A 121,896-nucleotide genomic window follows, 5' to 3' on the forward strand; every position below is an offset into this window, starting at 1 on the left:
TCACCTTTAATTGCAGCTCCCGCCGATCCCAAAAAAGCACATAGGCTGACTCACACGGGCAGTTGGCCTCTCCATCTACGATCTTTTCCTTCCTCCCGCAATGATCACCACCACTACCACCCTCACAACAACCACAACCTCGAGTCGCATCCATCTTTCTGCTCCTCTCACCACGACTACGTCTTCTCATCCGTCTCCTATCATGTCCTCCTTTCTACTTCTGTCTCCAGACCGCCCCCTCATCTGCCACGTCAGCCACTTCAAGACGCACCAGCCACACCACCAGTTCAGATCGCCGACGCACGATTACCATCGCCACCAGCGCCACCTCAGTCTTCTCCAGAAATGTATAGCTGCTTCATCCGAGGTGTCGACCCTTCCATCTCTGTCTCAACCATACTACGAGAACTTCACACTGCACGCATTCCGGCACACAGAGCTTTTCGAATCAGGAATCCCACTGGCCCTACATTCTGGTCCGGCTACAACTACCTGCGGAAGCAGACGTCCGCCATCTTCTTCTCAACGGAGTCTGCATCTTCAGCCATCGCCATAAAGTTGAAACTTACCACTCCCCTCCTAGACCCACACAACGTCGCACCCGGCCAGCCCCTTCTCCACAATCTGGATATTCTGTTCGCCCACCTCCTCTCTTCATTTGTTCCTTCATCCCACTGCAATTGCAAGCTGTCCTTCTCAGACTTTTCACCACTTCGCTAAACCAGATCGCCGCCACACTCCTCTCCAGTCAACTACATCCTGGCACTCATGTATAACCCCACTCATTTTCTACGCATCCTGTCTCACAACTCCCCTATTCCTCACATCGTAGCTCCATTACCCTTCTTACTCATCTACCAAACCGCCTATTCTCTTCACTTCTCCCGGCCCGATAGAGAGCGTAACCCTCTAGGGGGCCCGGCCAGCCCTTCGGGCGGGAATGAAAACTTCTCAAGAAGAAGAAGAAGAAGAAGAAGAAGAAGAAGAAGAAGAAGAAGAAGAAGAAGAAGAAGAAGAAGAAGACACGCCTCAGTTTACATTACGCTGAGGCTGAACTATCTCACGCAATCAAACCGAATAGTTTAATTGGTGTAATGCGTCCTCGATCAAAGGTGTGGAATCTATTCAATTTAAGGTAAGTTGATGGTAAGACAGAGGCAACATGTCAATATTGTAAAACTAAATATCATAACGCCTTGGCGTCACGATTAAAAGATCACCTAATAAGATGTGATATTTGCCATCGGTCTCTTAAACGGGTAGCTTCGGATGATGCATCGCAAGTAAAAAGGAAAAAAATGAAATATGCCAGACAATAATGGGCTTCAGAATATTGAAGTATCAAGGACAGCGTCTTCATCTACACTATCATCCATGCCTTCTGTTTCTTCTCTCAGTGAAAAACTTACGACAAATTCACCACAACCCTCTTCATCCGGGCATAAGTATACCCATCAAGCAACTGATAGTGAGATTGACGAAGCTGCTGCTAGGGCTTTATATCCTTCAGCTGCTCCTCTATCTATGCTCAATTCGAAATATTGGTGGAACACATTTCAGAAAATACGGCCTGGCTATGAGCCTCCTAGTCGCCACCTGCTTAGCACATCTTTGCTGTCTGCCGAATATTATCATTTGAAGACATTTGTCACAAATTGGATTGTTCAAGTGCTCTTGCATTGATTTCTACTAGTACTAAACGTTTTCATTCCTCCCCTGAAGGGGGAGGCGGGTCTCTTAGACGGTTACGCCGTCCCTCAGGCCGGGAGATTTGTTACGGTGAAGGAGATGTGCGGAGAAGGTGGGGGTAGGGTGGGCGGCCGTGGCCTACACTACGAACTGTCCCGGCATTCGCCTTAGTGCAGGAGAATGGAAAACCACGGAAAACCATTCTCAGGACAGCCGACGGGTGGGGCCAGGCGAAAAGTCCAGCACTGTGCGCCAGGCCCGTCTCCCGAATGCAGAGGTGTAGAGCCACGGTATAGCCGTGGCCAACTTTCCTCTGCTCGGTTGGCCGGTCAGAGTACAGAGCTGTTGGACCACGGACAAGCCGTGGTCTCTTAAGGGACGAAACCCAAGGGCCGAAACCCACTCTGCATCCACCGACCCATTGATTTACTTACTTACTCTAATGTTTTCATTCCCCTCCCTGAAGAGGAGGGGCGCGCCACCCTGAAGGTAACGCCTTCACTCTGGCCAGGAGTCTCGGCAGGTTGGAGGAGGAGTATGGGGAGGAGTGTAATTTGATGTATGGAATTAGGAGTTGTTTGCGGATAGTATTGAATTATCGGGGATGTGTGCAAGGATTAAATATTCAGAGGAGAGTGCAAGGGTGGACGGGGAAAATGTGAAGTGCAAAAATGGGAAAGATGACAGTTAGAAGAGAGGTCTTGGGTGGAGATGCAAGGTGAGGAGATGGAGGGTGGCTGTGATATTTGAAAGGGAAGTGATAAGAAAACGCAGAAGGTCGAATATCGGAAGGGGTGGGGGAATGAAACGAGGTTGAGGAGGGGGTTAACAAACTTGGGGAAAAGGTGGAACAGGAGGAGTGGCTGGCCGGCGGCGACGATGTGAAGTAGCTGAAGGGAAGCGAACAGGTTGGGGTGGAGAACGGGAGGGCTCCACTTTGTAGCGGTGGCCGTTGATGCGAGCGCCGGTACGGATGAGATGTTGAACGTCTTCGACACTGGGAAGCTGGAGCCGCACCATATAAGTAGGGCCGTTGGTGTTGTGGATGCGGATCGCGCGTCGGGCGGGAACGCCGTCCACGTGGAGTTGCTGGAGGACCGCCCGTTCGGATATGTCAGGTGGAATCCCGCGTAGGACACAACTAAACGTGGCGTGGAAGGATGGCGGTTGCTGCTGTGGCGATGGTGGTGGGGCTTCGGCTGCTGCGGAGGTGTCTTGTAGAGGCGACGATAACGGAGCTGCGGTGGTCGAAGTCAACGGGGTGGAAGAGTGTGGCGGGGTTGTGGTAGTCGTGAGTAGTGGGAGGGATGAGGACATTACTGGTGAAGGGTGACAAGTTGTGACAATGGTAATGGGAAGTTGAGAACTGGTATATGCGGTCGTCATAGAGGTCATGGGAGTAGGGGTTGTTGAGAAGAAGGATGATGGTTGCTGAGGCAATGTCCGGGGTAGAGACGCGTTGAAGACTGGAACAATAGATGGATCAGCAGAGAGGTGGTCTTGGATGGACCACGGAGTTGGCACCACTGCGTAGGTCTTATGGCGAATGGTCGCTCCGGAGGCGAAGAGGCGTTGCAGGGCGTCCTCTCCCGGGAGATGTACCAATTCCCGCGATGTTGGAGTGGAAGTTAGGTCATCCATCAATCGGTGGGCATTATATGCTGGGACACCGGCTGTACGAAGATCATGGTATATGGCATCTTCAGAGATGGTTGGATCTACTCCGGGGATTAGGCAGTAAGACATGGTGGGTGAGGAAGGCCGACTGCCAACGAGGCGTCAGCCTACAGTACAGTATATGCTATTTGAGGTCGGCTGGGTAGCAATTAAAGTTGAGGGCCACCCGGCCGAGCAAAATTCTTGGAGGTGCTGTGGCGAAGCTAAGAAATATGTGTTAGCGAAGTTCCCCTTGCACCAGGCGAGAAGCGTTGTGATGCCATTGGTTTCAGATGGATGGACTGATGTATCAGTGAATGATGTCGTGAACTTTATGGTGATAACACCTCAGCCAATATTCTATAAAAGTATGAGACCTGATGAGGAAGGGGAAACTGAACAGTAGGCTATATTGCTTCTAAATTAATTGAAGTTATTAGCGAAGTAGGTGCGGAGAGGTTCGTAGAGTAGCACGATGTGCGAAATATGCGTGCTGCGTGGAGACTAGTAGACGAGTAATATACAGATATAATCTGCATAGGTTGTGCAGCACATATACAACGTAAAATGGCATAATGTCACTGAAAATGCTGCGAAAGTGCTTCCATCTAGCGAAGAAAATAGTAAAATTCTTTAAGGATCGCCATGCCCCCATGCTTGGATAACCAAGAGGAAAGAGGAAATACTAAAGCTTCCATCGCTAATCCATTGGGCAGGTACTGTGATTTGTTTGGACAGTTTTCTTAAGAATAAAGAGGCTATGTTAGAAACTACTGTATGGCCAACTGTGCAGCGCGATAGAACACTGGCTTCTGTATTAGCAGATGAAACATGGCAGCAATGTAATGAGGCATGGCGTCACTTGCGACCAATGTCAGAAGCCTTACGCAATTACAGTAGAGATAATACGCGACACTGAGCGAGATATCGAGGGACAGCTACTGGAGCTCACTCTAGCGGATAGACCTGAACAGTACTGATTCTCTCATAAGAGCACGTGTATTTTTGTGTGAAGTTTTTGGTGTTATTTATGCGTTTTCAGTGAGTTGACATAAATAAATAGTAGCGTGTGTCATTCCTTGATATCTCCTCTCAACATGAGGGGAAAGGTATGTGCTGTGTTTGGCTGCAGCAATTACGAAGTAGAGAAAAACGCGCGGTCGTTCTTCAGGTTCCCTCGTGACAAGAACATGTAAGTAATATTGTGTTTGCATATATATTCTTCCAGTGACAGAGATTTTTATAGTACTTCATAATCTTCTGACCTGCTCGATCCATATTTTAACTGGCATAAAATGTAAGACGCATATTTTATTCTATAGTGCAGCAGTTAACCATCAATACCGAGGTGTTGGTGTAGGTGTGATCTGTGGGTTTTGAAATGTCACAGAAGCGATTTGGATAAGGTGTACATGAAAGAAGGGACGTTACGCTTATATAAGAATTATAAGATCTGTTCAGATCATTTCCAGACCAGCGACTTTAGAAATCCTCGAGAATACAGCCAAGGGTATGTTACATTTTTGCTCTAATTGTACGTAAATATTCCTTAAAGCATCACTATCGACAACATTTTCATACTTTTCTTTCTTTATCCCTCTTCTCAGATTAAAGCCGGGATTTTATAGATTATCTTTCTGTTAGTAGGCTTCATGTTAGGAGGAAAATTGTCCAGCTATTAAATGTTAATTCGCCGGGCTGAGTGGCTCAGACGGTTAAGGCGCTGGCCTTCTGACCCCAACTTGGCAGGTTCGATCCTGGCTCAGTCCGGTGGTATTTGAAGGTGCTCAAATACGTCAGCCTCGTGTCGGTAGATTTATTGGCACGGGAAAGAACTCCTGCGGGACTAAATTCCGGCACGTCGGCGTCTCCGAAAACCGTAAAAGAGTAGTTAGTGGGACGTAAAACAGAAAACATTATTATTATGATGATTATTATTATTATTAATATTATTAAATGTTAATTCATTGCATCATATGTGTAAGGAATATCTTTCTGTTAGTAGGCTTCATGTTAAGAGGAAAATTGTCCAGCTATTAAATGTTAATTCATTGCACCATATGTGTAAGGAAATTGCCGATATTTTTATTGACAAGTGTCTTGATGTGATGATACAATGTTTCTAAATGAGAAAAAAGACAAATCCAACCGTAAGAGTTCAGGCAGGAATGCTAAAGCTAAATAAGTAATGCATAAATGAAAGATCAAGCCATTTCACACCAGTCCATTTCACTTCTTGTTTATGTGTCTAATTTCAGTCTTTGAATAATAACCTTTTAAATACTTCTTCATTCATTTTTCCAGAATTGCTTTAGCAACTTCGAAGTTAATATCTCAATAACACTTTCTTTCTAGACGTAATTTATTTATCAATTTCCGTATATACATTTCCATTGATATTTGAATTTAGCGCGATTTGTTCAGGTCAAGTCACTAGGAGCGCCACCGTCGAATTGTCTCCCATTTTAGCAAGGCGAAATCCGTAAGTGTCGCGTATTATCTTTACTGTATTTGCCTTACGCAAGGTTGAAGCCGATAATGCTGTACTTTCGGATGTTCATGAATGTTTTGTGACAGTATTTCTAGGGATGTAGACGCTGTAATATACTTTCTCCAGTAGACATATCTTCCATTACACATGCTATGAACCTGAGGCACAAGTTTGCAGCGTCAAATATGTTGGATCCTCGTTTTAAGAGGGGAACTTTCAGCCAGGCGATGGAAACACAGGCTCTAGACTTCATGGCAACAATGAATAAAGTTTTGGGATATGAGAGTTGCGTTATTGTAGGAAATTTGGCCTCATATCGGGCCGCCGAAGGCTTTCTCCAATAGAATGCTTTATGGACTGCAGCAAAACATGTATCTCCTTCTGTATGGTGGAAAGGCTGATGTACTAAACCAACCCTATGTTCACTTGCTTCTAGAATTTTGAATGAACCATCATCCTCAGCAGCAATTGAGCGTAATTGGTCAGCTCACGGACGAAATCACACTCCACTACGAAACAGACTGTCTCCTGGTACAACTGAACAACTGGTTTATATACAGTGGAACCTCAGGTACATGGGTGGGACACAGGTCATCGAAACATTCCAGTCATCGTGTGAAGGCGAATGTGACTAATGTTATGATTAGAGACTACCAGACATTATTTTTGGTTGTTCCGGATTTTCATTGGTAATTTCTTTGTTTTTGTGCTTTTACAATAAAAATTACTTCTTTATAATTTGCTATCATGTACAGCGGCCTATATGAGGTAAACGTTTGACAATGTTGTTTTATAATGATATTTCTGTTCCTAATATTTTATGTACCGGGCGAGTTGGCCGTGCGCGTAGAGGCGCGCGGCTGTGAGCTTGCATCCAGGAGATAGTAGGTTCGAATCCCACTATCGGCAGCCCTGAAAATGGTTTTCCGTGGTTTTCCATTTTCACACCAGGAAAATGCTGGGGCTGTACCTTAATTAAGGCCACAGCCGCTTCCTTCCAACTCTTAGGCCTTTCCTATCCCATCGTCGCCATAAGACCTATCTGTGTCGGTGCGACGTAAAGCCCCTAGCAAAAAAAATATTATGTATGGTTTACACACAAGTCGCCTATGCTGTGCTGAACGGGTGCCTTGCGGAGGGAAGGGAAGAATGGAAGGAATAGACAAGGAAGACGGAAGGAAGTGGCCGTGACCTTCAGTTGCCTGGAGTAGAAATGAGGAAACCACGGAAAACCACTTCGAGGATGGCTGAGGTGGGAATCAAGCCCCTCTACACTATTGACCTCCCGAGGCTGAGTGAACCCCGTTTCAGCCCTCGTACCACGTTTCAAATTTCGTGGCAGAGCCCGGAATCGAACCCGGGCCTCCGGGGGTGGCAGCTAATCGCACTAACCAGTACACCACAATACGATGGCTTGAACCGCGTCCACTCAGCCTGGGGAAGTCAACTGAGTAGAGGTGGGTTCGATTCCCTGTTCAGCATAGCAGGAGAGGCCGCCGCCTGGGCGAGGTACTGGTCATCCTTCCCAGTTGTATCCCCCAACCCAGAGTCTGAAGCTCCAGGACACTGCCCTTGAGGCGGTAGAGGTGGGATCCCTCGCTGAGTCCGAGGGAAAAACCAACCCTGGAGGGTAAACAGATAAATAATAATAATAAGAAATTAAACGAAAGACTAGAAAAAAGTTCTAAAGTTCGAGAGAATAGCAATATTGCTTGAAAAACATCTCCTATATATAAAAACCTGAATGATTAAAAGAAATATAAACGGAATTTAAAATATAAATGTAAATAATGTTTCAATAATGTAAATACCGAGCTCGATAGCTGCAGTCGCTTAAGTGCGGCCAGTATCCAGTAATCGGGAGATAGTGGGTTCGAACCCCACTGTCGGCAACCCTGAAGATGGTTTTCCATGTTTTCCCATTTTCACACCAGGCAAATGCTGGGGCTATACCTAAATTAAGGCCACGGCCGATTCCTTCCCACGCCTAGCCCTTTCCTGTCCCATCGTAGCCGTAAGACCTATCTGTGTCGGTGCGACGTAAAGCAAATAGGGAAAAAAGTAAATAAAAGTACAGTATTGGTATATAATGTAAATAATAGCTTTTAAGAATGACAGAGCTAATTCTAGTCTCGAAAATTATTTTAGAGCCCGGATGTTTAGGTCGTAAGGGTACGACCACACTGTACGAAATAAACAACCTGAAACTGCCTCAGGCAAAATGTTTCGGCTGTTTCAAACAACTCTGAGCACACACTGCAGCAATCTCAGGCAGTCGTCGAGATATCGTCTGGAGAATAGGATGGAGATGAAAGCATACCAGTGATGTGGCAGTAGTTGCTTTTAAATTAAAAACCACCACGAAAATTCATCCTTTAATAATTAAAAGAACTAAAAGTAATAGGCTAGTGTCCTTGATAAATGAACTATGAAGATAATTTCTTAATTACACGAGATAACCCCTGCAACTTTCGACCTTTTCTTAAGTTTGATTGGGAACGAGATTACAAAACATGACACAGTTTTTCGGGAAAGCTTAGCCCCAGAGGAAAAAACTACTTGTGACACTGAGGTGAGCGAATCCAAATAATAGAGCATGTAGTGGGGTAAGTACGTTTGGTTTATTACTTTTAATATGGGTACGTCATGTTAGGCAAGAGCAGTGTCATTTGACAAATTTCGGAAGGGTGTATCAGAAGCAGGAGTGACGGGATGAGAAGGGGAAGGGTCTGATAGTGGTAGATTCGATGATAGCTCATGCTCCTCCAGATAGCGGTTCAGAAGTGTCATCACATCTATTTTAAATCACGACTTTCTTCCATCAGATAATTTATCTACATCCTTTTTTTAAAACAAGAGTTGGATTTTCTGTTGTCCCGATGATGCCAGCTTTTTGTTGTTTTGTGGCTTTACGTCGCACCGACACAGATAGGTCTTGTGGTGACGAAGGGATAGGAAAGGCCTAGTAGTGGGAAGGAATCGGCCGTGGTCTTAATTGAGGTATAGCCGCAGCATTTGCCTGGTGTGAAAATGGGAAACCACAGTGGGGTTCGAACCCACTATCTCCCGGATGCAAGCTCACAGCTGCGCGCTCCTAACCGCACGGCCAATCGCGCGGTAAGTTCTAAATCACCGAGTGACATAGTCAGTGTCAACAGCAATGATAAGATACTGTAGTGCTAATGGGCAATTTCAACGCAAGAGTTGGTCGTAAAAGTGAAGGATATCAGAACGTGATAGATAAATGAGAGGAAGATATGGAAGCCAATACGAATGGGAAACGTTAACTGGACTTCTGTGCTAGTATGGGATTAGCAATTACAGTTAGGAATACATTCTTCAGGCATAAGGGTATTAACCGCTACACATGGGAGGGTATTCCGGGGATTTCTCGATGATACAGACCACTATCTATTCTGTAGTGAGCTAAGTATCTCTAGGCCTAGAATAGAAAAAATGAAATATGTCTGCGTCCGCCTCGGTGTAGTGGTTAGCGTGATTAGTTAACACCCCCGGAGGACCGGGTTCGATTCCCGGCTCTGCCCCGAAGTTTGAAAAGTATTACGAGGGCTGAAACGGGGTCCACTCAGCCTCGGGACGTCAAGTGAGTAGAGGGGTGTTCGATTATCACCTCAGCCATCCTCGACGTGGTTTTCCGTGGTGTCCCACTTCGCCTCCAGGCAAATGCCGGGATGGTACCCAACTTAAGGCCTCGTCCGCTTCATTCCCTCTTCCTTGTCTATCCGCTCCGATCGTGCCATCCCCCCACACACGCGGCCCCTGTTCAGCATGGCAGATGAGGCCACCTTGTTGAGGTACAGACCCTCCTCCCCAGTTGTATCCCCGACGCAAAGTCTCAACGCTCGAAGACACTGCTCTTGAGGCGGTAGAGATGGGATCCCTCGCTGAGTCCGAGGGAAAAGCCAAACCTGGAGGCTTGTAGGCCTACATCGCAACGATACAGACAAGTCTTATGGCGACGATGGGATAGGAAAGGCCTAGGAGAGGGAGGGTAGCGGCCGTGGCCTTAGTTAAGATACAGCCCTAGCATTTACCTGATGTGAAAATGGGAAACCACGGAAAACCATCTTCAGGGTTCCCGACAGTTGGGTTCGAACCCACTATCTCCCGGATGCAAGCTCACAGTTGCGCGTCCCTAACCGCAAGCAGTTTAATTTAGAGGTTCCGGAACTATGTCTTTGTTAGCTTTACAAGGTTTCATTCCATTACTGAAGAATCATTGCTACGTGTTTATAACTCTTAAGTTATAGTTTAAAGACATTATGAGAATAATGTAATCAACAAAATTATTGTAAACCAAAATTATAATTTCATTAGTTTCGTTATGCTTTCTTCACTGTGACAACATTCAAATGAGGGAAGTTTTGTAAATACAAAAATAAAAATAGTTAAAATGTGTCCGCCTCCGTAGCGTAATGGTTAGTGTTATAAGTTGCCGTCCTCGGGGTCCCGGGTGCGATTCCAGGTACTGCCGGAAATTTAAGAGTGGCAGGAGGACTGGTACGTGTTTGGTATGCTACATGCAGCTCACCCCCAATGGGGGTGTACCTGAAAAGAGCTGCACCACCTCGGGATGAGGACACAGTTTACATTTAAAAATAAATCCAATTATTGTACTTACATTATCAGCAGCGTAGAGATTTCAAGACAGTATGTGGAATGTTCATCTCTTCCATTTACATACCGCCTGAGGAATCTTCGTCTGAAGAGTCATCGAGGTGGACGATAATGGGTTCGATGCCGTCCTGGATATTATCAATCTTCCACATATCTTCAATTTTCTTAACGTGATTCACAGAATTCCTCCAGTTATCAGGTGTGACACACGCTAAACCTTCACCAATTAACCTTTGCATTTCTTTCACTTTGACGTCAGTATTATGTACGCTCATATAATGTTTCGCCTGAGTCCACACGAGTTCAAAGGGATTCATTCTCACTAAAAAATAAAAGAAATAGCGTATGGCTTTTAGTGCCGGGAGTGTCCGAAGACAAGTTCGGCTCGCCAGATGCAGGTATTTTGATTTGACGCTCATAGGCGACCTGTGCGTCGTGATGAGGATAAATGATGATGAAGACATCACATACACCCAGCCCCCGTGCCAACGAAATTAACACGAGAATCGAACACGGGACCCCTGTGACCAATGGCCAGCATGGTAACTATTTAACCATGGAGCCGGAAAATTCTCAGTGGTAGGGGTCCGTCGAAATACTGTATCCTCTTTCTAAAGCAAAGTCATCTATCTTGTACGTATCGTATATTCCCTTTTCCAAATCAATAATGACCATTCTTGTTTCTGTTGCTGCTTCATGGTACGGACTTGAGACATCGTGGCAAAGAGTTCCATGTACCTAATGTAATTATGAAGCATGTCTGATAAACTCATGTTATTGTGACGTTTGTACTGGCGTTCTCTTATTTATTTATTTATTTATTTATTTATTTATTTATTTATTTATTTATTTATTTATTTATTTATTTATTTATTTTCATTGGTTTTACGTCGCAGCGACTGAGCGAGATCTTATGGCGACGATGGAACAGGACAGGCCGAGAGTTGGGAAGGAAACGACCGTGGTTTAAATTAAGGGACAGCCTGGTTGAAAAGTGGGAAACCACGGAAAACCATTTCAGGGCTGCTGACAGTGGGGTTCGAACTAGGGTTGCCAGGTGTCCTGTATTATACGGGATTTCCCGTATTTTGAATGTGTGATAGTACATATATCACACCCCCGAATTATATGTAGAAGGTAGAGATATTATTGTCGGTATTCGATTTATTATTATTATTATTATTATCGGTATTTCATTTGTATGTTTTGTCATTTATATTTATTAGCTGGAAGATATCCACATATGTAGGTATGAGTAATTTGTTTTGCATGAGTGGGAAAACATTGCTGTAATAACTCTGGTAATTTGAATGAGTCATATGGCTACCCCAGTGTCTGTTGTGATGTACTTGTGTCAGGAAATTCCATTACTCATGTATATATCCCAGCCTGATGAGATAAGCTTGTTGTTGTACCAGGGAAGTTTGGTGATTCATGTAAAACTCCCGAGAGTTTGTTATTGTCTTGGGAGGAAGAAGTAGTTCAGGGCTTGGTCTTGACTAGAGATCACTCATGATTGGCGGGCAAGCACCAATCCAGACGTATCATCTGACAGGAGGGGGATGTTGATGTCTATAAAGGTTGATGATACGGCGGCAACCAGGACATTAGAAGAGATTGTAAGGAACAGTGTAAGGGTGATTGTAGAGGTGATGGTAAAGGAACGAGAAGGAAGATAACTACAACTACAACTACAACTGACGCACTGTACGGGAAGGAAGTGGTGCTGATACACGGTACTGGAGTGACACGGCTGCAATGGACTGGACTTCAAACGTTCGTGGAGCGTAGTCTTGTTATGTTTGTGGAAAGTGGCTGATTGTGGAGAGTGCTTGCGCATTAAGTATTGTAGCACTTGTGGCGGCCTAGCATGATATGTTGGTGAAAGCTATCTCAGACTTTCCATAAATTTATATGTTGAGGATCAACAGACGTATGTATATATCTTTACAACAAGTGTTAAAATATGTGAACACAGTAGTACAAGGTACAGTATCTGTGTGATGTGATAACTGCCGATTATGAGAATCGGTAAGTCGAATTGATATAGAGACAGTGAAGGGTATTTATCTTCATACATGTACATTGTTCATCGGACTATTTACAAATGGTAACTTAGTTCTCGCTTTCGTTTTCCCACTGTTTTCATTATTATTATTGTTGTTGTTGTAAATATGGAGTCTTCCAGCAATATTTAATGTGTGTATTATATTTATAATGTTGTATGTTGATGAGGTGCTCATGCACGGAATTTGTTAAGAATATAGGTAGCTATTTTAGAATCAGTGTTATTGATGAACCTAGGTGCAGTTCCTACCTAATTAGTCGTTTTCAGGAGGTTAGGTAAGGCCTGCAGCAGATATACCAGTACGCAGCATTATGTACACGCCCTGGGATATACAGTTTATCATGCTCTTATCTAAATTCGAGGGATCCATTCTGGTGAACTCTGGCGCCCATACTACGGACATTTCGGATAATTATGCTTATTAATTTTATTAAGTTTTTGAGTAATTTTATTTATATATATTTATTTATTATTATTATCATCAAAAAGTTACAAATGACTGAAGTACTGTCCCGTTTTAACAGCATACGGGACGCCATTTTTTCCCCATATTTAAACCTTTCACTTCTGCCATGGTTAAAATTATCTATTTACAGTAGCACTTGCCGATCCTCCATTTCAGTACATTATTCTTCATCTAGCGATTTTGCACTGTAATCGAAACATGTAGTTGGCGAGCGAACCATTGCGTCGGCGCCGAACCCAAGCGTGGGACTCGCGTGAGCACGACACAGAGACGTCTGGTTTAGGTCAACGCAACAATTAACGAAACCCTGTATTCTTTCATTTTCAAATTCTTTTATCAGAAATGGTTAAAGCTGACAGCTTGTGTTGTGCTGTGGTGGGGTGAGAGTAAGAGATTTCATACTAGTGTTGTCATAACGTGCGACTGGGTCGTAACTTTTGCGCCTCCAGGGCCCGCAATGCAGGTGGGCCTGGGCCTTCAAAGGGCCCCGCAGACTCCCCGCAAGAACATCAAAATAATAAATATATCTAGCCTAATGTTATTCTGCGCGGAAATGGACAGAAGACCAGATCACGACGAAATAGTTTGTTTTTACAATTTCTACGAAGAGGAATTGCTATTCGGTTGTATCTAGCAGTAGTTATCGCAACTGTGTTGAATGTAACACAGCACAGCTGTAAACAACGCTTGCCCTTGTCGTCTCGCAATATTGGGACAAAAGACCTGCACCAAATTATTAAAAAATAATTACAGCAATGAAAATTGATACCTAAATATCATATTTTAATTACAAAATAATACTTTCATGATGTGTAGTGTACCTCAGGTCGTATTATGCACAAAATGTGCTTATCATTTAACGTTTTTTACACGTTTATTCGACAACAATGTATGGCCGACTCATTGGCTGAATGGTCAGCGTTGAGGCCTTCGGTTCAGAGGGTGCCGGGTTCGATTCTCGGTCGGGTCGGGGATTTTAATCGCGTGTGCTTAATTCTTCTGGCCCGGGGACTGGGTGTTTGTGTTTGTCCCAACACTTTCCTATTCATATTCAGACAACACAGTACACTACCAACCACCACAAAAACACGAAATAGTAATTACATCCCTCCATATAGGGTTGGCGTCCGGAAGGGCACCCTGCCGTAAAACAGAGCCAAATCCACATGCGTGACACAGTTCGCACCCGCGACCCCACAGATATGGGAAAAGCGGCGGAAGAAGAAGATTCCTAGTTCAGGAAATTCTTTCATAAACCTAGACCCAAATTCATTCCAATTGCATATATTTATGCAGACAGTAAAACATGTTAATTTGACCCCACAGACTATAATTCAAAGTCTGGAAGCGATATATCCCGTTTCTAACTCTGGAGCACTGCCTCTCTGTATTGTGACTTGAGTGCTGGCACCTAGTCTCAACAGATCCATGTATATTTTATACGCTTGCTTTCTCATTCACTGGCCGTAGTTCACTAAATAAAATTCCATTAATATAAATGTTAACACTAAACCCACCAAGAAGTAATCAACATTTGAAACATTTTTTTAATACCCTAATGCACGTAGACGTAATTTTATAGGAATGTGTGTGCACGTAGTTGTGTAACACGAACACTGGCGCCAAGTCTGACAAACCCAAACAGCTATTATTTCCGATTCCGTAACTGATCACGCAACCCGAGAGTGCGAAGTGTAACTACATAAGGGGAGAGGAAGGTACGCAGAGAAACATGTTTGCAACCCCCATCATTCGCCCACCAAGTATACAAACATGTGGCATGGGTCTGAGAGACTAAGCGCAATGCTGCAGGGCTAAGAACTGTTATAAATTTGTTATCTGCAGAATAAGCAATACTTCAGAAAATTCGGTAGACTACAGGGACTGCCGAAATCATTGCTCGAAAGGAACGGCACAGAACAAACAAACAATGCTGAGGGAGGTCCCAAGGAGCTAGTGATGGTATATTCAATTCATTTTACTGAACCAGTTCATTTCCTTACGTTCACGTTACTGAATTGATACAGTAATCCGATACACGGCACATTGATATGTATACAGTGTTTAAATTTAACTGTGCATTAAAGAAATTATCAAAGTGTGGAAGTGAGTAAACGTAATTGAATTACCTGTAACGATTTCATTTTCAGTCATTTTTACACGTAATCGTTACTTTTCACAAAATGTAATTTTTACGCGTAATTGTTATTTTCACAACATGTAATTTTTATACGTAATCGTTACTTTTCACAAAATGTAATTTTTACTCGTAATTGTTATTTTCACAAAATGTAATTTTTACACGTAATCGTTACTTTCCACAAAGTGTAATTTTTACTAGTAATCGTTACTTTTCACAAAATGTAATTTTTACTCGTAATCGTTACTTTCCACAAAATGTAATTTTTACACGTAATCGTTACTTTTCACAAAATGTAATTTTTACTAGTAATTGTTATTTTCACAGAATGTAATTTTTACACGTAATCGTTACTTTCCACAAAATGTAATTTTTACTCGTAATTGTTATTTTCACAAAATGTAATTTTTACACGTAATCGTTATCTTTTACAAAATGTAATTTTGACACGTAATCGTTGTACAAAATGCAATTTTTACTCGTAATCGTTACTTTTCACAAAATGTAATTTTTACACGTAATCGTTACTTTCCACAAAATGTAATTTTTACTCGTAATTGTTATTTTCACAAAATGTAATTTCACACGTAATCGTTACTTTCCACAATACGTAATTTTTACACGTAATCGTTACTTTTCACAAAATGTAATTTTTACTCTAATCGTTACTTTCCACAAAATGTGATTTTTACTCGTAATCGTTACTTTCCACAAAATGTAATTTTTACTCGTAATCGTTACTTTCCACAAAATGTAATTTTTACACGTAATCGTTACTTTCCACAAAATGTAATTTTTACTCGTAATCGTTACTTTTTACAAAATGTAATTTTTACTCGTAATCGTTACTTTCCACAAAATGTAATTTTTACTCGTAATCGTTACTTTTTACAAAATGTAATTTTTACTAGTAATCGTTACTTTTCACAAAATGTAATTTTTACTCGTAATTGTTATTTTCACAAAATGTAATTTTTACACGTAATAGTTGCTTTTCACAAAATGTAATTTTTACTCGTAATTGTTATTTTCACAAAATGTAATTTTTACACGTAATCGTTACCTTTTACAAAATGTAATTTTGACACGTAATCGTTACTTTTTACAAAATGTAATTTTTACTAGTAATCGTTACTTTCCACAAAATGTAATTTTTACACGTAATCGTTACTTTCCACAAAATGTAATTTTTACTCGTAATTGTTATTTTCACAAAATGTAATTTTACACGTAATCGTTACTTTCCACAAAATGTAATTTTTACACGTAATCGTTACTTTCCACAAAATGTAATTTTTACTCGTAATCGTTACTTTTTACAAAATGTAATTTTTACTAGTAATCGTTACTTTTCACAAAATGTAATTTTTACTCGTAATTGTTATTTTCACAAAATGTAATTTTTACACGTAATAGTTGGTTTTCACAAAATGTAATTTTTACTCGTAATTGTTATTTTCACAAAATGTAATTTTTACACGTAATCGTTACCTTTTACAAAATGCAATTTTTACTCGTAATCGTTACTTTTCACAAAATGTAATTTTTACACGTAATCGTTACTTTCCACAAAATGTAATTTTTACTCGTAATTGTTATTTTCACAAAATGTAATTTCACACGTAATCGTTACTTTCCACAATACGTAATTTTTACACGTAATCGTTACTTTTCACAAAATGTAATTTTTACTCTAATCGTTACTTTCCACAAAATGTGATTTTTACTCGTAATCGTTACTTTCCACAAAATGTAATTTTTACTCGTAATCGTTACTTTCCACAAAATGTAATTTTTACACGTAATCGTTACTTTCCACAAAATGTAATTTTTACTCGTAATCGTTACTTTTTACAAAATGTAATTTTTACTCGTAATCGTTACTTTCCACAAAATGTAATTTTTACTCGTAATCGTTACTTTTTACAAAATGTAATTTTTACTAGTAATCGTTACTTTTCACAAAATGTAATTTTTACTCGTAATTGTTATTTTCACAAAATGTAATTTTTACACGTAATAGTTGCTTTTCACAAAATGTAATTTTTACTCGTAATTGTTATTTTCACAAAATGTAATTTTGACACGTAATCGTTACTTTTTACAAAATGTAATTTTTACTAGTAATCGTTACTTTCCACAAAATGTAATTTTTACACGTAATCGTTACTTTCCACAAAATGTAATTTTTACTCGTAATTGTTATTTTCACAAAATGTAATTTTACACGTAATCGTTACTTTCCACAAAATGTAATTTTTACACGTAATCGTTACTTTCCACAAAATGTAATTTTTACTCGTAATCGTTACTTTTTACAAAATGTAATTTTTACTAGTAATCGTTACTTTTCACAAAATGTAATTTTTACTCGTAATTGTTATTTTCACAAAATGTAATTTTTACACGTAATAGTTGGTTTTCACAAAATGTAATTTTTACTCGTAATTGTTATTTTCACAAAATGTAATTTTTACACGTAATCGTTACCTTTTACAAAATGTAATTTTTACTCGTAATCGTTACTTTTCACAAAATGTAATTTTTACACGTAACCGTTACTCTTCACAAAATGTAATTTTTTTCTCGTAATTTATTTCTGAGTCCGCCTCAGTGTTGTAGTGGTTAGTGTGATTAGCTGCCACCCCCGGAGGCCCGGGTTCGATTCCCGACTCTGCACGAAATTTGAAAAGTGGTACGAGGGCTGGAACGGGGTCCTCTCAGCCTCGATAGGTCAACTGAGCAGAGGGAGGAGGCGGGTTCGATTCCAGCCTCAGCCATCCTCGAAATGCTTTCCCGTGGTTTCGGTTTCCCACTTCTCCAGGCAAATGCCGGGATTGTACCTAACTCAAGGCCACGGCTGATCCTTCCCTCTTCCTTGTCTATCCCTTCCAATCTTCCCATCCCCACCAAAAGGCCCTTGTTCAGCATAGCAGGTGAGGCCTCCTGGGCGAGGTATTAGTCCTCCCAGTGCTTTTTTTCTAAATAATTTTTAAGGGGCACTCTCAGTTGTGCTAAACCAAACATTTCGATCTTACAATTTTTGGCAATTATTCTCAGTCCGGTTATTACTTTATGGGCTGACATATTTGTAGAATCATTGATTACACTATTTTATTTTGTGGTCAGCATGTCAAAGTGGTAACTGCACTCAGTATTTCCAAGCATTTTACTTATTTGCTTAATTACACATTTTGCTTAATGCCGAGTTGCCAACCAAGAGTTCTAATTCGATAGGTCGATTTAAATCGAAGATTACTCGAAATCCTCACCAGTTGTTGTGAACAGCGCGTTGGCACAAGCTGACGGATGAACTTTCAAGTCGGAAGTTATATTGGCCGGAGTAGATAGAAATTTACCAACATTTGTTCTTAAACAGTCTTCAAATGTTTAAGGCAGGCCCTCACAGGGTGCATGCACTGTGCACGGTGCAAAAGACGACTTCGCTTGGTTGACCAGAGTACAGACCCCCACTCCTCGATTTGGAGCAATAGCGCTGTCTCACTCTTTCTCCACGCCTGTCTCGCTCGCTCCACCTGTCTCCCTCTTCCTCACTTGCTCCGTAGCGCTCCAAATCCGAGCCGAGTTGAGCCGAGCGTATCCGAGTAGACCAGAGACGAAGCGTTAGTCCGAGCCGAGCCGAGTTTGACCGATGCACTGTGCACAGGAACTCTGCGTCTCAGTTTGCACGCGTGAGATGTTGGACGTTTGACAGGCCCTGGTTTAAGGGGTACGCGTATTCCCGCGTTCCTCCTGAAAACTCGTGGGTCCTCCTTCCCAGTTGTATCCCCCGATCCAAAGTCTCACGCTCCAGAACATTGCTCTTGAGGTGGTAGAGGTGGATTTCCTCGCTGTGTCTGAGGGGAAAAACCAACCCTGGAAGGTAAACATTAAGAAAGAAAGAAAGAAAGAAAGAAAAATTTTACTTCCGAAAACAACATTTTAATCGTTACATTTTAGAATTCGTTACGTTCTAGTAATCGATATATATCGCATCCAGAGCTTGGCAACTTTGCAAGGCGTCGCATCAAGGGTATATTCCATGATACAACGCGCACTCACAAGTTGTCGTGGTTACTGTTTGAAATTTAGATAATCGTGTACTAGCCTACGTGGTCGAGATGGTGGTGGTGTTTATTATTATTTTAAGAGGAAGTACAATTGGGCAACCATCCTCTATTAACACTAATCAGAAGTTCTGACACATCGAAAAGAGAAGGTATCGGCACAGTATCGACTCCAAAATCGACCGTTGTGGGGGGGGGGGGAATTTCAGAACAATATGTTCAAGTTCAACAGTTTTACAGCGAATGGTACGTTCAGATTACAATCAAAAATCCAACATTTGAGGCTTCTTAGAAAGTAGATTCAAGGGATATGTTGGCTTTACGATAATGTCTCTGTGAATGTTCAAAAGAGCCGACACAATGAGTCGATTTTCACTTGTTTATTGTCAATTTATATATTTTTTTAAGTTCCATGGCGGGGGGGTGGTTCTAACCCTCAGTACCCCCGGCTACGCCCCTGTAATGGCAAGAGAAAGCGAAGGGCCGGGAAGGGCAGGACAATTAAAGACTCCCTAGGCCTCGAAAACCTCATCCCGTGGAGGTTAGGAAAGACCAAGGAAGGTCAGATAGGAAACATGAAACCGAGGATACTGACACAGCAGGGGCGTAACTTTAGGGCCTGCAATGCAGGTGGGCCCGGGCCTTTAAGAACCCCTGTAGTCTTCTCGCGAAAAACAATATAACTTATATCTATCTAATGTCGCTCTGCAAGGAAATAAGGGCAATTTTGTAGAATTACTCGAAATAGCTCGTTCTTGTTTACAATTATCACTTGACTGCATTGTGTATTGTATTGTGCTAAGTGTAAGACAGCACAGCTATAAACAAATGCTTGCTCTTGCCGTCTTTCGCAACACCGCACCAATTTATTTTAAAATAATTACAGCAATGAAAATTGATACCAAAGTAACATATTTTAATTACAAAATGATACGAACTGGCTGTGTAGTGCACCTGAGGCCGTATTATGCACAAACTGTGCAAAATATTTTTAACGGTTTACACACATTTTTTTATTTGCTAGTTGCTTTACGGCGCACCGACACAGATATGGCGACGATGGGACAGGGAAGTGCTAGGGGTGGGAAGGAAGCGGTCGTGGCCTTAATTAAGGTACAGCCCCAGCATTTGCCTGGTGTGAAAATGGGGAAACCACGGAAAACCATTTTCAGGGCTGCCGTCAGTGGGGTTCGAACCTACTATCTCCCGAATATTGGATACTGGCCGCACATAAGCGACTGCAGCTATCGAGCTCGGTCACATTTATTCAACAGATCGACAACCAATCAGAAGTTGCTGTAGTAACAATCAGTCGACTCAGTTTCAAACGAGCTCTCTTTGTGCGAAGTTAATAATAGGCTTAACATTTGTGCGGTCTGATATTTTTCAAACTTTATTTCAACTGTTTTTTATTTAATTTTGTTCATAAGTTGTATTTTTCTGTGTTTTAATCGAATAAATGAGTATAAATGAGTCTTCGGTAAAGGTTACAGAGTATAGTTCTGTAGTTACTGAGATATGAAACCAATTAAACTTAACTACGAACAACTAAGTGGTTCACTGGTGGTAGTTCGGCAGCTTAGCCGTTGAACCACGGAGGTAGTCGATTGAAACCTATTAAACATTATTTAATCAAAATCTTACAATAAAGAATAATAGGTATGTTCATATAACTTACCAGCTGGCCTACATTGCATTATTTCTACCAGCTGTAATTAAATTTAGATTAAGTTAATCATAGGTTATATATTTCATTTGAGGGGGCCCGAATTTTTATTTTGCCAGGCAGTCCCGAATTACATTCGTTACGCCCCTGTGATACAGGTAAGTGGAAGGCATGCCAAACTCTAGGAACCGTGGTCGCCAACCCACGCTCTCAAGGTGAGAGTACTTAGTCTCCCTGTTTTTTTTTTGCTAGTTGTTTTACGTCGCACCGACACAGATAGGTCTTACGGCGACGATGGGACAGGAAAGGGCTAAGAGTGGGAAGGAAGCGGCCGTGGCCTTAATTAAGGTACAGCCCCAGCATTTGCCTGGTGTGAAAATGGGAAACCACGGAAAACCATTTTCAGGGCTGCCAACAGTGGGGTTCGAACCTACTCTCTCCCGAATACTGGATACTGGCTGCACTTAAGCGACTGCAGCTATCGAGCTCGGTCGTCTCCCTTTTAATCGCCTCTTACGACAGGAGGGGGATACCGTAGAAGATATTGTACCGACTCCACCCAAAGAATAAACATGTGACTGTGAAGCTGTTAAGGCTTTTCCGTTCCCCTATTTTGAATAAATATTTTGAGTTAGTTATCCCTAAAATAATGAAAACATAAAAGTGACATGCAAATTCTTGAAAGTCTGACTAGTCTCACCTCATGATGCTAACAGGGGCGTAAACAATGCAGGCGGGCCCGGGCCTATAAAAGGCCCCGTGAGCTCCTCGCAAAAATGAAAAAAGGAAAACCTAGCCTGATGTCACTCTGCACGGATATTGTCTGATTTTGTAAAATCAGTCGAAATAGTTTGTTGTTGTTTTTTTTTTTACAATTTTTACGTTGAGGAATTGCAACTTGGTTGCATCTAGCAGCAGGCCATTGTGTTGAGTGTAACACATCACAGCTGTAAAATAGACTTGCCCATGGCGTCTCTCCTAACACCGCGACAAGTTCCTCAGAAAAGACCTGCACCAAATTATTTAAAAGTAATAATAATTCACGCCAAAACATGATATATTAGTTAGGAAATGATACCTTCTTGATGTGTTGCGCACCAGAGATCGTGTTATGCACGAAGTTTGCAAAACATTTAACGTTTGTCACACATGTATTGGACAACAGTGTATACTGCCTATAAGCAGTAGGTGTAGTAACATCCAGTCAACTCAGTTTCGAACGAGCTCTCCATGCGCTAAATTAAAATAGGCTTAGCAGCTTTACGGTTTGATATTCTTGAAACCTTATTTGAACACTTTTTGATTTAATTTTGTTCATTTATTTTTCTGTGTTTTAATCAAAGAAATGATTATAAACGAGACTTCGGTTTCGGTTACAGAGTACGCTTCTGTAGTTACTGAAAAAAAAACCAATAAAAGTTACGTACGAACATCGTGGTTCATGGTTGGAAGTTAAACCACGGAGGAGGCAAATAAAACCTATTATACATTATCTATACTATTATATAAAGTGGTAAAGTTTGTTTGTGTGTAATGGCTAATCTCAGGAACTACTGGACCGATTCTAAAAAATATTTCACTGATAGAAAGATACGTTATCCCTGACTGCTATAGGCTATATTTTATTTTCAAAACAATTCCAGGGAGGGGGGCGACGTGGGGAGATATAAAATTACTAGGCTAACATAGGCGAAATATCGAATTTTTCGTACAAGGACGAGACAAAGCTCAATTTAAGTCCCTTGACGCGAAGAACAAAACTCAGTAAGCCCTACGGGCCCGAAAACTATGTTTTAAGGCCCTAAAACCAACCGTTATAGAGACATTGGCACCACACTACCACTGCTCTAGAATCGGATAAAGAAATGAACTGCCGTAACCACGGCAAAGTCAGCTCCAGTATTCTTACAGCAGCGAGATTATCTATATATATATAAAGTAGCTTGTCCTGACTGACTGACTGATTCATCATCGCCGAGCCAAAACTACTGGACATAAAGAAATGAAATTTTGGGGATATATTCATACTAAGATGTAGGTGCTCGCTAAGAGAGGGTTTTTGGATATTCCGTCGCTAAGGGGGTGAAAAAGGGGGGTGAAATTTTAAAATGAGTGTGTCTATATCTCCAAACTTTAAAAGTTTACAGATGTGAAAATTGGTATTTAGAATCTTCTTTAAAAATAAGGAAACACGTATTTTTTTGTTTTCAGAAAATCCCAATAGGAGGGGAGAAAAAGGGTGAAAAAGGGGTTGAATGCCTTTAATCAGGATACCGGTACCTATATCTCAGAAACTGAAGATATTACAGACCTCAAAATTGGTACTTTTGATCTCTTTCAAAAATAAAGAAACACATATTTTTTTGTTTTTGGGAAATCCAATCAATGCGAGGGTGAAAAGGGGGGTGAATTTTTAAAATGAGTGCATCTATATCTCAAAAGTTTTAAAGTTTAGAGATGTAAAAATTGGTATTTAGAATCTTCATTAATAATAAAGGAACACTTATTTTTTTGTTTTCGGAAAATCCCAATAAGAGGGGAGAAAAGGGGTGAAAAAGGGGTAGAATGCATTTAAAGAGAATACTTATATCTTAGAAACTGAAGATATTACAGACCTGAAAATTGGTATTTGGGATCTCCTTTAAAAATAAAGAAACGCGTATTTTTTTGTTTTTAGAAAATCCAATTAATGGTGGGGGGTAAAAGGGGGATGATTTTTAATATGAGTGTATCTATACCTCAAAACTTTTAAAGTTTATAGATGTAAACATTGGTATTTAGAATGTCCTTTAAAAATAAAGAAACACGTATTTTTTGTTTTTGGAAAATCGAATTAATCGGAGGGTGAAAAGGGGGTGAATTTTTAAAATGAGTGAATTTATATCTCCAAACTTTTAAAGTTTGCAGATGTAGAAATTGGTATTTAGAATCTTCATTAAAAATAAAGAAACACGTATTTTTTGTTTTCGGAAAATCGCAATAGGAGGAGTGAAAAAGGGTGAAAAAGCGGTTGAATCCTTTAATGAGGCTACTTATATCTCAGAAACTGAAGATATTACAGATCTGAAAATTGGTGTTTGGGATCTCTTTTAAAAATAAAGAAACACGTATTTTTTGTTTTTGGAAAATCCTATTAATGGGGGGGTGAAAAGGGGGTGATTTTTTAAAATGAGTGTATCTATATCTCAAAACTTTATAGTTTATAGACGTAAAAATTGGTATTTAGAATCTCCTTTAAAAATAAAGAAACACGTATTCTTTTGTTTTCGGAAAATCCCAATAGGAAGGGTGTAAAAGGGTGAATAATGGGTTGAATGCCTTTAATGAGGCTACTTATATTTCAGAACCTGAAGATATTACAGACCTGAAAATTTGTATTTGGGATCTACTTTAAAAGTAAAGAAACACGTATTTTTTCGATTTTGGAAAATCCAAATATTGGGGAGTGAAAAGGGGGGGGGTGAATTTTTAAAATAAGTGTGTCTACATCTAAAAACTTTAAAATTTACAGATGTAAAATTGGTACTTAGATTCTCCTCTAAAAATAAAGGAACACGTCTTTGTTTGTTTCCTTAAATCCCAATAGGAGGGGTTTAAAAGGGTGAAAAATGGGTTGAATGCCTTTAATAAGGATACATATATCTCAGAAACGAAAGATATTACAGAACTGAAAATTTGTATATGGGATCTCCTTTAAAAATAAAGAAACACGTATTTTTTAGATTTGGAAAATCCAATTAATGGCGGTTAAACAGGAGTGACAAAATGGGGTGAATTTTTTGAAAGACTATATCTACAGAATATCTTGGAAACGTAAAATGTTACAGACGTAAAAAGTGGGTGTTTGGAATCTCCTGTAAATGTAAAGAAACATAGGTGATTTGTTTTGGGAAACTCCACTTAAGGGGAACTCAAAAGGGGTGAAATTTTAAAATGAGAATTTTTACAGCATCTCTCAAAAAACTTAACATGTTACAGAAGTGAGAAATAGTATTTTTATCTCTATTAAACATAAAGAAACGTGTATTTTTAGTTTTCGGAAATACCACTTGGGTGGAGCGGGTGGGGGTGGGGGTAAATGTGACTGAAAATGGTGTTGAATTCTTTTAATTAGGCTACTGATATCTCAAATATGAAGATGTTACAGACGTGAAATTTGATATTTGGAATCTGCTTTAAAAGTAAAAAACACGTATTGTCGGAAAATCCAATGAAGGAGGGGGGGGGGTGAAAGAATTGAAAAATTAATTGACTTAATTGTATGAGAATACATACATCTAATAAAAACTAAAATTGTTACAGACGTGATAATTCGTATTTGGATCTCCTTTAAAAACAAAGAAAAACGCGTTTTTGGGAGGAAACCATCTTGGAGGGCGGGAGTGTAAAGGAGTTGAATTCCTGTAATGAGGACACATAAATCAAAAACTGAAGAATTTTGAGTCGTGATAATTGGTATTTAGAAGATCCTTTACTATTAAAGAAACAAGTATTTTTAGCGGGAAAATTCACTTGGGGAGGGGGGGAGTAGTGTGAAATGAAGTGCAAAAAGTAAATTATTTTTATGGGGATACTTATATCTCAAAGCTGAAGGTAATAGGCGTGAACGTTGGTGTTTGGAATCTCCCTTAAACATAAAGAAACAAGCCTTCTTTTAATTTTTCGTGGGGGGGGGGGAGGTGGCGGTAAATAAACTTAACGGCGGTGGGGTGTAGAAGGAGGTGAGACCAATTGATTTAACTGTTATTAATGTACTTATAAGGATCCTCCGTTGCTCAGACGCAAGCGTGCCGGCCTCTCACAGCTGGGTTCCGTGGTTCAAATCCCGTTCGCTCCATGTGTCATTCGTGCTGGACAAAACGGAGGCGGGACAGGTTTTTCTCCGGATACTCCGGTTTTCCCTGTCATCAGCCAATCCAGCAACACATAATAATAATAATAATAATAATAATAATAATAATAATAATAATAATAATAATAATAATAATAATAATAATAATGTTCCGGACCGTCGTCAAATGTGCGGACCGCGCTGGAAACGGCTCCTGGACGGGTAATGACTAAGAATGCAGCCTAGCCGCGGGTTCAGTGCCGCCAAGGTACCCAATATGACACCACGCTGGATCTCCTGAAGGATTTTATCCATATTAAAAACGATTATAGGAAAAGATGGCACAGATTTACGGACCCAACTGACCGGGAGGAATACCTGAGCCTAACCCGGGAAGTACGGAATCGATTGCTGAAAAGGAAGATTGAAAAATGGGAGGAAACGTGCCGTAAAATAATAGAAAACGAATCAGATCGGGAATTTTGGTGGATTCTCGCAGAAAACGAGTTAGATCACGAATTTCGGAGGATTATATATCTAAAACAATAAGCATTCAATTATAAATTTCAGTATAATACCGTAGCGAAGCACGGGTATCTTGCTAGTCTACAATATATCACAAAAACCTAACATGTTACAGACATGAAAATTTGTATTTGGAATCTCATTTCAAAATAAAAGAATATACACTTTTGTTTTCAGAAAATCCACTTAAGGGCTGAGGGGGTGTGGGGGTGGGGGCAGTAGTGGAAAGGAGTGAGGAAGGAGTTGAATTCTTTGTATGAGAATACATATATCTCAGAAACTGAAGATATCACAGACGTTAAAACTCGTACTTGGAATCACTTTTAAAAATAAATGAACACACTATTTTTTTGGAAAATCCACTTAAGGGGGTTAAATAATAAAAAGCGGGTAAATTTTCAAAGTGAGTATCGTCTTCTACCGGTTTTCTCACACCTGTGGGGTTGTGGGTGCGAACTGCGTTACACATGTGGATTTGACGCTGTTTTACGGCTGAATGCCCTTCCAAACGCCAACCCTATGTGTAGGGATGTAATTAATATTGCGTATTCCTGTTGTGGTTGGTAATGTGGTGTGTTGAGTGAATAGAAGAGGAGAGTGTTGGGACAAACGTAAACAACCTGTCCTCGAGCCAGAAAAATTAATCACACGCGATTAAAATCCCCGACCCATCTTGGAATCGAAACCGGTGTGATAGTACATATATCACACCCCAGAATTAAATGTAGAAGTTAGAGATATTATTGTCAGTATTCTATTATTATTATTATTATTACTATTATTATTATTTCATTTGTATACTTTGCCATTTATATTGGTAAGCTGGAAGATATCCACATATGTAGGTATGAGTAATTTGTTTTGCACGAGTGGGAAAACATTGCTGTAATAACTCTGGTAATTTGAATGAGTCATATGGCTACCCCAGTGTCTGTTGTGATGTACTTGTGTCAGGAAATTCCATTAGTCATGTATATATCCCAGCCTGATGAGATGAGCTTGTTGTTGTACCAGGGAAATTTGATGATTCATGTAAAACTCCCGAGTGTTTGTTTATAACTTGGGAGAAAGAAGAGGTTCACTCATGATTGGCTGGCAAACACCAATCCAGACGTATCATCTGAGAGGAGGGGGATGTTGAGGTCTATAAAGGTTGATGATACGGTGGCAACCGGGACATTATGAGAAACATTGTATGGGAGATTGTAAGGGACATTGTAAGGGTGATTGTAGAGGTGATTGTAAAGGAACGAGAAGGAAGATAACTACAACTACAACTACAACTGAGGCACTGTACGGGAAAGAAGTGGTGCTGATACACGGTACTGGAGTGACACGGCAGCAATGGACTGGACTTCAAACGTTCGTGGAGCGTAGTCTAGTTATGTTCGTGGAAAGTGGCTGATTGTGGAGAGTGCTTGCGCATTAAGTATTGTAGCACTTGTGGCGGCCTAGCATTATATGTTGGTGAAAGCTATCTCAGACTTTCCATAAATTTATGTTGAGGATCGACAGACGTGTGTATATATCTTTACAACAAGTGTTAAAATATGTGAACACAGTAGTACAAGGTACAGTATCTGTGTGATGTGATAACTGCCGATTATGAGAATCGGTAAGTCGAATTGATATAGAGACAGTGAAGGGTATTTATCTTCATACATGTACATTGTTCATCGGACTATCTACAAATGGTAGCTTAGTTCTCGCTTTCGTTTTCCCACGATTTTCATTATTGTTGTTGTAAATACGGAGTCTTCCAGCAATATTTTATGTGTGTATTATATGTATAATGTTGTATGTTGATGAGGTGCTCATGCACGGAATTTGTTCAGAATATAGTTAGCTATTTTAGAATCAGTGTTATTGATGAACCTAGGTGCAGTTCCTACCTAATTAGTCGTTTTCAGGAGGTTAGGTAAGGCCTGCAGCAGATGTACCAGTACGCAGCATTATGTACACGCCCTGGGATATAAAGTTTATCATGCTCTTATCTAAATTCGAGGGATCCATTCTGGTGAACTCTGGCGCCCATACTACGGACATTTCGGTTAATTATGCTTATTAATTTTATTAAGTTTTTGAGTAATTTTATTTATATATTTATATTTTTATTCATGATTTTATTTATTATTCTCATCAAAAAAAGGTTACACCGGAACCCTGTAAACCGAAGGCCTCAACGCTGAACACTCAGCCAAGGAGTGGGGCAGTTTTTAAAAAGAGTATATCTACAGTATATCTCATACTCTTAACATGTTACAGGCGTCAAAATGGGTATTTGTAATCTCCATTAAAAATAAAGAAACACATACTTTTTGTTTTCGGAAAATCAACTTAGGCTGGACATCGAAATTAAATTAAGAAGGAGTTGAATTCTCTTTATGAGGATACTTATATTTCAAAAACAAAAATGTTACAGACGCAAAAATTGGTATTTGGAATCTCCTTTAGAAATAAAGAAATCCTTTTTTTTTTTTTTTACGTAAAAGAGGACTGTTTCTCACATGCAGAGTTCCATGTCGCATGTTCCAGATTTAGCTCTGCCAGTAGCCTGGTCATCTTAGCCGCAAAAGGCAACGCCACAAACGTGGTTTAGAAAGAGGTCCTGGGGTAAATTTAATGCAATTTTTCGGTGAGTTTTTATACTTGAGGGATTTTCAGTTAATGTCTTTGTGCAGTACCGAGGAACAATTAATGTTTATTAAATTACGAAATCTTCGCTAGCGAAGGCGTGGGTAACAACTACTTTTTAATAATCACAGAATAATCCCTTAGTTCAGATAACTTCTACCTGCTGAAATTAAATTTATATTAAGTTATTCATTGTATTTGAGGGGGCCCGTAGCACATTCGTTACGCCCCTGGACGGTAGCCACTTAATACATCTGTGCTAATGAACACAAAATGGAGTGATGCATTTTTCCTTGCAAACTTCGGTACCATTCCATCCGCATGTGAAAAAATATTAGTGATACCCTGAAGACTCATGTTCTGTGAAGTAATTGTAATTATAGGCAGGTGATGTAGGAAATATTAGATTAGGAAATGAAGTCTTAAAGGAAGTAGATTAATATTGTTACTTGGGTAGTAAAATAACTAACAATGGCAGAAGTAAGGAGGACATAAAATGTAGATTAGCACAAGCAAGGAAGAGCTTTCTTAAGAAAACAAATTTGCTCACTTCAAACATTGATATCGGAATTAGAAAGATGTTTTTTGAAGAATTTCGTGTGGAGCGTGGCATTGTATGGAAGTGAAACATGGACGACAACTAGCTCAGAAAGAAAGAGAATAGAAGCTTTTGAATGTGGTGTTACAGAAGAATGCTGAAGGTGAGATGGATGATCGAATCACGAATGAAGAGATACTGAATCGAATTGGTGAGAGGAGATCGATTTGGCTAAATTTGACGAGAAGAAGAGATAGAACGATAGGACACATCTTAAGACACCCAGGACTTGTTCAGTTTGTTTTTGAAGGAAGTGTAGGTGGTAAGAACGGTAGGGGTAGACCAAGGTATGAATATGACAAGCAGATTAGAGCAGATGTAGGATGCAGTAGTTACGTAGAAATAAAAAGGTTAGCACAGGATAGGGTGGCATGGAGAGCTGCATCAAACCAGTCTATGGACTGATGACTCAAACAAAAACAACTTGTATTTTTACTTATTACTTTTTGAAAAAATAATTAGTAATTGTAATTTAGTATTTTTTCTCGTGCGATTAGGAGCGCGCAGATGTGAGCTTGCATCCGGGAGATAGTGGGTTCGAACAGCACTGTCGGCAGCCCGGAAGATGATTTTCCGTGGTTTCCCATTTTCACACAAGACAATGCTGTAGTTGTACTTTAATTAAGGCCATGGCCGCTTTCTTCCCACTCCTAAGCCCTTCCTATCCCATCATCGCCATAAGACCAAAAAGCAAGATGTAAAAAAAAAAAATCTCTGGTAACTGTAACTGAGCCCAAATACTTTTATTTTGTACGTTTCCTATCACTGGAAATTATGCACTCAGGGAGTTCCGGAATGTTGGAGACTAGCCTGTTAGCCTGGCTTCCCTGAAGAGACGTGTTTGCGCTCACAGGTCGCGACGGGGCGAGTAGCGCAGACATAGGACGCGACATTGACAACATAGCGCTGTCTAAAGCTACATGAACTAATTTAATGTGTGAAAATATTTTAAATTTTTTTAGTTCAACATGGATCCCCCATACACATGCAGATCTCTGTGAGACATGGCTGCCCACACTCGCTCAGATTTAATGATTTGCCAAGAAACTGTTAAAACTGGATAACAACATACACACTCGTTTTTTTATATTTATGATTACTAGAGCTCGGGCGTTTAGATATTAATAGGTTAGAATGCAAACATACTCATGAGAGTAACAGGTATGTTCTAATCCGGTTAACAACCATGTTATGAGGTTTGCATAATCATTAGGGGCTCGGCCTCATAGAACCCCCCTGAAAGTTATGTTGGTCTTGCTACATTACAGAAGAATGGGCTAGCAGACATCATTCTGCTACTCGACAAATTACAGTAGCTTGCATTCTAACCTATTACCGCCTAAACGTCCGGCTCCATGGCTAAATGGTTAGCGTGCTTGCCTTTGGTCACAGGGGTCCCGGGTTCGATTCCCGGCAGGGTAGGGAATTTTAACCATAATGGTTAATTTCGCAGGCACGGGGATTGGGTGTATGTGTCCTCTTCATCATCATTTCATCCTCATCACGACGCCCAGGTCGCCTCCGGTAGTCAAATCAAAAGACCTGCATATGGCAAGCCGAACTTGTTCTCGGAGACTCCCGGCACTAAAAGCCATACGCCATTTAATTACAGCCTAAATATTCGGACTATAATGATTACAAACTTCGTATATTTGATATACTTTAATTTTAAGCATGGATGAGGAAACATAGAACCAAGATCTTAAGAGGGTAAAACCAAATGTCGCGAAGGAAATCAGTAATTACAAACCCTTTGATCAACTTTCTACTACATTTAAGATTTCTCGCTACAGGCCGAAATTACGTGGATTTGAAATTCTCCGTCACCACACAAGCAGTCTTTACTTTAATTATTTCCCGAAGATAAAAGGACGATATGAACCGCGCAATGAACAGAGGAATTCCTGAGAATAATTCCTCAAACCGGTAGAGCAAGTCGCCTCTGCCATTGCAATTTGGTCCGAATAGGTGAAAATAAGCAAATCTTCTTCTTGTTCTTTTTCTGCTTCTTCTTATACCTCTCGGTTAGTTTTCGGACTTCGCCGTAAACCGCTACTTCCAGTCACTGGTTTGCGGGTTAGTTACTATGTTACTGTACTAGCTATTATCCGCAGCTTCGCTCGCGTGGATTTCGTAATTTGATATAAGTAATCGTTCCTCGGTACTGCACGAAGACATTATCTGAAAATCCCCAAAGTATAAAAACTCGGCGAAAAACTGAGTTTCATTCACCCCAGAAGTACTTTGTAAACGACGTTTGCGGTATTGCCTTTTGAGGCTAAGATGATGACCATGCTACGGACAGAGCTAACTCTGGAACATGCGACATAGAACTGTACATGTGAGAAACAGTCCTCTCTCAAGCCGTAAACAAAAATACGTGTTTCTGTATTTTTAAAGGAGATTCCAAATACCCATTTCCACATTTTTACACCTTCTATTTCTGAGATGTAAGTATCCCCATAAAAATAATTCATTCCCTATATCAGTTGCCCCCCCCCCAGCCTAAGTGGATTGTCCGAAAACAAAAATATAAATGTATAAGTATCCTCATAAACAGAATTCAACTCTTTCATTCGTTTCCCCCTCCCCCTTAAGTGGGTTTTCCAAAAACAAAAAAATACGTGTTTCTTAATTTTTTTATTTTTGAAGGATATTCCAAACACCTATTTTTACATTTGTAACATGTTAAGTTTTTCAGATAAACTCATTTTAAAAATTCACCCGCTTTGTCAATACTTGTCACCCCTTAAGTGTATTTTCCGAAAACAAGAAAATACATGTTTCTTTATTTTTAAAGGATATTCCACGGCAATCCTCATAAAAAGGATTCAACCCCTTCTTCACTTATTTTTACCCCCCTAACGTGGATTTTCTGAAAACAAAAAATATCTGTTTCTTTATTTTTAAGAGGTTCCAAATACCAATTTTAACATTTTCAAACTGTTAAGGTTTCAGATATATTCATTTACTCATATACTCATTTTAAAACTTCACCCCCTTTTTCACCCCTTTAGCGACGGAATGTCCAAAAATCCTTCCTTAGTGAGCACCTACACTGTAATATAAATGTATCCCCAAAATTTCTGTAGTAATTTTCTAAATGAAAACTACTGTTTATTTAGTATTTTGTTCAAAATGTAATAAGCAAATGAATTGCAATGCTAGACCAGTGACAGGGTGTGTAATTGCTGCCTGAAGGGGAACTGCCTGCAGTATCACATTCATCGGTTACGTTTTCATTTTCAGAGAAAGCTTTCGTCGCAAACAAAAGGAGTGTCAGAATGTTCGAGACTAGCCTACTGACGCTGCTGAGTGAGCGTCTAGATAAATAATGGCTTCTCTGAAAAGACGTGTTTGCGTGAACAGTGTAAGGGCACACAGGAAGTGGCGGGACGGGTACTGCAGACATGGGACGCGACATTGACTACATAGCGCGTGCGTATAAGCTTACTCTGCGAAATTTTTCTTTAAATTTTCACCGTCTTTTAAAATTCCTTTCTGTAATTATCTCTCCGTTCTTCCATTTAAATCGAGTTTCATTCTTTGAAAAAGTAAAAAATAAAAATTTTATTCTGTAACAAACAAACTTGTTTTCTGAGTTAATGGAGTGGTTGGGTGTGGGTGTAGATGTCGTTTGGGATGGGGACTGTAATACGGGAAGAGATACAAAATAACCGGCCATGCATTTTTGAGTAGAAAATTAAATGAAATGGCGCATGGCTTTTAGTGCCGGGAGTGTCCGAGTACACTACCTCATTTTATACTAGTGTACATGTATAATTCCTCTCTGTTAGAATTGGTAACTTTGGTGGCACTTATCACTTACAGTGTTTAATCTAATAATTTTACTTATTTTTTATTAAAGCGAAACAAACCTGTTGCCTCCTTGTTACTGTAAAATCTACCATGCAGTTTTAAATACATTTTGATAAAAAATTACAGCTATTGCTGTTAATATATTAATTTGTTTTTTTTATTAGGTATTTAGCCACCGGCACTTCATTTAAAATGCTGGCGTATTCTTTCTGAATGGGATATTCAACCGTACTTATTAAACGTCCGCCTCTTTGGTGTAGTGGTTAGCTGCACCCCCAGAAGTCCGGTTTCGATTCCCGGTTCTGTCACGAAATTTGAAAAGTGGTACGAGGACTGAAACAGGGTCCGCTCAGCCTCGGAAGGTCAACTGGGCAGATGGGGGTTCGATTCCCACCTCAGCCATCCTCGAAGTGGTCTTCCCTAGATTCCCACTTCTCCTCCAGGCAAATGCTGGGATGCTACCTAACTTAAGGCCACGGCCGCTTCCTTCCCTCTTCCTTGTCTCTCCCTTCCAATCTTCCCATCCCCCCACAAGGCCCCTATTGAGCATAGCAGGTGAAGCCGCCTGGGCGAGGTACTGGTCCACCACCCCAGTTGTATACTCCGACCCAATGTCTCGTGCTACAGGACACTGCCCTTAAGGCCTTAATTAAGGTACAGCCCCAGCATTTGCCTGGTGTGAAAATGGGAAACCACGGGAAGCCATCTTCAGGGCTGCCGACAGTGGGATTCGAACCCACTATCTCCCGGATGCAAGCGCATAGCCGCGCGCCGCTACCCTCACGGCCAACTCCCCCGGTAGTCAAACACTAAATGACTTTCAAATTGTGTACTCACATCATACTTCCATTTTATTGTAATGCATGCATAATTACTGTTCCTTTGGTGAAGGTTTTATCGTATAGTACGATTATTACCGCACATAAGTTGGTAGATTGACAACCTTTATATATCTATCGAAATTCGCTCAGAGAGCATTAAAAATCTTACCATTTTATGGCTATTTGTTTCAATTTTGATGCCCCCCCCCCCGCCCTATATCCTACAGGCCCGAGTTCTTTTGTTGTCTGTACATCTTTATTGCCCCCCACCCGAACTTCTTATTCCCAATCGACGCTACCAATAGCTAAGTATAAATCTTCAAACAAAGGTTGGTAGATGCAGAGTGGGTCTCGGCCCATAAGTGGAAACGGCTGGTACATTTGTCCAACAGCTCTGCACTCTGACCGGCCAACCGAGCAGAGCAGGGGTGGCCACGCCTCTGCATTCGGCAGACGGGACCGCGTTGGACCTCACAGCTGGCCCCAACCGTCGACTGTCCTGAGGATGGTTTTCCGTGGTTTTCCATTCTTCTGCACAAAGGCAAATGCCGGGACAGTTTTCCTCACCTACGAACATCTCCTTCACCGAACATATCTCCCGGCCTGAGATACGGCGTCACCGTCTACGAGGCCCGCCTCCCCCTTCAGGGGAGGAATGAAAACATTTTTTGTAGTAGTAGTTCAAACGAATACAGGTTTTTAACATCTACAACAATCAAAGCGAATCATCCGAGAATGGTCAAAACATCAAATGAAACTCGAATTATGTCCGCAAAAGCAAAGGCACACTAGTGCAGGACAAGCCGTGGAGATGGCGAACGTGTAGCGCTTTTAATTTATAGAATTATAGTGGGTTATTTTCCTTGAAGGTGTCTAAATTCGTGGACAGAGGTGTTAAATGAATTGCAATTATTGGTAATATGCTTTTAAAAAGCAACATTTGAATTAGTAGCCATGACACGTAATTAGAGTTCAATGTTGTTTACAATACTCGGTGAAACGACAACTGAGGTTAGACATATCTGGGTTGCATTTCTGGCTTACGTAAATGCACGGAAATGATAAAAGTACGATAACTAGGCAAGACATTTGTAATTCTATAAACGATTCTTGATATTGTAATGAAAGTTGGTAAACGTCTAGTTTAACGTGGAACACGAACAGAAAAAATCCTCAATCAATGACGGTGACCGCCAGTAATTATGTCACTATTATGAGATACCTATCCCTTGTTGACAGGTTAGTTTTGTATATATGCTACAGCAATGTCATGTAAGGAAGATGAGATCCAGCAGTTTTAGGACTTAGGTCTTTGAAGGCCATCACATTTTAATTTCTTCCAGCTCGGTGACATTTTAGCATTCGAGGTACAGGTTTCCCACTCCCTCCTTCATGATTACCTACATCTTTCCTCATTCAGCAAGCGACCCGGACTGAGTGGCTCAGACGGTTGAGGCGCTGGCCTTTTGATCCCAACTTGGCAGATTCGATTCTGGCTCACTCCGGTGGTATTTGAAGGTGCTTAAATACGTCAGCCTCGCGTCGGTAGATTTACTGGCATGTAAAGGATCTCCTGCGGCTCTAAATTCCGGTAACTTGGCGTCTCCGAAAACGGTAAAAGTAGTTAGTGGGACGTAAATCAAATAACATTATTATTATTATTATTATTATTATTATTATTATTATTATTATTATTATTATTATTCACCGAGTGACAATTCCTTCATGTTCCTCGTCTTATCTGGATTGCCATCTTTATCATCTTCCTAATGACTACGCGGCTTTGCATCTTATTAAACATAATCACAGTCAACTAGTTCGTTAATGTCCGACTCGTTGGCTGAATGGTCAGCGTACTGGCCTTCGGTTCAGAGAGTCCCGGGTTCGATTCCCGGCCGGGTTGGGGATTTTAACCTTAATTGGTTAATTCCAATGGCCCGGGGGCTGGGTGTTTGAACTGTCCCCAACATCCCTGCAACTCACACATCACACATAACACTATCCTCCACCACAATAACACGCAGTTACCTACACATGGCAGATGCCGCCCACCCTCATTGGAGGGTCTGCCTTACAAGGGCTGCACTTGGCTAGAAATAGCCACACGAAATTATTATTATTATTATTAGTTCGTTAATATGACGACTGAACAACATTTGCACGTCACTGATTCTCCCGCTGAAGGGCTTCGCAGTGAGATGAGAACTGAAATTCGTGAACACCTCCTCCTATTATTATTATTAGGGCTTGGTTTTTTTGAAAATGCATATGCAAATGCGCATTTTGTGTGTTAATTGGATTTATTGCATATTCTAAACATAACAGCATATTTCAGTATATTCGTTTGAAATTAAATATAATTTTAAACATCTCGAACAAAATTGGTTTCGCCTGCGTGTTGGACATAAATAATTGTAAGCTACTTTCTGTCTAAACGGATAACGAGATAACAGTGTTTTACGCAGGCACGCTGTCTGGGTATTTCAAGAAAGGGATTGAGTGGGACATTTCTTTCACGATCTGGGCAACCAGTAGCCCGGGGTTAGTTTTGTGAGGAGTTTCTTCAGTTAATGTGTTACTTCATTCTTAGTCTGCATATCATTTACTCTAAATGCCCTAAGAGAAGAACAGCAGAAAGTAATTATTAAATCCGTAGGTGTCAGGTAATAGTGATTATTCAATCAATCAATCAATCAATCAATGATCTGCATTTAGGGCGGTCGCCCAGGTGGCAGATTCCGTATCAAATATTTATCTCATATTTACATTTATTTATAATTGTTTACGTAGCTTTCTCTTAAATATTTTCAAAGAACTTGGAAATTTATCGAACATTTTCCTAGATAATTTATTCCAATCCTTACTCCTCTTCCTTTTGAATTCCATCCTTATCTTCATATTAGACCTTTCCTACTTTTAAAAGCTCCACTCAAGCGTATTCTTCTACTTAGGTCATTCCACGCCAACTCATCACTGACAGCTCGAAACATACCACAAAGCCAAACATCTCGTCTCCTTACTCCCAAGTCTTCCCAGCCCAAAGTTCGCAACATTTTAGTAACACTACTTCTTTGTCGGAAATCACCCGAAACAAATCGTGCTGTTTTCCTTTGAATTTTTTCCAGTTTTCGTATCAAGTTGTCCTGGTGAGGGTCCCATACACTGGAGCCATTCTCTAACTGCGGTCTTACCAGAGATTTATATGCCCTCTCCTTTACATCCTTACTACAATTTAACTGATTGCGTTGGCGTGTCTTGTCAAGGATGCCCGAAGGAAGTGAAATGTGAAAAGAAATCTCGACTTGAGCAACATGCAAAAATGACTGCACATATTACGGCAAAGGAGGGAAAGAAGAACAACACACTACAACAACTTCTTACGTATGTAAAACCGAAGCCTCCACTTAATGCATTTTCAGCCGATCTTTGTAAGGCTTTAGTATGTAGCAATATTCCCTGAAATAAATTAAACGATCCAGTTCTACAATAATCCCTGAAGAAATAATGTGTAAACCAAAATATTTCAGGGCTGAAGAAGATTTAAACTTTAGTACCTGAGTGGAATCAGGGTGTCTTTGTCAGATGAATGTTCGGAACCTCCGATGCCAGTATATAAATTTTGTCCCATCGCTTCAGCTGATGTAGAAAGGTCATTCGTGGCCTATAAAGATATTTTGACAGCCAATAGACGTAATTTGTCTCCAGAAAATATTGACAAACTTGCAATTATGTATTGTGATGCTTCTTTTTGCAGTGAATGATACGTGTATAAAGTGAGTGAATAAAATTGGCTTATTCTTGGATGCATATTTTTCAATTTTAATGCATATTTTCTAAATTTTTAGTGCATAATTTCGTGCATATTTTCTTAGTGCATAAAGATCCAGTCCTTAGTTGCTATACAGTAAGTAGCTCGTGCGGCAAAAGTATATCAGACGTAGAAGATTGAAAAGTATATTCTTTATAATTGATGTTACCTACATTTTTGAGACAGAACAAATATTTTCGAATTTATTAGAAAGACCATAAAAAACTCAGTAATCGATAATATTTTCATTATTATTCCTCGTTCGGTAAAAAGTCACGAAACGTGAAATATTGCAAGTTATATTTTGCACGACGATTATTAAGCAGAGAGAAATTTTAACGGAGAAATTTGGCATTTGCTATTTGATCCTCTTAATATTTCAACGTCACTCTATACTAATCAGATTTATGTAATTAGCGTGTGGCTTTTAGTGCCGAGAGTGATCGAGGACATGTACGGTTCGCCTCGTGCAGGTCTTCGTATTTGACGCCAAATCGGTGACCTGCGCATTTCGGTATGAAATGATGGTGATGATGATAGTGATGAGGTAGGGAGAGGGTGAAACCAAATGTCGGCACATAGCATTCGTCTGGCGAATAACACTAAGGAGCCTGTTCTAAGCTTAACGTCTCCATCCCGCTGGCATTAGGTAATACATATCAATCGTAATCGGGAGATCGTGGGTTTGAGCCCCACTGTCGGCAGCCTTGAATATGGTTTTCTGTGGTTTCCCATTTTCACACCAGGCACATGCCAGGGCTGTACCTTAATTAAGGCCACGGCCGCTTCCTTCCAATTCCTAGGCCTTCCCTATCCCATCGTCGCCATAAGACATATCTGTGTCGGTGCGACGTAAAGCAAATAGCAAAAAAAATACATATCAATCCCTAAATTCCACTCAGCAATATCCCCGTAATGTCGACAGAAACAAACAAACAAACAAACAAACAAACAAAACAGACAAACTGTCGAACAATAATTACCCACGTTTTTGCATCTCATCCGAGAAAAGAACGAAGTAGCCTATGAGACAACTATGAGGTTAACTGAGTAGAGAGTGGTTCGATTCCCACCTCAGCCCGCGCCCTATGTCTGAAGACATGTTCCTCCAAAGTTCAACTTGTGAGGACAGTTATGTAATGTTAAAGTTTCTGCTGAGGATAGAACGTAGTCTACTTGACCGCAAAAAGAATGATAATGATACTCCGCGGCCAGTGATGTTGCTTCTCCTAACGCTAGATTTTCAGATTCAACTCCCGGGGTCTCTTCCAAGCATATTTCAATCCTTCTTCCCACGCTATTTCTCATTGGTCCTAGCTTCCCTTTTGTGTCTGGTGGCTTGGTAACCAAGTTCGACCCCCCCCCCCCTCCTCCCACCCCCTAGCATCAGTTGATCGGGGTTTGGCATCAATCTGCCCTTTTGTTCTCGTTGTCACTCCCTTCGACCAGTAGCGTAGCGAGAATCGGATGATGGGGGGGGGGTGTTATAGTTACAAAATGATGATAGAACTAGATAGGGTGAAAGCAATTGTTCTTATGACAGCGCTATGTGTATCTAAACACACACTCTCAAGACTTGTATATGAACTGACTCGAGAACTTTCCTTCATTGAGGATCTACGACGTATTATGACTCTACAATCTACAAAAAGAATATCAAGAGCTGTTACATGAATTAAAATTGAAGAAGACAGCAATTTGGAGTGACTTTTATATAACGTACGCAATGACAACAGAGAATTGGTGCCAAAGCATTTCGATCTCAGACACAATGACTCGTGCAGCGGTCCATGGTTTCCATCATAAGGCATGTGTTGTACCTAATAGTTTTCACGAACCAAACCATGATTGTGTATGCCTATGGTGTGAAAAAGTTTGTGGTTGTTACCACGCCCTGGAGTGCCTGAAGAGGCCTTGTTCTCTTACAAAGCTCTGTAGCAAGTAAGTTTGTATTCTTACACACTGTGTAGGCTACTTCTCCATTTAATACGATGATAGAACACAATGAAGGTGCGCTTGCGGTGCGCGCATGCAAGACTTGTCATTATAAGGACACTGATACAAATGAATTTTTTTGCTAGTTGCTTTACTTCGCACCGACACAGATAGGTCTTATGGCGACGATGGGACAGGAAAGGGCTAGGAGTGGGAAGGAAGCGCCGTGGCCTTAATTAAGGTACAGCCCCAGCATCTGCCTGGTGTGAAGATGGGAAACCACGGAAAACCATTTTCAGGGCTGCCGACAGTGGGGTTCGAACCTACTATCACCCGAATACTGGATACTGGCCGCACTTAAGCGACTGCAGCTATCGAGCTTGGTTACAAATGAATTATGTTGATATTCAGATTGCAGAGCAGCATCCGTGGCCCAGGCGGCAGCGCGCCGGCCTCTCACCGCTGGGTTCCGTGGTTCAAATCCCGGTCACTCCATGTGAGATTTGTGCTGGACAAAGCAGTCATTAATCATTGCCCCAGTGGAGTGCGACAGGCTTTGGCAGCCGGCACAATGGTGGCGTGCCAGATGCGACCGTGCCACATGCGACCCGTGCCACTAGCGACCGCATTATCTCTAACCGTGCCGGATGCGACCGGCGTTGACAAGCAAATTGTCATTTGATAAGCTTTGTCATCACCCAAGATAATAATAATAATAATAATTTCGTGTGGCTATTTTTAGGCGAGTGCAGCCCTTGTAAGGCAGACCCTCCGATGAAGGTGGGCGGCATCTGCCATGTGTAGGTAACTGCGTGTTATTGTGGTGGAGGATAGTGTTATGTGTGGTGTGTGAGTTGCAGGGATGTTGGGGACAGCACAAACACCCAGCCCCCGAGCCACTGGAATTAACCAATGAAGGTTAAATTCCCCGACCCGGCCGGGAATCGAACCCGGGACCCTCTGAACCGAAGGCCAGTACGCTGACCATTCAGCCAACCAGTCGGACATCACCCAAGATAAGGTAAGCTAAATCAGAACCTGAAAAAGTTAGAAAAATGGCCAAGAATTGAGAACACAGCTTACGGGGTAGGGAATGAAATTGTCTTTGTTCTTGTTACGGAGTTATCCGTGGAATGCAGAGGTGAAGGAAGGTGCGGGCTGGAATGGGTCTAACTACAAGTCCGAAAGATGAATTAAAATTTCAATAAAGGTTATATTTTCAATAGACAACAAGATTTAACAAATTTTCACTAGGTGAAATAACTATAAAAAACACGGGTACAAAGATAACTTTACAAACGAAAGCACAAGTTTCGGGGTCTTTACAAGTTCTGGCTTCGAGCCTCAGTTACACAATCCTTGAGCTACTAGCCCAACTTTTCCAAGGTACACTCATTTATTCAAAGGGCAGAAAACCCCTTCATTCAAGGAGCACTTGCTCCCAAATTTTAACCTCAAGCCTCCCAGAGGCACTTTTCAAACACAAGAAAGAGCTGACCCGCTCTCAATTTTTCAAGCCTATTAAAGGCAATACCAGACGTTTACACATGATTGCCATCAAGGCACAACTTATAATGAAACAGGGGTATCTAGTACCCAGCCTACTGGGCCTAAATAGAAAATTAACAGGTTAACTTAAATGGCCCTAAACGCAAAAGAATGGAGGCGTGTACTTGCACTCCTACATGAATACTTGTTAAAACCTAAGGGGCACTAGGCCGATTAAACAGGGGCTATTCCCACACTAGGGAGGTGACTCGTATAAGAAAATTTTAATACATTAAGAGTAGAAAATCGGTTATGAAAACGTAGTCACCTCAAATCAAAAATGAAGGGGAGCTCGAGAGGGTAAAGCACTCTCTATCCCCGATTTACAGTTAAAGTAATAAGAAAATTTTACATAAGCCGGCACTAAGTTACATTTTTAGATAGGTAGGTTACATTGAAAAGGTTTCTGACCTTCCCCGAGGGCTAAACTGCTGAGCTAGCAAGAAATAAAGATGTTAAAAGGCCATTACCTTTATTGAAGAGCTGCTGCCCGAAGGAAGAGGCGCTACCCGCCCCCTGCTATACTTCCATACACTAAGCTAGATGTTGTTGAAGTGGCCGAGAGCCAGGAAAATCAGCAGTTTTTATACTCTCGGGGAAGATTCGAGACCTTTCATGAATAATTACGACACACCCACAGTCGTTTATTGGGTAGCTTACAGTTACACATCAAAATTGGAGAAGAAAGACGCAATTGGCTGAAAATTAATGACAGAAATTATTGATTGGCTAACTTCAAAACTGGCGGAAAGAAAAGATTTATATAGCCAACCCACAAATGAAAGAACGAAATTTAGTAAGGAACAAACTTATGAATATAAAATATCTTCAAGAAAAGTTTCTTCACTTCGCACCAGTGTGCATGATTATAGCTTTTGGTAGAGACATCTGTGAGAGAATGTCCACACTTCTTGATAATTAGTAAACAAAAGCAGATCGAAATTAACACAGTGACATCTTCTGAGAAACTGTTGAGATAATTCAGTTTTTTTAAGTTCAGAGTTTCTGCTGTAGGGGAGTACTTTAAGGCGGAAAATTCAAATGTGCGGCGTAGAGGTGTACCAACCGGTACAGTTCTGTTCAACTACTAAACCGCAAACTGTGCACAGCATTAATGTACACTGAATTAGTCATCAGGAAATACAACCCATGCAGCTCTTTATGGAGAACAATTCGAACGATTGCATGAAAGGCTCGTAAATAATAATGAATGAGTACATTTCTTACGAAAGTTTAAATAAAACATGCATCACACACACACACACACACACACACACACACACACCGAATTCAAGACCTCGTTGAAATATGTCAGTGTAATGTATAATTTGGAATGCCATATTGGTCATAAATAGGCATAACGCAAGAGATATTTCAAGGACAAAATCATAAAAATTCGGGGTAAATGTAGAATGTAGAATAATACAAGTTCGGTAACATTTTAACAAGGATTATTTGTTTTACAGTTAACTGATCTTTAAGTACAGCTCTTGGGGATCATCGGGACCAGTCCCTGGATTTTCGGGAAACAGATATGACAGAGCAGCATCTTCTTCAGTTGCTTTTCAAGACGTTTCTTGTGAAGTACCAGTACGGAGTGTAATGTCATTTCAACGAGTCCTATAAGCAGCTGCTGCCCCTATTTTATGTAACACTTCTGGGGGAAACTCGTTGTCTTACAACACGAAATATGGTGATGCGTTTACGTCTTTTCCTAAAATATGTCCATATATGGAACTGCGTTTCCATGTCTGGGAGAAGGTACCAAGCAGGTTAGGTCAGTGCATTGCAGCACAACTAGTTACAGCTACTTCGGTAGGCTGCTGGGTTCGAATACCCCGTTGGCCATCCGGAAAATGGTTTCTCGTGGTTTCCTATTTTCATCTTCAGGAAAATGCCTTGATGGCACCTTCCTCTAATTTCTAGCCCGTGCAATTACACTCACAGGCAACACCCTCACACAGCATACATCCTCGGACACTCATGGTACTAAAAGCCAGATGCTATAGAATGTTAATCAATCAATGATTTGTTGTGTCTTCTAGTGAGGAGTGTTGTAGCAGGTATAGGCCCTACAGAGAATAGCTGACAATGGAAACGCCGTGCCCATGCGTGAAGCTGGTGGGTCTAGGCCTGATCTTCGTACACAGGACCGCATATTAGAATTTACTGCAGAGGACCCCCAGCAGCAATACCCGCCACATCGCGGCAGTGGTAGGAGTGGAACGTTCTACGAACATAACGGGAAGACCGGCAACATCAGTATCATTTGCAGTGTGTTCAGCACTACTGGAAAGAAATTATGCACCGCAGATAGCCTTCTGTGAATAGGTCCATCCTCAACCCAAAGACTTCATGTTCACAAATGAGGTTTCGTTTACGAGGAATGGCAGCTTCAGTTTTGACAACACGCATGTGTAGTCGGAGAACAAGCCCCATGCTATGAGACGTTCCCACCACCAGGTTCGGTTTTCCCATTAATGTTTGCACAGGGATTTTGGGGAGCATTATCAGAGGATCTGTATTATTACCTCATAGAATGACTAGCGTATCTTATCTACAGTTTCTAGAAGGCACTCTACTACTAGAGGATGTTCCACTCCATACGCGACGACATCTGTCCATCTGTGGTTGCAGCATTATGGAGCAACCCCGCACTTTACAAACGCAGTGCGCCGTCACCTGAACGCCGCCTATCCGCAGCGATGGATCGGCCGACAAGAAGTCCCGATGAAAACCCCTTGGATTACTTCTTTTGGGGGTATATGAAATCTAAGGTTTATCGCAGAGAAGTGGAAACTCTGCAAGAGTTCCGGGAATGTGTCTAGGAAGCTGTTCAGGACATCAGTCAAAACAACGAGGTATTGAGACGTGTTTAAGAGAATTTTCTCCGAAGGTGCCTAGCATGTACTGCCGCCACTGCTGTAACAATGAAAAACACATCCCACGGCCAGTCTGGTCAAGCGTGGTATTAAAAGGTACATAAACACTTTGTCGTTGTTTTAATGTTTTTCTATTAAAAAGTAAATACGCTTAGAGTTTTACGTGACTTTTACTTTTGTGATCATAAGCCACAGGACCTCCATTTTTATGTAGAATCCGACCCATAGGACGTGGCACTTAATTTCGTAAATTCCACACGTATTGGCCGGGAATCAAACCCGGACTGCCTTGGTGAGAAGCGAGCGGTGATACCACTGAGCTCGTTTCTGTTACTCCCCACTTTATTCAGTTTTTACTGCGGGTCATGGTGTGTAGCAGATTTGGCAGACTTTTACGGCTGGATGTTTTTCTTGACACCAACCATTAGATGAGAAATTCTACGTATTAATATGGTGGTGGTGATTATCGGGGAGAAAAAATGGAAGGCATCCGACACTGCGAAAAATGAAAATATCAGCGAAAGAAAGACAAGGGCCACGAAGGGCGTGAAAGTGAAAGACTACCTAAAAACCGTCGGGGTCGGAAAAGAACGAGAGTTGACCAAGGGAGATGGGATAGTATAGATGAAAGTGAGGAGCCTGGTACAAGTAGGTGGGAGCAGTGCCAGGACTCAACTCAGTGCCCCGTGGTCGCCAACCCACGCTCCCAAGTTGAGAGCCTCTTACGACAGGCAGGGAATACCCTGGATGTTATTCTACTGCCCCCACCCACGGAGGGATGTGGAGTTGTTAGATAACTTTGTTCTTTAGCATGGCATTCCTCTGCTTCATCGATTGTCTGATGCTACTGGTGCGTAACGCACAGGTTTATCATAGTATTCCACGCACTCTGAAAGGAATAATGGCAGAGGTGTTCACGGCGGTCTGCAGCCTGGTCATTCCAGGTCAGGTACTTTGGATTGTTAGATCGGCAGGATAGCACTGTTCGTTAAAAATGAGAAAATATGCGATTTTCTATTTGATTACATATGATAATATTGCTTGTAATCGTGGCATTCCTATTGACTTCATTGTAATGACCTATGATGATTTCAGTTGGAAAACCACAAAGACAAAGAACAAAGGATGTAAAAAGACAGGTAGAGAGTGATTGTCTGCCATTATCATCAAACTGCCCAACTCGACTGACTGGCAGTAGGAAGTGGGCCTGCCATCGTAAGGAAAACTCCCCAAGTTCATTGTCACTGATAGTAGGCAAGAGGAGCTGCCATTATAATTCTCTAACCCAGTCTTCACATGAGAAAAGACGTATGGTGACTTTCCCGTCGCTTTTCTGGATAACTTTAAGAACTATGCAATTTAATATAATCTTACTCACAACGTGTAGACAGTGGCGGCTGGTGCAGAAAATCAGTTGTGTGCTGTAACCCATCCCCCCTCCAAAAAATAAAAATATTTAGAAACATACCGGTATGTGGTTTTCAAGAGGCTCTCCACTGAGTTTTCCACACTGAACAAACACGCAAACAACCCCAACACATAAACACATTCCCCATTTAAAAACTATAGAATTATACAATTAAACACACAGTAACATGTGCAAACACTTGGTATGAACGCGCAATAGCAGAACTTCTCAATGTTACCAACATCATTGAAATAAAACCAGCAACGTCTTAATGCAAAATGACATGTTATGTTTTTATAGTGACATTTATAAACTAGACATTTTTAATTAAAGTAAATCACAATGTCATGTCCTTATTTTGACAACATAAAAAGTACAATTTTTATAGTTCATCGATGTACAAATGTGGCTATAGAATAGGCAAGTTGTTAGTATTCTATCTTCTTTGGTATTAAAAGACCTGGCAGGACAGCTCTGCACTATTTTGTTTTCCCGTTTGCTTTGAGCGATCCCCTCTTAAACACTACCGCCGAGTCAAAAGGGTGCCACCTGCCACGTTCTCACATGGGTCGTAATGCAAGTGCTGCCTCTCTGTGGTCGAACGAAGAATCGCTGTGAAGTGGTGTCTTGGCTGTTGTTTCCACAGCCTATCGGAGAAGTTGAGCACGCATGCGCAAAAGGCAGAGTTCCTGATTTCTAGCTAAAAGCTTAGAAATTCTCGCTGAGCTGTGATCGCACAGCCACCCTTGTGAGGGGAGTTGAATACTTTCATATTCTTTGGCTAACGTCTTTTTCAATGCACTGTATTTGATAGAAAGTAATTTATTTTCCCAATAGGCAATGTGCTGCAGCACTTCAGCACATAAGGTACGGCCGCCCCTGCGTGTAGAGTACTTAGGGCCAGTTGTACGAACAAGGAATAAAGCTGGGATAACTCTTATTTCCGCGTTAGCGCCAGAAACCAGTTGTACGACGACTGGATAAGTTGTATTCCGAGTATAACCTCGGAACACGTTATACGGGAGGGATAGTGCGTTATTCCGAGAATAAACATGGCGGATATGATAATAGAGTCTGATAGTGACGATGAAATCCTTCGTGATTTATTTTTAAGAACAAGAAAGACGCGGAATGTGGGACCTCGTCCAGATTTGTTTAATAAATTTGATGATAATGTGTTTTTCACCAAATTTCGCTTGACGAAAGAGACTGTTTTGCGTCTTCTGGATATGATCAACGATCGCTGGGAGCATATGACTGACAGGCAGGTTAGCCTAACATTATTTTTAATTGATTTGAATTAATCTGCTGTGTCTAAATTGTAGTGTAGCAACGCTTAATCATCAAATATAGAACTAGGTTTATTACTGTTGTTGGAAGTAGGCCTATTTTAAGTTTAATAAGTTACTTTGCGGAATTGTATATCACTAGGAATTTGTTAGACATGTGCCCATATAGAAAACTAGTAGTGCTTCGCTACAGTAGTTCCACAGGATTTCTTGATTTGTGAGCCTGTAATTGTTTATAGTTTTTAATGTTGTATGGAACAGGAACACATTCGTGAGGATTTAAGAGGTTTTCGTAATGTTTAATCCATCAACGAAACTACTTCCAGGAAGAAAGCTACCCTCTTGTCTTGCAGACCTTACCTCAACAGGGGGTGACCAAACTAGCAAACCGAGCTCAATAGCTGCAGTCGCTTAAGTGCGGCCAGTATCCAGTAATCGGGAGATAGAGGGTTCGAGCCCCACTCTCGGCAGCCCTGAAGATGGTTTTCCGTGGTTTCCCATTTTCACACCAGGCAAATGCCGGGGCTGTACCTTAATTAAGGCCACGGCCGCTTCCTTCCACGTCCTAGGCATTTCCTATCCCATCGTCACCATAAGATATATCTGTGTCGGTGTGACGTAAAGCAAAATAGCAAAAAGAAAAAAAAAAAAAAAAAAGCAAACTAGCAAATACCAAAATTACACGGACTTTGCCTACTTAGTATTACATGTGCGTACTGTTCACAGTCTTATGAGCGCTGAGAGCCACGGTATGAAGTAATCGCAAATACTTTAATACACCAATACCGGACAGCTGTATCTCAACAGCATTGAGTGGAGTGCGAACAGCGATGGTGGTGACATCTAGCGTGTTGGTGTGAACTGCATACTCGTCTATGCTACAGCTGAGAGGAATGCACTACACTCATTGGAAATATTTTTGTTAAAATAATTGAATTATCACAATAATTAAGAATGAAATTTTAAAATATGAAATTTCTCCTTTATAAACCTTCAAACGAGCATTATGTTAGCCGTGCCTTTCGCTATGTCTTAAAAATTATAAAGCAGAATCTGTTTGAGGATCCACCCAGCCTCTGTGGAAATACTTAATAATTACACTCTCCTCTTCTTTCTAACTTCTCAATTACCTGGCGCAGGATTTTGTATGGACTTAGCCTAGTTTTCCGGCCGGATGCCTTTCATAACAGCAATCATATGTGGAGGGATATATACCGTACTCACTAGTATTTTTTTTTGTTTTTTTTGTTTTTTTGCATGTGTTGTATATACTTGAGGATGCGTATGAATACGAACACAAACCCATAGCCCTCGATCTACAGGAATTAACAGACGCGATTAAAATCTCCGACTTAGCCGGGAATCGTACCAGGGCCCTCTGAACCGAAGGTCAGTACGCTGACCATTCCGTGGTGGTGATTATTTTAAAAGGAAGTACAACTGGACAGTCATCCTCTATTAACACTAATCAGAAGGGAAATGGGCCGGCCCCGTGGTGTAGGGGTGGTGTGCCTGCCCCTTACCCGGAGGCCCCGAGTTCGATTCCCGGCCAGGTCAGGGATTTTTGCCTTTACCTGAGGGCTGGTTCGAAGTCCACTCAGCCTACGTGATTAGAACTGAGGAGCTATCTGACGGTGAGATAGCGGCCCCGGTCTAGAAAGCCAAGAATAACGGCCGAGAGGATTCGTCGTGCTGACCACACGACACCTCGTAATCTGCAGGCCTTCGGGCTGAGCAACGGTTGCTTGGTAGGCCAAGGCCCTTCAAGGGCTGTAGTGCCAAGGGGTTTGGTTTTAGAAGGGAAATGGAAGAAGTCCAACACTCAAAACAATGAAGGTATCATAAATGGGGGGGGGGGCACGAAGAGCTAACCAATCAGCCAAAGAGCCAGCGGGGACAGATAACCTAACAACATCCGTGATTTATTAAGATTTTGGGAAAGAGAAGAAGCTGTAATTAAGAAACAGTAGTTTGGTCCATTATGTTGACTTCTTCTTCTTCTTCTTCTTCTTCTTCGGTACGGCCGATCTTTCCGAACTCTACAGAGCAACTCAACCTCACGCTGCCATCTCGCTTTTGCCGTTCTTTGAATTTTCTGTTTTACCTCTGAAGACAAAAATACATACCGGTAATATATAACACATATTGGGGTTACGTGAGTGAACTACGATGTTCCTGACAAGGATGAAGGGTCCAGAATTTCCTAACGTCTCTTTCACAAATTAATGCATGAAGAATTAGCATACACACGTTTTAAGTTAATTGGACTGGTGCTCAAGCCTATGCCAATAATGCACTGAAATAATTTTCTTGCGCCGGGCTGAGTGGCTCAGACGGTTGATGCGATGGCCTTCTGATCCAATTTGGCAGGTTCGATCCTGGCTCAGTCCGGTGGTATTTGAAGGTGCTCAAATACGTCAGCCTCGTGTGGGTAGATTTACTGGCATGTAAAGGAATTCCTGCGGGATTATATTCCGGCACCTCGGCGCGTCCGAAAACCGTAAAAGCACTTAGTGGGACGTAAAGAAAATTATTATTATTTTCTTACAGTAAAAGAAAAGGTGACTGGATTCGAAAGTCATGGCTTTAAATTTTCAGTTTCAAGACTACCACGATAAGCATTACACGCTACAGACCCGCAAGTTTTCGATTGTGAAATTTATGGCACTGTTTAACAATATGGATCCTCAAGCTTGAGTATACTAGAGTTGCATATTTGTTAATATTATCGGTCTTACTTCCTACTAACATTTCAGTAGGGTATTTGATTGAATTTCTTAATATAAGGGGCATAGAATGTAACCTCAACACAGATGGAAGGTCATTACTTTTTGTAATACTTGCGGTCCTTATCATTTCCCAAGCCCATTATCTTGCTGGGTAATTTGTTCAGCGCATAACACTTTTCTTGGAATATAACTGCAATGTAAGATTATTTAGTGACAAACACCGATACATTATAAACAACACGGCAGTGCGCCAAGAATCATGCAGATGGCAATATGTTTTTGAAGAGTTGGTCACACCAAGCCATGTAGGTAGCAGCACTATCGGCTTTCTCGCTGAAAACAGCAAGCTGTCCGGTATTATCATATTAAAGTATTTGGTAATCGTCAAGATGCTACCGCCTACCACAGCCAGTGGAATACATTCATTATGACAGGCTAATGCTGCACGCTTATTTTAACTCAGTGCAGCAAACGGTAATGTAGGAAAAGAAGCCTTCAGCCTAAACAACAAAAGTACCAGAACCGTATGAACTTATACTTTGAGCCAAATTATTATTATTATTATTATTATTATTATTATTATTATTATTATTATTAGGACCTTCTTTCTTTCTTTCTTTCTTTCTTTCTTTCTTTCTTTCTTTCTTTCTTTCTTTCCTTCTTATAATCCCTTTACCCTCCAGGGTTGGTTCTTCCCTCGGACTTATCGAGGGATCCCACCTCTATCGCCTCAAGGGCAGTGTCCTGGAGCGGCACACCTTGGGTCGGTGGGATATAACTGAGGAGGACCAGTACCTCGCCCAGGCGGCCCCAACTGCTATGCTGAACAGGGGCTTTGTGGGGTGGGATGGGAAAATCGGAAGGGGTAGGCAAGGAAAAGGGAAGGAAGCGGCTGTGGTCTTAATTTAGGTACCATCCCGGAATTTGCCTGGAGGAGATGTGGTAAACCACGGAAAACCACGTCGAGAATGTCTCAGGTGGGAATCGAACCCATCTCTACTCAGTTGACCTCCCGAGGTTGATTGGACCCCATTCCAGCCCTCGTACCACTTTTCAAATTTCATGGCAGTGCCTGGAGTCGAACCCGGGCCTCCGGGGGTGGCAGCTAATCTCACTAACTGCTACACCACAGAGGCGAACGATTTTACATGCACGTTTCTTGCTTCTTTTAAAATTTAATTTAATTTCGTTTATCAGTTTCACAAGGATAATGACGTCAGTAATTCATATAATCAACGTAACAGGAGTATATTTTATAAGACACCGATATTAATTTCAGAAGCTCGTAATTTTGAATTACGTCACGACAGACGAAAATTAATATTCTTTACTCAAGACATCAAATTTCACGGTAGTCAAGGTTAACACAGGATCAGAGTGAGAGTGCTTTCGACGGAAGGTAGAAAGTAGTAAAAACATTCCATTACACTGCACTTTTTTCTCGACTTTCTCTTCTTTACTTCGATGTGAAAAACAAGAACTCACTTTGACTCGTCTCAGTCTCGTATTCGCTTTCATCTAATGAAGAACACGTACCGTTGTGGCTGTTGAAGCTTTCATTGTCTCTGTAGTTGAAACAGCTATGTCTTCAGAGCTACCGCAGGACATCAAGAAGGTGGATGAAGAGCTTAACCAACAATTATTACGAGATTTTACTGGCGAAAAAACAGGATTTGTTCAAGTAGGCCCTCAGAAGTGGTTCTTTCCAAGCAAGTTCGCAACTGAGTGGAGTAACTACTACAATTTGAAAGTTCGTTCAGATGACGTATGGGTGGTAACCTTCCCTAGATCAGGTATGTATGCCTACAGACTATTTATTATTTATTTATATATTTATACTTTTAATGCCGCCTTTTGCCATTTCTTGATAGATGCAGGACTTTTGTAACTGTATCTTGACACAGGCCAGAGCAAAGTGTAGCTTCCAACGAAGTCCCAGTCTCATCTATGGCTGTGACAATATGGAAGCTGCTGGGGTATGGGTAGTCATTTGTGCTGCAATAGCACTTTCTGGCGCAGTGAGGAAAGCGATTGCAAACTACCTCACTCCTCATTTTTCCTAGTACGCCTCATTTTGGCGCCGCCATTTCTTTCTGTGGTTTCCCTGTAACCACATAGACTTTGGTGGTGCTATTTGATGATCCAACCAGCCTATGGACTGATGACCAGACAGACAGACATACTTTAATTTAGCTAATAACTTTTAGTGGCGGGTGTGTCTATGGAGGGAGATGTTCGGCTCTCGCGGTGCAAGTCTCTCTATTTGACGCCCATCGGACAGCCTGCAAGTCTGGAAGTGAATCCAGGCTTTTGGCATGCAAACTAGAGATTGGAAATTGTACACCACCACATCCCCTACCCTCCACCAACGGGATTCAAACTGGCTATCCACGGTGTCAGACTTGACGCCTTAATGGCCATAACCACCAGGCGGGCTGTTACAGGCAACTGTTCGAAACAAATACCAAATTAAGGCACTTCGTGTCCGCCTCTGTGGTGTAGTGGTTGGCGTGATTAGCTGCCAGCCCCGGAGGCCCACGTTCGATTCCCGACTCTGCCACGAAATTTGAAAAGTGGTACGAGGGCTGGAACGGGGTCCACTCAGCCTCGAGAAGTCAAATATGTAGAGGAGGGTTCGAATCCCTCCTCAGCCATCCTCGAAGTGGTTTTCCGTGGTTTCCCACTTCTCCTACAGGCAAATGCCGGGATGGTACCTAACTTAAGGCTACGGCCGCTTCCTTCCAATCTTCCTATTCCCCCACACGGACCCTGTTCAGCATAGCAGGTGAGGCAGCCTGGGCGAGGTACTAGTCCTCCTCCCCAGTTGTATCCCCGACCCGATGTCTGCAGCTCCAGGACACTCTCCTTGAGGCGGTAAAGATGGGATCTCTTGCGGAGTCCAAGGGAAAACCAACCCTGTAGGGTAAACAGGTTAAGAAGAAGGCAGTTCGTTTTAAGTTTCGAATGTTCTTTCGGCAAAGATTTGGGCGATACTTAAGGCCCGGATTTTTAAAGAATATGCACATATGCAAATGCATATTTTGAACGTTAGTGCATATAGATATATTTTTCTCTTATGTGTGATCGATTATGTAAGATATCTGAACGAAATGAAAAATATAATGAACTCTATATATGTTTTACATCGCTTGGCAAAACGAGAAACCTTCCCTGATCAAGGACAGTGCTTTCAGTTTCGCAGACGGATAATGCCCCTTTTTACAACAGCTATGTCCTTCTTTCTGATATTTCAATCCATAAGCAACTACAAAAGTAGAATCAGGCAGTCTTTGCCAGAAGAATGTTCCATGCACTCAGTGCCAGTGTAGAAGTATTGCCTAGTTACGTCCGTCGACGTAGAACGATCATTTTCAGCGTGTAAATTAATTCTGTCCGACAACAGAAAGTCATTGACCCCTGAGAACATCGAAAAACTGTTAATAACCTACTGCCATGCATCATTTTACAAGGAATAAAACTTGTTTATCAATTTAACACTGAGTTAAAATTAAATAATACATTTGTTAAGTGTATTTTTTATTTTAGTGCATATATTCTTGCATATTTTCACCATTTTTAGTGCATATGTGCATGCATATTTTTGGAGTTTTTAGTGCATATGAATCCGGGCCGGATTTTTAAAAAATGCATTTGCGCATATGCAAATGCATATTTAAAATGTTAGTGCATATTTTAACGTAAGTGCATATACATATATATTTTTCTCTTATGTTGTGATCGATTATCCAAGATATCTGAACGAAATGAAAAATCTAATGTTGTACATCCACTGGCAACACGAGAAGCCTTTCCCGATCAAGGAAAGTGCTTTCAGTGTCGCAGCACAAGCAGGTAGACGGATGTACAAGTGTTGCCCAGTTACGTCCGTCGACGTAGAACGATCATTTTCAACGTACAAATTAATTCTGTCCGACAACAAAAAGTCACTGACCCCTGAAAACATTGAAAAACAGTTGAGAACCTACTGGCAAACATAATTTTGCAAGTAATTAAACTGTTTATCAATTTAACACTCAGTTAAAATTAAATAATGCGTTTGTAAGTGTATTTTGTTTTATTTTTAGTGCATATTTTCAGCATATTTTTGGAGTTTTTAGTGCATATGAATCCAGGCCCTATATACCGTATAAGTCCAATAATACTGCTCGTAGGACCTCCCTCGTATTCTAGAAACGTAGCCACCCATTCAACCACGATTCTCTCTAGTCCAATGCAGTAGCGGCGATTAGGGGTGGGGGCTCTTTGTGGAGAAAACATTGCAATTTATTACATCTCAGCCGACTGAAACTAGTGATTATTAATAGAAACAATCTGTACAAGCCCCGTTGTCTTATCAGCTCTTTCCTTTATGTTCTTCAATTATTAACAAAATTATTGGCGGAAATACGCACAAAATATCGTTCGTCGCGGCTAACCGATTTGTATAGTGCCAGTGGGTAGTGGAGACTTTGCATGTGCTGTGAGGAAAGGTAACAGGGAGATTTTATTTATTTTATTATATTTTGGCCAAGGTCATGGACACTGAGGTATGATTCACCACCTTGCCACGCGCATTCCTCAGTCTGGCAGTCGCTTTAGTGTCTCTTTTTGCTAGGGGCTTTACGTCGTTCCGACACAGATAGGTCTTATGGCGACGATGGGATAGGAAATGACTAGGAGTTGGAAGGAAGCGGCCGTGGCCTTAATTAAGGTACAGCCCCAGCATTTGCCTGGTGTGAAAATGGGAAACCACGGAAAACCATTTTCAGGGCTGCCGATAGTGGGATTCGAACCTACTATCTCCCGGATGCAAGCTCACAGCCGCGCGCCTCTACGCGCACGGCCAACTCGCCCGGTGCTTTAGTGTCTGTTAGTTTCATAGTGTGTAGGCAAATACTAAATGACTCTTAATAGTACCGTATAATCACGCCGTGCTTCTATTTAAATGTAATACTTGTGTAATATTGTTCCTTTGGTGAAAGTTTCATTGTATGGCAATAAAAATCTCAAAAAGAACTAATATTACCGCACTTGAGTTGGTAAACTGTTACCTCTCTGTGTCGAAATTCGCTCAGAGAACATTAAAAGACTTACCATTTTGTAGCTTTTTTTTCAGTTTTGATTTATATACGCCCCAATCCTCCTGCCGCTATATCCCACAAACACGGGTACCTTCTTTAGTCTGTACATTTTTGCCCCCCCCCCACCACTTTTAATTCCTAGTCGCCGCTACTGGTCCAATAGCCCTCATTTTCGTCAGTAATATCAAATACAGTAGAGACAATACGCGACACTGCGAGATATCGAGGGACAGAGATTAGAGCTCTGTCTAGCGGAGTGACCTGGAGTTAATGATTATGTCATAAGAGCACGTGTATTTGTTTGTGAAGTTTTTGACGATCTGTATGCGTTTGCAGTAAATTGACGTAAGTAAATAGTAGCGTGTGTTATTCCTTTATATCTCTTCTCAACATGAGTGGAAAGACATGTGCTGTGTTTGGCTGCAATAACTATGAAGTGCAGAAGGATTCGCGGTCTTTCTTCCGTTTCCCTCGTGACAAGAACAGTAAGTAAATATTGTGTTTGCATATATATTCTTCAAGTGATACGAGATTTTTATAGTACTTCCTAAACATCTAACCTGCGCGACCCATATTTTAACTGGTTTAAAATATAATAAACTTATTTTATTCTATAGTGCAGCAGTTAACCTTCAATACGCGTGTGGTGTGGGTGCGAATTGTGGGTTTTGATTTAATTCAGGAAAATGCATGTGCATATGTGTGTGGCTGCTTGTGTTCCAAGTTAACCCATTTGGAATGCCGTAATGCGTTGTCAAGCACTGAAGAAAATGTGGGTGACTTAAGAAATATACATATTTTGTTGAAACAAAATGATGATGCAAATTTGCTTTATCCTAATGTAATTGCAAGTATTGCTTATAGGGAAATTTTGAATGTTTTTGAGGCTAAATGTATAGATTTTCTTTCTGTTAGTAGGCTTCATGTTAAGAGGAAAATTGTCCAGCTTTTAATTGTTAATTCATTGAATCATGTGTGTAAGGAATGTGCCGATATTTTTATTGAGGAATGTCTTAATGTGATGATACAATGTTTTTAAATGAGAAAAAACAAATCTAGCCATAAAAGTTCAGGCAGGACTGCTAAAGCTAAAAAAGTAATGCATAAATGAAAGATCAAGCCCTTTCACAGCAGTCCATTTCACATCTTGATTATATGTCTAATTTCAGTCTTTAAATAATAACTGTGTCGGTGCGACGTAAAGCCAATAGAAAAAAATAATAACCTGTTAAATAATTCTTCATTCGTTTATCCAGAATTGCTTTACCAGTTTTGAAGTTAATATCTTAATATCACTTTCTTTCTAGACGTAATTTATTTATCCATTTCCGTATATATATTTCCATTGATACTTGAATTTAGCGCGGATTTCCAGGTCACGCCACTAGGAGCGCCACTTGCGAATTGTCTCCTATTTTAACAAGGCTAAATCCGGAAGTGTCGCGTATTGTCTCTATTGTATTTGGTAATATCCCTTGATCTACCCCCTTAAAAGCCTTGGATAAGCCAATATTTTCTATTTACTTTGTATTTAACCCGGGAGTGGAAACGTGGATTTTTGTAACGTTAATAGTAACGTGGGGTGTCCTCGGACCCCCAGCAGTTTCCCGTCGTCTGTGTTGCTGGAAATAACGCAAAGTTATATTTTCATAAATAAACAGTAAGATAGGTTTTAAAAGAGAATAAAACTACAGTATAGTGTAAGGTATGTTATTGGCACATCAACAAACAGATACAAATCACTGATGCAACGCTAATTCAGTTTGCAATCGTATTGTAAGTCTCAATCAGATTCACTAGTCGTGTGTTCACCAACATCAGTGCAAGTTTCACAAACATTTTTCATGTGCTTTATACACATATATCGTCAACACTTATTGCAGAATGACTTAGTCTTTATGTCCTTACTCCTGGGACAAATAGTGCATCTTGACTTGCCACTGGGACCTGGCTCTGCTTGTGAACCATCACTTAGTTCAATCTTCACTCGCTTGGCTGCTTTCTGGCGGATATGCCTAAGTATTTCGGGTTTCAGTGCCCTTTTTCTAAGTTGATCTTCAACAAGTTTAATACCAATTTCTGCCAGAAATTTACTACTCTTCATCTTCTTATCTGGCATGTTACAGCTGTAAATTACATTGCTATTTATTCCCGCAATATCCAGAACTCTGAAGAAAATCACCAATGGTTAGCGTTTACATTTTCTAGACGAGGTGCTTCACTCGTCAACGACATCCATACCATACTTGGTGAGGTTGTAAAAGGTAGTTATATTCGGTTTGTTGTGGCCACCTGTAGACAAATGTATGCTATCATCCTCCAAGTGCATTGTTGACAACATTAGCACAGCCTTATTTTTCTTTGGGGCATAAGACACAAGTGTCATATTTTGCCGGAAAACAGATAGTGAGGAATTAAGTGTTCTTTTCTGCGCAACAAATTCCTTTGGCACTTTTCTTCTAAGGAATGACAAAGCTACACAAAGTAAGAATACAATAGGTCTAATATCAACAGTGACACATAACAATGCGCATACAACCTCATTATTTAGTAATGGGAATATTACTTACCCACAAACAAATGCACAGAAATGCAACATTATGTACACAAAAATGTTTCACAAACGGTAACGTGTGGGTCCACGAGCACCCCAGTCACATTAACTAGCTGCTTACTTCTTCCAAGACGGAGAACACTCGAGACACATGCAGTATCGTGTAAAGCGAACATTTGAATGAAGGTAGACAAAGCATTAGCAGTTCAGCCAACTAAACATAAACGCAGTAGTTCGAGAACTGACCGTGGGGGTCTAGCAGCACCCCGCGTTGCCATTACAGGGTTAAGGTCGAAATATCCAAATATTCCTCTGGCCATTATTATAAGCGGGAAAGGAAGGTATTATTTTCCACCAACTCTGACGTGACAGAATCCTTCTGCACAATTCGAGAGAATTAAGCCGAAACTCTCCTTTGTTTAGACATCTGAAATTATGGAAAGAGTATTTATTTTAGTAGTATCCGTTCGTTAGAATGAAATGCCAGCAGTCACGTGGGCTTAATACTCATCAACCTGATTCTAGTATACAGTTAAAAATAAATGCATATGTCCAAACGAGTAGGTAAAGGCGAGCTCGGTTCGCCCGGAAGGTTCCGCGATCGACTCCTCATCACCCCCTGTGGGTGGGGGACGCAGATGAAGAATACACCCACGGTATCCCCTGCCTGTCGTAAGAGGCGACTAAAAGAGGCCCAAGGGGCTCTCAACTTGAGAGCGTGGGTTGGTGACCACGGGGCCCTTAGCTGAGATCTGGCATTGCTTCCACTTACTTGTGCCAGGCTCCTCACTTTGATCCATCCAGTCCGACTTCCCTTGGTCAACTCTTGTTCTTTTCCGACCCCGATGGTATTAAGGCATTCAAGGCCTAGGGAGTCTTTCATTTTCACGCCCTTCGTGGCCCTTTCTTCGTCCGTTACTTCATTTCTCGAAGTGACAGATCCCTCCTTATTTCTTCCTTTTTCTCTGTCTACCCCCTGTGGTTGGGGGATGCAGAGAAAGAATACACCCACGGTATCCCCTGCCTGTCGTGAGAGGCGACTAAAAGGGGCGACCAAGGCATGATTATATTAGAACCATGAAACTACTTTTGATTGGTACGATCACGCGGGGAACACCATGGGTTGCCTGTACTCGCGAGTAGTACCACTATATTAGGTACGAAATAGGTTTGTGATTAGTAGCAGCAGAGAGTGGGTCACTGTGGGTTTCCAGTACCCGTGAGTCGCACCCTTGTGAGCAACACCACGGGTCTGGGCGTTGCCTGTGATTAGTACCACTATATGAGCGGCACCGTGGGTCTGCGTTGCCTGTACGACGTACAATACTTGTGAGTAGTACCATCATGTGTGGAACACCGCGGGAATACCGGCGCCCGTGATTAGTACAGTACACCTAGGCGAGGAACACCATCGGTTTGCGTTGGCTATGAGTGGCGCCATTATGTGAGAAACACCATAGGTCTACCTTACCTGTACGACGTCCAATACTTGTGAGTAGTACCATCATGTGTGGAACACATTGAGTCTTCGCTACTTTTGATTAGTACCCCAACAAGACAAATACCATGGTTCTCCTTTAGTAGCGATAAGTACCATTATGCGGGGCCGTTGACCTGTATTTTGGACCCCTTTAGACAACAAGCATCTTCGATTCAGGATTGTGCTTTAGAAGTAGTCTCTTGATCAGTGATACTATTTTTATGGTAGTTTTTGGGTAGGATCCACTGATTGTTTTAAATTCATATCCATCCATTCATTCTTCATGCCATTTTTTATTTTGGTCAGTGGATGATTTAAAACTTTTAATTTGTCATTTCATTCCGTACCATCAGGGGCCGATGACCTAGATGTTAGGCCCCGTAAAACAACAATCATCATCATCGACTCCCCATCAGGAAGTCGAAAAATTCAAGAAACGTGTTTCCCACTTCTGGAGGTGCCCATGGCCATGAGATTCGCTCAGCCTGCACCAAAAATAAGTAAGTTACCAAGTTAATTTTCCGATAGCAACCAGGCGTAGGCCTAACCACTCTATCACGCCAAGTGCCCATGTTACGAATAGTAATAGCCTTTACCTTTTATCTCATCAAGGACGTTCATGGCCTTGCTCTTGCTTTTATGTGTCCCAAGGAGCAGAAATTTGACAGGCCTGAACTCTGATATGCAATACTACTACTACTACTACTACTACTACTACTACTACTACTACTACTAATAATAATAATAATAATAATAATAATAATAATAATAATAATAATAATAATAATTGTACCGGGCGGTACACCTCCACGCCGCTAATTCAAATATTGCGCCAATTGAAACTTCTCTACTGGAGAAACTTGGAACTTTAACTACTGCACTAATTCCACGGTTATTCAGAAGATGTCACTGAGTGTTTTTATTTGCCTTTTGTTTTTCAACGATTAAGAGGTGTGGACAATCTCTAACAGATGTCTCTACTCAAAACTATGGTAACACACTCTGGTGCAATGGAATGAACTTTCTTGAAGAAATATTGTATTCCTAAGTTTTATTTTTACTAAATTTTGTTCTGTGGTTTGTGGGTTGGCAATATAAATCCTTTCTTTCCGCCCGTTTTGAATGTAACCAATCAGGAATTTATGTAATTAATTTTCCACCAATAAGGTGTTTCTTCCTCGTCTTGTGTATTAGTTTTTGCTGTTATCCAATAAAAGCGAAAGGGTGTGTCTACTCATTTCTGAAAGGTCTCGAATGTTCCACGAGGGTATATAAACTGCTGATTTTCTTGTCTCGGTGCCACTTCAGTAACATCTAACTTAGTGTGTGTGGAAATGTAGCAGGGGGCGGAAGCGCCTCTTTCTTCAAGCAGCAGTTCTTCTACAAGGTAATGGCCTGTTAACATCTTCATTTCTTGCTAGCTTAGCAGTTTAACTCTCGGGGAGGGTTCGAAACCTTTAGTATGTAACCTACCTTTTTAAAATGTAAATTCTTTTCTGTCTATGTAAATCTATAAATTATAAATCTATAAATTACTGTAAAGCGGGGATAGAGAGTGCTTTACCCTCTCGAATTCCCCTTCATTTGGAAATCGAGGTAACTACGTTTTCATAACCGTTTCTTCTCTTCCTTAAAATATTAAAGTTTCTCATAAGGGTCACCTCTTTAGCTTGGGATTAGCCCCTGTGTTTCGGCCTAGAGCCACTTGGGTTTTAAAAGTGTATTTAGGAGTGCAAGTTCACGCCTCCAATCTCTTCTGTACTTTGGGCCAGTAACTTAACCTGATGTTTTGTTTTCTTCATGCGAAGGCCCCGTAGGTTGGGTGTTAATTACCCCTGTTTCCTTGTGTGCCTTAAGGGCAGATAGAAATGAAGTTTGTTGTAGCCTTTGATAGGCTTGTAAAATTGAGAGCGGGTCTGCTCTTTTTCTTAACATTGTAATTAGGAGCAAGTGCTCCTCGTACTTAGGGGTTTTCTGCCCTTTAGCAATTGTGGTTGTGAGCTGAGAGCTCAGGAATTAAACTTGGGGCTCGAAGCCCAAATCTTGTAACGAACTGTAATTTGTTAATTTGTTGATCTGCTACTTGGTACCTGTTATACTCTGTTAATTGTTGATTTTGAAAAGAAAATATAACCTTTGTTAAAGTTTTAAATTAACTTTAATTTTGTAGTTGAGACCTATTCCAGCCCGCACATTCTTTCACCTCTAACTACCACGGATATCTCCGTAATAATAATAATAATAATAATAATAATAATAATAATAATAATAATAATAATAATAATAATAATAATAATAATAATAAAGTTTAATATTGATGTACACCTATTTCTGCTACCTACGGAATAAGTAATGATGTGTCGATTGCTGTCGTCCAAGTATTGCTATGTTAGAATTTAGCTTGGCTAACAGTTTGTTGGCCGACCTCGCGGTCTAGGGATAGCGTGCCTGCTTTTCACCCGAAATCCCCAGGTTCGATTCTTGGACATATCAGGCATATTTACCGGGACCAGAGGGTTGGTTCGACGTCAACTTAGCCTATACCACTATAATTGAGAAGCTATTTGACAGTGAAATGGCTACCCCGGTCTAGAAACTAAGAAAAACCGCCGAGATGATTCGTCGTGCTGACCATGCAGGGCATTCGGCTGAGCAGCTTAAGTTTGGCAGGCCAAGGACCGTCAGGTGTTAGTTTTACCGTTTGCTGAATCGCCTTTCAGCTGAGTACAAAGCAGAAACTGTTGAACGTGTTGTCTTTTATGCGGGTATTTCCAGCCCAGTGTCAACTTCAGGGCACAGCATTGGTCTGAATTAAAGAGAGTACCGAACAATTAGCTAACGAGGTTTACTAGCATCATAGTCATTTTATTTTAGCCGGAGAGGCGGGATGGTTTTGGCTATGCCAAGAAACTATAATTGAAGGGGTTGAAGGGCACAATTTCATTCAGTACAATGATCAAGGTCCGCCTCTGTGGTGTAGTGGTTAGCGTGATTAGCCGCCACCCCCGGAGGTCCGGGTTCGATTCCAGGCTCTGCCACGAAATTTGAAAAGTGGTACGAGGGCTGGAACGGGGTCCACTCAACCTCGGGAGGCCAACTGAGTAGAGGTGGGTTCGATTCCCACCTCAGTCATCCTCGAAGTGGTTTTCCGTGGTTTCCCAACTCTCCTCCAGGCAAATGCCGGGATGGTACCTAAATTCAGGCCACGGCCGCTTCCTTCCCTCATCCTTGCCTATCCCTTCCAATATTCCCATCCCCCTACAAGGCCCCTGTTCACCATAGCAGGTGCGGCCGCCTGGACGAGGTACTGGTCATACTCCCAGTTGTATCCCCCGACCAAGAGTCTGAAGCTCCAGGACACTGCCCTTGAGGCGGTCGAGGTGGGATCCCTCGCTGAGTCCGAGGGAAAAGCCGAACCTGGAGAGTAAACAGATGATGATGATGATGATGATGACAATGATCAAGAAGGATGATTCACAGAACAAATGTACCAAGTGAAATTTCCCAACCGAGTGGGAGACAGGTGCAGTCTATATCAACAGATATGGCCGGTGATTGATTGATTATTTATTTATTTATTTATTTATTTATTTATTTATTTATTTATTTATTTATTTATTTATTTATTTATTTATTTATTTATTTATTTATTTATTTATTTATTGACTGATTGATTGATCATTCGGGATGTATTTACTATTCCGTTTATCCATTGTGTTTGATAGTGTGATATCGTGTGTGTAAATGAAGATGTTCATTAGGACGAACACAAATACCCATTCCCCGAATTAGAGGAATAAACAAGACGTAGCTAACATTCCCGGCCCAGTCGGGAAACGAATCCAGGATCTTATGAACGAAAAGCCTCTAGCTGACCAATGGGCCAAGGAACCACAAAAAATGTATTTACGACATATGTATTAAGCATTCCTAATGGATAAGGCTGGAAATCCGTGTTGTGTCTTATCTACTATTGATCGGCCTTGATCAAATAATTATCGAAAATTCCAATTATAATACCGTACGTAAATGTAGAAGTGTCCTTCTCTATGGTGTAGTGGTTAGTGTGATTAGCTGCCGCCCCCGGAGGCCCGGGTTCGATTCCCGGCTCTGCCACGAAATTTGAAAAGTGGCACGAGGGCTGGAACGGGGTCCAGTCATCCTCGGGAGGTCAACTGAGTAGAGGTGTGTTCGATTCCCACCTTAGCCATTCTGGAAGTGGTTTTCCGTGGTTTCCCACTTCTCCTCTAGGCAAATGCCGGGATGGTACCTAACTTAAGGCCACGGCCGCTTCCTTCCCTCTTCCCTTCCAATCTTCCCATCCCCCAGCACGACCCCTGTTAAGCATAGCAGGTGAGGCCGCCTGGGCGAGGTACTGATCATCCTCCCCAGTTGTATCCCCAGACCCAGAGTCCGAAGCTCCAGGACACTGCCCTTGAGGCGGTAGAGGTGGGATCCCTCGCTGAGTCCGAGGAAAAAGCCAACCCTGGAGGGTAAGCAGATTAAGAAGACGTAAATGTAGAATCAAAGTCTGTTACTTACAAATAACGCAATTTTTCGTCATTGTCGCCTGAAAGAGAAATCCGCTGCGGCCTAGCCTCACTAAAATCTTAATGAGGTAACTGCGACGCTTGAAAAAAACCTTTGCTCACTGTTGGTAGTCATTAATTAATTTTCTAGTACTGAAATTAAAGTATAAAGTTGTTCCGAGGTATCTATGGAACAGCAGAGGTGAAAGAAGGTGCTGGGATGAATAGGTCTCAACTTACGAAATTAAAGTTAATTTAAAATTTAACAAAGGTTATATTTTCTTTTCGAGATCAAGAAATAACAAGTATAACAGGAACTCAGTTGTATATCAACAAGTTAAGAATGTACAATTACAGTTTATTAATGGATTTTGTGCTTCGAGCCCCAGATTCACAACCCCTGAGCAATGAGCCCAACTTTACTTATACACAAGATTCAACAAAGGGGCAGAAAACCCCAATCATGCCAAGGAGCATTTGCTCCCAGTTACCCAGTTAAGCCTGCTCGAGGCACACAGAAAATACAATATAAGAAAGAGCAACCAGCCCTCAAAGTTCAAGCCTATTCAAAGGCCACACCAAACTCCACCTTCAAGTTGCCCTCCAGGCACACAAGAACAGGGGTAAAAATACCCAACCTACTGAGACCTATTCACTAAAGAAACAGGACAATTACATGGCCCCAAAATACCAACTTGAGTGGAGGCGTAACTAGCACTCCTAATACACCTTTTTAAAACATATTTGGCTCTTAGGCCGCTTATGCAAGGGCTAATCCCATACTAAGGAGGTGACACGATAAGAAAACTTATTTACATTATGAAGAGAAGAAATACGGTAATGAAAACGTAGTCACCTCAGAACAATATGAGTGGGAGCTCGAGAGGGTTAAGCACTCTCTATCCCAATTTGTAGTTAAAGAGACAGAATTTTATACCAAGTGTCTTTTACATTTTAAAGGAAGGTTACATGATAAAAGTTTCGAACCTGCCCCGAGGGTTAAACTGCTGAGCTAGCAAGAAATGAAGTTATTAAAAGGCCATTACCTTATGGAAGAACTCCTGCCCGAAGGAAGAGGCGCTTCCCGCCCCCTGCTACATAATCACACTAGGAAAGATGTTACTGAAGTAGCCAGGAGACAAGAAAATCAGCAGTTTATATACCCTCGCGGAAAATTCGAGACGTTTCATGAATGTTTACAACCCGCCCACAAAATTTTATTGGATAACAGCAAAAACTAATACACCAGACGAAGAAGAAACACCTTATTGGTGGAAAATTAATTACAGAAATTCCTGATTGGCTACATTCAAAACAGGCGGAAAGAAAGGTTTATATTGCCAACCTACAACTGACAGATCAAAGTTTAGTTAAGACAAAACTTATGAATGTTAAATTTCTTCAGGACAGTTCATTCCTTTACACCAGAGTGCGTTATTATAGTTTTGGTAGAGACATCTGTTAGAGAATGTTCAAATTTCTTACTGCAGAGCAAACAAATACACATAGGGTTCGATTCCCGGTAGGGTCGGGAATTTTAACCATCATTGGTTAATTTCGCTGGCACGGGGGCTGGGTGTATGTGTTGTCTTCATCATCATTTCATCCTCATCACGACGCGCAGGTCGCCTTCGGGAGTCAAATCGAAAGACCTGCACCTGGCGAGCCGAACATGTCCTCGGACTCTCCCGGCACTAAAAGCCATACGCCATTTCATTTCATTTCATTTCGGATTTCAGTTCCTTACTTTACCTTTTGTTGTTGTATGTTGGGTATTCAGCCCGAAGGCTGGTTCGATATTCCACAGCTCCGCCAACAGCTGTCTTAGATGGCCTAGGCGTCATTGAAGAGACATATTAGGGAAATTAGTAGTTTCCTGTTGCTTTCCTCACTGGACCAGAAGTTGCTGTTACTTCCCAGTCTGCCAAGCCCACTGAAATACATGCACCAACCGACCCTATGAGCGATATTTTCATACCATTCATAACAGGGAGCAGAGCCTCCGTGGCTCAGACGGCAGCGCGTCGGCCTCTCACCGCTGGATACCGTGGTTCAAATCCCGGTCACTCCATGTGAGATTTGTGCTGGACAAAGCGGAGGTGGGACAGGTTTTTCTCCGGGTATTCCGGTTTTCCCTGTCATCTTTCATTCCAGCAACACTCTCCATTATCATTTCATAGCATTTATCACTCATTAATACATCACCTTGGGAGTGGCGACCCCATTGTAATAACAGCCTATATATGTTTCATTCATTACATTCCTGACCCGGTCAATGACTGGAAAACAGGTTGTAGGTTTTCATAGCAGGGACTATCTGCATAAGGAATGGTATTACTAGCATCACTCATACCTAAGCCACTTTCATATTGTCAAAGCCAAGGATGAGTCTCAGACAGGTCAGTGAAAGTAACAAATTTATTCTAGCCCATACCAGAAGACATAGTCCACTGTAAACCCTACATCTCACCAGCAAAGGAATAATAATAATAATAATAATAATAATAATAATAATAATAATAATAATAATAATGCCTCAGCTACCGTGTCCACACATTTTACTTTGACGCCATCTGGCTGTCTGTTCGTCAATTTCGATGTTCTGTTTTGCTATAGGCCTACTAGATAGCAGACCGAGTAAACCGAAACTACAGTGACTCTATATGTACAGTGTGGCCAAGGCCAGTCCAGCCGCCATGTTTTAGCCAAGTACTCAATTAGCTGATAGATGAAGGAGAATGATATTATTAGTATTTCAATAAAGAATAGACTAGGTATGTACATAGGCCTATCAGTATTTGTTATATTCAGAGTCTGACTACCTGACTTAAAACTTCAAAATTTAGTTATGCGTGGTATAGGCCTACAAGTCACTATTATTGAAGAGGTTAGAAATTCTGGTGTTGGTAGCTAGGCCTATCATAACATTTATATTATAACACATGTGGCATAAAATAGTATTGTCATTGTCTTGAATAATGAACGTGATGACTGTAAAGTTAGCCTACATATATTTTTTTCTATTTGCTTTTCGTCGCACCGACACAGATAGGCCGTATGGCGACGATGGGACAGAAAAGGCCTTAATTAAGGTACAGCCCCAGCATTTGCCTGGTGTGAAAATGGAAAACCATCTTCAGGGCTGCCGACAGTGGGGTTCTAACCCACTATCTCCTGGATGCAAGTTCACATCTGCGCCCCCCTAACCGCACGGCCAACTCGCCCGGTCATTTAAATTTTAAAAAATTATGACATTACCACATATCAGGTTACATGATACTACATATCAGAATATACAACGCAGTATCATAAAACTATACATAGAAATGTACTTTTTATATATGACTTATCGGTATGTATATAATCTGAACTCAGGCAGAAGATAGAAAATAATATGACTAGTTAACTGATGGGTAGACAAAATTGTATTACCTAGCTCCATATTTATGTTAACGTAATATAAGTTAACATAATATACTGTACCATTATACTCGTGGTACTAATAGAAATAATAGCGAAAACCTGCTACTCTTTAGTGGCGAAAACAATCAACTGCCATGGTCCCCGGGTTGTGTATAGTGCTCCTTTAATGATGGCTACGGTTTGATCCGCGCAACTAGGAATTAAATATTAGTATCACTATACAACATGCCTATCGTTTGAGAAAATACTACTTGTGCTCGGTGAAAACAAGCATTTTCCTGGTCCCAGTGTATTTGTATTCGGGACTCAATTATCGACCACCCGCTGTTCGATTTCCGTGATGTGCGACTAATTCTGTGCCCCGGTTCTGTTAGTACTGGTAGTTAGTTATCCGCTGTATTTTAAACATTCTATTTGCTACTATCGGTTTTGCTAATACATTGTTATAACTGTTATCATTACCTTATTCTTTTTTCTATCGCTCTTCCCAGAACTGTGGGGTTGTGTGGGGGGAATTGCGTCATACATGTGGATTTGGTCCTGTTTAACGGCCGGATGCTATTCCTGACGCAAATCCTATATGGAGGGATGTAATCACTATCGCGTGTTTCTGTGGTGATTTGTAGTGTGGTATATTGTCTGTTTATTCTGTACCCTGCTATCCCATTCACACAGGAAACAGGGAAATATTGTGCAGTCTTTTTGTTGTCTCAGCAGCAATGCAACGACCTTCAAATCAGCGCAAATTTGCTACTCATGTTCGTGATATTTAATTCTTTCACGACCGGGCGAGTTGGCCGTGCGCGTAGAGGCGCGCGGCTGTGAGCTTGCATCCGGGAGATAGTAGGTTCGAATCCCACTATCGGCAGCCCTGAAAATGGTTTTCCGTGGTTTCCCATTTTCACACCAGGCAAATGCTGGGGCTGTACCTTAATTAAGGCCACGGCCGCTTCCTTCCAACTCCTAAGCCTTTCCCATCCCATCGTCGCCATAAGACCTATCTGTGTCGGTGCGACGTAAAGCCCCTAGCAAAAAAAAAAATTCTTTCACGCACCAACTTTAAGGTCTCGTATGTTTCGGACAAGGGGCTGCCTGCTCGGTTCACCCGAACGGACGTGGGTTCGATTCTCCGTCAGGGAGTCGTAAAATTTAAGAAACGAGATTTGCACTTCCAGAGGTGCACATGACCCTGAGGTTCACTCAGCCTGCACCAAAAATGAGTACCTGGTTAATTCCTGGGGGCAAAGGTGGCCGGGCGTTAGAGCTAACCACTCCACCCCACCAAGTGCCGAGGTTACGGATGGTGGAAGCCTTTACCTGCCACCCCGCCAGGGGCCTTCATGGCCTGTATGGAGATGACGTTTTTTTGTTTCGGACAGATTTGTGGATTGTGTAGGTGGTGTGGTCATCTTTTCTATGAAATTTCTGTCTGTCGTCAGTTTACGAATCTGTGGTCCATCAACAAATAAAATTATGTAAAAGACGCACTAAAGGCTCAAATGCTGGGGTGCGTCTCAAGCACAATGGACTATATCGAACGACTTTATCTTGAAAAGGAATTACAGCCAAACATATACATAGGATGAAATGAAATGTCGTATGGCTTTTAGTGCCGGGATATCCCAGAACGGGTTCAGCTCGCCAGGTGCAGGTCTATTTGACTCCCGTAGGCGACCTGCGCGTCATGATGAGGATGAAATGATGATGAAGACAACACATACACCCAGCCCCCGTGCCATTGGAATTAACCAACTAAGGTTAAAATCCCCGACCCGGCCGGGAAGCGAACCCGGGACCCTCTGAACAGAAGGCCAGTACGCTGACCGTTGAGCCAACGAGTCGGACATATACATAGGATAAGGGCCGGGGATTAAAACACTTCAGTTTATACAAGTGGTCTATAACAATTTCGCGTGGCTATTTCTAGCCGGGTGCAGCCCTAGTAAGGTAGACCATCCGATGAGGGTGGGCAGCATCTGCCATGTGTAGGTAACTGCGTTTTATTGTGGTAGGATAGTGTTATGTGTGGTGTGTGAGTTGCAGGGATGTTGGGGACAGCACAAATACCCAGTCCTCGAGCCAAGGGCTCAGGTGGCAGTGCACCAGCCTCTCACAGCTGGGTTCCGTGGTTCAAATCCCGATCACTCCACGTGAGATTTGTGCTGGGCAAAGCTGACGCGGGACAGGTTTTTCTTCGGGTACTCCGGTTTTCCCTGTCATCTTTCATTCCAGCAACACTCTCCAATATAATTTCATCTATCATTCATTAATCATTGCCCCAGAGAAGTGCGACAGGCTTCGGCAGCCGGCACAATAAAATTCATATTCTTGCCGCTAGACGGGGACTTCATTTATTTCATTCCTGACCCGGTCGGATGACTGGAAACAGACTGTGGATTTTCCTCTCCGACCCGGCCGGGAATCGAAACTAGGACCCTCTGGACCAAAGGCCAGCATGCTAACCACTTAGCCATGGAGCCGGACAACAAGTGGTCTGAGATAGCAACTCTACTTTCTCTTATGTGCAGTCCAACTTCCCTCGCGCTCTTCATATTACGTATCAACATTTCTAGGAAACAGAACTCAGAACTTCGGCCCTCACTAAGTCTCGATCTGCCATCTTCACACACAGGAAGAATCACGTGTTTTTCCTCCCTTGATGCATAATATACTATTATTCCAATGTGTGTTGCGTGAGAACATCTCTCATTGTTACATCTTACGAATGCAGATAATGCAAGACAAAATTACGTCAAAACTAGACGTGATACGAAAAATGTGACACCATTTTCGGACTCAGGGCATCGATTTTCTTTTTTAAATTCTATTTTACCGCAAAATCATGTTATCTTGAGTAATCTTTTATTGTTATGCATTTTCTTGTTTCAACGTATTCCTTTTTATCTTTCTTTCGCCGGGTGAGTTGGCCGTGCGGTTAGGGGCGCGCAGCTGTGAGCTTGAATCCGGGAGATAGTGGGTTCGAGCCCCACTGTCGGCAGCGGGGAAGATGGTTTTCTGTGGTTTCCTCATTTTCACACCAGGAAAATGCTGTGGCTGTACCTTAATTCAGGCCACGGCCGCTTCCTTCCAACTCCTACCCCTTTCATATCCCATCGTCGCCGTAAGACATATCTGTGTCGGTGCGACGTTAAGCCAATTGCTTATCTTTCTTTCCCTATCATAATTTTCTTTCTTGATATAATTTTAATTTACTGCAATATTTTATTTCCATTATTTATTGTTGTTGAATTGAACTTTTAATTTAATTTCGTTGGTACGCTACTGCAAGCAGTGATTGCTGCCAGGATGTCTCACAGTGTCAGTCTATTTGATAATAATAAATAATATCATTTGAGCGTCTTTGTGCGTTGCCAGTGTATGAGTCAGCTTAATATAATGATCTCAATCAGTATTCATGCAAGATTGCTAAACGGAATTTGGTACTGAATATAGTATTCTGATGTGCATGGGGTCTTTCTATTTTCAGGTACGACTTGGACCCAGGAGCTCGTGTGGCTTATAGCCAATGGTCTGGATTACAATACTGCTAGAAGAATTCCCTTAGTGGAGAGGTTCCCCTTTCTAGAGTAAGTAACTACATAAGGCACCTAATGTATATCATATTGAAAAAGGGTGGAGCACGGAGGAATGTAATAACTAGGCACGGGATAATCACGTAGTAACAATGATCAAAGCACGTCTGAAAAAGTGAGAAAATATGGCAGGAAAGTACATTAAAGGAATATTAGCCCCAGTTTTTAGACGAGCACTAACTGTTCCCTAAGGAATAAATAATGAGTTCAAACTAAAGCATTTAAATTTTTTAAAGGAAAGTATTAATAATAATAATAATAATAATAATAATAATAATAATAATAATAATAATAATAATAACAATAATAATGTTATTGAATTTACGTCCCGCTAACTACTTTTACGGTTTTCGGAGAAGCCGGGATGCGGGAATTCAGTCCCGCAAGAGTTCTTTTACCTGCCAGTAAATCTACCGAACGACGCTGACATATTTGAGCACCGTCGAATACCACCGGACTAAGCCAGGATCGAATCTGCCAAGATGGTGTCAGAAGGCCAGCGCCTCAACCATCTGAGCCACTCAGCCCGGCAGTAACAAAGAAAGACCGGTCCTGTGGTCTAGGGATAGCGAGCCTGACTCTTACCCGCAGGGTCCGAATTCGATTCCGAGCCAAGTCAAAGATTTTTGCATGGAACTGAGGGATGGTGTGATGTCCCCTCAGCCTACATGAGAACAATTTAAGAGTTATCTGATGGTGAGATAGCGGCCCCGGAAAAAATTTCGGAGCGGATTCGTCACCTTGACCACATGTCGCCTCGTAATCTGCAGGCTGGGTAGCGGTCGCTTGGTTGGCCAAGGTCCATCACGACGGGGTTTGTTTTGTTTTAATAACAAAGAAAGTGCACCATTAAGAAATATATTTTTGTAAGCTGCCTTAAATATCATTTTACAAGCATCAGACTTTTCTCTGATCAGCGGAGAATTCAGCAATAAATTAACGTTAGAGTACATCAGGGGTCAGCTCATTGTCTGAACTATTTAACCCATTCCTTTACATTCTTTTTCACAAGTTGCTTTACGTCACGCCGACACAAATATGTCTTATGGCGACGATGGGATAGAAAAGGAAAATATTTTTTTTTTTTGCTAGTGGCTTTACGTCGCACCGACACAGATAGGTCTTACGGCGACGATGGGATAGGAAAGGCTTAGGAGTGGGAAGGAAGCGGGCGTGGCCTTAATTAAGATACAGCTCTACCATTTGCCTGATGTGAAAATGGGAAAACACAGAGAACCATCTTCAAGGCTGCCGACAGTGGAGTTCGCACCCACTATCTCCCGAATACAAGGTAACAGCTGCTCGTCCTTAACCGCACGGCCAACTCGCTCGGTCATTTCCTTACAATGACGGATACAATCATTACGAGTGTTCAAATTGGAAATGCAGTACTGTGACTATTGATGTATTTCCATAGTGAGATTTTCAGATTATTATTACATTCACAGATTAACACTGGCGCATTTACGGACTGCATAATTATGCGAAGGCCATTTCTCCAAGTTATACATTTATCTATAAAATTCGGCGTCTAGTCCATGCAATGGCCTCTTTCACCCTGCAATACGATTTTTGAATAATAATAATAATAATAATAATAATAATAATAATAATAATAATAATAATAATAATAATAATAATAATAATAATAATAATAATAATCTTCCTTTCTTTCTTTCTTTCTTTCTTTCTTTCTTTCTTTCTTTCTTTCTTTCTACCTTTCTTAATCTGTTTACCCTCCATGATTGGTTTTTCACTCGGACTCCCACCTCTACCGCCTCAAGGGCAGTGTCCTGGGGTCTGTTCCACGAATGTACTTTGCAACTTTTCAACGTTGCTCTTTTCACTTTTCATTTCTTGCTAAGTGCAAATTCGTTCCGTTCCACAATGATTTAGGTGTTATTTTGCAATTCTTCGCAAAGTGAAAAGTCTTTGCGAATGAATGAACCGATCAAGTTTATTCCACGAGCAAACTCCATGATTTTAATACTTTATTTTTCGTGATGAACTTGGTAGTATAATTGTGGTACCGTTAGTTTTAAAGTTTTGATCATGGAAAAGAAAGATTATTACAAGAATCTGGCTGTGCTGGAAGTTGTCAAGGAGGAACGGGACATCCGTTTTGGCAAATTTAAAAATAACCTCTCAAATGATGACTAGCTTCAGTATAACGAGAGTACCGTCAACACATCCACACACAGAAGTAAATTCACCCTTCATTAGAAATTCCGTCGCTATATTATGTAGATTATCAGGCCAACGTACTGTTAGGAAATATTACATTTACCATAACATCTACGACTTTGGTAACAGTTCTGCAAGTAATTGATTTTGATGTTCTATGCATTGCTGCTACACCGTGCAGCTGGGCACCATTTCCTAACCAATTTAAACAAATGAGAATTTGTACTTTTTCGGAAAGGGAGTGACTTCTATTTGTTGCATATTTCAATAAATGACCGATCAGCTTGTGCTGGGGTAATACGAAAACACTCGCGAAATTCTGTCGACGTGAGGTTATGAAAATTAATCCTGTCTTTGTACGTTCTCTTGTTGGATTCTTCATCACTGTCCTCACTTGATGATAACAAAAGCTCTCGTCGTAACATGTTTGTATCACTAAACCAAATTCTACGCCGAGGAACTAGTGTACATACTTGTCAATTAACAGTTGAAGAGGGAAACATCTCTTTGCAAGATTTCTGAAAACTTTTCACTTTATTTCTTTGCACTTTGCATTTCTGTACAAATGGAGGAACATAGCAGACTAGAAAAGTGAACAGATTCTTAACTTTTCACTTTATAAGGTAAATCTGAAAAGTGATGGTGGAACAAAATCTGAAGTGAAAAGTGCAAAGTACAAAGTGAAAAGTTACAAAGTTCGTTCGTGGAACAGGCCCCTGGAGCGTGAGACTTTGGGTCGGGAAACAGCTGGGGAGGAGGACCAGTACCTCGCCCAGGTGGCCTCGCCTGGTATGTTGAACTGGGGCCTTGTGGGGGGATGGGAAAATTGGAAGGGATAGACAAGGAAGAGGGAAGGAAACGGTCGTGGCCTTAAGTTAGGTACCATCCCGGCATTTGCCTGGAGGAGAAGTGGGAAACGACGGAAAACCGCTTCGAGGATGGCTGAGATGGAATCGAACCCATCTCTACTAAGTTGACCTCCCGAGGCTGAGTGGATCCCGTTCCAGCCCTCCTACCACTTGTCAAATTTCGTGGCAGTGCCGGGAATCGAACTCGGGCCTCCGGGGGGGTGGCAGGTAATCAAGCTAACTACTACACCACAGAGGCGGACAATAATAATAACTAGTAAGCAAAATGTCTTATCATCGCTAGGAAGAGCAATATTTCTTGTAAATTTCTCCTTGGCAGTGGAGAAAACAATGGCTCAGAAATATTGGATAACAGCATAATAACATACAACCTTTTATGAAAATCGGTATGCAAAGTCGGGGAGTAAGTCGCTACAATCTAGGCCATAAATAATTTTATTCACGCTGATAGAAATGGTAGTTTAGGGGAAGGCCTACAATTTAATTTTTAAATATTTACGTTATTAGTGGTACTATTTCATTAAAAATTGGTATGCAAAGTCGGAGAATGAGCCATTACAATTTAAGATATAAGTAATTTTATTTACGCTGAGTAAAATGGTAGTTTAGGGGAAGGCCTAAATGAAATTCTGAAATATTTATATTATTAGTTGTCGTATAGATAAATACTACATAACCAATGTTATAGAGAATTAAATTTCCGACCATTTATGTCTTATACATTTTTACCGTATCGGCTATGATAACAAAGATATTCATGAATTTGTACTTTGTTGCTAAGTCATATCAACGCCGAACCATGAGAAAATGGGTTAACAGAATTTAATGAAAATCGGTATATAGAGTCGGGGAATAAGAAACTGCAGTCTAAGCTATAAACAATTTTATTCATCCTGGATGAAATTGTAGTTTAGGAGAAGGTGCCTAAAGTGTAATTTTTAAATACCAATGTTATTGATCCTATCGAAAAGTACTATATAAAAAAGTTATAGAGAATAAAATTTCCGATCCTGTATCTTTTATTCATTTTACCGTACCGTCTATGATAAGAGTGGTATTTCAGAGTCGGAAGGAAACGAAATGTGAAGGCGTATAATATCGAAAGTGCATACCATTGATCAACAATAATATTACATTGACCATTGTTTGTTGTGATGTTCTTTGTCTCTTATGCTGCCTCTCAACTCCGAGTATAACAGCCTGACTGAATATTGACGGGAAATAGCCGGGGAGTTAGAAAACTTTCTTCTTTTGCATGCCATTCCTCTGGTCCATACATTTTCTGATACAGCTGGTACATAACACACTGGATCATCATAGTATTTCAGCTATTCTATCCCTACTCTGACGCGCTGTTTCTTTGAGCAGTGTGCATACTTAAGGCAGAGCCTCACTTAGTGGTGGTAGTAGTAGTAGTAGTAGTAGTAGTAGTAGTAGTAGTAGTAGTAGTAGTAGTAGTAGTATGGCCTGGTCTAGAATAACAATTTAGGCATTTTCCGAATTATAGCACCACAATATTCACTAAATAACTCAAAATTCAACTCTGAAAAGAGCCGTTTCTTATGAAAAGCTTCTTTCTTTTCACTTTTATTAAATTCTACATTCAATTTATTCCAAACTAGCAGTGAAGAGGGGGTTTCTCTTCTGGCTTGGAGCAAAAATTTGCCTTCAAGTCAGATAGATTTTTCCGCCGCTAGTGTAGTGAATTGATATTTTCCGATTCATCGGGTACTCCTAGGAAACAGAATAGTAATTGGGCATAGTTTTTGCCCTGGGAGTCTCCACTATTCGACCCTCTCCCCGCCGAAGAAAGCCGAAGAGTGTTCACAGATCACGGCTGTCTGTGGTTTGGTCATTCCAGGTCTGGAACTTTGGACTGTTAGATAGGCAGCGTAGTCCTGTTCGTTAAAAGTGAGAAAATGTGTGGTGTTTCATTTGAACAAGTATTTCGTAATATGAAAGCATTGCTTTTAATCGCGCCATTCCTATAGACGTCATTGTATGTTCATTTCAGTTGGGAAAACCACTAAGGCAGTCTTTCTGAGGATGTAAAAAGGCATTATAATGAAAACTTCCCAACCTGATTGTGACTGATGGTATGAAATTGGGTCTACCATTACAGTGAAAATTCCCTCAGTCTTCATATGAGAAAATATGTTTGGTGACCTCCCGTCGCGTTTCTAGGGTAACGTTAAGAGCTATACAATTTAAGTCAATCTTGCTCACAACGTGTACACTACCTAACCTAGAATTCTGTATACAATGTAGAATTCCGTAGCGAAGCACGGGTACATCAGCTAGTTTTATTCATAAGTTAGAAGTAACAGACATGAAAGTAGCAAGAATGATTGCTGGTACAAACAAGTGGGAACAATGGCAGGAGGGTACTCGGAATGAGGAGATAAAGGCTAATTTAAGAATGAACTCGATGGATGAAGCTGTACGCATAAACCGACTTCGGTGGTGGGGTCATGTGAGGCGAATTGAGGAGCATAGGTTACCTAGGAGAATAATGGACTCTGCTATGGAGGGTAAGAGAAGTAGAGGGAGACCAAGACGACGATGGTTAGACTCGGTTTCTAACGATTTGAAGATAAGAGGTATAGAACTAAATGAGGCTACAACTCTAGTTGCAAATCGAGGATTGTGGCGACGTTTAGTAAATTCTCAGAGGCTTGCAGACTGAACGCTGAAAGGCATAACAGTCTATAATGATAATGTATGTATGTATGGATCCCCAAAATTTCATTTCTTTATGTCCAGTAGTTTTGGCTCGGTGATGATGAATCTGTCAGTCAGTCAGTCTGTCAGGACATGTTATTTTATGGTATAGATTGATCTAGCATATAGCAATGAATCGTACAATAATGGTGTTCTTATATCCTACAGATTCAACACATTCGTCCACGAGGAGACAAAGGCTGAATTCCTGGCCGAAAATGCTCACGACTCAATGAGACAGGCGATGATCGAGCGGATCTGCGAGCCCGGCTATAAGGTTCTGGATGCTATGGCTTCTCCTCGTTTCATAAAGACTCACCTACCTTTCAGTCTTCTACCTCCTGATTTGTTAGAAACTGGTTGCAAGGTAAGTTATGATTGCCTGTTTATTTTTTCCTAAACAAAAAAGCGATGGCGAGCCCGAATCCCCACTGCCGTCAACCTTGAAGGTGGTTTTTCCATCATTTCTCACTTTCACAGCATGCAAATCCTAAGTGTGTACCTTAATAAGGTCACGGTTTCTTCCTTTCCAATCCTATCCGTTTCTTATCTCACCGTCGCCGTAAGACATGTCCGTGTCAGTATCGGGACGACGTAAAGCAAATTAAAAACCACCTCTAGAGACGTGAAATCTAAAAGCCTCCAATATTTGTAACCTTCGCACGTACCGGTACTGTATTTCCTAACAAGGAATTGCCCAGGTTCAGCTAAATAGATCGTGCTACGGACAATCAGTATGCCAAATAAAAGCCAGTTAGAAATAATAATAATAATAATAATAATAATAATAATAATAATAATAATAATAATAATAATCCTAGTCTGTGTACTCTCCAGGGTTAGGGTCGGGGGGTAGAACTGGGGAGGAGGACCAGAACCTCGCCCAGGCGGCCTCACCTGCTATGCTGAACAGGGGCTTTGTAGGGGGATGGGAAGATTGGATAGGATAGACAAGAAAGAGGGAAGGAAGCGGCCGTGGCCTTAAGTTAGGTACCATCCCGGCATTTGCCTGGAGGAGAAGTGGAAAACCATGGAAAGCCACTTCCAGGGTGGCTGAAGTGGGAATCGAACCCATCGAACCCGCTCTACTCAGCTGACCTCCCGAGGCTGAGTGGACCCCGTTCCAGCCCTCGTACCAATTTTCAAATCTCGTGGCAGAGCCGGGAATCGAACCCGGCCCTCCGGGGGTGGCAGCTAATCACGCTAACCACTACACCACAGAGGTGGACTAATAATAATAACTGTTTTAACGCCCCACTAACTACTTTTACGGCTTTCACAGATGTCGAGCTGCCGGTATTTTGTCACGCAGGAGTTCGTACTTGAGCACCTTCAAATACCACCGGACTGAGCCATTCAGTCCGGCCAACTAGAAATAAGAAATAAAGTGAATAATGGCGAATCTACAGAACAAGGACAAGGACATGACCAGAGGCATGATTTTTCGCATTAACGATAAACGCGACAAAAATATTTTGAAGCGATTTTGAAATATCTTAACGAATCATATGATTCTGGTTGAGAAATTAGTGATTTTTCGCGAATTAAAGCGACAAGGCCAGTTTAAAGCGAAATTTAGTTATTTTGCGATAAGTGCGAAAATGCAGCGAAATTCATGGAAAATAAGGGTTTTGAAATAGTATTCCAATATCACGTGTGGAGGGAAACAGAAGACAGACTAAGAATTTCTTATTTCGACAGAAATATCTCTTCGTATTAATATTATATAAATTCCCTTAATGGTCTGGTCATATAGGGTGAAATCTATGGCCATGTAGGGTGAAAGGGTAATTTGTTATGTAATCTTGATTAGGGTCATATTATAGTTCTAGTCAAGATTAGCCTACATAAGGGATAATGAATGGTTATCAATAATGCTTCTCTTTATTTATCTACCTTTCACATAAGTAATTCACAAATCTCCCGAATTAAACTTTTTACGAATAACTTTAGGAAAGGGTTGAAGCAAAATTGAAGCGACTGGGTCAGTCCTATTACGCGAAATAACGTGAAAAACGGTAAATTTTCGCGAAATCGAGCATAAATTAATGCGAAAAAATCATGCCTCTAGACATGAATAATAATAATGGTATGCTGGAAGGCTTCGAAATTGTCCAATTAATTTTAAAATCGGATGCACTTTCAATTTCTACTGCCACTTCTAATGTCGGAAATACAAGGTATACGAAAAATGCCGTGCAATCAAACTCGCAATGTTCATACATATTCAAGTGGGCGAGTAACAAAATGCCGATTTAGACGATGTCTGCGGCCCAAATGCCTCCAAAGGAGCCCCCGTGACGATTTAGTTGTGAATTATTTTGCGAAACTCACTTTTTCGGTGTCTAATGGTCATGGACCGTCAAGATCCGTAAAAAAAAAAAAAAAAAAAAAAAAAAAAAAAAAAAAAAAAAAAGAAACTGGACATCAATTACTCCATTCACTCACATTGTATTCTGCTAAAAACCAATTGAATGTTCCAGGATCAGCATTGTCAACCTCTGAGATGGTCAGGATCATACAATAACCCCAAAAGATCATATTTTTTCAAGAGAGGATCATACGACTTAAAATAACCATCACAATATTCGCTGTTTAAGTCTCTTTACAGACGCAATAGCTCACATACGCAGTAGCTTTGTTCTCAGGAAGCTGACTGGTTCAATTCTTGGTTAATAATATGAAATTTGCAAAAAAAACGAGTACCTCTGGTTCGGGCCGCACGTAAAACAGTACGTTCCGCGGATTACCTATAACACGATAGCTGCGTGTCCCATTGCCACAACTCCACATTTAAACAGGTTAGGATTGAAAATAAATATAAGTCATTGTGCTAATATGTGAGATAGAGTACCAAGGTTACGATTTTTTTTAAAAAGATAGGTTACTCAAGAATGGATAATTTATAAAGTAGTGATCATGAGGTACAAAGTCACTGAAGTGCCTTACCTCACAGCTGGAATTCATCATCATCATCATCATCATCATCATCATCATCATCATCATCATCTTTTATGGAACTTCTAGGCACATTCACAGCAGAAGGTTCTGAAGTACCAGTACTTGAGCTTGTTGGTTGGTATACAACTCTGATGTAGTCATCATTCTGAGCATATTCTCCAACGTTTCGAAATCTTTAGACGTAGGTGTACCTCTGACTCGAACACACTGACTGCACAGCAAGCATCCATTCACCATAGAAGTACTTAGCCTATTCCTGTTTTTGAATTTAATGAGATTTATTTTGCCGAATATTCTTTTACAATCAGCTTTCGAGTGAGGGAGTAATAAAACAAAGAGTGCAAATTCTGGAAGTGCGGGAAGCTCACATTCACCAAAAGTGTTTTTCTCCTTCTGTAACTTAGCCTAATCTACTTCAGAGCAGGCTTTAAAATCATCACTGACGTTGACAAAGGGTAATATCCTGCACTGTTAGTCAATTCGCTGAAGGAGAATGCTATGACTAGAGGCATGATTTTTTTCGCATTATTTTATGTTCAATTTCGCGAAAAGGAAACATATTTTCGCGTTATTTCGCTAAATACGGCTGACCCCATCGCCTTAATTTCGCGTTAATCATTTCCTAAAATTATTCATAAACATTTTAATTTGTGAGATTTGTGAATTATTTATGTGGAAGATAGATAAATAAAGATAAACAATAATCATTCATTAATTATGTTTATGAGATAAACACCCTGTTCCCGAGCCAGGGGATTTCACCATTCAAAGTTAAAATCCCCAACCCGGCCTGGGATGGAACCCGGGTCCCTCTGAACCGAAGATGATCATTCATTATTCCTTATGGAATCTTGTTTAGAGCTATCCTAATGCCCTAATCAAGATTACATAACAAATTACCCTTTCAACCTACATGGAGTCCAACTCGTTGGCTGAATGGTCAGCGTACTGGCCTTTGGTTCAGAGGGTCCCGGGTTCAATTCCTGGCAGGGTCGGGGATTTATACTTAATTGGTTAATTCCAATGGGTCGGGGACTCTCATCTTCACAGACATGCAGGTCGCCTAATAGGCCGTCTACGAGAAAAAGACCCGCACCAGGCCTCTCCGGAGGCCATATGCCATTATTATAACCTACCTGGACGTAGCTTTCACCCTACCCATATGGCCATATTATTAATGGATTTTATAGAATATTAACATCAAATGATACTTCTGTCGAAATGAAAAATCCTCATTCTATCCTCTGTTTCCCTTCACACTCGTAATATTGAAATACAATTTCAAGATCGTTATTTTACATTAATTTCGCTGCATTTTCGCATTTATCGCAAAATAAGTAAATTTCTCTTTAAACTGGCCTTGTCGCTTTAATTCGCTCTAATTCACGAAAACAAAATCGCTAATTTCTTAACCAGAATCATACGATTCGTAAAGATATCTCCAAATCGTTTCAAAATATTTCTTGTCGCGCTTATCGTTAATGCGAAAAAATCATGTCTCTAGCTATGACCCACTGATTATAGTACAGGCGCGAGACCGCGTGGTGACTCAGACAGGAAAGAGCACATTCTTTGTAAATTCCCTTTGGGAATCTCATTATGCCAAAAGCCTCTCCCTCTTTCCAACTTGCCATCTATGATAGAACATAACTTGCACGAATAAAAGAAGGAACAAAAATCTATGCATTTTAAAGGGAAAACGAGACAAAATTTATGATACGTCATAGGATCGTACAATAGGTGTACGATCCGCAGGCTGGATCGTACGATAGTACACAACATCGAATTATCATACATGTACGATCCAGATCGTACAATTGGCAACGCTGGCCAGGATTCGATTTCGCAATCTTGAGCACGTGAGACACGCACGTTTCCTATTAAAACAAGATGCGTGTTCTAACAGCTCGCAGCACGTGGCATCGAGCAAAGGTGCGGGAGCACTGTGTTGCCGCATGTTCCGACTGGTGTTATTTTATTTATTTATTTTTTTGCTAGGAGCTTTACGTCGCACCGACACAGATAGGGCTTATGGCGACGATGGAATAGGAATGGCCCAGGAGTTGGAAGGAAGCGGCCGTGGCCTTAATTAAGGTACAGCCCAGCATTTGCCTGGTGTGACTGATGTTATTATCATCATAACCAACCCCTCTCATTTTGTGCTAGGCGCTGTAGAGGAATCATGAGAGCGTTAGCATAATAGGTATTAAATTTTGTTAATATTGTTTCAGGGTGGCTCAGTTTAGCATCTTCGTCAATAATAATAATAATAATAATAATAATAATAATAATAATAATAATAATAATAATAATAATAATAATAATAATAATAATAATAATAATTTCGAATCCACAGCCTGTTTCCAGTCATTCGGCCGGGTCAGGAATGGAATCAATGAAGCCCCCATCTAGCGGCGAGGAAAGGAATTGTGCCTGCTGCGGAAGCCTGTCGCACTCCTCTGGGGCAATGATTAATGAATGACAGATGAAATGAAATTATATTGGAGAGTGTTGCTGGAATGAAATACGACAGGGAAAACCGGAGTATCCGGAGAAAAACCTGTCCCGCCTCCGCTTATCCAGTATAAATCTCACATGGAATGACCGGAAGTTGAACCACGGAACCCAGCGGTGAGAGGCCGATGCGCTGCCCCCTGAGCCACGGAGGCTCTAATAATAATAATAAGAAGAAGAAGAAGAAGAAGAAGAAGAAGAAGAAGAAGAAGAAGACTGGCCCGCTCAATATTCCGGGTTAAAATCGGAGTGAAGTTGAAAGAATAATCTGAGAGCATGCTTTTCTTTAGATAAAATACTGAAATCAGTTGGACCCTGCCGTAGATGTCGGTACAATTTAAGATGAGAGTTGTGATGGGTAAAAAAGTCTGTCCAGTTCGTCGTTCTGCATGGCTTGTAATCTCGCCCCATCACGGTACCCCTTCAAACCCCCAAACCCCCCAAATCTCCTGGCCAGAGAGAAGGCGTCACCTTCTAAGTGGCCAGCTCTCCTCCCTCTAGGACGGGAATGAAAACCTCTTAATTGAACTGAATTGTAATCTAGCGATCTTAAGTCATAGGGCCTCTTTTTTTTTTATTGAAATCCGAAGTATAGTGCCCAGTTTATCCTGGTGTTAATAACCCGTCATGTGATGGTCCAGGTACATTCTCTCCCTCTCTTGCTCTTCTTCTTCTTCTGGCTCCTTTTCTTCCCCACCACCACCACCACCACCACCACCACCACCACCACCCCTATTCTAATTATTGTAGCTTGACTGTTTTTAAAGCTGTTGTGTTCGTTCTACAACTCCGACTAACATCTGTCAGTTGGCCTCTATTTTCACTTTCAGCCTCAAAATATTCTCGCAAGGCACACGCCATATAGCGAGCTTGATCACGAATAACGAAGCCATGCCTCTCCTTAACGCTTGCCTTTCATTGAAGTGAATGAATTCTTGGTCGCCCTCGTAGTTCAGCGGCGCTTCGGCCTGTTTGCGACATATTGTAGTTCAATAAATAGCAAGGTTTGAGTTAAATATTACGCTATACTACACGATATGCCTTTGCTGGCGGGACCTTGTGTTTACAGTGCACTATGTCTTCTGGTATGGGCTAGAGCAATTTTGTTACTTTCATTGATCTGTCTCAGTCTTATCCTTGGCTTTGACAAAATGAAAGTGACTGAGGTATGAGCAATACTAGTAATGCCATTCCTTTACAGCCAGTCCCTGCTATGAATGGTGTGAAAATGTTGCTTTTAGGGTTGGTTCGTGCATGCAATTCAGTGGGCTTGGCAGACTGATATGTAATAGCAACTTCTGACTCAGTGAGGAAAGCAACGGGAAACTACCTCACTCCTCATTTCCCTAGTATGCCCCTTCAGTGATGCCTAGGCCATCTATGACAGCCGATGGCGAAGCTGTTGAGGATCCAACCAGCCTAAGGGCTGAGGACTAAACATACATACACTACACGATACTAAAATTGACACTACACTAAGATAGTATACACAGTCTTGATACCGCTGATACCGATACACATTTTAACACAAAAAGTTGCTGATTTCAGAAACACATAAAACAGATAATGATGTAGGGGAGAAAGGGGCAATGGGACGCGTCGGGTAATGGGACGCACCCCTCTAAATCCCCTCCCATGGTAGTAAGCATTCTGTAATCTGCTTCCATATAATGAGGAGTCACCATAACGTTGATGTGAGCAGAATGTCAGCCTGAGTTGCATGTGTTTCTTGTGCTGTGCAGAAATATTCGTTTTGTTACATCATCTTACATCAGAAGAGATGAATTTATATTAATGTACGTACTAAACCGTCCACTTTTTTCTCGAAAGTCTTCAGTTTTCTTGACGTGAAATGCGATATCTTGTAATACACACGTGATTTCCATTTTTCCTTCATCGGTTATTAAATGGCAGGACAGAAGGTGTGAAGGTGTCTAGGGGGGTAATCGTACGCGCTGCGTCTCATTACCCCTTCAGCGCCCACAATTCTGTTCTCGCCTTCTTCAGTTGGCTAAGCTATTTTACGGCATGGCGATGAGTGAACTACGCCCTGTGCCTATGAATTTGCGGACAGGAACAATCTTTCAACAATTTTAACAACACTACTAAATTAGCTGACCGGCAAGGACTGGCCGCAAGGTTTCTTGACAAGCGACTCAGTCTGCGGAAACATGAAGCTACTAGCGTAAGCAGAATTTTATCCTTTAATAAGGCAGAAGTTGACAGACTTTATCATAATCCCTTCACTGTCAGTGAAAAACGTAAGTTTCCTACGTCACGTATTTATAACGTTGACGAAACCAGCATTTCGACCGTCCCTATCAGAGCATTGACATTTTGTGCGAAAACACAAAGGTCTAAGCCTAAGCAGCACTCAGAAATTTTGACAGCAACACCTAGAAAATCAATATTAGAGGAGTTAGAAAAGAAGAGAGAAACGAGTACACAATGGTCAAGAACACTCGAGTTGCAAATTCAAGAAAATGAAGAAGACAAAGAAGGTACTTTTTCAAGACAACAACAGTTCGTCAGATGATATATGTGACGACGAACTTTGTCAACATGATGATAATGATGATTACACGGAAGAAGTGGTGTCTGGGTTGGCACAGAGGAATACCATCAACGATGTTTGTCTCCTCTGTGGTGAAAGAAGTACATGCGTGCCATTGCCCCACATGGGTGGGTCATGGTACGCAAAACCAATTTCCACATATTGGTAGAATACTCGGGAACATTACTACTTGTGTACTTGTATTCCACACTCCGTATTCCTGACTATATTTCCTATCATACTGGACTATTGTAGAAATTTTGGATCCAACGTACTACCTTATACAGGAGTTTTGCCTTAGATGCGTGCAATTGCCCCTCTCTCCCCTAATCACTCGAAGGAGCCAGTTACCCAAGGCCCTTGAACTGGCAACGTGGAAACTAGGACCAGCCGCCTCACGGTGCAGGGAGGTTAGGGAAAGGAAGAAGGCGCAACTACCTAGGATTGGCTTGTACTGCCATCTGGAACTACATACCACGCTGCAAGCTGTCAGAACACGCACGTTAAATGAAATCGCGTATGGCTTTTAGTGCCGGGAGTGTCCGAGGACATGTTATGCTCGCCAGGTGCAGGTCTTTTGATTTGACACCCGAGGGCGACCTGCGCGTCGTGATGAGGATGAAATGATGATGACGACACATACACCCAGCCCCGTGCCAGCGAAAGTAACCAATGATGGTTAAAATTCCCGACCCTGCCGGGAATCGAACCCGGGACCCCTGTGACAAAAGGCCAGCACGCTAACCATTTAGCCATGGAGCCGGACAACACGCACGTCGTTTTAATACGACTGTAAATGCTTTCGAGATTTCTTTACCCCAAGCGATTTAATGTCACACCGACATATATAGCTTTGGGCGGTGCTGGAATTGGAAAAGACTAGAGCTGAGGAGATAGCGGCTGTGGTCTTAACTAAGGTAAAACCCCAGCATGTGCCTGGTGTGAAAATGATAAATCATGGTAAATTATCTTCAGAGTTAGCGATGATGAGGTTCAAGTCCATCATCTCCCGAATGCGAACTCACACCTACACAGTAGCGTAGCCAGGATCGGCCGGGAGGGGGGAAGGAGGAGTGGGTTATAGTTACAATATGATAGAACATAATGAAGGTGCGTGTGTGGTGCGCGCATGTATGACATGTCATATAAGGACACTGATACAAGTTAATTATGTTGATATTCAGATTGCAGTACACTACAGAATCTTACATTAAAATGCAGAACAAGAACAATACGATCCAACGTCAACAGTTTTACATCGAATTGCATGTTTAGTTTACAATATAAAATACAATTTTCGAGGCTTCTTAGAAAATAGATTCAACAGGTCTCTTGGTTTTATAATGATGTCTCTGAATTTGTATTGTTTATGACAGTTTCTGATTATTTTCTTTTTGTAAAAATTCCGTCGGGGGTGGTTCTAACCTCCTAGTAACCCCCCCCCCCTCTTCTGGGCACGCCCCTGCACCTACATGACCTGTACCGCGTAGCCAACTCTCTCGGTGCTTCACAGGAACATCAAACTCTTCTTTCTATTGAGTTCATATGTTTATTTACCTAACTTGCTTTACGTCACACCGACACAGATAGGTCTTACGGCGACGATGGGCCTGGGAGTGTAATTAAGGTACAGCCCCAGCATTTGCATTGTGTGAAATGGGAAACCACGGAAAACCATCTTCAGGTCTGCCGACAGTTGGGTTCGAACCTACTATCTCCTGGATGCATGCTCACAGCTGCGCTACCCTAACCGCACGGCCAACTCTCCCGGTAGTTCACATGTGAACTGTTTCATTACCGACGATTATATATTCCTCGTCCGGCTCCATGGCTAAATGGTTAGCGTGCTGGCCTTTGGCCACAGGGGTCCCGAGTTCGATTCCCGGTAGGGTCTGGAATTTAAACCATCATTGGTTAATTTCGCTGGTACAAGGGCTGGGTGTATTTGTCGTCTTCATCATCATTTCATCTTCATCACGACGCGCAGGTCGCCTAAGGGGGTCAAATCAAAAGACCTGCACCTGGCGAGCCGAACTTGTCCTCGGACACTCCCGGCACTAAAAGCCATACGCCATTTCATGTCATCTATTCCTCGTTTCGTAGCTACATCTTATGGGGCCTCCAGGAAGCTAATCAGTGTAATCACTGATGGCCCTCTGCTCATGTCAATTGATAACATACGAGTTTTTGTTGTAGTATATCAGTTATAAATATATGTCAGACTCGTTGGTTGAATGGTCAGCGTACTGGCCTTCGGTTCAGAGGGTCCCTGGTTCGATTCCCGACCGGGTCGGGGATTTTAATCGTTTCTGATTAATTCTTCTGGCTCGGGGACTGGGTGTTTGTGTCCGTCCCAACACTCTCCTCTTCATATCCAGACAACATACCACACTACCAACCACCACAGAAACACGCAATAGTGATTATATCCCTCCATATAGGGTTGGCGTCAGGAAGGGCATTCGGCCGTAAAACAGGGCCAAATCCACGTGTGCGACGCATTTCGCACCCGCGACTCTACAGGTGTAGGAAAAAGCGGTAAGAAAATAAGAAGGAAAGAAGAAGAAGATATCAATTATAAATGCATGCAGGCTAATAATTAAAAATAATTTAGTTACAATAGGCCTATATATGTTGAAATATACTTATAAATTAAACTCATCCTATTGCTCGTGTCATCTCAGAGTCGTATGTTGAAAGCCAACTGAGTGTGCTAGGATTCGATTCCGCATTATTGAGCACGGGAGAAACACACGTTGCCTCATATGCTACACAAACCAGTGAGACATCTATGAGCTTTCATAATAACTTTCACAAATTTATTAAATAATTTTCATCCCGCTTGTTTGTCAACAAAGCCCTTTACTTACATCCCAGGGTTATTTTAAAATGAATACCATGGATAGTTTGATTCTCATGTCGCCTATACTTTCCTCTGAAAACACTGCTGATCATTAAGCCAAGCAAAGCGTGCCGTCCCCATACAGGTCATGAAGGAAGGTCACTGGAGGAGTGGAATTATTTTTTATTCATTTTAGAATTTGCTTTACGTCGCACCGACACAGTTAGGTCATATGGCGACGATGGGATAGGAAAGAGCTGGAAGTGGGAAGGAAACGGCCGTGGCCTTAATTAAGGTACAGCCCCAGTATTTGCCTTGTGTGAAAATGGGAAACCACGGAAAACCATCTTCAGGGCTGCCGATAGTGGGGTTCGAACCCACTATCTCCCGGATGCAAGCTCGTAGCTGCGCGCCCCTAACCGCACGGCCAACTCGTCCGGTGAGTGGAATGAAAAACTTGGCACTAAGTGGGATAGAGGGGTCTACTCAGTTTACGTGATTACACTGGAACAAGAGTTGACCAAGAGAGGTCGGACAGGATAGATGAAAGTGAGGAGCCTTTCACATGTAAGTGGAAGCAATGCCAGGACTCAGCTAAGGGCCCCGTGGTCGCCAACTCACGCTCCAAAGTTGAGAGCCTCTGGGGCCCTTTTAGTCGCCTCTTACAAAGGGCAGGGGATGCCGTGGGTGTATTCTTCATGTGCGTCCCCCACCCACAGGGAGAGTTATCACAACAAAAGTATGCGCGAGGACGCATGGAAGGACATAAGTGAGGAAATGAAAATGCCAGTTCAAGAGTTAAAGGAGAAAATGACAACTTTATTGGCGTCATACAGAAAAGTCCCGGATTAAGAAGTCTCTCATTATTTACAGACTAACTGATGTACCCGTGCTTCGCTACGGGATTCTCAGAAAGACTGTCTTTATGGTTTTCCTAACTGAAGTAAACTTAGGCCATTACAAAAATGTCAGTAGGAAAGTAGCGATTAAACGCAATGTTATCATTTATAAAATACTCGATCAAATAATAAACCGCACATTTTCTCACTTTTAACGAACAGTTCTACGGTTCCGATCTAACAGTCCGAAGTTCCAGAACTGGAATGACCAGGCCGCAGACAGCCGTGAACAGTCCTCTGCCATTATTCCGTTAAATATGCACACTGCTCATTCCAATCAGGGTCTCAGAGTAGGGATTGAATAGCCCGAAGGCTATGATGAATCAGTTTGTTAGGTACCAGTAGTATCAGAAAATGTATGAACCAGAGGAACGCCGTACTAAAGAAGAAAGTTATCTAACTCCACAGCTACTTCCCGCCAACATTCAGGCAGGCTGTTATACTAGGTACGACCGGGCGAGTTGGCCATGCGGTTAGGGGAGCGCAGCCGTGAGCTTGCATTCGGGAGGTAGTGGGTTCGAACCCCACTGTCGACAGCCCTGAAGATGGTTTTCCGTGTTTTCCCATTTTCACACCTGGCAAACGTAATTAAGGCCAAGGCCGCTTCCTTCCCACTCCTAGCCCTTCCATATCCCATCGTCGCCATGTGTCCCATCTCTGCCGGTGCGACGTAAAGCAATTTTTTTTAAAAATCGGTATACAGCAGTAATTCGATCTATCGGAGATGAGTGGCAACAGAAACACATAGCACATCACAACAAACAATGGTCAATGTGATGTTATTGTTGATAAATGTTATGAGCTTTCTGTATTGTAGGCCCTCACACTTAGTTTCCTTTCGACTCTGTAATATTAGGGAGTCTTACAAAATTAATTATAGCGTAGACTGTAGTTCCTTATTCCCCGACTTTACATACTGATTTTCATTAAATTCTGTCTACCCATTTTCTTGTGACTCGGCGCTGATATGGACTTAGCAACAAAAATACAAATTCATGAATATCTCTGTTATAGCCGGTACGGTAAAAATGTATAAGACATAAATGATCGGAAATTTAATACTATATAACTTTAGTTATGTAGTATTTGTCGATAGGACCATTAATAACACAAATATTTGAGAATTAAATTTTAGACTTCCCCTAAACTACCGTTTCACCCAGCGTGAATAAAATTATTTATGGCCTAGATTGTAGCGACTTATTCTCCGAATTTGCATACCGATTTTCATTAAGATAGGGCAACTATTATATATATAGCTATATTTATACAGTTCCAGTTGTCTAGAGTTCTAAGTAAATGTGTGTTTTTGAGCTCTGCGCGAATGAAGTTAATTTCTATATATTGTATTTTTTTTTTCTTTTGTGGTAGTTATTTAATAAGCTGATTGTGTGCGACATAGGAAAATTAATGAAGTGGAATTATTATTATTTATTATTTTCTTCTATACCTCTGAACAAAAAGTTAGTTTTTTGCTAGGGGCTTTACGTCGCACCGACACAGATAGGTCTTATGGCGACGATGGGATAGGAAAGGCCTAGGAGTTGGAAGGAAGCGGCCGTGGCCTTAATTAAGGTACAGCCCCAGCATTTGCCTGGCGTGAAAATGGGAAACCACGGAAAACCATCTTCAGGGCTGCCGATAGTGGGATTCGAACCTACTATCTCCCGGGTGCAAGCTCACAGCCGCGCGCCTCTACGCGCACGGCCAACTCGCCCGGTACAAAAAGTTAGAAATGAAAAAGTAGGACTTCATGAGTCCGCCTCTGTGGTGTAGTGGTTAGTGTGATTAGCTGCCACCCCCGGAAGCTCGGGTTCGATCCCGGCTCTGCCACGAAATTTGAAAAGCGGTACGAGGGCTGGAACGGGGTCCACTCAGCCTCGGGAGGTCAACTGAGTAGAGGTGGATTCGATTCCCACCTCAGCCATCCTGGAAGTGGTTTTCCGTGGTTTCCCACTTCTCCTCCAGGCAAATGCCGGGATGGCACCTAACTTAAGGCCACGGCCGCTTCCTTCCCACTTCCTTGTCTATCCCTTCCAATCTTCCCATCCTCCGCAAAGCCCCTGTTCAGCAAAGCAGGTGAGGCCACCTGGGTGAGGTACGGGTCATCCGCCCCAGTTTTATCCCCCGACCCAATGTCTCACTGCCCTTGAGGCGGTAGAGGTGGGATCCCTCGCTGAGTCCGAGAGAAAATCCGACCGTGGAGGGTAAACAGATTAAGAAGAAGAAGAAGAAGAAGAAGAAGAAGAAGAAGAAGAAGTAGAAGAAGAAGAAGAAGAAGACGGTAAACTGTCAACCTTTACCTCTGTGTCGAAATTTTCCTCAAACCCGGGTACTTTTTGTTGTCTGTGCATTCCCTCCCCCACCCCCCCTTTTTCCAATTCTCAATCGCGGCTACTGCGTGTATTAAACTGCGGTTTGCATAAAACAGTAGGCCTACTTGTTGGGGCAGCTGTTTCACCGGACATAGGTTACTATTTTCGTCTTTGTTTTGTCGGGCTGAGTGGCTCAGACGGTTGAGGCGCTGGCCTTCTGACCACAACTTGGTTGGTTCGATCCTGGCTCAGTCCGGTGGTATTTGAAGGTGCTCAAATATGTCAGCCTCGTGTCGGTAGATTTACTGGCGCGTAAAAGAACTCCTGCGGGACTAAATTCCGGCACCTCGGCGTCTCCGAAAACCGTTAACGTAGTCTGTGGGACGTAAAGCAAATAACATTATTACCATTCTTTTAGTTTTTTTACGAATTGAACCGTGTTGCAGTGTTTTGTTCCAAATGTTCAGTTTTCCGACGTTCCGAATACATTGCATCAAGGCGAATGTTATACCTCTCCTCGACCCGAGGTTATCTATCTCTCCATGCGGCTAAAATCACCTACAGAATTGATCACATTATATATAGTCTCTCCTCCTCCAGACTAATTTGAGCTCCGAGGAGCATCTTGAAACATCGCGAACATGATGTCAGAAAGGCGAAACCTGCCAGGTTGTCACTTCTCTTCTTACGAAGGTTATCGAACGGCCTAGAGCAGGGCCATCCAAACAGCGCTCCCCGAGCGCTAGCGCTCTGGCCGCGCTCCAAGCCAGTGCTCCGAGCGCTTTGGGGAAGGTAGTGGTGGGAGAAGCTTGGCTGGCTGAGCGAGCGGTCTGCCCGCCGCGCCGAAGAGAGCAGTCGATCTATCAGTCGTAGTCTAGTCTACAGTGACTCTATACATATAGTGTAGTGTCACTGTAGTCTAGTCCAATGCGCTTTGTTAACAACGTGTAACTAAATAACTAAATCAGTTTCGCAGTTGTCAAGGCTGAACACCATTAAAAAAAAAGAGTGGTGAAGCAGCAGCCTTCAAAGCAAAATGGGAAATTTCATTTTTCTGTACAGCTTATAAAGGGCATGTCAAATTTTTAGTGTGCCACCGAAATTTCATGTGTTTTAAAAAAGCACAATTTGGAACGGCACTACAGTGCCAACCACAGGGATGATTACGGTGATCTGACAGACGCCAGTCGCCAATCGAAGTTGGAAGAATTGAAAGAAAATTTCAAGCAGCACTGTTCTGTAAATATTATTGTTTTAATTTTTAAATGCTTGTTTACAAACGGGAATGAAGAAATGATTGAATTATCTGAAGAACACTAAAGTCGTGACTTGCCGTATTTTTGTCTGACAGATGATTGAGGAGAGCGAGGTTGGTGGACCCATTTTACGAACAAGCTACAAATGTTCGCCGCGAATTGCCAAAGCTGGGAAACCCTTCACGGAAGGGAATGTAACCAAGGAGTGCCTAATGGATGCGGCGGCATGTATTTGTCCGATGGAGCTAGTTGAGAAATTTGATAAAATTTCTCTTTCTCCACAAACTGTGGCTCGCAGAATAGACGACATGGCCGTTGATATGGAACAGCAATTAATGGAGAAGGCAGCAAATTTTGTATCATTTTCCATCGCCCTCGACGAATCAACCGACATTGCGGACAAAGCTCAGCTCGTTATTTTCATTTGAGGGGTGGATGACGATCTTCGGATTACCAAGGGATTTCCTAGACTTAGTAGCTCTCAAAGACACCACTATCGGTTTCGATATTTTCCAAGCAGTGGAGGGTGTTTTTGAGTCAATGGGATTAAAATGGGAGCGGTTGACGAGTGTAACAACGGATGGAGCTCCTGCTTTACGTGGTCTACGCACGGGGTTCCTCAGCTATGTAAAATTAAACATGGCTGAGAGCAGTAGTACCCTAATGGCGGCGATCCAGTGCTTTATACACCAGGAGGCAATCTGTGCAAAAGTCGCCAAACTTAAAGACATAATGGGAACAGTTGTGCGAATGGTAAATTTTCTTCGCTCCCATGAACTCACGTACCGTCAATTCAAAGAGTACTGGGCGAGTTGGCCGTGCGGTTAGGGGCACGCAGCTCTGAGCTCACAATCGCGAGACAATGGGGTTCAAACCCCACTGTCGGCAGTCCTGAAGATGTTTTTTGTGGTTTCCCGTTTTCACACCAGGCAAATGCTGGGGTTGTACCTTAATTAAGGCCACGGCCGCTTCCATCCCATTCCTGGGCCTTTCTTGTCCCATCGTCGCCATAAGACCTATCTGTGTCGGTGCGACGTAAAGCAAGTAACAAAAGAAAAAATCAGAGTTCTTGGGTGACATCGAAGCGGAGTATCCGGATATCCCGTACCATGCAGAAGTAAAATGGCTGAGCCACGCGAAGTGCTTAATCAAGCTTTTTGTTTGCGGAATGCAATAGATAACTTTTATGACATGGGTGGGTGGCGGACTTGGCCCCTTTAAGTGACTTTACTGCCAATCTGAATACTTTGAACACTTCGCTTCAGGGCGACAAGCACATTATCTCCGATTTGGTGGAAAAAATTCAAGCGTTCGAAAGAAAATTGATTTTGTGGGAAAACCAGTTGCGTGCAAGGAACACAGGACATTTTCCATTGCTTGAAACAGTGAAATACGCTGTCGACTTTGATGAGTATTTGCAGGTAATTTGCCAATTACAAAAAGAGTTTGAAAAGAGATTTTCAGAATACAGAACTTCAAGCGGTGTTAGATGTATTTCTTCGACCATTTTCTCATAGTGCAGACAGTGCTCCACAGCTATTTCAATTAGAATTGCTTAAACTGCAGTGCAATGTTCTTAAAGACGGCTTTGTAATGTCACGAAGTTTAAAAGAATTTTGCAGCGGCTTTCCGCAAGAAGAATACCCCCTTTTGTATATTTTTTTCTAGTTGTTTTACGTTGCACCGACACAGATAGGTCTTACGGCGACGATGGGACAGGAAAGGGCTAGGAGTGGGATGGAAGCGGCCGTGGCCTTAATTAAGGTATAGCCCCAGCATTTGCCTGGTGTGAAAATGGGAAACCACGGAAAACCATTTTCAGGGCTGCCGACAGTGGGGTTCGAACCTACTATCTCCCGAATACTGGATACTGGCCGCACTTAAGCGACTGCAGCTATCGAGCTCGGTCCCTTTTGTATAAACATGCATGTAAAGTTCTGTCAATGTTCGGCTCAACGTGCATTTTTGAGTGTTCCTTTCGGTTCTTAAGTTTACCAAAAGTAAACATCGTGCAACGATAAGCGATAGAAACTTGCGCAATTGTTTAAGAATAGCTGTGTCCAGATAATATATTGTAGGCCTACTCAGTTTGGAGATGATTGTTTGCTCCAAAAGTAAAAGCTCGTGAAAACGACTGACCAAAAGTCACTCAATGTCTGTACTATCTGTTCATATTGGTATAACGTTGTTGAATTTTCCTCTCAGATGTGTTCAAATTTCAGTTTTGAATAAATCACATTACTGTATTCTTTACTTAGCACTTGATTTCGTTTCCTGCATATTCCATACGTCGGAGTACCTTTCGATTTGTAGATGCGGTATATTTTTACGGCAAAATAGCACTATCAATATGTCAACAAACCCACAAAAGCCGTCGGACGCAAGACTGTACGTACGTATCTGGTCAGCGCGGTCCGAACATCGTCTGTCTCAGGTCTCCTCGCTGCCACACTGTAGTGGTGGTAGGGGAAGGAGCGCTAGTCTGACTGCCCAGTGCTCCCCGAGCGCGGGCGCGCTCTCGGAGCGCAATGGCTGGATGGCCCTGGCCTAGAGAATACCGTATATCCTCTCCGTGAAGGATTCGCAATCCTTCGCTTCCACTGACTGTTAAGGGGACACTTTAGTGAAATTTCTAACTTCTATATTTTTCAACGAATATTTACCTTTTCTTTCCCGAGGAATACCTCCTCTGATATAGTAATGGTGCCAACTTTCAATACTGTACTCATAAAACTTTTGGAATAGGAGGAGTTTTTTTTTTTACTTTCATTTTATTAGCATTATTGAAAAAGGCCCCTGGCATCACATTTATTCCATTTGACACCAAATTTTGCACAAATTTGTTGGATAGTTGCGCTAACAAATATCAGTGCCAGATTTTGTTGTTTGACAAATATATTGGGATGTAAAATTTTGAAAAATGTAATGTTTAATATTTTAAAAATATATGTATTTCCTAGGTCAAAAATAATTTTGAATCACTTTCCACCGTACATGCAAGCACAGAAATGGTGTCCCGACGTAAACAATCAACACTGCCCCAGTCCAGTACAGAAAAGGAGGGAGGGAGTGAAGGGGATAGTGTCGAAGGCCACTCCAGTACCGAAAAGGTGGGGAGGGAGTGAACGGGTAGTGCTTGAAGGCACAGTGTGTGTATTGCTATACATCCACCACTGTGCCCGTTTCAATCACAGCAGTCTTGTAGCGGGCTGTGTACCTGCAGCAATGCGTTAAGCGTGGAGGTGGGGGTATACCACGCTTTGTTTATACCGGGACACCATTTCTGTGCTCGCGTGTACAATACATGTTATTATCTATGCACCAACTATCTAACTACTACTATGTAAAATTTCTCATACATCACGCAAAAATTGCACGATAAGGAACTCTTTTTTATGAAAGAAAGCATGAAGATCTTGCTAAACCGTAAAATGCAAAATAAATTTTTTGCAACTTCACTCACTTAAGAATAAGTGTGCCTTTCAGACTTCTTTCTTCTCTCCTCCAGCGATATTTTCATCACCTTTTTCCTCAACTCCTTGCTTTCACCTGAGCTCCTTTTCCTGCTTTGTTGGGGCGTGTTCAGTAGAGCATGAGACAATTAAATGCCAGAACATAGCCATTGTATGGAGACCATGTGGACTTTTAAAGCATTTTTTGACAGAGCACACATCACGTTATTTTTTAGTGTTCTAAGTCCAATTTCTATATTTTTCTTGAAATTTCACTAATAATATTAACTTATTTGTCTTTCCGAGTTGAATCATGTTGTCGTTTAAGTGTCCAACCAACATAATATCGAAGTTAGCTGCACATCTTGATTTTAAAAATATTATAAAATTGATCTCATATCGAAAATAATGCATTTTTTTCTTCATTATTCACAGGTCATTTATGTGGCGCGGAATCCTAAAGACGTTGCCGTCTCCTTCTATCATCTTAACCGATTGATACGAACACAGGGTTACCAAGGAGACTTCAAGAAATATTGGAATTACTTTGAGAAAAATCTACGTGAGTATGTTATTTTCTCGTGCAGAGAATTGCAGATATCTTTGAAAGGTCTTATTTTTAAATCCCTATAAATACCTGCAATTAGTGTCATTTATTCTCAAGGTAATTGTCACTAGTGTCTTAGATTTATTGGATCTTGCCTTTGATAAAGCAGAGGGGAGATTTAAGGAAACGGCAGTGAGGAGAATACGAGCTAATATGTATTTATCATTACCTTGTTCACACTCTCCTTTTCCTCAAATCATTTACACCGAGCTCGATAGTTGCAGTCGCTTAAGTGCGGCCAGTATCCAGTATTCGGGAGATAGTAGGTTCGAATCCCACTGTCGGCAGCCCTGAAAATGGTTTTCCGTGGTTTCTCATTTCACACCAGGCAAATGCTGGGGCTGTACCTTAATTAAGGCCACGGCCGCTTTCTTCCCACTCCTAGTCTTTTCCTGTCCCATTGTCGCCATAAGACCTATCTGTGTCGGTGCGACGTAAAGCAACTAGCAAATCACTTAACGAAATATATAACAACAATAACAACAACAACAATTCAATGAACATATAAATAGGATTGCAAATTAAGGCACAGTCCCAGCATTTGCCTTGTGTGGAATTGGGAAACCACGGAAAACCATTTTCAGGGCTACTAACAGTGGGAAACGAACCCACTATCTCCCTGATGCAAGCTCACAGTCGCGTGCCCCTAACCGCACGACCAACTCGCCCGTATACCTTAATTAAGGCCACGGCCGCTTCCTTCCAACTCCTAGCCCTTTCCTTTCCCATCGTCGTCATAAGACCTATCTGTGTCGGTGCGACGTAAAGACACTAGAAGAAAAAGTAGTGCTGTTGGAGACAAAGGGCAGGATGAGGAGACCATATTTTTCAATAATTAGGTGACTTCATCTAGCCCTTCTTTTTAAGCAATTTCAGTCTGTAATTGTAGCCACTTCTGCCCATGTTTCTAATACAGTTTAGCTATTGTTTGTGTGTTCGTGAGTTGGCAACGCTGCGTCGCACCGATACAGACAGGTCAACAAAGGGATAGGAAAGGGCTAAGAGTGAGAAGGAAGCGACCGTGGCCTTGGTTAAGGTACAGCCCCAGCATTTGCCTGGTGTGAAAATGGTATACCATGGACAAACACCTTTAGGGCCACCGACAGAGGGGTTAGAACCCATTATCTCCTGGATGCAAACTCACAGCTGCGCGCCCCTAACCGCAGTGCCAACTCGCCCGGTCAGAATATTTCTCTCCAACCTTAGTGGTGCGGCCGGTTTTCATTCTGTTCTCAAAATAGCGGGTTCGATCCCTGCCGAGAGCGGTACATTTGAAGGTACTTAAATGTGCTTACTCCTTGTACGTTGACTTTCGACACGTTAAAGGACTTCTACGAGATAAAATGCCGATATACCGACGTATCTTAAAATCTATAGCAATTGAAGGAACGTTAAATAAACATTATTATTATTATTATTATTATTATTATTATTATTATTATTATTATTATTATTATTATTGCCCGGCTCCATGGCTAAAGGGTTAACGTGCTGGCCTTTGGTCCAGAGGGTCCCGGGTTCGATTCCCGGCCGGATCGGAGATTTTGACCTTAATTGGTTAATTCCAATGGCTCGGGGACTGTGTGTGTGCGGCGTATTCAGCATTAGACATCATCCTAGGTAGGGCCCTCATCTTCACAGACACGCAGGTCGCCTAAGAGGCCGTCTACGAGAAAAAGACCCGCACCAGGCCTCTCCGGAGGCTATACTCCATTATTATTATTATTATTATTATTATTATTATTATTATTATTATTATTATTAAGCATGACTTTTAATCTATTACATAGTTATAGTTAAACTTAACCTTCTACCGTATATAGGTATAATGTACCCACATTTTATATTAAGATTAGATAGAGGATGTGATATATGTACCGTAATTTATGGTTACAGATCCATGGACTCCATACTGGACTCATGTAATAGAGGGATGGGAAAGAAGATCACATCCAAACTTGCTATTTCTATTTTATGAAGATATGAACAAGGTACGTAATGATAGCTGATATAATGAATGAACCTCCTTTTACAGGAATGCTTTGTGACTCTGTCGCACGCTGTTAGAACGGTTAACTTCTAATATTGAGTGCTTGGTGGTTTTTACTATTGTGGTTAGTAGGTAGCAGAAATGTCAAACGAACAAATTGAAATGCATAATTTTTTTTTTTTTTTTGCTAGTTGCTTTTACGTCGCAGATAGGTCTTATGGCGACGATGGGATGGGAAAGGCCTAGGAGTTGGAAGGAGGCGGCCGTGGCCTTAATTAAGGTACAGCCCCAGCATTTGCCTGGTATGAAAATGGGAAACCACAGAATACCATCTTCAGGGTTGCCGACAGTGGGGCTCGAACCCAAGATCGCGCGGATGCAAGCTCACAGCCGCGCGCCTCTACGCGCACGGCCAACTCGCCCGGTGCAAAATTTCTAGAAATTCCCCTACAATGCCTGAAATGAAGAAATGAATGTTCCGACATACAATGAGGAAAAGGAATTCCGATCCTTTATTAAAAGGTATTAAACTAACTTCCAAGTCGTATTTTGACTTCATAAGAGCATGTAACGTAGACACTGAGCAAATAATAGACTTCGAAGTGTGGTGTGTTCTAAATAAACACACGTTTATTAATACGAACACAAAACTCTTAGTTCGCGAGCTAAAGGAATTAAACCACACTCATGCTCATATTTTTTTTTTTTTTAGTTGCTTTACGTCGCACCGACTCAGATAGGTCTTATGGCGACAATGGGATGGGAAAGGCCTAGGAGTTGGAAGGAAGCGGCCGTGGCCTTAATTAAGGTACAGCCCCAGCATTTGCCTGGTGTGAAAATAGGAAACCACGGAAAACCACCTTCAGGGCTGCCGACCGTGGGGCTCGAACCCACGATCTCCCGGATGCAAGCTCACAGCCGCGCGCCTCTACGCGCACAGCCAACTCGCCCGGTGCTCATAAATTAAGGATAATTGCATATTGTGGTGCCACCCAACGTGGCACTACACAAAACTGGCGCTAATAGCATAGGCACATAGTGAACACAGACGAAACATATCTGTAAGTCCACGGTATTGGTGATAAGTTGAGAAAACCGTCGCAAAACACATGTGCTACAAAACGCCACTGTTTCCTGCTCATGTACCCCGACATCAATATGGGATATGATCACCATGCACACGTACACAGGCCGCACAACGGGTTGGCAAACTCTGGATCAGGTGGTCGAGCAGCTGCTGGGGTATAGCCTCCCATTCTTGCACCAGTGCCTGGCGGAGTTCCTGAAGTGTCCTAAGGGTTTGAAGACGTGCAGCGATACGTCGACCGAGAGCATCCCAGACGTGCTCGATGGGGTTTACGTCTGGAGAACAGACAGACCACTCCATTCGCCGGATATCTTCTGTTTCACGGTACTCCTCCAAGATGGCAGCTCGGTGGGGCCGCGCGTTATCATTCATCAGGAGGAAGGTGGGACCCACTGCACCCCTGAAAAGGCGGACATACTGGTGCAAAATGACGTCCCGATACACCTGACCTGTTACAGTTCCTCTGTCAAAGACATGCAGGGGTGTACGTGCACCAATCATAATCCCACCCCACACCATCAAACCACTACCTTCATACAGGTCCCTTAAAAGGACATTACGGGGTTGGTATCTGGTTCTTGGTTCACGCCAGATGAGAACCCGGCGAGAATCACTGTTCAGACTATACCTGGACTCGTCCGTGAACATAAACTGGGGCCACTGTTCCAATGACCATGTTCTGTGTTCTTGACACCAGACTTTACGGGCTCTCCTGTGAACAGGGGTCAGTGGAATGCACATTGCAGGTCTCCGGGCGAATAAACGATGTCTGTTCAGTCGTCTGTAGACTGCGTGTCTGGAGACAAGTGTTCCAGAGGCTGTGGCAAGGTCCCAAACAAGGCTACCTGCAGTACTCCGTGGCCGTCTGCGGGCACTGATGGTGAGATATCGGTTTTCTTGTGGTGTTGTACACTGCGGATGTCCCGTACTGTAGCGCCTGGACACGTTTCCTGTCTGCTGGAATCGTTGCCATAATCTTGAGATCACACTTTGTGGAACACGGAGGGCTCGTGCTACGACCTGCCGTGTTTGACCAGCCTCCAGTCGCCCTATTATTCTACCCCTCATAACGTCATCAATATGTGTTCGTTGAGCCATTTTCACCACACAGTCACCATTAGCACGTCTGAAGACATCTGCACACTTACTCGCTGCACCGTACTCTGACATGCACCAACACACCTCTTCGTAGACTATTTGGACTGCTGCCAGCGCCACCGTGCGACGACCGCAGGTCAAATGCACCACATGGTCATACCCCGAGGTGATTTAAAACCGCAAACCGCCCACCGTAGCGTTGTTTCGCCATGTATCAGCATTATCCTTAATTTCTAACCATGAGTGTATATGCAGTTAAAATTTCAGGCTTTGCAGGGTTCAAAGCCGACCCCTCCTTAACCGAGGGCTAGTCTGCTGTACAGATATCCGAATTACTGCTCAACGTTATTTTAACAAAAAGGGAGAAATGCTTCAAGAGCAACATGCCAAGACTGCATTGGCGGCGAAAAAGGCCCCGCAGACACCGCACGGAAGGGGAGGGGGGAGGGGATGGTTTGCGGGGGTGACCATGACTGTTTCTTACTTCAGAAGCTAAAGAGTGATTTTACATATTGATAAAGCTACAGCACACAACACAGTATTATTTATATTGAAAATGAAAATCCACGGCCTGTTCCCAGTCATTCGACCGGGTCAGGAATGGAATCAATGAAGCCCCCATCTAGCGGCGATGATGGGAATTGTGCCGGCTGCCGAAGCCTGTCGCACTCCTCTGGGCAATGATTAATGAATGACAGATGAAATGAAATGATATTGGAGAGTGTTGCTGGAACGAAATATGACAGGCAAAACCGGAGTGCCCGGGGAAAAACCTGTCCCGCTTCCGCTTTGTCCAGCACAAATCTCACGTGGATTGGCAGGGATTTGAACCACGGAATATAGCGGTGAGAGACCGGTGCGCTGCTGCCTGAGCAACGGAGGCTCTACAGTATTATTTATATTACAAAGGGTTATTCCAAACTTAGGCCGTCATAGTGCAGAGCTTCTTTCATCAATAGGACTACGGTAGTTATTTGTGAAGGAATGTGAGTTTCCCAACGTGTTCCAATAATAACCACCTCTTGCTGCCACTCACAACAATCAACAAGGCTTTTGAAGTAATTAGTCAGTTCTGAGAACCCAGTAGTCAGCGAAGATGCGATAACAAAGCCATCCTCCTAATCTAAACCCTAAATACTGAAGTTTCGAGCCTGTTTATAACTCTTGGCAGCCAGTGTAGCTCAGTAAGCTTACGATGGACGGTTGAGTTGTAAATTATTTGGTCATAGGCACGAGATTATTTCTTAATATTGTGACGGTCAACGTATTTTGGTTACCATAATTGGAATATGCATTTATTGTGTGTGTGTTCGTACCAAATACGTTTATTATTTTAATTCCTTCGGATCTGAAAACTAAATTATGTTGTTGTTATTATTATTATCGTTGCGTCGTTGTTGTTAATTGTAATAATTAGGGCAAGACATTTAATGACCAAAAAAAGCAAGAAAATGCAAAATATAAAATGCATTTATGACCTAAAATGGTCAAAAAATGACACAAAATTTGAAAAAAATGACCAATAAATTAATCGTAAGTCACTTATTTATTCATCCTTTAAGAAACAATTAGCTGATTTGAGAGAGAATTTTAATGGATGACAATGCATTAAGTTTAAATTAGTTTTGTTACTAACAAGGTAAATACCACTTTGTACCCCTGGTGAAAAGAATGAAATATTTTAGAACTGGCATATTCTTCAAATACTCTCCTAGCAAATAGGTGTCATTTAATTAACAAAGAATATTTAAGAAAACAAACTTCAGTGGCTGTTTACAATAAATTCGAATTGTAATGCACAATAAAAACTTTGCGTAGGTTCTCAAATGAAAACGATTGCCTATTGTCTGCAAGTAACGATTTGTACATGGAAAAGCTTCTCTCTACCTCAACTGAAACAATTGGTGCATACTGAAAACAAGCAATCCCGGATTCAATTCACAGTCGGTAAGAGAAAAATTTTCACCCGACAATGCTTTGCCAATAGAACACAAAGTTTTCTACCCACTGTTCTTTTGCAACACCTTATTCAGTTTCATGGATACAACTTCACCCACTTTACCACACACACGATTCAGATCATTCACAACTTTATACACAATTTGCAGCTGCTCCACTAGTGGCACTTGGGATTTTTCTAGAGCACTTATTGCATTAGGAAGGGATCCGAAATTTGTTTTTATGTAGGAAAGTTTACCTGCAATTTCTTTGTCAGCCAAGAGTTCCTCGGCTGTTTTTATTGATCCAGCCTCAGTTTTGTCGAAGGAATCGACCACTTTCTTTACAACTTCAAAATTCTCGCAGTAATAACAACAAGCCTCAATCCACGTTCCCCATCTAGTCAAAACAGGTGAAAAGGGCAAGGGAATTTCAAGAACTTCTGTTTTGAATGCTAGAACTCTAGATGCACCCAATTAACTTGTCAACTTCAGGAAAATTATGTCGTACCTCTTCCGCGGTCCGATGTAACGCATGGGCTAGGCATGTGACATGCACCATTTGCGAGAAGAGCGCTTGTAACGAATTTGCAGCCTTTACCATGTAGGGTGCTGCATCTGTTATTAAAAGCAGCACATTGTCATTCCGAATGCAATCGGGCCACAATAGCCTCAAAGACGTCAAACAGTTTGCTAATTATTGACCAGTTAGCTTTGTCCAATTGCTTACAATGTAGTAGAAATGGTTCTCCAGCATTCCCTGCTTCCAGGACGCCTACAATAACGTTAGTTATATATCGTCCCATACTGTCTGTTGTTTCATCTATGCATACCCATATGTTTCCGTCTCCTACCCTTATTCTTATTTCTTGTAACGTTTTGTCATAGCATCTTCCAACGTAGGTTCTTCTTAATGTTCTGGAATCTGGTACAGATTTTCCAGTCTCCTCTTCTAAGAATGTACGCAGCTTTGGATGGTTTAATTTGTTCAGTGGAATATCGGCGCATAAAAATGCTGTACACAGTTTCTCACAAAATGGAGAAAATGTTGAAGATTCACCCAGTAGTGTCTGGTGTAAGCCACGGTTTCTTTTATCTTCAAGTCGCTGCACACCACGTTTATGTTTTTCTCGCGACACATGTTGTTCAACTGTAAACTTCTTTTCTGCTGAAACTCGCACATCACACACTTTGCAAAATAATATTTTCCCATCAGTGGAAAATATATTTTCTCCATATTGTGTAACAAATTGTTTTAATTTAACAATTGTACTTCCTTTAACTTTGGGCATCTTACAGTACTTGTCAACAAAGAATTCACTCGACTCTCAGCACGCGGGCGACTGACTTCCCTCGTATCTAGCTGAAGATAAGGAGCAATGCCCAGCTTGGGCGAGTCCATTATGCGTCTTACATATAGGGGAAGCAGGTACTGCTTATAGTATGTTTTCTTGGAAGAGCAATCGAGTTGAAAATACTCTTTCCTTAAAAACTAGTGGCAGCAGGGTATGTTACAAGTCAACGTTCTTTCTTGAGCAAGTTATTTGTCTAAGTTAAACATAATAGACAAGTATTGTAGACATAAATAATATTAATTAAATATCCAAATATAACGAAATATAACACTTCCCAGAAAACAATTAAAAATGCCAAAAATGACCATAAATTGCTCCAAAAATGACCTATCTCTTGTAAACGGCAAAAAATGAAAAAAATGCCCTAACAAATTGCCCTTATTTAATCAGTCAATTCATGAAACACATGCACATATACTCAAGCTATATTTTGGCCTTCATAAAAAAGATGCAAAATCATCAAATGCCTTGGCCTAGTAACAATATACAACCGTGTACTACGAAATAAACTTGTAACTTCCCTTATCAGGAAACGTGGGGCCCATTTCTCGTTATTGCGTGGGGGGGGGGGGAGGGGGGGCGAGCTTCTTAGCGCCGCTACTGCAGGACTGGAATTGTTTCGATGTTTTACACAAGAGAACAAAACGCTGATCTTGACATTTACACAAAGCACAAAAAAGTTCCAGAGCTAGTTTCACGCAAGGAACTTAGTGTTACTCTTTCAGTAACATTGATATCTCACTACATGGAGGTACACAGTCTCAAATAATCTACGAGTATTGCGATGGGAGAAATTATACAGGTGTTCCTGGAGTGGTCTTGTTAGTGGTAAAACATCGAAGGAAACATCCGTAAAGAATAACTGATTCTAGTAAAACAAGCACCAGCTCAACGATTGCAGTATCAGCTGATGGCCGCGTTCTTCTCCCATTATATTCTGTACCTGGCTAAGCATATGTATGTATTCAGGAAGGACTGAAGGTGGAATAATTGGAGCTGCCTACAACAAGAATGCAAGGGATGGTTTGATGCTGACATCTTCTAAGACTGATTTTCTACCATTGTTAAGCTATACTGCGGGAAGTTGGAAGGCCCAAAATTGCTAATTAGGGTCGAACTTTCAAGTCACTTAACTTTAAAAGTGATCATCAAGTTTGTGAGACTAACGATATTCGCTTTGTTCTTTTTTCCATTCAAATCTACGCACGTACGCCAGTTTCTGGAGGTGACACACTTTCGCCCTTTAAAGACAGCATGATGAAAAATTCTGGATGACTGGAAGACGAAGAACAGAGGACCGCTTCTTAAAACTGAATATTAAAGAATGTTGAAAAATACTCTTGCGGCAAATGGATCTTCATCAGCAGCAGAGGAGGCCAAAGCAGGTTTTCAGACTTGTGGAATTGTTCCATTCAATATAAAGGATATCCTAGAAAACTCCAAAAAATATGCAAAGATTATGTAAAAGGAATTGAGCAATCATGGACAGATTCACTAATAGAACACCTCCAGAAAGCACGGTCTTGTGAACATCTCGCGGCTGTCGCAGTGCAGCAAAACATATGAACATTAAACTTATCGGGAAAGAAGAAGTTGATGAACTACATTCTAGCTATTAGTATGGCAAAAGAAAATTGAAGCTGATGAGCCTGAAAAACGTGAAATCCGTAGTAAACCATATGCTGGTTTTATTCACTACAAACTAGAGGGATAGGTTATTTCTTACTTTCTTAATCTGCTTACCCTCCAGGGTTGGCTTTTCACTCGGACTCAGCGAGGGATTCCACGTCTATCGCCTCAAGGGCAGAGTCCTGGACCGTGAGACATTGGGTCTGGGGATACAACTGGGGTGGATGACCAGTACCTCGCCCAGGCGGCCTCACCTGCTATGCTGAACAGGGGCCTTGCGGGGGGGGGGGATAATGGGAAGATTGGAAGGGATAGACAAGGAAGAGGGAAGGAACCAGCCGTGGCCTTAAGTTAGGTACCATCCTGGCATTTGCCTGGAGGAAAAGTGGGAAACCACGGAAAACCACTTCCAGGATGGCTGAGATGGGAATCGAACCCACCTCTACTCAGTTGACCTCCCGAGGCTGAGTGGACCCCGTTCCAGTCCTCGTACCACTTTTCAAATTTCGTGACAGAGCCGGGAATCGAACCCGGAGCCTCCGGGCGTGGCAGCTAATCACACTAACCACTACACCACAGAGGCGGATGGGATAGGTTATTTGTGGGAAAAATTCTGGAGAAAGAGGAGAACAATGCTGCTGAGTGGGACTGGCGGAGGGGCACTACTTTTTTTTCACAAATTCACATTCCTACTCAACACACACAAGTAAACAAATGCATACCCGAATACACATTATACAATGTTAAATACTTGATCATTAGTCACTTACTTCACTGTCGTCTTCATTTTAAGAGAAATGGAATGAAATGTTGGTGTCCATTCGAAGAAGACCGGGCGATTTAGCCGTGTGATTAGGGGCCCGCAGCTGTGAGCTTGCATCCGGGAGATAGTGGGTTCAAACCCCACTGTCGGCAGCCATGAAGATGGTTTTCCGTGGTTTCCCCATTTTCACACCAGGCAAATGCTGGGACTGTACCTTAATTTTTTTTTTTGCTAGTTGCTTTACGTCGCACCGACACAGATAGGTCTTACGGCGACGATGGGACAGGGAAGGGCTAGGAGTGGGAAGGAAGCGGCCGTGGCCTTAATTAAGGTACAGCCCCAGCATTTGCCTCGTGTGAAAATGGGAAACCACGGAAAACCATTTTCAGGGCTGCCGACAGTGGGGTTCGAACCTACTATCTCCCGAATACTGGATACTGGCCGCACTTAAGCGACTGCAGCTATCGAGTTCGGTGTGTACCTTAATTAAGGCCACGGTCGCTTCCTTCCCAGTCCTAGCTCTTTTCTATCCCATCGTCGCCATAAGACCTGTCTGTGTCGGTGCGATGTAAAGCAAAATAGCAACAACAACAACAGTCGAAGAAGGTGGCGATCCAGATTCTCACTCATTCAAATATCTTGAACTGTTCAAATATATCTACTGTCACTGAAGTCTATCTGAAATACGTTCACAGCGCTATACACATTATCGAACGAACTACCTGGGATAGCCAGGTAATAAGTAAGTCTGTCTGAAATACGTTCACAGCGCTATACACATTATCGAACGAACTACCTGGGATAGCCAGGTAATAAGTAAGTCTATCTGAAATACGTTCACAGCGCTATACACATTATCGAACGAACTACCTGGGATAGCCAGGTAATAAGTAAGTCTATCTGAAATACGTTCACAGCGCTATATGCATTACCGAACGAACTACCTGAGATAGCCAGGTAATCCGTAAGTCCATTCAAATTACTTTACCTACTGATAGGCTTACTACCGAGTCTATTGCCTGAACCAGGACGACTGAAGTACAGTCTACCGAGCTCGATGGCTTCAGTCGCTTAAGTGCGGCCAGTATCCAGTATTCGGATGATAGCGGATTCGAACCCGACTGTCGGTAGCTCTGAAGATGTTTTTCCGTGGTTTTCCATTTTCACACCAGGCAAATGCTGGGGCTGTGCCTTAATTAAGACCACGGCCGCTTCCTTGCAACTCTAAGCTATATCCTCTCCCATCGTCGCCATAAGATATATCTGTGCCGGTGCGACGTAAAGCAATTGTAAAATGAAAAAAAAGGGAAGTACAGTCTACTCGCCCTGGCCAAACAAACGAAGAATACGGTAGGGCTTGTGCATTGCTCGACGTTGGCGGTGTTATTCCTTTACTAAAACGCGAATTCCATTCTTCCATACCGTAAATCCACGAACTTGCAAATTACTTTATCGTCAAAGTCGGGCAGATCATAAATGAGGTCTTTCACAAAATAAATCATTGCCAGACCAGAGAGTCGATCTTCGGTTATTGTATTGCGTAGAAATGTCTTAATACGAGCCAGTGTCGAGAAACAGCGCTCTGCTTCGACTGTGGCCATGGGTGTTGTCACAATTACGAAGGTCGATCAAATATAAACATGATATTTATTCCTGAATATCAACAGTTGGCAGGACTGGACCCGCGCTTCTGCTGTGCTTAGATGGGACTGTTAGGAGTGGGGAGAGCATGCTCTTAGATATTTCCCGCCGTTTCGTCAGTAATGATGTCGGAACGACAGATGCGTCCCTCCACTGCGCTACGCATAATTATAAAGTTTCTTGCTCGTGAAGGAGTTACAGCAGCAGAAATTTGCCAGAGATTGACTGCACAGATCGGTGATCAAACATTGTCAAGGACCCGTGTATTTGCCTGGCATAACAAGTTCAAGGAAGGACGAGAACGTGTGGAAAATGAGCAACACGATCGCCGTTCTACGGACCAGTATTACAGACGAAAACATTCGTGCGGTTAAAGATATTATTGACGACGATCGACGGGTGACAGTATTATAAACTGCAGAACAAGTCGGAATCAATTATGGGAGCTGTCAAGCAATCATCACAAACGACCTACAGTTCCATAAAGTGTGTTCCAGGTGGGTTCCCTCGCCTTTTGATCGAAAATCTGAAGTTGAGACGTTTGGAGGTCTATCAGAGGCTTACAGCAAAGTTTGCGGAAGAAGGTGATGCATTTTTGAGTCGGATCTGCACCTGCGACGAAACATGGGTCCACCATTACACTACCGAATCCAAACAAGCCAGTAAGGAGTGGTGGAGGAAAGGGGAGGCAGCACTAGTGAAAGCCAAGACTTGACTCTCGGCTGGCAAGGTTCTTGCAACCGTTTTATTCGATCGGCGAGGCATTTTGCTGATTGATTTTTTGCATGAACGACGCACAATCAATGCTGCTTACTACTACGAGCTGTTAAACAAGGCGAGGGTTGCCTATCAACTGAAAAGACAAGACCAACCGATATGACAGGTCATCCTCCTCCACGACAATGCACGGCCCCATACTGCAGCTCTGACTGTCTGCAAGCTACAAGAAATGCATTGGACTACACTTGATCATTCTCCTTACAGCCCGGACTTATCGCCCTACGATTTCTGTTTGTTCGGACCGCTTAAAGAAGCTCTAGGAGGGCAACGATTTGAAGATAACGAGAGTGCGCAACTAGCTGGTGACATGACCCTGTTCTTTTCACGATGAGGGCATCGAAAAGCTGATCATACGCTGGAAAAAAATGATTTCCAAATCAGGAAACTATGTGGAAAAATAAATTGTAATTGCCTCGTGTTTTTCAATAAATGAATTCAAATAAAAAATAATATCCCATTTATATTTGATCCCCCCCTCATATAATGAGAAGCTTTGGAGTTTCTTTGAACGTTGATTTGAGAGTATTTTCTAAAATAAAACGAGGATTGGTAGAGCTCCTAGACTTGCCTGAAATCTGTCTGTTCACAAATCACTTCTAATTCTGTCTTTAGCCTTTCTTCTTTGTGCAACATTGGATGATATAACAGTAGAATTTAATACATATTCTGTACAGTTAGTAGAATTCTTTAAAAATGAATCGGAGTACGATGTTGTTGTACAGTAGTTTTAATGCACCAAGTAAATGCAAACCTACCATGCACCTCGTTCATTACAACGTCACAGACTTCTTTCACTGCAATGGTCCTTATGTCGCTGACTCTACGTCTTTTATCGGAATTATTGTAGTCTGTGAGATCACATGCAATTTTATCTGTTGCTTCACGTTGTTGTGTTACGCACTTTGCGAAGTCAGAAATAGCCTTTTTTACTTGGACTGAATGCTGGGGCTGTACCTTAATTAAGGCCACGGCCGCTTCCTTCCCACTCCTAGCCCTTTCCTGTCCCATTGTCGCCATAAGACCTATCTGTGTCGGTGCGACGTAAAGCAATTAGCAAACTTTTACTTGGACTGAATCATTTTCGTGTTTTTTAACTGCTTGTACAGCATGTCAACATAAAAAACAGACAACCAGAACATGATTACTGTGTCCTAAAGAGCACGGCGCAGTCCACTGACTTCATTTACGCTAACAGACATTTTACCTTCTTCTATTCTACGAAACCACTCAATCAGTTTCTCTCTGTTCTCGTAAACTACATTCGCCGTACGTACGAACGTTGTAGTTCCAGCGAATAGTGACTGTCCGAGGGAGTCCTCGTCTTCATTATCTCATTCAAGAGGTCACTTCTGTGAGACAAGTTGGGAATAATGGGGTTGTGGACAGACTACAAACGATAATTTGACTTGGAGACTGTATGAACAAGCCTTCTGCATTGTCCAATTTATTTGGTGTCTATAGCAATGAATGAAATGCGGATTAGGATAGTGTACTTCCAATTCCGCATACACACCCTCTGTCCTTCCGCTCATTACGCTGGCTCCATCATAGCTCTGACAAATATATTTATGTGGTGTGTCAGATTAATTTGCTCCAACAGACATTGACTCTATCCATCCGCTGTCCTGTCAGTTGGATTCATGAACCTCCAAATCCTTACATGGACGTGACCCTATAATGCATATTGAAAAGCAAGTGTCGTACCAATTGGCATTTGTTTGAAATATCTGTTGTTTCATCTGTTTCTATTACAACGAATTGGGCTTCCTCATTTTCTGAAGAAATTTGTTCCCTAGACACATTCAACATACAGTCGAGAAACTCGTTCTGAATGGTCTTCTTTTTATTTATTTGTTATTTGCTTTACGTTGCACCTGCACAGATAGGTCTTACGGCAACGATGGGATAGGATAGGCCTAGGAACGGGCAGGAAGCGGCCGTGGTCTTAATTAAGGTACACCCCATGAATGGTTTTCGACGTACCATTAAATACAGAAGCCTTGACCACGTGCCCTTCCATAGCAGCGTCTATTTCAGGTACAAAATTAAGAAGACTTTTGATAATTCCAGGATTTAAGGAATTTTCTGTTTTATCATGACCACGCAGTGCCACTTCAAATACACCACACAATTCTATCTCCCATACTGCATTGGCGATAAGGAGAATCCGGTTGAGTCACCATAGGATATTAACTTTCCCTAGCACAGTTAATTCCATTAATAAATTGATATGGTGGGAGGAACTTTCGTGTTTTTCAAATTTTTTCTTTCAAGTGTTCAAGATCTGTTACTCCGGTTTTCGTCCACGTCATATAATGTCCGCATAACATGCAGGGAAAACAGAAAACGCATTCCTTGAATCACAGGCACACACGCGCTCGTGTTCCGTATAGGCCTACACCCCTGGCTGGAATCTACGCCGATATTCGCGCCTTTTATATTGTCCGACTTATTCTAGTTGTAAATGAGGCGTTCATCTTTTCAGTTAGGGACTTTTGTGAAAAAGGCCTATTTAGAATATCACATAATTCATTATACGAGTGCGTAAACTACAGGTTAATCATACCTTCGAGTACATATGTGATATACCTTATGCGACTCATTATAGGAATTCTAATATATCCGCACAATGCACACGATAGATTTACTTTTAACGACAGCGCACTAAATATTATGAAATAGAACACAGACCAATTTCAATAGCCAGTAGAGCACACTTGCCATACCGCAGACAGACTTGCAACATGAATTTGAAACGGATGCACGACTCGGCTTGATAAGCTAAGCCTTCGCGTATTTTCGGAATCGTAGAGGGCTGGCTTCGGCAATGACCCAATCTCCCATACTGTGCGTGTTAAAAAAAAGGTTAGTTCTACGCAGGCGCAAACGAAAATTACCAATTACGTAAGGAAGAGTTTTAACACTGAAGGGCTCAGGGCCAGCATGACTGGCCAGCGAGAAGCCCGCCAGAGGAAGCGAAGTACGCGTCTGATAAAAACATTGACGCACTAGCTGCATGCAGCGCCTATTATAAAAATTTGAATGTATAATAATTCAAATTTTCAGTACTTGTAAAATCATGCACTAACAACTACTTGGCTGGAGGAGCACGTACCCCTCTGCCCTTTAGAGCGAGCCGCTACGGACAGTTATTGTGAGCCTTGTCAAGAAGTAATATAACAAGAAGGAGGATTGCTTTGTGTTCCGTGATGTCATAGACATGCAAACTATTCCTTTGAAAAATATACTTTCCAATGTGAAATTTATAGACATTAGAAGGAGTCGTTTTATGGTTTCAGGTATCGATCTAGACAATGTTGAATGACTCATTGATGAAATTTCTGGTTAATACCGATTTGGCGTAATCTGAATTACCTGTATTTGAATTACATTATGTAACTTATTAATAAATAGCAATATCTTGGTATTTTACTTCATTTTAGATGTTTTTGCTTGCAGCTAGCTTGTTCTTATTTTTTCTAAATGTCTGTGATGGTCCATTCTCCCATTCGACTGAGGTTAAATGTTTTTGTTGACTATATCGATGATACCGTTTACTCTATTCTATGGGGGTAAAGTGGATCATGTTGTATATTATTTTTAAATGTAACTGCAGCTCTTACATTTTTAAATATAAGGTTATGGCGAGGAACGGAAATATGACTTAATAATTTATATTTTAATACTTATTAAGTTCAAAAAGATCTAGTGGTTCATGTTTGTGGGTTACTGTAGTCACGTCCTAGTTCGTGAACCAAGGGCAACGGCTGAGTGGCCTAGTAAGTGGTCCTGAGAGTCGGGATACCAGTTGCTATGGAATGGGAGTGGGCATCTCGGACATATCCTGAGTCCTGGCGCTCCTTGTGCTCAGGCGGCTAGGACTATACAATCCACCGGTGGTCCATAACCCGTTAGAGGATAGATCCTCACTTGGACTATGTGCAAGTAGGGCAGCATCCTGCTTCATGAATCGACCGAGCTCAGAACATTTTAAGCAAGCCTCGGACCTATGGGAGTAACGGAGTCCCACTCCCATTTGACAGGCGAGGGACTCCTTGGAAACAACTTGGTGAACGAAATGGAATTCGATGGGGAGCTATCAATATTAATGGGGCTTATGGAAGAAAGAAAGTAGAACTGGCTGAGTCAGCAAAGAGGATGCATCTGGATGTGCTAGGAGTAAGTGATATTCGGGTAAGGGGAGATAACGAGGAAGAGATAGGAGATTATAAAGTGTACTTGACAGGTGTTAGAAAGGGAAGGGCAGAGTCTGGGGTAGGGCTCTTTATCAGGAATAGCATTGCACGGAACATAGTTTCTGTTAGGCACGTAAATGAGCGAATGATGTGGGTAGATTTGTCAGTTGGAGGAATTAGGACTAGAATTGTGTCCGTGTATTCACCATGTGAGGGTGCAGAAGAGGATGAAGTTGACAAGTTTTATGAAGCATTGAGTGACATCGTAGTCAGCGTAAACAGCAGGGATAGAATAGTGCTAATGGGCGATTTCAATGCGAGAGTTGGGAATAGAACTGAAGGATACGAAAGGGTGATTGGTAAATGTGGGGAAGATATGGAAGCTAATGGGAATGGGAAGCGTTTGCTGGACTTCTGTGCTAGTATGGGTTTAGCTGTTACGAATACATTCTTCAAGCATAAGGTTATTCACCGCTACACATGGGAGGCTAGGGGTACCAGATCCATAATAGACTATATCTTAACAGACTTCGAATTCAGGAAATCTGTTAGGAATGTACGAGTTTTCCGGGGATTTTTCGATGATACAGACCACTATCTGATCTGTAGTGAACTAAGTATCTCTAGGCCTAAGGTAGAGAAAGTGAAATCTGTCTGCAAACGAATAAGGGTAGAAAATCTCCAGGATGAGGAAATTAGACGGAAGTACATGGATATGATTAGTGAGAAGTTTCGAACAGTAGACATTAAGCAGGTTCAGGATATAGAAAGTGAATGGGTGGCATACAGGGATGCTGTAGTAGAAACAGCCAGGGAATGCCTTGTTACAACTGTGTGTAAAGATGGGAAAAGGCGAACATCTTGGTGGAATGATGAAGTGAGAGCAGCTTGTAAACGTAAAAAGAAGGCTTATAAGAAATGGCTCCAAACAAGGGCCGAGGCAGATAGGGAGTTGTATGTAGATGAAAGAAACAGAGCGAAACAAATAATTGTTGAATCCAAAAAGAAGTCATGGGAAGATTTTGGTAACAACCTGGAAAGGCTAGGTCAAGCAGCAGGGAAACCTTTCTGGACAGTAATAAAGAATCTTAGGAAGGGAGGGAAAAAGGAAATGAACAGTGTCTTGAGTAATTCAGGTGAACTCATAATAGATCCCAGGGAATCACTGGAGAGGTGGAGGGAATATTTTGAACATCTTCTCATTGTAAAAGGAAATCATCCTGGTAGTGTTGTGAACAGCGAAGCTCAAGGGGAGGAGGAAAATGATGTTGGTGAAATTATGCTTGAGGAAGTGGAAAGGATGGTAAATAAACTCCATTGTCATAAGGCAGCAGGAATAGATGAAACTAGACCTGAAATGGTGAAGTATAGTGGGAAGGCAGGATGAAATGGCTTCATAGAGTAGTAAATTTAGCGTGGAGTGTTGGTAAGGTACCTTCAGATTGGGCAAAAGCAGTAATTGCACCTATCTATAAGCAAGGGAATAGGAAGGATTGCAACAACTATCGAGGTATCTCACTGATTAGTATACCAGGCAAAGTATTCACTGGCATCTTGGAAGGGAGGGTGCGATCAGTCGTTGAAAGGAAGTTGGATGAAAACCAGTGTGGTTTCAGACCACAGAGAGGCTGTCAGGATCAGATTTTCAGTATGCGCCAGGTAATTGAAAAATGCTACGAGAAGAATAGGCAGTTGTGCTTATGTTTCGTAGATCTAGAGAAAGCATATGACAGGGTACCGAGGGAAAAGATGTTCGCCATACTGGGGGACTATGGAATTAAAGGCAGATTATTAAAAGCAATCAAAGGCATTTATGTTGACAATTGGGCTTCAGTGAGAATTGATGGCAGAATGAGTTCTTGGTTCAGGGTACTTACAGGGGTTAGACAAGGCTATAATCTTTCACCTTTGCTGTTTGTAGTTTACATGGATCATCTGCTGAAAGGTATAAAATGGCAGGGAGGGATTCAATTAGGTGGAAATGTCGTAAGCAGTCTGGCCTATGCTGACGACTTGGTCTTAATGGCAGATTGTGCCGAAAGCCTACAGTCTAATATCGTGGAACTTGAAAATAGGTGCAATGAGTTTGGTATGAAAATTAGCCTCTCTAAGGCTAAATTGATGTCAGTAGGTAAGAAATTCAACAGAATTGAATGTCAGATTGGTGATACAAAGCTAGAACAGGTCGATAATTTCAAGTATTTAGGTTGTGTGTTCTCCCAGGATGGTAATATTGTCCCCGTGAAAATTGGCGATCTTATGAATATTTTAATAAGTAGAAAGCAAAGATTTTATTGTCTGCTTGAAGCTGCAACACATCACTTGGGAACTTGTGGCGAGCCGTGAACAAGTTTTTTTTGTCGTTCAGAGGGGTGCGATACGTCACCGGCAGGACTGTGTCAAGGTTATAGCTAACCACGTGACTACCTTCGCACGCGCGACTCAGCCTGTTTCTGGAATAGTCTGCGCAAATTAAAGGTGATCATCAGCCAATTACCGTACTCGCTGAAGAACACGCCTCCTTGGGCTAATTAGATATAAAAGGCCTTGCTTCGAGTGAATCGTTCTCTTAATGCTTTATGCTCTTCTCTTTACGCTCTTCTTAATACTTGTTCGCTGCGAGAGACATCACCTCACCGGACCACGTGGAAGGAGAAATTTCAAGACAAGTCGACGCCCGTTCTACCAGAATTTAGTCTGATAATTAGTGAATTCTGTGGAATAAAAACGTCTAGGAGCCAAGTTAAGTGTGACAGTGTAGACGAGCTGTTTATATTCTGCGTGTGCTTGTGCAAAATACTTAATTTTGTCATCTCAGTTACAGCTTGTGACCAGCAATCAACGAAGACGTCTTGGAATTGAAGATCTCAAGATGAAGAATTCCGCAACTACCAACATCATTTCATCGAGGGACATCCATCGCAGAGCCTCCATGGAGCTGTAAAAATGTAAGGCGTCTCTGGTAATTGGAAGAAGGCTGGCCGGAGTATGCTGAAATAACTGACTGTCGACGGGAATTGAACTCTACAAAAACTTGAGTACCTTTTTAATTTAATTTATCTGTCCTATCTTTTGTACAACTAGAGATCTTTCTTCTTAAGTCGTAGATCTATCAGTTTGCTGTAGTTAGAAATGTTTCATTTTCCTACTTCTTAAGGTGTCATGGTAGACTAGGTACGTGTGAATGAGATTTTGGAATCTATTAGAGTAGACATGTAGGTTGTCTTTGACTGACTTCCCATGCTTAAGGAGCTTAAGTTTAATAATCACTGACCACACGATAAATCTACTGTCTTTGTAATATTGAACGTTACCGGACGGAAAATTTGCGTGTACATTTTGAGTGAATAGGGTCGAACCTAGTGTCTTTTAAAATCACTTGTTGTTTTTTATGATGAAGTCATCTAATTTTACGACATTCCAGGAGAATCAGTAGATGTAATAATCACTTAAATAATAATAATATTGATTAAAGATCGGGTAAAACAGAAGTAAACGCTCGTGAGCCATTAAACTACTGTAGAATTCCTAAATGTGAGATAGAATGTGCTCTGTTCATGTAGGGTCTGGAATATGGCCTATCCTGAGGGATATTTGTTGCATAATTGAGTAAATGATGAATTAGTGGTGATATTGATTTATTCTTGTGTATTTGGAACGCAAGATAGATTATAATTAGTGGAGCACGTGTTTGTGAGTGTATTTCACAGGTAGGAAGTAAAAATAATGCGAGTAAGGCTCACGCTTGCGGTAAATTCAACCTGTAGCCCACATGATGGTAGTGCTTATGGATTTTACTAGAATCTTCCATTATAATCTCATGAATTAGATGAACTTGCGCTGGTATGTGAAATGTATTTCTATCAAGTGATACTCGTGACTTCGATCACTAGCCACCATTAATGTAAGAGAATTTCTGTGCACGAATTATTTTTGCGAGACATTACGCGTCCCGACCATCGATAAAAATCATAACTAAAATTGCCAAGTCAGGATTCGTTGTAAATAGTGTACATAAAACGTGTTTCCCTAGTGTGAATGTGTGTGTAAATGTGTATATTTCTCTTGTGCCATGTTATTTCATTTAATTCTGATCTGGTCGCGCACTCGCCGTGACGCGGATCATATTCATCGTTGTGTGTTGCCTTAAGAAATAATTTCATGCCCTTAAGGGAAAGTTTAATTAAATTAAGTCAAGGAAGACTAGGAAGGAATTTAATTTTTTTTTTGCGAGATTTAAAAGGAAAGATCATCTCGTTACTTTGTAAAGGCACTCGATTTGTAACAAAATTTATTTAACTAGCTCACACGTTGGCAATGTAAATTTCTAAAAATCTGAAATACTTTAAGATTAATTTGAACAGAAATGAAATGCAAAGATTAAAGGTAGAAATTTTGTCAGCCACATGATTGCTTTGAAACATTGTGAAAATAAGTCATTAATAATTAATCAAAAATCATTACTTTGAAATGCTAATGATGAACATTAAATAAATGATGCGGTGGAGAATTGGTAAGAACACGATCGTGTTACAATGAAACAGGTTAACTGTATGACAAAATAATGATAATAATAATAATAATAATCGAGATAATAATTAATTAATTTTGAGGATTTTGGAAACAGTTTCTCTTTGCTACTGAAGTTCATGTTAGTGTCATTAACCATTATTAAATATTGTAAATGACTAATTCAGCTGTGTACATTGTAAAGACCACGTGTTGAGGCAACTTTAATTTGGTGAAACTTTGAACACATGGTTATTTAGTTCTTTCAGTTAAATGTTTGGTTTAAAAAAGGCAAGTGGCCTAATTACTTCTTTGGTTTCATTTACAGCACAGTAGAGCTGGAGATATGAACACAAGTCATTCTAGATCGAGGAAGAAACCCGATATTATGAAAGCTCTGTTATGTAAAAAGGAAATATTAGCAAGAATATTTTGTTGTTTAATTGCTTATGTGAATAAATGTCAGAGTGTTGTTTTAATATTTCTTTTTATCCTGCTTGGTCATCAATCCTTACAACCCTTAAATGCCTCTAGAAAGTGATAGCCAACGATCGAACGGTCCACCTCGGGACTCATCGCTCGATGGCTGGGCTTAGCTCGGGAAAAATGGGGGCAATATAGTAAGTGAGATTGAATCAAGGTGCCGTAAAGCTAATGCAGTGAGCTCGCAGCTGCGATCGACTGTATTCTGTAAGAAGGAAGTCAGCTCCCAGACGAAGCTATCTTTACATCGGTCTGTTTTCAGACCAACTTTGCTTTACGGGAGCGAAAGCTGGGTGGACTCAGGATATCTTATTCATAAGTTAGAAGTAACAGACATGAAAGTAGCAAGAATGATTGCTGGTACAAACAGGTGGGAACAATGGCAGGAGGGTACTCGGAATGAGGATATAAAGGCTAATTTAGGAATGAACTCGATGGATGAAGCTGTACGCATAAACCGGCTTCGGTGGTGGGGTCATGTGAGGCGAATGGAGAAGGATAGGTTACCTAGGAGAATAATGGACTCTGCTATGGAGGGTAAGAGAAGTAGAGGTAGACCAAGACGACGATGGTTAGACTCGGTTTCTAACGATTTAAAGATAAGAGGTATAGAACTAAATGAGGCCGCAACACTAGTCGCAAATCGAGGATTTTGGCGACGTTTAGTAAATTCACAGAGGCTTGCAGACTGAACGCTGAAAGGCATAACAGTCTGTAATGATAATGTATGTATGTATGTATGTATGTATGTATGTATGTATGTATGTATGTATGTATGTATGTATGTATGTATGTATGTATGTATTTATTGTCCCCTTCTCCGGGGTCGCTCAGTCGGCGGAGCGAGAGTCCCAAAAGGGTGGACTGTTCGCAGGGCCACTTGCTATTAAGGGACCGACCTTCAGAAAATTTATATTTACAGAGCCATTGGTGACTGGATAGGAGACATAATGTGAAATAAAAATCAAAACAAATAAAATCATTTATTAAAATACGAAAATAAATTTCAGTCTGGACAGTGCACACAAAAAATTACATTTACTCAACATAATTCAACTGATTATGAGTCCTTGGCATGCTTAGCGAATTCATTGGATTCAATTACACCTTCAATGAACTCCCAATCGAAGCCATTCTCTGTAACATTTTCAATCACGTAATTAGTGGTACTGTCGTTATAATTGCAACAAAACAATGTCACACTGAACATGAGATAACCATATTTCATTACTTCCTTAATTTATATGAATTACCCATCGATTAATTCTTACTATAGTACATCTTTGACACAATTTTCTGTCTAATTTATATTGGTATATTTTGAGAAAATTTCTTGAGAAACTATTTTGTCATACTGGTGAGAAATCCTTCCTAAAACATTTTCTCACACCTTTGAGAAATTCTTTACAACTTATTTTTGAGAAATTCCATACAAATTACTTTTGAGAAACGCTTTACAATTTTGAGAAATTCCTTGAGAAATTCTTTGAGAAATTCTTTGGCGTATTTCCCCTCTCTCGCAGATTTCGCTCGACTGTATTTCTTTATAAATCATAATAACGATTTCTAACTGACTAGTATTCTATGGATGGATAGAGCATCACGTAACACCACGCGTAATCAACAACAACAATATCATCATTGACTAATAAATCACATAAAAACACGAAAAGAATAAAGCATTCCTGGAAAGATATGGGTAACTGTCACGTAACAACATAATCACACCAGCAGTTTATAGGCAGATTTATCACATAGTTGAAATTATCATACTTTATTATTATTATTCATTTATTATTATATTCTCCTCTTAAAATTTATTGAAGACCCTTATAGCATGAACCGATCATAATAAGAATTCATCGACTATTGTTGCAAGACGAAATAGGATGACTAAATTAATCTTGAAGAAATAATCATCACCACCATCATCGGAAAGATACGTTAATGAGCCCCAGGAAAGGCTAATAATAAGCAAGTCGTACATTATACAATATCGGTTGTTGAGCGAAGGAAATAAATATTATTAGTCCTTAAATATAATCAAATCACCGTAAATCACTATCATCACTATAATTCATCATAATCACAATGACTGACATGCACCCTAGTGGTTCCATATCGTCAATTTCATCGAAAAATCCATCACAATATCGTTCAATTTTATTCTCAACAACCAGTCAAATACCCGACTTTCATTATTATTATTATGATAATTATTTTTATTTTTCCTACTATGGCTCCTAGGAAACGTCTTCTCGATGAGCTTCTTCTAGTACACTTTAATTACCATCCCTTCTGATATCAAACTTATCACATAAACTAATAGTTCATTAAGCCTTCGATTTATTAGTATTTTACTCCTATACTTAATTCCATCATCCTCCTCGTCATGATTATTATGACCACATTTTATTATTATTATTATTATTATTATTATTATTATTATTATTATTATTATTATTATTATGCTTATTTTAGGTCTTAATCCCCATAATTCCTTTTGAAGATCTTAATTATACATGACTTTGTAAAACTCGCTGGCAACTGGGATTACTTATCAACGAATCAAAAACACAAACATTATTCCAAGAGAATGCAAAGATAGAAAATGTAGAAACCATAAATCAAAGAATGCATGAATACTCTACCATCACCATTTAAGTACAACATTTCAAAAGAACTACATTTCTCTAAGCAAGAATACAATCTACTAGTCCTCTACTGAAAGAGAAGAAATTTTACAATGTTACTTATGGTTCCGATGGAAATCCTTGGCGTCGGGATGCAGCTATGGGCGTCGGCGTCCTCTTCTTCCGCTATGGAGGCTTATAGATGGATAAGTTCATCGCGCTGGCGTGCACACTTTGGCTTAACCCATCTTGACTACGGCTACGTACAGCAGCGTTGAATCACTCCAACAATGTTCCAGAAAATTCCAGAATTTTCCTCTCGTTCGTTGCATGCTGTCGGCTAGTCTTCACAGAGGAAGCTGAAACTAAAATTTTGTATCAGAAAATAGGATTCACACTAGTTGTATACCACTAAATTATTTACGACACTTAACTGGCACAATGATGTACACTCAGGTTCAGTTTTACCCCAAACGTCGAATTCTGAACACATTCACAAGATTACAGTAAGTCTTGAAGCTGACGGAACATTATTACTGGTACTACGTTGTTTTATAGGCCATGTTTCCTCTCGAATATTCCCTTCAGATAGTTCACTTCCTTTATAATTTCCAATGAGACATTCCATAGATTTTTACTGCAACATTCGGCGTAAATGAGCGCACGAACTGTCTGTGGTTTCGCAAGTTCCACCCGGTGAAATGTGCGGCTGTAACAACCTCGCTCTATACTGAATTTGGCTGGCGAAAAGTTGAACTAGCACTCAAATAAAACCGTGGTTGTGCCATACATGAAATGGACAGTTAATGTCACTATCCGCGAACATTCATCTTATCCCTGAAGGTTAAAATTATACGACGTTCTTCCAGAAGACTGTATTACTTAACTTCTTAGAGACTCTTCTGTTCAATTCTCCTTTCGAGACTGTAATGTTCTCTTCAGCTCTTCATTAGAGACTCCTACCACTTCTTTCTAGAAAGATCTTAAGACCTTCTAGCACCTTCCTCGATTTTCATTGGCTGTTGACCTTTTTGTGACGTGATTCGTCCTTCACAACGGCAAGTAGATTTCTCCAAAGTATCTTTCCCCTCTCGGCTGCGGGCTACTAGGTGACGTAATTGCGTGACGTGGCGACCTTCACCGGCTTGTTGACCTAGTTCACACTCGTCCGCAGCGGCACGGCACGGTAACAGCTGATGCATGCTCACTTATAAACCAATGTTCCGTTACAAAATTTACTCCAGCTTCCCCAAATTCAATCAGGCACCATTTAAACGGGTACAGTATGTATGTATGTATGTATGTATGTATGTATGTATGTATGTATGTATGCAAATGATTTGTACATAAAATATTGGGAAAGCAGTCTATACCATTCCGTATGTTATACGGGTAGTTTTAGAAAATTATGTTAATCTTATTTGTTTAGTATGTATATTTAATTGCACTCTTATTTTACAGGATTTACCTGCCACAATCCAAAAGGTTGCGGCATTTTTGGAGAAGCATCTTACCGATGAAGAAGTAGAATTTCTTTCGAACTATCTCGATATAACCAATTTTCGCAGAAATTCTGCAGTCAATTTTGATCTTCTTAAAGATGTTGGAATGCTGATAGAAGGTGAACAGGCATTCATTAGAAAAGGTAACTGAATTTACTAGTGTCATTGTCTTATATGAGTAGAGTAGTGTTTGAATTAACATTCAAGTGAGTAGTTGTTATTCTTGATATTAAAACAGAATATTTTCAGGTCAAACTGGATCTTGGATTGAAGAATTCACCCCAGAATTGCAGGAGAGAGCTGATAAATGGATTGAAGATAATATTAAGAAAACTGATCTCCGATTTCCAACTGAAAAAATCGCAATACCCATGTAGGGAATGGTAGACATTAGGCCAATTAATAGTTCTGTTCGATTGTACATAATGTAGCAATCAAATCAAACATAGACAAAATACTGCAGGTTAATGTGGCAATCAAATCAAACATAGACAAAATACTGCAGGTTCTTAAAAACAATAAACAGAGTTAATAGTGATATCGGTATTCAAGAAATCGATTCTATTCAGTTTCTATCAGTCTTTCCGTTTTGTCACACGAAGAAGCAAGAGGAAATACGCCTTCACTTCCGAGTTTAAAGTGCTTCGTTTATGTTGAGTCCCAGTATTGCAATCATATTCAAATGGGAGACATTTAAATTACAGTACAAAACCGAAATGTGTGATAAGCTTGAATATAATGGTTTTATTGC

General features: G+C 41.4%; 1 protein-coding gene across 1 annotated transcript; it reads left to right on the top strand.

Annotated features, from left to right (window-relative positions):
• The first annotated feature begins 51,290 nt into the window (after nucleotides 1–51,290).
• St4 (Sulfotransferase 4) lies at nucleotides 51,291–121,522 on the top strand. Its single transcript, XM_067140161.2, has 7 exons — nucleotides 51,291–51,501; nucleotides 70,263–70,362; nucleotides 76,311–76,509; nucleotides 95,371–95,497; nucleotides 97,439–97,533; nucleotides 121,105–121,288; nucleotides 121,395–121,522. Exons 1-7 carry the CDS (start codon nucleotides 51,291–51,293, stop codon nucleotides 121,520–121,522), a joined length of 1,044 nt encoding a protein of 347 aa, XP_066996262.2.
• Nucleotides 121,523–121,896: the final 374 nt, after the last annotated feature.

This window comes from Anabrus simplex, chromosome 2 (assembly GCF_040414725.1).
Source record: "Anabrus simplex isolate iqAnaSimp1 chromosome 2, ASM4041472v1, whole genome shotgun sequence".
Lineage (NCBI taxonomy): Eukaryota > Metazoa > Arthropoda > Insecta > Orthoptera > Tettigoniidae > Anabrus > Anabrus simplex.

Bases quoted from the DNA above. Each gene is read 5' to 3' on its own strand.
- St4 (XM_067140161.2), top strand. From the start codon at position 51,291: ATGTCTTCAGAGCTACCGCAGGACATCAAGAAGGTGGATGAAGAGCTT. The intron at 70,363-76,310 runs GTAAGTAACTAC...TATATCCTACAG, and splicing joins GAGAGGTTCCCCTTTCTAGA to ATTCAACACATTCGTCCACG. The intron at 76,510-95,370 runs GTAAGTTATGAT...CATTATTCACAG, and splicing joins TGTTAGAAACTGGTTGCAAG to GTCATTTATGTGGCGCGGAA.